Genomic DNA, 144,179 nt, shown 5'->3' on the forward strand with positions numbered 1-144,179 from the left:
ATGCACAGTACAAATCCACTGCTTAAGGTAGGGGAATGATGGTGTCTCCCTTGCCTATCATGCTCTGTTACTGCTTTATTTACTGCTAGGACCTCAGAAGCCTCAATCATCACCACAAGGTGTCATGATTGTGTCACCTTTGGCTTGGTTCGTCCACCAAGCTGCTGTCTGATCAGGTGTGGCACAGGTTTGTTTAGTTCAGAGGCAAGCACTTCCAGTCCTTGCACTGTGCGGTAGCTCTGATCATGTCTGCTTTCTGTCATCTACTTTTTACAGGCATCATAATAAAAGCTAGACAATTTCTTTTGGAGAAAAGAGACTTATTTAATGTAATTTAAAGACTTTTCCAATAGAAAATGAAATATTATTGAAAATATCTATTTTTTAGCTTTCAGCAATTGATGGTGCTTTGTTGTGGTGTGTGCTGGAAGTTACTGCCATTATAGGGATTTTCATTAACCTCACTGGGAAAGAACCTTGCTTGTTAGCTTCTTTAGATCTCTATAAACAGTTTGTTAGTGATGGTAAATTCTGTAGGAGGGTCTATTCTGAGCCATTAACTTCCTGTAAGGGGAAAATGGGCTGGTTACCAGAAATACCATTGAAGCAGGGTGGGCTTTGGGTGGAGGGTTGGGTGTTTGTCTTGAGAATTAAAAACTACGAAACACTTTTGTATACAACTGAATTTTTAAAAAAAAAATAAACACATTTTTAAAGATGTTGAATTTTCCCCCTTATTGGGAATTCTTAAAAATACATGCATGCACGTCCTGCCCCCCATCCCCCACATATGGTTTATGTTCTCAACCAGAAGTTAACCAGAACCAGAAAGATGCTTTCACAGTTTTATAGTAATGGTGCATGTGCTAATAGATTTGCGAATTGTTTCAGGTCATTGAATTGCAAAGGATGTTTCTGGTCAGACTTGCTTATTTATAATTGGGGTATTGTCTGGCTGAGCTCTGACCCAGGGTTTCAAGTTTTCCACTTCAGTTGGTAGTTAAGGCAGCGCTGTTCAGTTTTCAAATAAGCACACAAGTCCTGGAAAGGCTGCATGGTATCATGAAGACTTAAGATCGTTGCGGTATGTACTGAGCCTGGTGGCGGATGCCTTTGATCCCAGCACCCAGGAGGCAGGCAGCTAGGGAGATGTGTCTGAGGCCAGCCCGGTTCCAGGCTCACGAGAAGTACATACACAGTTAGACCCTATCATAAAAAGCCAAGCTTTTCTGATGCTGTTCTTTACGTATGTTTAGTGTTTTGCCTCATTTGTAAAAATCTGATGAAATGGTAGCGTTATCCAGTATGGTGGCACACTACTCCAATCCCAGCACTTGGGAATCGAGGTGCTACATGACACCATGCCTCAAGAAAACTAAAAGGGGTAGGGGAAGTAGAACACTTCTAATCAGGATTGTGTTCCATGTGAGTGCATGTGGGTACACTGCAGATCGGAGGATACTGAGGATCTTGAGATGGGGTCTCCCTGGACTTGATGTTACCTGGTTTTGTCCCAGTGCTGGGATTGCAGATATCTGTCTATGCCTGGATTGGATTTTTTTTTTTTTTTTAATATAGTGCTGGGACTCAAGCTCAGTTCCTCCTATGGACTGAACAATCACCCTTAACCCTCCTAACTGTTCCCAGTGCCTCATAGCTTTGCCGAAAGCCTGCTCAGTGAAGTTTTTGGATTTTAGTGGAGAAAAGGCCAGGCATGGAAGATCAATGGGAGACGCAAGGAGCATGAGAGAGTACTAACATGCATGAAGCCCAAGGTTCAACACCCAGAACTGCCAAAAATGTGTTTAAATGTGTACATGTGCTTTTAAGATTTATTGAGAAATAATCCACCTACTACTATACAGCCCACTCATAGTATGTAATTCAGTACATACATTAAAAGTACATTTACACCTCAATAAAAGTAGAGAAAAATTTTAAGTGCATAATTCAATGATCTAATACATAATTTTGTACATCTACCACAATCAATTTTAGAAAGATTTCATTACTTTGAGCAGAAAACTTATGGCTCTCAGGAATTATTGTCATGACAGGGTCTCCTTACGCTCAGGTTAGCTTAGAAGTGGCTAGGCTAGTTATGCACAATATAGGGTGTGGTGGTGCTGGCCTATAACCCCAGCATTAGGGTTGGAGGGGTAAAGGATCCTTGTTAAAAAAGTTCTTGACTATACAGATAGGCTCAGTATCAGCCTAAAATACATAAGATATTGCTTAGAAGTGGCTAGGCTTCCAGTGCAGTGACGCACAATATAGGGTGTGGTGGTGCTGGCCTATAACCCCAGCATTAGGGTTGGAGGGGTAGAAGGATCCTTGTTAAAAAAGTTCTTGACTATACAGATAGGCTCAGTATCAGCCTAAAATACATAAGATACTGCATTAAATAAAATCGAACCAATTCCTGCTACTCACACTGCTGTCCATTTCCCTGTAGTCTCAGGGGGATATCTACTCTAGCTCCTGCTTATCGTCCATACAGCAGTCATGTTATTTAAGACAACAGATATATGCACAAAATGGTTTTTAACCATTTAAAATGGTATTGAGAATAAACATAACCTTATCATGATAGTGTATATGACTTTACTATCACATCAGTTCCCAACCACCTTCAGCTTTTTTTTATAGGGACTTGACTGTGCAGCCATGGCTGGCCTCCTAGCACCACTGTGCCATCCAATGCCACAGATTCTGACCTTATACTGGGGCTACCCCTTCTAGTTACAAACTCCAGTTCTCTTTCATGCTCCTTCAGAAACAATGAATGCAGTGCTGTTTACAAAGAGAAGGGTTTTCTTTTGGCATATGGTCTTTGGTAGATAATGATAGGAGCAACTAAGTGCCAAGTGAAGAAAGGCAGCTGTTTGGCAACAAGTATTGATAAAGGAACATGATCTGGAAATATCCCTACCACAAGTCCTGATCATCACCTTGGCCCAAAAAGCTTAGACACTGTATGGTCTGTGCTACAATTTGAGGCAAGACAATCAACCAGGTTATTCTTACCACACGTTTGTGTTTGCGAAAACTTAAAACTCTGGTGTCCAGGTAAAAGTGTAAGCCTTGGGTGGATGTAGCAATTCCAGCTCTAGAGGTAGAGGCAGGAATATTAGATGTTGCAAGATCATTAGCTACAGTGAGCTCAAGACCTTTTTGTTTTTTGGAGACAGGGTTTCTCTGTGGCTTTGGAGGCTGTCCTGGAACTAGCTCTTGTGGACCAAGATGGCCTTTAACTCAGAGATCCACCAGCGTCTGCCTCCCGAGTGCTGAGCTCAATATCATCTTATTTACGATCCTGCATAAACAAACAAACAAAAAAACCTAACTGTGTGGGTGGGGGTGCTCATTAAGAGCTTGCAGAGGACCTGGGTTTGATTCCAAATCCAGTTCCAGGGGACCCAACACTCCTTTTAAAGCTCCATGGACACCAGGCATGCACATGGTGCACAGACATGCATGCATGCAAAAAAAAAAAAAAAAAAAAAAAAAACCACTCATAAATGAAAACCAAACAGAGAGGGGAAAAAAGGAAAGGAACAAAGGAATGGAATTCAAAAAGTTCTGCACCCTGATGGCCATATTAGATGAGCAGGCAGTAAGTGTTGTCAAGAGCTGGTAGGCTTCTTGAAATGGAAACAAAGAACTCTAGTCAATACACCTGTCCCTCACTAGAGAGATTGGTTGAAGCCTCTCAGAAGTACCCCATCCCCGTAAATATTTAAGGCCCATATGAAAGGTGTAGTGGTCACATGAGTGACATCTTTTCTCCCTTTTACTTCATTCTGAGATTGCTAGCCATATACTACCATACATTTTTGTTAAAGTGCTAAATGATATACATTGCATTGTTTAGAGAATAATGATCAGAAGTACAAGTGCACCCCCTAGGAAATATTCATCTTGAGAATCCATGAGTATCAAGAGGCTAACTATGGGGAGCATCAGATGTAGTATGACAGACCCATTAAAGGTAAAATATAAAGCTAGCCTGATAAGTCTGTCTTACCTCTTATTCCATCCATCTCTTACTTTGTCCATTACTTGATCAGGTCACTCTCCATTATTAAACTAGTATATCATGCCCATCATTTGTGACCATTTGCCAGAGAACAGTAGGAAACAAGGGTCTTTGTTAAGTTATGTTAAAGAACAGACTGACATTTCCAGAGATCCTTTAGAATTGATTGTCTAGTATCTTCCTCTTCAGTCACTGTAAGCTACACTGGAGACTTGAATGCAAGTATGCAACCATACTTCATCAACCTTTGACATGGGGGGCATGAACATTCAGGTTTCCACACTTCTATATAATGCTGCATTTCTTGGTTTTATTTGAAACAGTGCATATTTTTAAGCATTTTATGGAAGGATTTTACACTCATCATTTACACAAATTACAAGGTTATGCTTAAAGTCTTTAAAAAAATTCTAAAAATCCAGCCCATGTGCAGCACAGGGATATGCAAAACTACTTTACATTATACACACTTTTTATCAAAGGAGATACAAAATTCTGGCTTGTAGTTTTAGACAAATACAAGAAGCTTCAAACTAGACACAAAGGGTTAACAGTAATTCTCAAATATAAGTCTGCACTTTTGTGTTTTATTTCTCTGAGATGTAAATACCAAATTCCTAAGAGATTTTACATTTTTCCAAAGAAAACCTGACACATTTCCAGTAAACAAGTCCCTCTCAATTTGCTTAATCCTTGACCAGTTTACTCTCCCCTCCCTTAATGCCAGAGATCTAGTCCTCTTATGCTTACACACCCATGAGGAAGAGACCCTGACATTACCTGTTTGCTGCAAAAGTCCAAAGAGCCATAATGGATGTGGATAGTTCTGCTGTCCTGTTTAGTATACTAAACACTTAGAAGTTCCTTCTTACACTTTGTGACTAACTGCTCAACATACAGTTCACTGGATTCCAGCAATGCAGTTTTGTTGGTGACAAACTGGTGGCCCTAAGAATCAAGCTGTCTGAACTTCAAACTTCTTCTAAATAGAATATAGCACTGATTGAGGGACCTTACTGATCCGTATGCATAGATACTCTGTCAGCATATTGGAGGCAATATTTTGTACTTTCTAGAGTGTTATGAAGAGGCAACAGGAAGAGTAGGGCTTTTATGCCCTTTCAAGAAATATTGTTTCTGTCATTGGTATCCACTGTTCTCTACCCATCATCTGACACTTAAACATGTACATGTAAAATAGATACACTTGAAAGAAGCCCATCTTTCACCCAGTCCATTTATAGCCAACTCTCAATTATCTATGAGAATCTGTGAATTTCATTCTGGAAAAATTTTGACACTTCAATGATTTTATGTCTCATCCAGACCAAGTCATAATGTGAATCCAGCAGCATATTCTGCTGGGACTTTAGGGACAAGCCAAGTGGGAACAGTAGAGACAGGCAAAAACTCTGAGGATGAGAAAATTAATTTCAAGTTTCTCCTCAATCGCTCTTGCAGGTGTCTTCATCATTCCCTTATTTATGGTCACTACAAAATTGACCACCAGTTACATAGATAACTAAGAGTTGACTGCAGTCATTTTCTTTGCTTCTCTGTGACTTTAGCCCTTTCACATAAAAATTCCTAAGAAAGGAAAGCATGATAAAAAGATTAAAGACTTCCATAGGACATCGAGAAGCATTTATTTTATGCAAAAATTAAATATGATTATGTGCACACAAATGGTGTACACATTATGTATGTTGAACAATGAATGCCAAGGAACGTAATATTGATGTAACAGTTGTCTGTAAAATAAAGTTAAAAATTGAGCCCCAATTACCAGACAAAAATAAAATGCTTATTTCCTAACAGTGTGATGCTGAAAGTTGACAGCAACCCTACACATCTCAGTTTTCTCACAAAGCTGCCAGTGTCCATCTACTTCTAAAGAAAACAAAACAAACAAAACCCAACTTTTTTTTTACATTAATAATAATAATCTGGTGACAAAAATTATAAAACCAAATCCCGGACAACCTTTACTCCTTTAAAACCCCAAATATTCCAACATAATCATAGGAGTAAAAACCATTTTAAAATGATATTACTTATGAAACAATATGTACATTTATTGCAAATTATATTAAACTAAAATGGGAGAAATCACAATATGAATTGTTTACGACTTGCAAATCAATAATAATTTTAATTCTTTTCTCATTCTGATAAAAATCAGAAAGCAACATGTATAAAATTGCCACATTACTTTTCATAGCAGGGAACAGAAATCTGTACATCTCATTTTTTGCAGAAAAGTAGACAGGCAGAAAGAATAATACATAAGTTTCCAAAAGGAAAACAAATATTTCATCTGCTCTCGTAAAAACTCAGTTCAGTAGACAGCTGCTTTCTTGTGTGGCTCTACGATGGTTGAGTTCTCAGTGTCAGTGTAAGGACATCTGTTACTCTCTTTAAATGAAAACTGCAGCATGGAAAGAATGGTTATTATGCCTTTAAGCTCCAGATATGCAGGAACTGGAACCAAGTGTTAAGCAATTTGCTTAATTATTGACTTTTCACAGGAAAAGTCTGGGGAGGGATAACAGAGACGCTTTCAGCCTCTCTCTAGTCTCTGCTGTACATGCCCACCAGAGCACTGTGGCTGTGGAAAAAGGAAGGAAGGCTAGCTTCTTTCAGTTTTCAAGGCAGAAAGTGTGTATTTGAAGTGAGCTTCGTTTTCTGTTTGGGGACATTTGAATCCAAGGTTTTACAGAACCTGGACTCTGCTTCTGTTTGGCCTTCATTTTCTCCCTTTACAAGTCTCTTTTTACCTTGGGAACAGAAAAACACAAAGTTAGAACACACAGAAGGACCAGCCTAACAGAACCATGTTTCTGTTTCACACTTCCAATCTAAAGTCATGAACTAAAAGTCACTTTTCAGACCTTGAACTTCACTAGCTTTAGGGAACTACACCCTGAGCTACATAAAAATAAAATGCCAACACGGAAGTCTGCTCTGCTGCCAAGTGCTGTGGTCACTCACTGCTAATTTGTATACAATGGTAAAGCCATTCACCTTGAATAATTGCATGATTTTAAACAATTCTTTCAAAAATGAAATTATAGGAGAAAAATTACCACTAGACATTAGACAATCAATTTATAAATAGCAAAGCAAGTCTTGATTTCTAGACTGTGTTAACAAACAAAATTTAGAACACTAAAAACAAACTCTACAAAAACAAAACCAACCAACCAAAACAAAACATAACAGGAGGAAAATGTCGTTTGGGTTAAGTTAACAGGATGGCAGAGTTATACTTCTCTGACAGGTAGAGCATCTATGGGGTTTGGGGTTGACCACACCCTGATGGGATCTGTTCTTTACTGAGGAGTAGGAGCTTTCTTATGAGCTGTGGCTGTTCATTTGTAGTTGACATACATGGGCAGGGCATTTGATGGACTTGGGCTTTGCACATGCTTGACCCATGCTCCTTCGTTTTTGTTTTTTCCTTTTTTATATTCTTAACAGATTAATCAGTGGTAAGAAAAATAAGCCTCCTTTACAGGTCACCTTGGTAATAAGATAGAGTCCTAAACCTGTTAACAGAAATGGAATGCTAAATGGGAAAGTCACCACAAGGATTCCCAGAGGTTTAAAGATTAATGCTATACTGTCCAAGAGCCCTGTGCAAGCTGCAGAGCTCCTGGCAAGAACTGGCTCGACTCGATCCAGTCTGTGTCCCAAAAGGAAAATGTTAATACTATTTTGATTAAAAAAAAATTTACTTATTATTGAAAGTATATTTATATCAGACTTCGAGATAAGCCTGACATGCTGCCACAGGCCTGAACAATGCATATTCAGGAGGCTGAGGCTTTACAGTAAGTTCAAAGCCAACCTGGGGTAGTATTTGGGCATCCCTATCTCCAATAAAAAGTTGCCTAGCACGAGGTTATGTTATCTTCTCACTGCAAAGCAACCAGTAATCCTTCTGCAAAAAAAAAAAAAAAAAAAAAAAAAAAAGACAGGAATTGGGCTGGAGAGATGGCTCAGAGGTTAAGAGCACCAACTGCTCTTCCAGAGGTCCTGAGTTCAATTCCCAGTAACCACATGGTGGCTCACAACCATCCGTTATGAGATCTGGTGCCTTCTTCTGGTGTGCAGCTATACATGGAAGTAGAATGTTGTATAAATAATAAATAAATAAAATCTTAAAAAAAAAAAAGACAGGAATTTCAAGACCCTTGAACTCCCAAAATTGCACAGAGTATTTTGGGTAGCCATGGACCTGAAGAAAACTATCATCCATTATCCTATATTTTTAAAGTTCAAATTCCCTAAGTTTGAAGACTGTTTGTTTGCATACTGTTTTGCTTATTTGTTAATAAGCAAAATACACTCATACCCAAGGATAACTTTCAACTTCTGATCCTCTGCCTCCATCTGGGAGGACAATAGGTATGTGTGACCACGACTACCTAGCTAATATATTGTTGGGGATCAACTCCAGATATTGGTGAATGGCAGCCAAGAACTTCATCAACACAGGTGTATCCTAGCCACCTCCACTGGTGTTGAATACTTTCTTCCTCATGAAAGAATCTGGCCTTCAGAATAAGCAAAACATTAAGAATCAGTAATATTTACAAGTATTTTTTGTTGGTGCTTGTCTTTTATTTTTATACCTTTAAATTTATATTTAAAGGTGCTGGAGAGATGGCTCAGTGGATAAGAGCACTGGCTGCTCTTCCAGAGGACCCAGATTCAATTCTCAGCACCTAAATGGCATCTCAATTGTTTTTAACTCCAGTCCCAGAGGATCCAATGCCCTCATAAGCATACATGCAGGAAAAACAAGCATACAGATAAAAAATGTATTACATTTGCTATGGGGTGGATCAGGGCCAGGCTCTAATGCTCCAGTCTGTTCTCTCCACTCCGTGGGACCTGGAGTCAGAGCTTGGTTATCAGCATGAGCATCAAGTGCCTTTACAGGCTGAGCCATCTTCACCAGTTCTTGTTTTTGTTTTTTTAATAAAAACAGTTTTGAGCACCAGCTGACCTTGAACTCATAGAGTTCCACTGCCTCTACATTTCAGGTATGGGACTAAAGGTGCGCAGCACCACCACTGGCCTTTGCTTTTGGGTTTTTGAGACAGGGTTTTATCCTATAGCTCAGGCTGATCTGGAACTCACAACACTACCTTCAACACAGAACTTAATAAGCAGTTTGCCTTTAGTTAACAGATACAGTACACAATGGAAAACTCATAGATCTAGAGAAGCACCATTATTCAATTAACAAAACCTAAAGCCAAGACAAACTTCCAGTTGTTGAGACCTGTTTCAATAAATAAAGTGGGTGGGGAACAACAAAGGGATTAAATAATAGGATACTGAATGCTCACAAGATAAAAAATATTTCAAAACAACTCATTTCAAAAAAATATATTTACAGCCATCAGTGTTAATAGGCTACTGCGGTGGACATGATGATTTATTTGAAGCAGTGGCTACACTTCTTTACTCCCAAGGTAGGGCTGGCCACATATACTTGCAGCAAGTTTTCCTGGTACTAATACACGCACACATGCATGTATCAGGCATATGTCATGTACCTGTTATATCAATGGTTATCAACCTTCCTAATGCTACAACTCTCAAATACAGTTCCTCGTGTTGTGGTGACCCCCCCACCATAAAGTTATTTTGTTGCTACTTCCTAACTGTCATTTTGCTACTGTTATGAATCACAATGTAAATATTTTTTGGAGACAGAGGTCTGGGAAAGGGATCACGACCCACAAGTTGACAAGCACTGCTTTACAGGTAAATCTAACCAACTTTCATCATGGTTTGTTTCTTCTTTGGGTGTTTCAACTACTCTACGTTTGCCACTTTCCCTGAAGTGGGGACTTTTCTCTGCATGTGCTCTGTCTGAAATGTGTTTACAGTTGGTCTAGTTTAAAATGTGATTATGGGGGCTGGAGAGATGGCTCAGAGGTTAAGAGCACTGACTGCTCTTCCAGAGGACCTGAGTTCAATTCCCAGCAACCACGTGGTGGCTCACAACCATCTGTAATGAGATCTGGTGCCCTCTTCTGGCCTGCAGGCATACATGCAGGCAGAACACTGTATACATAATAAATAAAAATAAAATCTTAAAAAAAAATAAGTAAAATTCTAAAATGTGATTACGTTAAATTCTTGATGTTTATCTAACAGTAAAAATGATGGAAACATATTCAACATTAGAAGAAGGGTCACATGAACTACAATAGCCAACATGCAAATAAATATCCTCAGCATTAGAATAACAAGCATAAACAGCAGGAAAATTTGGATAATTGAATCCTGAAAGCACAATATTGTAGGATTACAAAACTGGAGCCATACTGTATTTGTTTAATCCTACCTTCACTGTTCATATAAGCAAAGGAAGCTTGCTCCATTGGTCCCTTAGCCTGCGACAAGGCACTCTTAGCTCAGCTTAGTACACTTAGTGCACTCACACCACCCTTAGCTCACTTAGTGCACTCACACCACCCTTAGCTTAGCCACAAGCACTGCTCACAGAAGAATTGTATCAGCAACAGCTACTCTAACAGGTTACACATTCCTAATCTGAAAACCAAAAATATGAAATGCTTCAAAATGCTGATGAGGCAATAAGTGGAAAATTACACATTTGATCAAGTCATAGAATGTGGTCAAGAATATAGACACACTAAAAATACAACATGAAATTACCTTTTTTCTTTATTGATTTTTTTATTTTTGAGTCTTATTTATGTGGCCTCAAATGAGGCAAGGTTGACCTTGAACTTCTATGCCATCACACCTGAGTTTAGACGGTTTTGGAACAAAGCCTAGGACACATCATCCATAACAGACAAACACTTTATCACCTGAGATATATTCTCGGGCTTATATTTTCAGGATTCGTGTATAAACATAAGAAGCAAGGCATGGTGGCTCATGTCTATAGTTCCAGCACTAGAGCGATCAAAGCAGGAAGACTGCCAAGAGTTAAGCAATGGTCTACAAGCTCATCAGCAGGCCAGCCTATTCTACAGTGAAACTATGTCTCAAAACAAAGCACCCAGTGGTAGAGGTGGTTGCTACAGTGTTGGCACAGGCCTTTAATCCTAGCACTTGGGAGGCAGAGGCAGGGAGATCTCTCTGAGTTTGAGACAAGCCTGGTCTACAGAGTGAGTTCCAGGACAGCCAAGGCTACACAGTGATATTGTCTTCAAAAACAACACACACACACACACACACACACACACACACACACACACACACACACACACACACACACACACACACACACAAAGAGAGAGAGAGAGAAAACTGTGAATTTTGTGTTAGAAATGATTTCCATCCCTTAGATGGCATTGTATATATGCAAACGCTATAAAATTTCAAAATCTAAAATGAATTCACTCCCCAGAATTTTAGAGAATAAGCAATCAACTTAGATTTTTATGTAGTAAACTTTCTGTATACAGTTAGTGGAGATTTGTATATTCACACCATAGTAAAATACCCATCACCATCCATTTCTAGGACATTTTTCAGTACCTTCACCTGAAACTTCATAAACATTTCTAAGGTCTGTCTTCTCAGTCTTCAAGAGCCACTACTGCAATGACCTCACAGAGACAGCTAATCACCAGATGCAGAACAATGGTTCACATTGCAACCCCAACACTCAAGAGGCTAAGGCAGGAGGACTAAGTTCAAGGCTTATCAGGGTTCAAACAAGCAAAACAAAACTACAAAAGCCCTGAATCACACCCTTCAGAGACTAGTTTATTTAATTTAGCATAATGCCCTCAAGGTTCCTCCATTTTGTAGTATGTTCAGAATGTTATTCTTTTCGAAGAAGTAATTTAAATACCAAGTTTAATTCTTGTTCTCTCTCCCTCTTTTGAGACAAGGTCTTGCCTTCATAGTCCAGGTTGGGGTTGAACTCATTAGCTCCTTCTGCCTCCAAGGACTGGGATTATAGGTGGGCACCACCCGTCTCGTCCATTTTTATACATTTACTGTACCACTACACATAATGAAAATGTTTTCTATTCCCTATAGAGTGCCAACATGGGGAAGCATGTTCTTTCAGAGCAAGAATCCATCCCACTATGGATATTTTGCTATTGTCAACACTTCCATGGTCCTTGACAAAGTGAGAATGACTGTGTACATTACCTTTGTAAGTCAATTTGTCTCTCTGCTGGTGCTGCCTTTTTGGCTCCGTCTTGTTGCTTGGGCGCTTTGGCATTACTTGCTTCCAGACCCCCAGGGCTCTCCTGGCTGCCTGCAGCTCTCTTCCTTCCTTTGCTAGTGGGTTTATTTAGATCATCATTTTTGGTTACATTGCCCTGAGATTCAGATTTGGGGCGTCGTCCTCTCCTAGGTTTGGAAGGGGCAGGAGGTCCCGACTCATCAACTTTCTCATCTGCTTTCTGTTGGATATTCTCAGTACCAGCTGCTGTTGCAATCCTTTTCTTTCCTCGGTCAGTGCTGATGTTGCCTTGGGTGGGCTGATCAGAATTAATTTCCTACAAGAGCACAAACACAAGTCGAAACCTAAATTCCTTAAACACTTGAACATATTAGAAAAGATTAGGAATTTTAAAAAATAAACTGATTCTTCTTAGCTCCTGGAAACTACTTTAAATTTGTTACTACATTTCATTATGTATTTTGTCTGTGCACACTTGCATTCCATGGTACATGTGTAGAGGTCAGAGAATCACTTGAAGGAGTCAGTTCTCTCCCCTTCCATCATCTGGGACCTGGAGATGGAACTCAGAGTATCAGGCTAAGCACCAATCCCCTTCATGAGTGGAGCCATGTCAACAGTCCCTTTGAAAATAATTTAAAGGAGTTGGGATGCCAGGGTTTCTGATTGACTGCTTTATTACATTAGGAAAGTAGGCTCCCAAGGATAAGGACGGTGCCTAGGATATACAATATGCTCAGTGAGTGCTTGTTAATAGCAAGAGCTCATCTCTAAATAGGGCATATTTTTTAGTCCACTCTTGCCTCCATTACCATGATTCAGGGCTCATCACAGAAGAGGGGGCAGAAAGAATGTGTGGACCAAAGGATGGGGAGAAGTGCTCAACTCCTGAACTCACTGCAACTATGAGTTACTGCCCAAATAAAGCCAACAAGATAAGGGACCATCCAATGATCAGTACTAACTTGACCAAGAAGGGTACAAACAAACAAAAACCTCTAGCTCCATGAAACCCCACACCTGCTTCTATCTTCTTTGGGCAGCTGCACACATGACACACATGCACAGAAAACCAAAATGCCTTAAAGAAAATCGACTTGGTTTCCCATCATTCTCGTTGGCTCCTGGTTTTCCTAAGGACATTCTCTAAAATATATCACTCTTTCAAGATATGGTTTCTCTGTGTAATATCCATGTTGGGTGTCATATACCTATAATGCTAGCACTTGTAATTGGAGGCAGGAAGATGACCAGGAACTCAAGAGTTTAAATAGCAAGTACCAGGGCAATAGGGACTACCGATGAAGGCTATCTCAAAACACCCCTTCACCAAAACAAACAACACACACATATGTACGCACAATTTTCAAGAGGACCAATACATTGGTTTATGTATCAATTTTCGTAAGAAACTGGTTGGCAAGAAATATTCCCTTATGTCTTTACAGTGCCTGTATTAGAGAAAGATAGCAAGAGCCTGGAGGCTTGAAGGTCAAACCTGAGGAAAAAATTATGGTGTCATCTTAAAAGAGAACTCATTGAATCTTTCATACTTTTTTGAAAGTACAACTGTGTCACATCAAGTTGCCCTTAAGAACATTCTTAAGTGGAAGGAATGATTCAGTCTGCTATTTCAAATCACTCACAAGAAAATTTTGACCTTCCAGAAATAAGAGTTTACATGTCCCACTTGCCCAGGGTTGTAGCCAGGCTATAAAACCATGCTTCGAGGCTGGAGAGATGGCTCAGAGTTAAAAGCACCAACTGCTCTTCCAGAGGTCCTGAGTTCAATTCCCAGCCACCACATGGTGGCTCACAACCATCCGTTATGAAATCTGGTGCCCTCTTCTGGTGTACAGATATACATGGAAGCAGAATGTTGTATACATAATAAATAAATAAAATCTTAAAGAAACAAAAACAAAACAAACAATGTTTCACAGGCACCAAAGCCTGCTTTTGCTCTCTAGCATAAAACATACAGACATAGATACACACATGGAGGGAGGGAAAGAGAGAAAGAGGGAGGAAAAAAAGTGAGCCCAATGTATAAAAAGTTCACTTCATTTTAGCTGGAGGCTAGTGAGGTCACAAGATCCCATGAATGTATATGTGACTTATTGTCTATAGCAGCAATGTAACTTGTAAAGCTTCTTTATGCCCAGCCTAATTAATTCTGTACACAGTCCCATAATAAGCAGATTTACTGGTTCCTGCATTCTAAGAATTTTGGCAATGAGGTTTTCCTGAGTTGTCTATTAACATGCTGTTTCAAGCCATTCCTACTGAGATGAACAACTGATTTCATTTTATAAGTGAATGGAAGGTTCCAGAAGTAAAGCTATCTAAATCAACACTCAAGCCAGTGAGTGGCAGAGCCAGGATTAAAATCAGATTTAACTTATGCTCCTATATTGAGCTTCACTGCTTTCCTTCCTGTTAAAAACACTGTTTCCTTCCTGTTAAGAGAATGGGAGAGGGCATACAAATTTGGCTCACTGCTTAGGAGCACTTGTTGCTCTTGAAGACGACTTCCAGAGCCCACATGGTAGCTTATAACCATATGAAACTCTAGTTCCAGTGGATCCAACACCTTCCTCTGACATCCGTGTGTACTTGGCACACTGACATATATGCAGCAAAGCAGTCATACACATAAAATGAGGTAAGTATTTAAAATCATAAAGAAAACTGGGAGATGAGGATTAGTATTCTTGCAGAGGACTTAAGTTCACTCCTGGCACCCATAACACAGCTCACAACCAACTGTAACTCCAGCTCTGGGGTATCCATTTCCTTCTGGCTTCTACTGGTACTGCAAACCATGCATATACAAGTCAGTATTACATACTTAAAAAAGAAAAAAGAAAGGGAATTGGGAGCTGCAGCTTAAATGTCATGTTAGAACATGTCTCACAATTTAGAAGCCTTCCTGGTCCATACAGCAAGACTAGGAAAATAACTCAGCACATAAAAGTGGGTCCAATCCCCAACACATATGCAGGAGAAGGCAAATGTAATGGCAAGCATTTGTAACCCTGAAAGGAAGTGGAAAAGATGAACAAGCTAGAGCTCAAGGGCCAGTCAACCTGGAGTACACTGAGCAGCACAGACAAACAGACATTGTCCTCTGACCTCAAACCCATGATATAGCAGGCGTGTACACACACATACCCCTAAAAACAAACAAACAAACAAACAAACAAACAAACAAAAAAAGGAGAAACCCTCAAGCAAAAAAAAAAAGCAAAAGTGGAGTGCTGACCTTTGGACATCAGATGTCCCTCCCCCACGCCCCCACCCCAAATCTCAATTTTATTTATCCTTTGGTGTAGCCCTGGCACTTGCTCTGTATACCAGGCTGGCCTCAAACTCACAGAGATCCACCTTCCTGTGCCTCTCAATTGCTGGGATTAAAGACATATGCCACCACTGCCCAGCAAACTTTGAAAAATAAAGCAGAAACAAAGTGGAATGAGACATGAGTGAACTTCTTTGGAAGTTCAGACTTCCCCCAAATTCTCAAATTTGTTCCTTTAAACTGTTTGGAGTGGCAGTGTGGAAAAAGGTTGTTACTATGAATAATTAATACAAGAAGGATTACAAACAAGCACAGTTGAGTATAAGATTGGAATAAACATATATATATATATACATATATATATATTATATATACTAACCTGCTGTCTTACTACAACCTTGAAACTATAGTAGCAATCTCTATAAGAAAAGTCTACTTGTTAATTTTTGTTTGTTTACATACTCTAAATTTTGTTTTATGCATGACTGTTTTGCTCACATGTACATCTGTGCATCACATGTATGCCTGGTGCCTATGGAGGCCAGAAGGCATCAGAACCTCTGGAACTGGAGTGACAGATAGTTGCCAGATAGGAAATGAAACTTGGGTCCACTGAAAGATCAGATAGTACTTCATTGTAAGCCATAACCTGTCCCCAGCACTGCAACCAAATGAATGAAGATTTACCTTATTCTTTACAGTATCAATATTCTTTACAGGTGTGACAGAAATTATTCTCACAGGATTCTCCTCATTTTCACTAACTCCAGTTTCTGATGCCTCTGAACTCTGTTCCCTAGTAGAAAAACAGCCAAACCAAAACAAAACAAAGGTCTTTCATTTACTTTAATACACCATTCCTATTTAACATTAACAGCGTAAGACATAGTCACTGCCTAGAACCAACCAACTAAAGATTCTCAGGAAATTGTTCTAAGCATTATCTCAAAGCAGAATTAAAATAATCAATTTTATTTCTTAATTGATCACACTACTTGCCTGGGAGGTATAAATTCGCCACTGATTTAAACAATAGCTGTTCTAGAATTTATATCTTTAAATGTACTATGAGGAGGTTTAAAAACTATGTTTTTAAATTTATTCTTTTTTGTTTTTTTTGAGACAGGGTTTCTCTGTGTAGACCAGGCTGTCCTTGAACTCACAGAGATCTGCCTGCCTCAGCCTCCCGAGTGCTGGGCTTAAAGGCGTGTGCTACCACTACCCAACTTAAATTTATTCTTAAATTTCACAGACAAGAGTATTTAGTATTTAAATTTGTAATTCTAGTACCAAGAGGCCATGACAAGAGGCTTGCTACAAGTTTGTAGCATGCAGCCTGGACTGTGTAATAAAGCACTGTCTCAAAAAACACTCTTTGTTAGCCAGGTGTCAAATAACTTTAATTCTAGCACTGGGAAGTCTATGCAGAAGCAGATGAGTCTGAGTCCAGCCTAGTCTACATATCAAGTTCTAGGCTAGACAGAGTTACATGGTATGGTAAGACCCTGTCTTAGAAAAGATAAAGTACATTGTTGAGTCTCAACATTAAAGCTGGGCGTTGGTGGCTGTTGAAAATATCACTTCAATCAAGATGTAAACCGTTTTCATCACTGAAAAAAGTTCCTTTGGCCCAGCGTTGGTGGCACAAGCCTTTAATCCCAGCACTCAGGAGGCAGAGGCAGGTGGATCTCCATGAGTTCGAGGCCAGCCTGGTCTCCAGAGCGAGTGCCAGGATAGGCTCCAAAGCTACACAGAGAAACCCTGCCTCAACCAAAATAAATAAATAAATGAATGAATAAATAAATAAATAAATCCTGAATACACGAATACTATTTTAAACCTCTTCTACAGAAGCCTGTCCTATGATCCAACACTTCAGAACTGAGTTAAAATGTAAGCCAAACAGTAGGTAAAAGAACAAAATGGATTTAGAGAAAATAAATTGCCTTGAACGACTTCCGGCTGAAGGACTCAACTCTGAATTGGTGTTAACATTACTTCCGGTCTCTGCGCCAGCGCTTCTAACATAAGGCTTCCTTCCTGTTGCCGATAAAGGCTTGTTAACTGTACCTAGCACTCCAGTAGGCTTTGGCTGAAAACAAAAGCAAAAACAACACACCTTAGGGAAAGGAATACATAAAAACTTTTAAACAGCTAAGATGTATGCTTTAATGTTAAGCCATTCTCTTGGAATGATGTTATAAATAATTCTGGAAAATATGTTTGGCTCTCTTAAAATAAGCAAAATATATGAATTATCTTCACTTAATAATGAGGCAATATTTGCTATATTTTATTTCTTAAAACAAAATCCATGCCTCTGAAACACATGGAAATAAATGATGCCTTGGAAGGAGACTACTGAATGTAGTAATCTTACATCACCAAATCATATTACTTATAAAATTATGCACTATGAATTTTAAATAAATTTGTGCTTTAGACCACTGCCAAGATATGTGGCAACGATTCTGAGAATATCGATGCTGTATAAACCAACAATGCATCCCTAATGATCTAGGGGCATACAGCAGACACAATATACACATTAAGCAAACTCCCCCAATATAGTGTGGTACCTTTCCTGTTAAGAGAAGCACTCTTGTCTCTTCTGAAATGTAGCTTTTGTCATTACAGAAGTCCTATTTTGAAAAAAGAACAAAAAACAACCAAATAGAACACTTTCATCATCTAAACAATATCTTCAGGCTCTTCCCTACAAGCAGCAATTGTACTTGTGCAGGAGGTCCATTTTTCCCTTCCTTGGTATGTGCTAATTGAATGACCCCAACAAACGGTGTATAACTTGGCAAGAACTTTTCTGTAGAGTAATATCCTTACCCCTTTAGCATTTCACATTTTTGCTTGTTCATTTTAAGTAGCCCTGGATGTTCTAGATCTCACTATGTAGATCAGGTTGGCCTTGAACTCAAGAGATCCTCCTGCCTCTGATTTCACAGTGCTGGGAATAAAGACTTGTAGCACCACAACTGGAAATACCTAGTGTGTGTTTTGCCTGCATTTTGTAAGTTCACCATTTGTATGTAGTGCCTGTAAAAAACTCACTCTAACATTTTAAAGAAACTATATTCCTAGTCTTTCTTACTGTTTACAGTATTATCACCACAATCTACTTTCCAGTTGATAAAGCAGACAGTATGTATTTGTTGGTACTTTAATTTTATTTTTGAAACAGTCTTATGTACACCAGCTGTTGGGTTCCTGATCTCCTAATACCATGTCAGGCTTATCCTAGGCACTTATATAAGGAACTCCATACTCTATTTCAATTATCATTATTAAAAATACAAGAACCCGTCTTAACATTTTGAGCTGGGTACAGTGATGTATGCTTATATACCCATTACTGGGAGATTGTGGCAAAAGTATAACTCAAGTTTAAGGCCAGCCTGAGCTATAATGACCCTGTGTCAAAAAACAGGTATGGGCTGGAGATATGGCTCAGCAGTTATGAGCACTGGCTGCTCTTCCGAGGTTCTTTGTTCAATTCCCAGAATTGGCTCACAAACATCTGTAATGGAATAAGATTCCAACTTCTGGTGTGCACGAAGGTACATAAAATATATAAATATTAAAAGAAATAAAAAATTTGTTTAATTTGTAGAACTATAAGACCTATGTTCAAATCATAAAAACAAACTCACCACAATACAACTAAGTCGACATAACATTCCCTAACAGTATTGATACTAGTCAATAAATAAATCAATTGTGAACACTGATATTTTGCTGAATTATATCGATGTATATATAAAACATATTTTGGGGGGTGAGGGATTGGGAAGGAACCCTTATGGACATGGAAACTCACTATGTAGACTAGGCTAGCCTTGGACTCAGAGGTCCAACTTGCCTCAAAATGGTGGGATTAAAGGGGTGTACCATTATGACCAACTAAAAGTTTCATTTCTCCTTATTAAATATTCTGGATGTTAAAAATAAAGTACAGAAGCCAGGCGGTGGTGGCACATGCTTTTAATCCTAGTACTTGGGCGTCAGAGGCAGGAGGTTGTCTGTGAGTTGGAGACCAGCCTGGTCTATAAGAGCTAGTTCCATGGATGTCAATAAGGAGGCCTCTGCACTCCAGGGAGCCTCTGGTGGTGGATTAGTATTTTTCCCTGGTGCAAGAAGGGACTTTGAGAGCCCATCCCATATGAAGGGTTACACTCTGGCCCTGGACACATGGGGAAGGGCCCAGGACCAGCATAGGAAGACTTGGTGGACTTTGCAGAGCCCCGGTTGAGGGCCCTACCCTGCCTGGGGAGTGGTGGGTGGATGGGGTGGGGGAGGAAGTTTGGGGTTAGGGGAGGGAGAGGGAGAAGGGACTTGAAATAAGCTTGTTCCCTAACTAGAACTAATAATAATAATAATAATAAAAAAAGAGCTAGTTCCAGGACAGACCCCCAAAACTATAAAGTACAACAGGTGTTAACTGAAGCAACAAGTATCTGTAGCATCTAGAATTCAAGAGAAGTTTGTGTAACACAGCAATACCTAATTGGGGGGAGTGGGCATGCAAAGGTGGCCACATTCAAAGTACAGGACATATATGCATAAAAATGGCCTTATGTAGCACTGTTTAAAACTATGTTTTTTTTTTTAGGAAATGTATCTACATGTAGTTATGATAGATCTGAACAGGGGGCTTAACTGTACCTAAGAGGATTCTATGTTTTGCTTTGCTTCCCTCCTATCCCCAACATACCCTGGGTCTTGTTACGTGATTCAGCTTCAGCTCCTTAGTGCTAAGCTTGGACTAGAAGTGTTTGCCACCATGTCCAATTCAGCTATGCAATTTCGTTGACAAAAAAAGCTTTTATGTAGCTAAAATAATGGTTCAAAATTCTAGACACCAAAATTTACTTTCTTTGCTTAAGAAGAAATATCACCACCTCAACAGACTTGCATATGCCTGATGTTCTAGTGTTTGACAGTACCAGATTCAAAGCAGTATGCTAGTAAAAAATTGAAGGGCTAGGCACGGTGATGCATACCTTTAGTCCCATCATTTAAGAGGCAGAGGCTAGTTGGATCTGAATTCTAGGACAGCCATAGCTACACAAAGAAGCACTGATTTGGGGGGTGGGAGGTGTTACACGGAATGGGACAAGGCTGACTGGGCCAGCAAGATGTCTCAGTGGGTGGGATTGCTTGTTAGAGGCCTCCAGTATAAGTCTGACACCTGTAACCCACATGGAAGGAGAATGCCTACTCAAGTTGTTCATGAACTCACACTGTATTTCACACACAGATGTATTTGTAATTATGTAACTACAAACATCCTAACATCTTGTTTTGCTTGTCCTTTATTTCAAAAAAAAAAAAAAAAAGAAAAGAAAAAAAAAGAACAGGGTTTCTCTGTCCTGGAACTTGCTTTGCTGAGATTAAATGATTGTGATACCACGCCTTTAATGTGTTAGGCAAATATTCTAACATCTTAGCCCATCCATCCATGAATCCATCCTTTGACCTTCTATACGTCTTTATGTCTTTGTCTATCCATCCATACTTCCTCTGGCCTTGAAATCATGATGTTCCAGCTTCAGCTTTCCCAGTGTACACCTTGCCTGACAACATTGTCCATTCTGTACAAATGTTCTCTTTAGCTCAGAATAGAGCTCACTGTGGAGCTTCTTGCCTAGCATGTACAAGGTCCTAAGTATAAATCTCAAAACACAAGTACACACAATAAAAGAAACATTCAAGCAGTTGTTTTAATAAAAAAAGGCTAACATCATTTTAAAATGTCACTAGCGTTGAATGAAATTGAAATCACCTTTAGTGCAATAGAAAATTGGAGTGAGGAAAATTACCTTTTCAGGTTGTGTGAAGAACTTTGTTGGGAGGACCGGGTCCTTAGGGGAGTCTGCATTGCACATAGCACTTTTACTATTTATAACACACAGAGCCACATCACAGACTGTATACAGTTTCTAGAGAATAAAAGAAGGACAATTGCATAGCTTCCATGATTACATGATAATCACAAGTACCAAATCCATCAGATAACATAAATTCAAGTTGAAAAAGACATGTCACCACTTGCTCCTGGAACAGTTCAGCATTCTTCAGAATCCCCGTAAAGAAGGCAAACCAAAAGGGTATCCATATTCTCTAGCTCACTAGAAAGAAGTTTCTAACATGAGACTGCTCTATGTTCTATCAGTTTGTATCTTCCTGCCTAAGTGTTAGTGCCTTTTTGAATATTAAACGCTTCCAGGAAAACAAATTTTGTGAGTATAGGCGTTAAAAAGAAACTCAAAATTGGGGCTGGAGAGAAGGCTCAGGAGTTAACAGCACTTGTTGTTCCTGTAGACATGGATCTGGTTACCAACAACTACATGGTAACTCACAAACATCCATGACTCCAGTTCCGGAGGACTCAGCTCCTCTTTCTGACCTCCATGGGCAGCAGGCAAACACTTGGTACATTTATACATGCAAAATACTCATATACATTTAAAAATATCTGAAAATTTTAAGTGACTATAAATATATTTTAATAGACACTGTTATTTAAACTATTTGGCAACTGCAAGTTGGCTGATGTATTTTCCTTTGACATCCATTGCCTAACACTTGTTTTACCTCATTCGTCTTAGATTCATCTGGAGACTGGGCATCTCTGGTCAGTTTGATGTTCTCTGCCATTTTCTTCATAAAGGCATGGCTGTTGTTTTCATTCTTTGTCATTAAGACTTCAAGCATAAACCACAGGCACCTAAATAAAAAACACAAAGAGAATAAATGAAGATTTTTTTTGCCTAATGGATTAGTAAGTCTGAGAAGCTTGGTGTCTCCATAAAGTAAAAACAAAATAGTGACCTATCATTTTATTAATTCAAGTTAATTTTTTTTTTTTTTTTGAGACAGGGTATCTTACAACCCAAGCTGGTGTCCAACTCACTATGTAGCTTAGTTATGTCTCATCTTCCTGCCCCTATGTCCTCAGTGTTAAAATTATAGGTATGAGCCATATGTGGCTCACAAAACATTTAAAATAAAACACAGCTAAATTTGAGAACTTCTGGCAGTTCTATGAGGTACATAACACTTAGAGTGTGGTGTGTTTTTACACACCACAGTGGAGATGAACAAATCAATACACCACCACACATCCTCAGCACTATTTGCTACTTGGCATGTAACTGAGAGGACAGCATCTTACTGGTATGTAACTGTGATGTGTGAATAACATGTATGAGACTACAGTGTGTGATAAACAGCCATGCATCTAAGTGGTACCTTGTAAAATACATAAACTGTAAGAATGGGACAAACAAGTGAGTTTTCAAAGGAAGAATGAACCCCAAATTGACAAATATGGTGAAAGAGTTTGTTTTCTGCCAAGTTCCCAAAATGATTTATAGATCAGAATACGTGCTTTACTCCATTGAAAAGGTAGAATTAATTTGATAACAATTTATGTGAGGGTCTGGGCATGTAGCCATGGAGTTTCATCTCTGGCGATGCACAAACCAGGCGTGGTAACACACATCTGAGAGGTGGAGGCTAACACACATCTGAGAGGTGGAGGCTCAAGGAGTCCTTACTACATAGCTGGTTTGAGCCTACACTGGGCTACAAGAGACCTTGCTTCTTCTTCTTCTTCTTTTTTTTTTTAAACATAAGGACTTCTTTGCCTGTATTAAATGTTGTAGGAGGCTAGATTAACAGTTTACATGAAAAGTGAAAATATCCACATTTGTTAACTCTGGCAGAGTCATGTCTAGATTACTACTGGACTCTGAACATTCAAAGCAGTAAAACAGAAAAATGCAACAAATACAAAAATCACCCCTATTTTATACTCAAAGAACGTCCTAGAAACTTTTTTTCTTTTTATTAGAGTCAAATCCTTATGTTACTAACATAAAAAGATGGATCAGTCTTTAAAACCTGATCTGATTTTATACTTTTAATAAAGACATGTAATATAAGCATGAGCAAACTTCACCTGAGTGACTGTGTGTGCATGCAGAACTATCTGAACAACCAGCTGTACTGTGTGAAGGTGATCACACTGGATTTATGCATTGTTTAAGGGTGAGGCACTCAGCTTGCTGAAGTGGACACCTCATTACTTCTCTGGATTCTCAGAATCCTAACATTCTATTAATTTGCAAGATTCTTATTTTTATTTTATGTGCATTGGTGTATTGCCTGCATGTATATCAGTGTGAGGGTGTTGGGTTCCCTGAAACTGGAGTTACAGACAGTTGTGAGCTGCCATGTGGGCGCTGGGAATTGAACCCAGGACCTCTGGAAGAGCAGCCAGTGCTCTAAACTGCTGAGCCCTCTCTCCAGCCCCAACTTGCAAAATCCTTGATCCTTTTACAAAGAACAGCAAATTAGAATTACTGTTGGGAGATAACAGCTCTTGAGAAGAAGCTATTTTCAACCTTTACTCTGTTCATATCACCACTCTAGCACTCTTAGGGAAGAATTTGTTCCTATATAATGAAAAACAGAAGTTACAAGACCACTGATTTCAATTTTAGTCCCAATGACTTCTTGCACAGTACTGGTTCCATATCAAAACTACATTAAAAAACAGATGTGGCCCCTCCTCTTCTCCTTCCTCTCCCCTTCTTGCTCTTACCTTCTCTCTGTCTCTGTCTCCCGCCACCCTATAATAAACTGGTTAATGTACTCTCAAAAAAACAAGCATATGTGTGTATGCTCTTATCTCTGATAAGAGATCTGCAACGCTGAGAATTTCCTGCCACAGAGTGCATGTCAGAGCTGCAGATGAACACTACTGCACCAGCATCACTAATATATGTAACCCTCCCACAACTGCCTGGCTAGCTAAGTACTCCTAAAAAAATTTGTACTGTGGACAAGTGAAAGCCAAATAAATACACAGAACAATGGGGGAAAGTTTGTATTGCTTCAAAGTTTCTTAGATGTGTCCCTACCCCCAGGGTTTCTCTGTGTGACAGACAGTCCTGGCTGTCCTGGAAATCACTCTGTAGACCAGGACTGGCCTTGAACTCACAAAGATCCACCTTTTCCAAGCGCTGGTATTAAAGGTGTGCACCACCCAGCATTTAGAGGTCTTTATGCACAATTCTCACTTAATTCACTCATCCTACACCGTTTCTAAAACTGTATTATAAATACTTCATTCAAGTGTTTCGCAATTATTTGCAGACTTGCCCCAGAACATTTCACACATGGATACATACTTCTTGAGATTTCTTTTTTTAAAATTTGAGCTTTTATTTATATCTACTTAGAGATAAGAAAATATTTAAATAAGTAACATTTTTTAGATTATCATATGATTACATCATTTCTCTCTTCCTTTTCCTTCCTTCAACTCCTCTCATGTATATAACATTGCTTGCTGTCTTTCAAATTTATGGCCTCCTTTAGGAAATTTTTTTCAGGGGTGATAAAGTTTTTTTTTTTTTAACCCCTTTAGATTTCTGAGATAGAGTCTTAACTATCCCAGGCTGACTTAAACCTGCTATGTAACTGAGGATTACCTTGACTTCTGATCGAATAGTGGGATTATAGGTATATGCTGCCATGCTTGTTTTATGTGGGGCTGCGGCTCCAACCCAGAGCTTCATACACATAGATACACATGTTTCCTCTCTCCTCTGCACCCCCCCCACCCCTCTTGACTAGCTATCTGTAACTCCAGTTCCAGGGGTTCCACCATCACCTACACAGACATATATACAAGCAAAATGCCAATGTCCACAAAATTAAATTATATAAAAAGAAAAATTCCAAACAATAATAAAACTTCCAATGAGAATAATGATAAAGATGAAGAATGAACATAATTCGCTAAATTCCTAAAACACACAACTTACTCTTTTATATCACGAAGTTGATCAACATCTTGTGACCTTGTGAAATCAGGATCATGGGCTAGCAGGTGAATCATGTATGGGACCACATACTCAGGCAGCAGTGACAATAATTTCTCTAAAATAAAAAATCAGAACAGCTTTTATAAATTCCTTCATTTTTCCAGTTCTATTTGCTTCTGTTTTTCTCTCAGGTATTTACAAACAGAAGGAAAAGTGTGTTCAGATGACAGTGTAATATTTTTACTTTGATCCTAAAAGAAATCAAAGTCAAGATAAATTACATAGTAGATGACTGGAACAGTTAGGGGAATAAAAGCATATACTTTTGAGCAATGTGTGCAAATTAAACCACACTGCTGGTTGCATAAGAAAATATAGTTACCAGAACAATTTATTTATTTATTTTTTCCAGGACAGGGCTTCTCTGTGAAACAGCCTTGGTTATCCTGGAACTTGCTTTGTAGTCCCAGCTGGCCTCCAACTCACAGACATCCACCTGCCTCCCTCCGCCTCCCAAGTGCTGGGAATCACCACTAAGCTACCTAAAACAATTTAAAGCTAAATATCATTCCAATACAAGAATTCAGTTTATACACATACTACAACTATAACAACAACATTCTATAAAGATAACTATTTTAGTATAAACAACAGTGGAAATGTTGAGTGCCCCTCCTGAACTACTGAGGCAGTCTGAATGTAATTGGCACCGTAAACTTATAGGGAGTGACAGTATTAGGAGGTGTGGCCTTGTTGGAGAAGTGTGTCGTTGTGAGGATGGGCTTTGAAGTCTCATATATGATCAAGCCACACCTAGTGTCCCAATTCACTTTCTGTTGTCTGTAGGATCAAGATGTAGCTCCTTCTCCATTTTCAGATTCTATTCCAGCACCATGCCTGCCTGCATGCCCCACAATAATGGACTAAGCAGGATGAAACTGTAAGCCACCCAATCAAAAGATTTCCTTTATAAGAGTTGCCGTTGTCATGGTGTCTGTTCCTGGCAATAGAAACCCTAACTAGAACAACAATTATATACATACCAGTAGCCATAGGGTTCTGTTTAATGTACTCCCTGCGTATGCTGATGTTCTTCAGCAAACACTGGCGTGCGTGTGCTCTTCTTTCCTTCACAGGATCTTTGGCACACAAGGCAAAGATTGCCATATACTCCAATGGGAGCAGTAACTTCACAAGTGCCTTATGAAGCTTCTGGGCAAATATTTGCCTTACTTGGTAGCACTCATCCTATATCAGCACAAAACAAAAATGCACAAGATGGGTAAACATTTGTTTATATACATGCACGCATCTTAAAATCATTTTATTTGTTAAAAAAAATATAATGGCCAAGTGTCACTGGTGGACACCTTTAATCCCAGCACTCAGGAGGCAGAAGCAGTGAGTTCCAGGATAGCCAGGGATTCACAGATAAACCCTATCTCAATAAACAAAACAAAAATTTAAAATGATTATATTTGAGCATTTGAAATAAACTCTTCTGTCTATATATCCACATATTAAATGGGTCTGTACTCAATGAGAAGTAAATGCATTCAACTTTGAGGACAAGGATTTGAAAGAAGTTTTCCACTTACATTAATAACAAGTGCACAGAGCTGAAACTGTTCTGGGGTAATAATTTCGTGGTAGCAAGGTTCCTGAGCAAGCTTCATTATGGCACTACCAGCAGCTAATCGCAAGCGAGACATATCAGATTTACTATAAACAAACAGAAAGAAATAAACATTTCTTATAAACATTATTACACATAAAATTCTCTGACTGCTTTTTGAGTATGAGATTGATAGTAGGTAACTTAATGTGCAAATAAAGTCAGTAATGTTGTGTATATGAACTAAACCCAGAGAAAATGCTCAAGTCAACTGTGGCTTCTACCCTTTAACCTTTCACCCAACAGAGCAATTCTTACTTTACCAATCAAACTACTTACAATGCTAAGCAAAGCTAGTTTCATCACAATCTGTATCCCTTATGTCAAGAACACTATTCATTGTGAAAACTTGATTTAAACAAACCAAAGGAGAAGCCAATCATCACATCATTTTATATCTATTTACTATGTCACATACATTATACACATAATTAGACTCAACATTAATCCCACACATTTTATGAATAGCAGTCAATTATAAAGAACCAGATGTTTCAAAGGAAAAGGTAGATATAGAGAATAGAATATGGCTATATGTATATTTTACATGACACTCACTCTGGAGACCAGGCTGGCCTCGAACTCACAGAGATCCGCCTGCCTCTGTCTCCCGAGTGCTGGGATTAAAGCCGTGTGCCACCAACACCCGGCTATGTTTCATGAATATTTGAAAGGAAAGATATAAAAGTTTCATAGTTCCATGAGAATAATAAGGACAGAATCCATTTTCTTAATTCCCACTATATCAAGAAATCCCTAAATTTTTTTCAGCATGATAGGGAAAGAGGTATTACTTAAGTTTAGACCACATTACTTAGTTTAAATGCACAAATAGTTAAAACATTTTTTTTTTCCAGGTCAACTGGTAGTATTTAGCCTTCAGCTCCACTGTGGATTGTGCCCATGACTTCTTTACAAAGTACTTCAAAACACTGTAAAGGCATGCCAAATACTGCCAACCTAGCTCTAATCACTGTTTTTGCATATCACATTTTTAAATCAAAGCATGAAGCATAATGAGCTAATTGTCTATATTTCCTCTACAAGCAAATTATATATTTTTAGAGGAAACAATGTTATTAAAAAAATACACAGCAGTACCTAGTATCCAACAGTACTTAACAAATACTGAATGCATGAAAAAAAAATGGACTTTGTCCTCTCGCACAAACTGATGTAAAAATCATGAGTTATCTGTTGCTGCTCTTGATATCAAGTATTTGCAAGAAATAAAGGACTTGACATTTTCTTCAAATAAGGAACAAAAAGGAGACAGTAATTTCACTACATTACAGGGTGATCTATTTTTGCTACACTTTCATAGTGATACAAAAAGTAGAAATTCAACAAATAACAGTTTGATTATTCACCAAATGTTTACTAACACTGAGAGGATTATAATGAAAAGTTTATTAGCAGACATTCATTCTTCAATGTATTCAAGAGAGAGGTAACTCCTAAGCTTGCAGTGCAATGACATGCAGTATTAGTTAGGGAAAGAACTCTATCTTCTTTTACCCAACCTGAGGGACAAGGAAACTAGGAAGAAGAATGCTCACCTGATCCTCTTCTGCTCTGTCAGGTCACCCTCACTAACCAACATCGCTGATAATAACCGAAGAGTTGAGTTGGCAGATTTAGACTGGTTGTTTTTCATACCCAACAGCCACCTTACCAGAAGTTTAATTGCCTGTACCTATAAGATATTAACATGCTAAAAAAAGAGAGCAACTTAAAATTCCAATTAAAGGGAATATTGTTTTTAACTAATTTGAGTAATGACTCTACTTATCCCTATCAGCAGATATTTTATTTCTAAAGGTAATGGGATAGGAAGAGTAAGAATTAACATCATTCTCTGTTCAATCTGTAGATGAACTTCTTCCATAGCTATACATGTTCTTATTCCCACACAGAAGGCAAACGATACACATTACTACAGAGGTTACTAGAGATCAGGCAGATGGGAGGAGAGAAGAATGGGTGCTAACTGGCACAGCAATGTACTTGTATAAAAGTAGTAATTTTGGGGGCACGCCTTTAATCCCACCACTCAGGAGTTAGAGGTCAGCCTGGTCCAGAGACTGAGTTCCAGGACAGTTAGGGCTACACAGAGAAACCCGGTCTTAAACAAACAAACAAAGGGGGAGTTTATTTGTTTAAGTGTCTCTACAAGGCCCTAGATGCCCTATAACTCACTATGTAGACCAGGCTATCTTACAATCCATAGATGCACGCGCCTCCTGAGGGCTTCGCTTAAAGGCCTGTGTCCTCAGTCTAAGTAGGAACTTTAATTTTAATCATAATTTGATGGGGAATGTCCTTCTGTATATGTTTCTCTTATTGGTTGATGAATAAAACTTGATTGGCCAGTAGCCAGGCAGGATTCATAGGCAGGGTAAGCAGACCAGGAGAAGGCTGGGGAAAGGAAGGCAGACCGAGGACAGAAAGAGACGCCATGCTGCTGAAGGAATAACATGCCAGATTACGGGCAAGCCATGGTCTCATGGCAATACATAGATTAATAGAATGGGTTAATAATTAAGACAGAGCTAGCCAATAAGAAGCCTGAGCCATCAGCCAGACATTTTATACTTAATGTAACTCTTTGTGTGTTTATTTGGGACAAAGTGGCTGTAGGACCAGGAGGGACAGAAACCTCCATCTTCAATAATTGGATAATTGTGATTAATTAGACATTTCAAAGTAGTATAGAGGACGATGGATATTCTCAATACAAAGAAATGGTATGTGCTAAGTATCCTGATCTAATCACTATATATTAAAATGCAACTCCATAAAAAAAAATAAAAAATCCCCCCAAAACATATAAGTAGCCACTAAACCTATGCTGATTAAAAACATTGAAAGGCTTTTGTATTACTGTAGTATTAGAAAACTGTTGAATAAATCTAGTCTGGTTCACCTTAACACATCTTGACTAAAAGGGAATTTACATAATTATTTGTGGTCTCAATTACTGAATGACTGTTATCAACACACATGAAGAACTAGTTAACAATGTGTTTTACTGGCCAGCTGATAAAAATACACGATTACAAAATATTATAGGCTCACATATAATGAGCAGATAGGTCTGTACACAGTCAGTGTCAGACCTCTGACCCAGCATAGGATAGAGGTATACTGAGTATTCCAACACTCAGTATGTATGGTTAAATTCCCAGCACCAACTCACACCCCTTAAAAAAATCCACAAACATTGGCAACTACAGTTCCTTAGAGAAATACTAATTTACAATGAATTTTCCAATAAGGCACCCAAGGCATAGAGACGGGGCTCAGCAGTTCTGAGAACTACTTGGTTTTATAGAGGATCTAAGTTTGTTCCCAGCACCAACAGGGTGACTTGCAACTCTAGCTTCAGGGGGACCTGCAATCATGTGCACATGCATGCATTTGTGAGCATGTGAGCACACCCCCACCCCATAAAAAAACCACACAAACAAGTAAAAAAAGTAAAAAGAAAGCCCAGGACACCCACGAGCATTCCTTTTTCCAACATAAAGGTCATTAATACCTATCCAAATTTACCTTTGCTAGTACTTCAGGAGAAACTTCCTCATCGGGAGACCATAATTTTCCATTCTTCTCACCTGTTGACTATCGACAATTGAAGAAATTAATTTTTTCATCTTGTGTAATATACATGTGAAAATACATAGGTAAAAGAACTTAAAAATGGAGAACAAAATTAGAAGAGTCACACATTCCAATTTCAAAACATTACAAACTTACAGTAATCAAGATCACAGAGCAAAGGAACAGAAGAGGCAAAAAACCCTTTTATTGGGGGGTAGGCTGAGGTTGGGGGAGGAGGGTTGGGGGTGAGGGGAAGGAGAGGGAGAAGGGACTTGAAATAAGCTTGTTCCCTAACTAGAACTAATAAAATAAAAAACTAAAAAATTAAAAAAAAAAAAACCTTTTATTGGGCCGGGCGTTGGTGGCACATGCCTTTAATCTCAGCACTCGGGAGGCAGAGGCAGACAGATCTCTGTGAGTTCAAGACCAGCCTGGTTTACAAGAGCTAGTTCTAGGAGAGCCTCCAAAGCAACAGAGAAACCCTGTATGGGGGGGGGGGCATGGGGATGGGGGGACGGACGGGACGGACGGACGGACGGGGACGGGGGACGGGGGACGGGGACGGGGACGGGGGACGGGGGACGGGGACGGGGACGGGGACGGGGGACGGGACGGGGGACGGGGGACGGGGGGGACGGGGACGGAGGACGGGACCCTTTTATTATAAAGGTCAATTCACTTTTGACAAAAGCACAAATACCAAGTTTTGGGTAAAGAACAATTTTCTCAACAAATGGTGCTAAGAAAACTTGGAAGGAAGTAACAAACATTACCTAAAAGGAAAAGGATACTAGGTTAAAACTATAAACTCAGTAACTAACAACACCAGAAGAAATCTTTGTTACCTTGCACTCAGCAAATATTAAAGAAGGTTTTAATACACAGAATGTATAAATAAACCTTGCTGGTACAATGGTGAATGCCTGCAATCCGAGAATTAGGGAGGAAGGCAGAGCTAAAAGCCAGCTACACACAGAGTTCAAACTCAACTCAGACTACATGAGACCCTATCTCCAAATCACCAAAACTTAACACTTTCACAAAGTGAAACAACTAAAAGTACTAAAGGACCTGAGCAGATGGCTCTCCAAAAGACACACAGATGCCAAGTAAACGTACAGAAACAATAGTAAATAACATAAACAAACAAAACAAACATTTAATATTCCCTCAAAAAGCAAAACATCAAAGGTCAAAAAGGATGTAGAGAAACTAGAACCTTCAGACTAGATGGTGAAAAGATTAAAAAGGGACAGACACTATGGTAACCAGTCTTGTAATATCTAGTGTCCAACATAGAATAATCATGTGACTCAGAAATTTTACTTTTAGTTACTTATCCAAAAGATAAGAAAATGTTCTGGTTGTACATATTACATTAATTAGAACTGCCCAAAGGTAAAAACAATCCAAAACTATTAAGAGACAAACAAAATGTGAAATATACAAAGGAATATTTTTCAGCAGGAAAGAAAATACATGAAATTTTAATCAACACCACAACACAATGAATCTTGGAAATATGCCAAGTAAAAGAAGCTAGATTATAAAAGGGCAAGAACAGACAGTAAGACAGCTATAATAAATCCATAGTCAGCCTGTAGAGGTTCTGAGGAAGCTATGATGGGGGAATTGCTTAATAACAGAAGAGTGTTTCAATTTGGTAAGATAATAATATACCTCATGAATGCCAGGGAGACAGCTCAGGGAGAAAAGGCATCTGCCACTGAGCTAGACAACCTGAGTTTAATCTCCAAAACCTACATGGTGGAAGGAGAGAGCTGACTTCATTAGATGCCCTCTGACCTTCACAACACACAAATGCCCTGTGATGCACCTCTCAACTAAATAAAAACGTAATAAAACTTTGAAAGAAGGGATATTGTGCTACATGCCTTTAATTTAGCAGGCAGATCTCTGTAAGCTTGAGGCTAGACTGATCCACACAGTGTGTTCCAGACCAGACAAGCCTATATAGTAAAATAGTGTCTCCTTAAAAAAGAAAAATAACTAAGAATCAGGTTGAATATGATGTTTAATTCCAACACTTGGAAGGCAGAGGCAGGTGGATCAGCACTATGAGTTAAAGCCAACCTGGTCTACATACCCAGTTTCAGGTCAGTCAGGGCTATACAGGGAGACCATGTCTCGAAAACAAATAGAAAACTAGCCCGGGAGATGGATGGAGGATAGTGGAAGTGACTAAACAACGAGGGTGGAAACATGAGTTAAGTGAAGTCGCACACACACACACACACACACACACACACACACACACACACACACACACACACACACACACACAAACGATTATATATCAAGCGAGTTGTGGTAGCTTAGATCCCATTCTGGACAAGAACACAAACCATTCTTAACATGATGGATCACTATGAATGATTTTAGTGTTAACTTAATCCCCATCTTCTCTAACTTCAAGAAAAGGTAATCTAGACTGCTCAATGTTGCACTAAAAAGAAAGACATTTGTAAGTGTGCCTTGTGCTTGAATCCTCCCTAATTCTGTGCTGTTAGATCCCTTTTAAAACACACGGTAGGGGCTGGAGAGATGGTTCAGTGGTTAAGAACACTTGCTGCTCTTGCAAACAGCCTATATTCAGCACTCACATGGTGGCTGTCTTTATCGCCAGTTCTAGAGGACCTAGAGGATTTTCCTGGCCTCCATAGGCATTGCATATAGTGTATAGACATACATGCAGGCAGAACACCCAAACACATAAACTAAAAATAAATGGCCAGGTGGTGGTGGGGCAACACATTTAAACCTAGCATTCAGGAGGCAGAAACAGGAAAGATCTCTGGGAGTTCAAGGCCAGCCTGGTCTGCAGAGTGACTTCCAGAACAGCCAAGGCTACACAAAGAAACCCTGTCTTCAAAACAAAAAACAAAACAAAACAAAACAAAAAACAAACAAACAAAAAATCACAGACCTTTGAAAAGGTCTGTGATGATGACATAAGTCATCTCAGATCTAACATATAAAGCATGTGCCTAGGCTGAACACTGCCCCCCCCCCCGCCCCCGCCGCCATACTGAAAAAATGTTTTTGTGATAAAGACACAGACAGCCTTAAACTCATGAAGCTAAATTTAATAATTATATTAGAAACTTACCCTGTCATTCATCAGAAGATCTTTAACAATAAAGTTTGCCACCACAGATTTCATTGGAGAAGCAAACTGATCTGGTGCTAACATGGAAATGTGGCCAAGTGAAACTAACGGAGTTATAAGTTGCTCTGGTACATCAGCATTCAGACTCCTACTGAGTGGCTATGAAAACAAAACAAAACAAAAACAAATCACCAATTGGCTTTATAAGCATTTAGATGTTCTACAGTCCTCATAAATTTAACATGTCCAAGTCAATCTGTTTTACTGATATGATCATAATTAATTTTAAACATTTTAGATATTTGGTTATTTCACCTACTGAAATATAACTGTGGTGGTTCAAATGAGAATGGCTACCATAGGCTTGCATGTTTGAATGTTTGGTCCCCAGTTAATGAACTGTCTTGGGAAGGATTAGGAGATGTGGCCTTGCTGGAAGAGGTGAGTCAGTGGGGGGTGGGCCTCAATGTTTCAAAAGCATATAACTCTATCTGCTTGCAACTCCCAGACAACATGTGAGCTCTCAGATACTTCTCTAAATCGATTCTTGTCTGCCAGCTGCCATGCTCCCATCATGATGGTCATGGACTAATCCTCTGAAACTGTAAGTAAGGCCCCAATTAAATAATTTCTTTTGTAAGTTGCCTTGGTCATGGTGTCTCATCACAGTAATAAAAGAGTAACAACTAAGACAATAATTAAAGTGAAAAAAATACATAAAAAAGATAAAGGGGAAAAAAAAACCTAAATAAAAGAAGCAGAAATCAGGATATCTTTTACCAAATCTGCATTATTTTCATCTCTCTGCATTTAATTTGGTATGTTGGTGGATTTTTTTTTATGCTGATATTTTAAACAACCTTGAAAAATAAAAAGTAAAAGTTTATGGAGTCATATCATCTCCAATTTAATAAGAACATTTCAAGTTGCTTAATAACAACTCTGCCTTTGAAGAAGCAGAGTCTGTCTAAGGATCATACTCAGAGACTGACAAGAGATTAGTGTTCAGGGATGGTTGTAGGTACCTGGCAAGGAGTTCAACCATCTATCAACAGTCTGACACAACTAAAGGAGAACAGTCTCAAATATAAAACATTCTGCAATATGAAATATGTGTACCTAGATTAACAGTTGAAAATACAGTGCTGAGTAGACAAGTGCTCTGAGAACTTACATTGTAATGTAAGAATACATAGAAACAGGCTTAAAAACCTAGACTCTAGCTTTACCAAATTACAGAGACTGACACAAACCAATGGAAACATATTCTATGTACTATGTATACCTCAAAAATCTGTGCAAGCTGGACTTCCTTATTTGAGAAAATGGCATGGATACAGTGCACAGCCTGTTTTGCTTGGTGTGGAGTACCCCTCTTTGCTTTCTGATGTAAAATGGGAATTAAGGTTCTGCAAAAAAATATATAAGTAAATAAATAAATAATACAGTTGTATTTTTCTGAAGCATACAAATTCCTAACATTTCTTCCTATTCATCATTTCCCCTACTTAATCAGGTCTGTGCTGGTAGAAAAGGCTTTCTTAGAAATTATTCGATTGATAGACATTCAATTTCTCAGGGGCTATTTTAAGCGAAAAATTTTGATTTTAAAGCCAGTTCATAAAAATAGAAAAATAAACTAGTTACATGTAATTAATAATGTGAAACTTGCCCCAGGGCATATTCACATTTACCTTCTAAGTAGACATTCCTAACTTCCCGGTTCCCTTATAATTCCCTTCAGTTATTTAAAACTGAAATAACTGAAAAACCATGAAAAAAACAGTAGTAAAAGGCCAAGCTTTATTAAACAGCTGAAATGATACCAGTGAGAGTGAGTACACACAGATAGTTATGTTCAGTTTGGTAAAATGAAATTAAAAGTTTGCTTTTTCTTTTTTTTTTCTTCTGGTTTTTCAAGACAGGGTTTCTCTGAGTAGCTTTGGAGCCTATCCTAGCACTATGGTTGTAGACCAGGCTGGCCTCACAGAGATCTGCCTGGCTCTTGCTCCCGAATGCTGGGATTAAAGGCTTGCACCACCACCCCCACCACCCCCCCCCCCCCCCCCGCTCATTCGAGGTGTTTTTAACATGGATTACTTCAACTAATGAATATTAACACCCAAAAAGAGCTATTATTTATACCCATAGCAAGGATAAGAAAGAACATAACAATGTGTCAAAACTAGCAAAGGTTATATGGATAGAAAAAGGTGAAGCTGGATTAAAAGGTGAAACTGGATTTTGAAAGTAAAAATTTACTTAAAAACTGGATGGTAATGGCATACACCTTAATACCAGCACTCAAGAGGCAGAGGCAGGTGGATCTCAGTTAGAGGCCAGCTTGACTTACAAAGGGAGTTCTAGGACAAACAGGGCTGTTATACAGAGAAACCCTGTCTTGGAAAAATAAAAAGAAAAAGAAAAAAAAATCATTTAATCATTGTAGTAACATAAGACATCAAACTAAAAGTCTTTCAACAGGACAATATGGAAACAAATATAATAAAAAAAAATACAATAAATCCTGACTATATGGCAAAACATGTATATGAAGGAAATACATTAATATGAACCTACAAAGTAGGCACATACATATGTGAAGTAGAGGTATATCCTTAAAACATTAATAACAACTTTCTTTTATTTTCCTACCCTCACACATAAACACCTCATCTCCAAATGCAGGGGACACCCCGCAGCCTTATGCATGCTATATAAACACTACCATGGAGGCACACATCTAGCTTTAGTTTCAACTTTCTTTTTTTCTTTTTTTTTGGTTTTTCGAGACAGGGTTTCTTTGTGTAGTTTTAGAACCTATCCTGGCACTCGCTCTGGAGACCAGGCTGACCTCGAACTCACAGAAATCCACCTGCCTCTGCCTCCCGAGTGTTGGGATTAAAGGCGTGCACCACCAACGCCCGGGTCTAATTGTTGTTATACAGACTTCATTATAAAAGTATGTGTACATTAATCATGAAAGTTGAAACTAGAGCCGGGAGTTGGTGGCGCACGCCTTTAATCCCAGCACTCGGGAGGCACAGGAAGAGGATTTCTGTGAGTTCGAGACCAGCCTAGTCTACAAGAGCAAGTTCCAGGATAGGCTCCAAGGCCACAGAGAAACCCTGTCTTGAAAAACCAAAAAAAAAAAAAAAAAAAACCACCAAAAAAACAACAACAACAAAAATTAGAAAAGGTTCTATTTTATAGACCAAAAGGTTGATGTCACCAAATGCAAATGCCTGCTTATAACAAGAGTTCCACTTCAATAGCAACAATCAAGACCACAAGCAATACACCTCAACCAAAAACCAAACAGCCTGGAACACCGCTAGCATAATTCTGACAATGTTTATGATTGTCTCAAGCCTGTCTCCATGGAAATCTGAACTATGAGATAGGGATTTCTATGTCTAGCCCAAGCACCATTTGGTCTTTTGGTCATAAGCTCACTACTATTAAAACTGGTGAACAACTAAAGAAAATTTGCTACTATTATCAATTACAAAGCAACTAATAAGTATTTTATGAACACTATTTAAATGCCCTATTATTCTATTGGGACAGAAAGGTTGTAGCTACTGAATTTATACCCAACTTGAAACAAAAAATTGTACAATAAACGATATACCAATAATAAATATGTTACAATATGTAATTATGTTTATGTGTCTGTGTGTGGGCATGTATACTTGAGTGCAGGTGCCTGTGAAGGCCAGGGATTCAGATCTGCTGGACTTGCAATTGGCAGGCATTGTGAGTGTTGGGAACCAAACTAGGATCTTCTGCAAGAGCAGCACCGTGTGCACTTGTGGCACTTGTGGCTGAGCCACCTCTGCAGGACCACATGATACAGTTTTGACCAAGTATTAGGTATATGAAATGTTTTTCCTAAAGGCAAGCCAAAATAATACAAAAATAAAACTAATCTTTTTTTGTTTTGTTTTTTTCTAAAGTGCTATAATCCAAAGGCGCTATCAAGGTTGTTACTGCAGTCTTTATAGTGTGTTTTTGCTTTTCTGTGATTATTCCTTTCATTCCCCCACTACTCTTAAGAACAAAAGGTTTTCTTTGATTCTAAAGTTAACTATTCCATCTGTATCTATTTTTCCAATGCTTCTTTTGATACAGCATTCTTTAAAAATAGATCTCTTGCCAGGCGTTGGTGGCACAGCCTGGTCTCTAGAGCAAGTGCCAGGACAGCCTCCAAAGCTACACAGAGAAACCCTGTCTAGAAAAACCAAAAATAAAAGATCTCTTGCCTTAAAATGAGCAACTATTCTAAGTCTGGTGGAAATGCCTTAAATTTTATATCCTACTGTGTTAATGATCTTTTTCTTCTTCTGTAAATAGGGTTTTGAACCAGGAAGGATATCATGCATGCCAAGTAAGTACTCTCCCACTAGGCTGTGTCCTTAACTTTCGAACACCCTTTAAAATTTTTTTGAGACAAAGTCTTCTTGTCTAGGTTTGCAGACCTGTTCCAAGCCTACTACTAATGATCTTTTTGACTGTATGTATAGCTATATAAATGAGATCATTTTAGACCATAAGCTCTTTGAAGACAGGACTTGACTAAATCATAGAAACTAAATTTAATAAAACCTTAAGGAGTCCATAGGTCCTATAATTATTATAAGACAAATTTTGTTTGTATTTGGATTTACTATGAACTATTTCCACGTACAACGAACATCTGATGCAACAGACAATATCGACATATTCTTCGATGTCCCCCACCCTTTACCATAAGTGTAATCCTAAAATGCTAAATGAAAATATGTAAATGTACTTAATTCTTATGATTATTATCACTACTATCAAATATCAAGCAATTAATAAATATTTTATGATGTGCACTGATTAATTGCCAGATTAGACTTTTTTTGTATTGGGAAAGGAAAATCATAGCTATTGAATTTATAGCCAGTTTGAAAGAAAATACAAATACAAAGACTAGACAGATACATTAATCACAAATATAATATTTAATTCTGTGATAACTTTTTTTTGTTGTTTTTTCAAGACAGGGTTTCTCTGTGGCTTTGGAGCCTATCCTGGAACTAGCTCTTGTAGACCAGGCTGGTCTCGAACTCACAGAGATCCTCCTGTCTCTCCCTCCCAGTGCTGGGATTAAAGGCGTGCACCACCAACGCCCGGCCCTGTGATAACATTTGATTACTAAAATTTTCAAGACATCTCCTTCCAAACAAACAGTTGTACTTTGTTCTTTTACATTTATAATAATTGTGATAGGAAGGGACAGAGAAGGGGTAGAGAGACTAAGGGAGACAGAAAATTAGCACGAAAGTGGAAGTTTTTCTTTCTGTTCCCATTTTCCTCCATGAAAGGGAAATCAAGAACTATTGCTCCCGAACCCATTAACTTCTGTGTCTACCAGGTTAAAAAATATGTATACTCACGATCTTATCTGGGGAAGGTCTGTTTCTATTTTGTGGCCTGTATTTCTAAAAATTTGTATTGCAGCTTCTGCTACCTTGTCATCCTCCATTCTTAGGCACTGTAACAAGGACTCATATGTCTCTGCAGAGTGGAACGAGGTAGGATGTGTGAAAGACAGAACCTGGAGAAATAGATACACTTTTAAGAGTACAGACAAAATTTCTAACCTATTAAAAAAGGAGATTTCTTTCAACAAATAAAATGGTGTACATATACTAGCTCTACCACATGGAATACAGATTACATTATTTTAGTCACCACGGCAGTTACTTTTACTCATGAGACACTAATGAAAACAGTGCACGGAAGCTTAAAGTTACTTCCCCAAGATAGCTAATATTCCACCTTTGAATTAATCACTCATCTCTTGGTTCATACTGGTACTTAACAATAAAGAATTTCTGCTGTGTGCTCATGAGTGTGTAGGTAAATGTCTATGGATGCCCAAACACATTGTTGGGCATCCCATTCAGGAACACAGTTCAGTTTGAGACAGGGCTTCTTATTGCCTTGGAGCTCACTAAACTACATTGGCTGGCCAGTGAGCCACTGGGGCCCTCCTGTTTCTCCTTCTCCAGTGCTAGGATTACAGGCATGCTACCAGGCCAGGCATTTTTAGTTGGGTAGTAGGATCAAATTGAGGTGCTTGTGTTTTCAAAGCAATTTCTTGACCAACTGGAAAGGCGACTTTCTTTTAAAATAGTTTTATTTTATTTTATGTGCATTGATGTTTTGTCCTGCATGTGTGCCTGTTGGGTACCCTGGAATTGGAGCTACAGATAGTTGTGACCTGCCATATGGGTGCTGGGTATTGAACCTGGGTCCCATGGAAGAACAGCCTGTGATGAGGCATCTCTCCAGTCCAAAGGCTCATCATTTCTTATGGAGAATGATCTTCCAATACTAATAAGTACTCTCAGTTTATAAATATATTTAGGTATGGTCATTTTAATTTGAAATAAAAACTCCTAGTTTATTGGTCTTAACAAAAAAATTACAGCTCTGCTGTCAAAATGATAATCTGTACAGAAATATGTTAAGTGAAATCCTCACAGAAAGCTCATATACTGCAACTAGGAACAATGAAGACATTATTTTGGATTTTTAATTACAAACATAATTATTAGCTTATTTATTTGGATATGAGCCCTACCCAGTTTCTACCATTAAGGAACTAATACCAGTTTATATAAGACATGGCTACAATCTCTATAATGTGGGAATGATTAGGCTAGCCACTACCACATTCAAAAGCCACATAAAGAGGTAGAAAATTGAACAGTACAGCTTGGTGTTCTTGAAAAGTAAATATTACACACACCCTAAAGTACACAAATGGGCCCAGGGAGGTTTTTTATTTACAGAAAAGGTGGAGAATTCAGTTTTCAAAATAGACAAAGAGCAGTAGATTAAAACTCTGGGCCTCCTCTGGCTCATGTCTTTAATCCCAGGCAGAGGCAGGTGGTTCTCTGAGTTCGAGGCCATCCTGATCTACAAAGCAAATTCCAAGACAGCTACGGCTGTTACACAAAGAAACCCTGTCTCGAGGAAGGAAAAAAAAAAATTAAAACAACAAAAAAAACATCTGGGCCTCTGGGCTGGTGTCTCCTGCACTCATTAGTCTTTTCTTCACTTTGTCTTGCTGTGATTTCAATGTATTTTTGCCTCACCTTCTTTGTACTCGATTCAGTGAGAGCCCTAGTGTTGTGATTGGACAAAAGACACCATACAAGCCCTTGACAACACAGTCCTGCTCTCATATCACTCTGTAGTTTGGAACCAATCATCGCTTTCAATAGTCCTGAAAACAATTCTTACTTGCAGTCAAAGAGAAAACACTTGTAATTTCTTCCAGAAAATTTTAGTCTTTTAAATAACCTAAAATAAGCCTGCTCTTGTACACCTAAAGGAAATGTCATTATGAAACTTTGGAAATAAATGGTGTTTTAAAAATACCTTAAGAAGTTCAAGTCCTGAGCGAATGGCTGAATCTGGACTTACACCCTCCTCTTCATCGTCTGCTGTCCCTTCTATTGATTTATTCATCAATTTTACTAGTGCACTATTAAAAAAAGGAAATGTAAGTTAGTAAGACTGCTTAGACTACTAACTGAATCCCAAATGAAATATGATAAACAGAGAATCTAAAAAGACAATGGCCAAAGACGTTTCTGTAGCATGAGCATAAGTGCTGACTGCTCAATAGGTGAGATTATTGTTATATTACCCTCTCCAAAACTTAATGTGTAATAGTACCAACAATTTGACTAAAAACTAGGAGAGTAAAATAATATACTGAAATATTAATATTAGCTATCTCACTATTCATTTTTACATATAAAGACACCAATTTAAATAAAAACAATAAAAAAAGTTCTATAACTGAGTGGATGAAATTGGGAGCAAGGTGGGAGAAAGGGAGGGAGAGGGAACTAGGGTTAGTATTTAATATGAAAAAATATTTTTATTAAAAAAAAGGTTGATAATTGGGCAAATGGCCACTCCAAACAAAATTCAGATGGTAGAGCAGGCAAGGTGGCTCACTAGGTAAAGGTGCTTGCAGTCAAGCTTGATGACCTGAGTTTGACCCCTGGAACCCACATGATGGAAGGCAAGGATTCCTCAAAGTTGTTCACTGACCTCCAAATGTGTGCTACATGCAATAAATAAACATAATTTAAAGATCCAGCAGTGAACATATACAGGGAAAGTAGTATTAACTGTACTAGCAAATTAATCTATGGAATCGGGAATTCCATTCTAAGAAATTATTAACAAAGTCAATCAGAAACATACTGTATTTATAAACAGATGCAATTAGATACCATGTACCTGTAAGAAACTAATTAACCTTTCAATATATTTACCATCATAAAATAGAGTATTACTTGATCAATAAAATCACAATCTCTAATTGAATAGACCTTTTTGTTTTGTTTTGTTTTGGTTTGCTTGTTTTGCTTTTTCAAGACAGAGTTTCTTTGTGAAACAGCCCTGGCTGTCCTACCAGCCAGATGATAGTGTATAGACTTTCCCCTTTGACTTCCAGGCTGGCCTTAAACTCAGAGATCTACCTGTCTCTACCTCCTGAGTACTGGGATTAAAGGCTTGTGCCTCTAACCAGCTGACCTATTTGTTTTTGAGACAAGATTTCACATGTTATCTCAGGCTGACTTCTCTTGGAACTTCTTGAGTCAAGTTTCCTGAGTGGCAGTACTGCACAAGACTAGGATTACAAGTATCTAGTTACTTTTCCTGAGTAAACTGGTAGCATTTAAAATAAAAACAAATATGAGACCAGGAATGTAATTCGTAGGTAGAAAGATTTGCCCAACTTGTCAAGCTATGTGCCACACTGAACTGGTGGTGCTTGTCTGAAATTGCAGCACACAGGAAACTAAAGTCGGAGACCTGCTATGAGCTCAAGGCCAACATGGGCTACACAGTGAACACCTTATCAGCTAAGGTTACACTGCAAGCTGCCATCTCAAAAGAAAGGTAGGGATGGGGCTGAGGGACACATCGAGAACAATTCTTTTCCTTTAATGCCATAATTGCTTCAATCAAATTACTATGATTTGTTTTAGTAGATAGGGTCTTTGCATACTGCCCAGACTTGCCTTTAACTCAGTGTTAGTAATCTTCCTGCCTCAGTCTGAGTAGATAGGACTAATCAAAAAATTTCTGATGTTGCTGAGACAAGGGTGGCCTTAAATTCAATACATAGCAGAGGATTCTCTAGTCTCTACACAAGCTGGAATTATAGGCATGTCACCATTTCTGGCTATAGTAATAAAGGATTTTTTTTTTTTTTTTAAAGTACAAAGTATGAACCTGAATTGTGTGGTATACAACTGCAGTATTAGAACTTGGGAAGAAAACTGCAAGGCCAGAGAGCCAGCATGGACTTCATAGAAAGTAAAAACATGAGGATGTAGAGAGATGGACTGGTGATTGAGATCACACACCTCTACGCTTATACAAGATCAAGGTTCCTTCCAGAACCTATCTCAGGTGGCTCAAGACCACCCACAACTAACTTTAGCTCAAGAGATCAGACACCCTTTTCTGGCCACCAAGGGCACTACTCACCTGCACTAACCCAACAAAAACAAACTTAAAGCTAAAAATGGTATCTTTAAATGTTCAAAAGTCTTCTATTAAAAACATTCAAATTTTCTTCTCCAAACACACTCACTCACCACAAACTTATTTCATTCTTTACTTGAAGGTTCCTGTGCTTGTGGGAAATATTTACCCCTTAGATTTTCTCAACCATCAGTACAGATGAGGGTTACTGCACTTCTGCAGTCTCCTGTGCTCAAGAATACTACTTGGTTTATGTAGCTCACAATGCAGTTGTGGCTGCGGAGCAAGTCCTGAGTCTTTGGTAACCCATAGAAACTGCACTGGCCATAGTTTTTTCTCATAGTTATCGGACGTTTTTTAACTTCTGTGAGTCCTCTGCCATTTAGTCACTTCTTTACCTTTAAAGATTGGTGTGTGTGTGTGTGTGTGTGTGTGTGTGTGTGTGTGTGTGTGTGTGTGTGTGTGTGTGTGTGTGTGTGTGCCATTTAGTCACTTCTTTACCTTTAAATTGGTGTGTGTGGTGTGTGTGTGTGTGTGTGTGTGTGTGTGCCATTTAGTCACTTCTTTACCTTTAAAGATTGGTGTGTGTGTGTGTGTGTGTGTGTGTGTGTGTGTGTGTGTGTGTGTGTGTGTGTGCCTGCAGAAGCCAGAAGATGGCACTAGATGTTCTAGAGGCAGTTACAGGTGGTTATCAGCTGCCTGTTATGGGGTCTAGGAACTGAGCAAATTCCCTGCAAGAACAAAGCCCGGACAGGTAGTGCTCATTGTCAATCCTAGCACCTAGGAGGTAGATTGCATGTTAATCTCTGTGAGTTTGAGGCCAGCCAATGCCATGTAGAGAGACCCTACCAAAAGAAAGGGACGGAGGGAAAGACCAGTAAATGCTCTCAACTGCATCTTTCCAGCATCCTTGCATTTTACATGTATTTATTTATCATGTATCTGTGTGCACACACGCCACCGCCCATGTGAGGAACACTCAATTCTCCTCTACCATGTGGATTCTGGAGATCAAATTCCAATCATTAAATTTGGTGGCAAGCACCTTCATGTATTCAGATAAGACATTCATCTAACCTATATGGCTTAACATAAAAATCATTTTTAATACTCTTATTTTGTAATCCTCCTACAAAAATACTTTTCACAATTTGATGACATCATTATTTCTTCATGACTGAGTTCTTTCTTCTTACCTCTTGCCACTTCAATTTTATTTTTATTTCTGGGTATCAACCATCATTACGATGACTATTGTAGTTCTAACATTTTTAAGTAATTTCAGCATGGACAATCTTCTTCTTTTCTTTTTCTTCCTTTCTTTTTGTTTGTATTCTGAGATAGGCTTTATGTAACCCTGGTTAGCCTGGAACTCATTATGTAGGCCAGGCTAGCTCCCAAATCACAGAGATCTGCCCGCCTCTGATACCTTAGTGCTGGGATTAAAGGAGTATAAAACCATACCTGATGAATGTTTTCTTTTACAACCCTATTTTATAAGCTATTTGTGGTGGGTGGCCTGAGACTATGATTGCAATAATCAGAAGGCAGAGACAGGAAACTACCAATTTCAAGACCAACGTGGTCTGTATAGCAAGTTCCAAGTTCAAGGTCAGTCTTGAGGCAGTAAGACCCTGCCTCAAGAAACCTAAATAGCTAGGCAGTAGTGTCATATGCCTATAATCCTAGGACTTAGGCAGATGTCTAAGTTTGAGGCCAGCCTGCTGTACAGAATGAGTAACAGTGCCAGCCTATCTAAATATTTCTTAATTCCTTTCCCCCTTTTTGTCTGCTATTTTTCCTCTAAAACAAATGCCAGTATAAGTCCACACATAGTACAGGAGATATGTTAAGTGTGAGACATGGCTGAGTGTGTTAAATTATTATGTATTATTTAATATGAATGATATTTATATGCATGTAAACCTTTCTATAACTTAAATAAGCAGTAATTTATCATAGCTGTAACTTTATAGATCTGGAAAAAATCAAGCTCAGGGCACCGAAATAACCCACAGACTCAAGGCCAGTGACCTGGATTATATTCCTGGGAGTCCTTACTTGGCTAATCCCAATAATTTCTACTTCTTTTTACCACTCATCAGATGTACAGCTTATTTCTGTAGCTTTCTATAATACAACCAGTCACACAGTTTGGATTATAAGTTATATTTTACTAGGTACACAATGTACTTTATGTACAGTTTTTTTTTTAACCCTCTAAGTCAAAACAGTAAGCCTTTTATTTATAATATAGTATTGTGTGAAGATTTGGCTAAATATAAGGAATAACTTTTTTTTTACATTTTTTTTGGAGATAGTTCTCACTATATATCCCTGGCTGGCCCAGATCTCACTATGTTGATGAGGTTGGCCTCAAATTAAGAAGGATACATTTGCTTCTGCTTTTTAAGTGCTGAGATTAAAGGCTACCACCCCCAGCTATCTAGTGCTATTTTCCTCATAAAAATTAATACACAATGGCACTCTTATGAAATTACTCTGCTAGAAATCTTAACCAAGATCTGAGATCAAACAACTCCTGATGCTACTAAAATTTTTTGAGTTTGCAGAAGACTTTGAATACTGGGACTCAAACAATAGTAACCTGCTGACATAATGAACCCTTGTGTAATTTCCTGATGCCACTGCACATCCTTTCAGAATTAACATTCCTACTACATTGTATCTTTAATCTACCAGTTAAAATGTGATGTTACAAAACTAGGCCTCACTTGATTGACAAGACCATGCACTTGGCATGGGAAAAATCCTGAATTCATCCCCCAGTGCACACCCACCAGGCAGGGTTGGTGTCCGGTCGTCCCCTCCCCCACCCATGGGGCAGGGTAGGTGGGAAGTAAATGGTATAGATCATAGAATACTGACAAGAAAGAATATATATACATTTTTGAAACTAACTATGGACAAAAACATTTGTTCCTTTTTGTTTGTTTTCTTCAGTTGCTATAGAGCCATTCCTGGTACTCACTCTGCAGACTCACAGAGATCTGCCTGCCTCTGTCTCCCGAGTGCAGGGATTAAACACGTGCACCATCACAGCCCTGCTTGTTCACATATTTATTTATTTATTTACAAATAAGGAAATTAGATCAGGAAGTCCTAATTTGATAATAGTAAAAATCATGTTCAGGGCTGAACTACTTCTCTATAACTCATAGGTTTTAGCCATCAGTAACTCAGAATATGAGTATATTGGAGACAGGGCATTAAAGAATAATTACGTACAGTGAAATCATATGGATGAAGCTAAACTTGGATGACCACTATCTTTAAAAATAGAGTAGGACACTAATTTATCTTGGGTACACAGAAGAAAGACCATTTGAAAACACGGCAAGAAGCTGCTCTCCTGTCTCAAAGAGAAGGAGAATGATTTTAGAAAAAGTATGTTGATGATACATTGAACATACATTGATCTTGAGACTTTTAGTTTCCAGAACCAAAGACAAAATAAATTCTGTTATACCCCCTGCCAGCCAATGATATTCTGTTACGGTAACCCTAGAAAACTAGCATAACTTGCCTTCTAATACAACCAGACAAGTGATTGACACAGTGAAATAACTAGTGGCTTCTTGAGATCTGGATGGATCTTCATTAAGAATCAATGATTACTACAGAGTATGCCAACATGGAAAACAATTACCACTACAAGACAGAATCACTCACAGAAATTTACAAAGGAAATCATTAGAAATAAAATGTGAGGATTGTTTTAAAAACACAAGTCCTCACTTTTAATATGCCATTCTGTTCTCATACACCAAGTGCACAGTAATATAACAGACATAACAGAACATAACATGACTACTAAAATGCTTAAGAAAAATCAGTTGTTATTAATCACACAGAACTTAAACTTGTGTATGTGTAATCTAGGATTTTTAAAATTAGTACATACAAAATAAATGTAAATGCAAGAACTCATAAAAAATAAAAGGCATTAAATAAAGCTATAACAGCCATCCTTCTACCTGAATGGTGGGTACACTTCTATCGTGTTATGTGGGTCCAGCACTTCAGCTCACAACCATGCACTATGGACAAGCATCTATTACTCTGCATACATTTTCTGGCTTACCTTATGGCTTCGGAATCAATATGCACAGGAGCAATTCTTTCCAACAGAAATTTGACCATCTCTAGAAAAGGGTTGGTTGGTTGCTTAGGATTTGCAAGTTTCCGAGCTATTTCTCTCTATAGAAGAAAAAAGTCTTACTGTAAGTTTCATCAGTTTATAGTTTTTCACAATAAGAATATCTATGGGTAGAAAAGCACTGAAAAATTTAAAACCATAAAGCAACGAAAAAAATTTGTTTTAGGCCCTAGAATATACATAGTAATCACTGAAAAATCTGGACAGTGGAAAACAAGAAAGGATGCAGTTTTTTTGTTTGTTTGTTTGTTTTTTTGAGACAGGGTTTTTCTGTGTAGCTTTGGAGCCTGTCCTGGATCTCGCTCTGTAGACCAGATTGGCTTCAAACTCACTTGCTTCTGACTCCTGGGATTAATTGCTATCCTGGAAAAAAATTTCTAGTTAGACATAAATTATTTTTATTATTTCATAATTTAATAGAATACTGGACTTTCTTTCAGTTAATTTCCTTTAATATTACATTATTAACATTATGTGCATATGTATGTATGCCAGTGCGGGTTTGTGCACATGAGTAGAGGGTCCACAGAGGTCAGAGGACAGTATCAGTATCAGAAAAAAATCTTACTTTTTTCTCCATAAAGTAAGATTACAGGAACTAGTTACAGGAAGCTGCGGGCTGCTCTACATGAGTTCTGGAAATTGAACTTTACTCCTCTGCAAGAACAGTATAAGCTCATACCTATCAATCCACCCCTAATTTCTTTTTTTTTTTTTTCTTCTTTAAATGGTAACAAGGTGACTCAGAGGAAATAGGGGCTTGCTGCCAAGCATGATCACCTGAGTTTGAATACCAGGTGGAAGGAGAACTGACTCCTTTGACCTACCCATCCCCTTGCCCCCCCAAAAAAACCATTTGTAAAAATTTTGACAAGAAGGAATTACATAGCATACATACAATGGCATACACATCAATGTGGGCAAGCCCAAGAACTTCACAGAAGCTTAGGCCAGGAATACCGGGTCTAAAAATGCAAACCACAAAATGGGGAGAGGGGCTACACTCAAAATTATATGAATGGCATTACTCTTCAATAGTGGAAAAACACAAAGAAGAGATAAACAGAAACATGTAGTCTTCCAGAATTTTGATAATGTGAACAAAGAATTATTTACAGAATTCTGAATTCATGAACAAAAAAAGTGACTGTCTCTCAGTGGAAAGATAGCAGTATTCTATCAACTATTTCTTGACCAAGAGATAGTTGATCTCTTATTTTTTTTCTAGGTCTTCCAGGTGATTTACCTGTGTTAATATGTATCAACCAGGTGCAGATTCATACCATTTGAAGACATGTCATCTCCCATTTTTTAATTTAAATTTTATTTATTATTACCAATGTGTATGTTTTATGTGGGTACATGCATTCTGTAACTTGCATGTAGAGGACAACCTTCAGCAGTCAGTTCTTCACTTTCATTGTATTTTAGAATTGAATTCCAGTGGGAGCTTGCCACCAAGCAACAGCACTGGACCTGGTCATCTTCTATTTTTAAACAGAAATGTTCAAGTGTTCATTCCTCAAAACTGGAAATGCAATACCATCCCTGACACAATGATCTAGTTCCTTTATGACCCAACTTAGAAATCATTTACTCTGTCATTCTCTGACATGTTTCTACCCCTGCCTGGGGTGAGTGGTGCCTTTCTGTATATAATTCTACTATAACACTTACTTATCATGTTGTGTTCATTATCAAAATAGTGACCTATTTCTGTCACCTAGTCTACAAGTTGGGTAAGAAGAGATCAATATATAATACAAATCAGCAAAATTAGTAATAAATTAAAATAGCATAAACTTGATTAAGGGAAAAATAAATTCACACTTCTGAAGATACAATGTATATTTGAATAACCCACAAAGAAATTTTTTGTTGTTTTTGTTTTTTATAATTGTTTAAGGGTTTCAAGAGACTGGCCCACAATTCTCAATCCTTCCTCACCTCCCAAGTACTAGTGTCATAAACATGAGCTGTCACTCATGCTTACTTTTTGTTCTGAAAGACACAGCTAATGCTGACCTCTGGTAACTATTCCCTCTTGTCTCTATGGTGTTACATAGTACAATGGCCACACAGCTCAGCCCTGCAGCTCACAGGGTCTTGTGTTTCTACTATCTATATAATTACAGGAGTGATTTAAATACTATATACAAATTAAAAAAGTACTTGCTAATAGAAAGGTAAGAAAAGCAGAAGCCATTTTCAGGCTCTTAAAATTACATTTATCTATTTATTTTGTATGCCATGGAAAAGTTCTGGAAGTCGGCCCATAAATATCTATTTTCGAAAAGTATTAAATATTTGAACTCAGATCTTCATGCTCTATACATTAGTAACAAAGCCACCTCATGATCATGAGCCCTTGCACTGGTTCTTGCAAAGAATGACACTATCATGCTTATGAGACACAGGCTCTACTTGGAACTCAGCCACTATACCCTGCTATGAAATGAAGCATGAAAAATGTCCTTTTATGTTCCATTGTCTTTACAGGCAAAAACGTTAAACTACATGCACTCATGGGTATTTAAGTCATTTTACTTCATCAATCCAATTATGTAAACAGACTCTCTGCAACATACAGTACTATTAATTCTGAGAACCAAAACAGTTCATGTAATCTTTAAAGCAACAAATTGTTCAGGTAAGTGTAAAGGTGGAAATATCAGGACGCTTAGCTCATGAATGCACCTGGACAAAGAAGAGTTCTGCTTCTCCAAGTCAACCTTGCAGCACATCGTCTTACATACCCATCTCTTTAGATTCCCCACAGTAAATACAATCTGTTCTATACTCCTAGACCACTTTGTAAGAACATCTACTATAATCTTTAATCCCTCATTACATATTTAAATAATTATCAACTCTAATCCCTTTAAAAACAAAAGTTAAAATAAGTAACCAAAATGCTCATCTTTTATCCATGTTTTAGCCTATTCTTAGCATAATGTATATCATCTGCATAATAGCATTAAATGCTATTATGATACTGATAAGGAGTCCAAGACAGAAGCCTACATAGGAATTTATTTCTTCTAAAAATGAACCTTGTATGACTACAGGACTACAACTAAATTATTGACAGGCTTTGTTTCTCTGCTCAGACACAAAAGAAGGAAGTGCATGGATATACTTGAACCATTTTGAAACATTCTTTTCCATTTCTTAAGTGAACACACATTAAATAAAAAGTATTCTATTTTGGTCATTTCCTAGGACCCTATCTGCTCAGTTCTAATCCAGTCCCATCCCCACCCCACCCCTGCAACATGGCTGGAGAGTGTTAAAAAAGGAGAATTTAGGTGTATTTGGATATATTCCTAAGTAATTTAGCATCCACCATATACTTAAAAGTCACACAGAAATATATGTAATGAAATATAGATTTATCTAAGTTATTAAAAAAAATTATAAAAGCATAATTCACTAACCACACAAATATCAGCTTGTTTGCATGAACAGGTTGGACTGATCAATAATTCTAACTGAGACCGCAGTTTCTCATCATCACCAAGAACCTGGTTAAATTTCTTTACAAAATCTTGTGCTTTCCCAGGGTCAGGCAAATTCTCTATAAAATGAAGAGAATAAGTATTAGAAAAGAAAGATAACTACACTAAAAGCATCTTTAAAACATTGGTGAGAGACGGGAGAGATGATTTAGCAGTCAGGGGTGTTTGGGGGTGGAGGGGCGCCTGGAGAGATGGCTCGAGAGCAGTTAAGAACACTGGTTGCTCTTCCAGAGGACTTGGGTTCAATTCCCAGCACATACACACTGCATCTCACAATTGCCTGTAACTTCAGTTGCAGGGGATGATACCCTCACACAGACATACATGCAAACAAGACACTAATACATATAAAATAAACATAAATAAGGACCCTGCAAAGGACCGGTGGATCTGACATCTCTGGACTCGCCTAGTACATGTCATCACACACAGAGGTACATATTTACACATAAAAATAAACACAAAATATTACAAAATAAATATTGGTGAACTATTAAAAGAAAGCCCGACAAATGGCTCTTATAAGCAAAATTAATGATTATCTTTTTACCATTTAGTCATAGTATTATTGCTTAAATTAATAACCTGTTTTAAGATGGCTCAGTCGGTAAGAGCATTTTTGTTGCTCTTGAAAAGAATCCAGGTTCGATTCTCAGCACCTCATGTTGGCTCACAAGCATCTATAAGTAACTCCAGTTCCAGGGAACTAAACAGGCACACATATGATGCACAAAAACAGTCATAAACATAAAATAAATATGAATAAGACCTGTTTAGTATTCATTACATGCTCACTGGGTAAATAAATATACTTACTTGCTATGGTCATCAGTTTCCCAAACATGGCAGAACAGTTAGCCTCTGACTAAAATTTAGGACAAAAACAAAAGAACAACTAGTCATTTACATTAACAATTTTCTATAAGAGAAATTAATATAATGTACAACGTTCCTTAGCTTTAAATAAATTCATCATAGTTTATGATGAATTTATGGCTAACCTCCCTCTTCCCTGTGTGTGTGTGGGGGGGGGGGGCTGTTATTAGCAAAGGTCAGTAGAAAAAGAACAAATATTCAGAGAGACAAGAAGGAAAAGAGATATGAACAGGAAAACATTAAAAGCCTGAATAACCAGGTGTGGTGGCATGAGCTTGCCATCTCATCTACTAAAGTAGGCTGGACTATTGCTTGAGCCCAAGAATTCAGTTGGCCTTGGCAACATGTCCAGCCCACTAACACTGTTGCTGCCACATACTCCTGGTTAGGTGGACTGTGTCCTGAAACTGTGAGCCAAAAGAAGCCCTTCCTTCATTCCTTAAGTTCCTTTTTATTCTGTCACCACAGTAAGAAAAGTGACTAAAATCCCAGCAAGCAAATGCTAAGAAAGGAAGGCTATCAGGAACTTGGGGCTAAACTGGGCAACATAGTGATATCCAGATCAGTTTGAGAAAAAAAAAAAAAAAAAAAAAAAAACTGGGGGGGACAAATAAACAAACAAACAAAAAAACAAAACAAACAAACAAACAAACAAAAAAACAAACGGCTGGAGAGATGGCTCAGAGGTTAAGAGTCCTGACTACTCTTCCAGAGGTCCTGAGTTCACTTCCCAGCAACCACATGGTGGCTCACAACCATCTGTTATGAGATCTGGTGCCTTCTTCTGATGTGCAGATATACATGGAAGCAGAATGTTGTATACATAAGAAATAAATAAAATCTTTAAAAACAACAACAACAACAAAAAAAACATAAGAAACAAACTAAAAAGGCAGCTTAACTCTTGAGAACTGCTTAACTGGCAGTATATTAATTTGAAAATTAATATACCTTGAGATATTTTATTACACTGTACTACAGAAAAAATAAACACTGATTTGCAATCTGTGAATTAAAACAAAAATCATAAAACCTACTGTAGGCTGCTTGTGTAAATCCAATAGTTCACGCACATGACTCCGAAGCATGTTCTGACACTTCCACATTTCATTGAGAGCTCTGTACATAGTTATAAATATGAAAAGATATATTTAACAACACTGCAAACTGTTCAACTTTATGACTTAAGTGTGATACTTCTATATTCCTACATGAATTTTTTGTTTGTTTGTTTTTCGAGACATGGTTTCTCTGTGTAGCTTTGGAGCCTATCCTGGCACACTCTCTCTGGAGACCAGGCTGACCTCGAACTCACAGAGATCCCCCTGCCTCTGCTGGGATTAAAGGCGTGGGCCACTGACACCAGCTCAAATTTTAAACAACGATTAATTAGAATTTAAGGAGGTTTAATACTAGGCAGGCATTTTCCGATGAGAGGGAATGTCTGGGTTCAACGAATCAATGTGACCCCACCAGGAAGGTCATACATTCAAAGAAGCTTTGATTCTAAGCAGAGGGAGCTAGAGAGTTCTGGTCCAATCAAAGAAACAGAAATGTGAAAGGTATTAAAGCCTGGTGTACAGAGCATAACTGGGGGGCATGAGGAAATTGAATACATTACCAACGAATTTCTATGAGTGATGAGGACTGCTTAAAAGAATCAGCTGAGGCTTCCTCCCTAAGGATAGCTTTCACAGTACCACAAAGTGCTACACAAACTTCAAAGGGAAGGAAGCAAACCCTAACTACTATGCACAATAGTCCCAAGGATGTCATAGTTGCACTCATATCTTTTTAGTAAAACAGCTCTCTCTCTATCATTATCCTTCAACAAAAGAGGCAATCATGCCTGGTACTAGAAACCCAGCCAGATTTGAGGTCATGAATGTTATAAATGAACACACTACCACTTGACTATATTGGTGTAATTCCTAAATGTATTCTAAGTATTTCTCCCATAGATAAATGTAACTCTCATCCCTTATCAAAGAAGCTTCACTTTGCAACTGATGGAGACCATTGCAGAAAATAACAGCCAATCAAAATACAAAGAACAAGTGACTCTGTTGTGACCAGCACTAATTTACACATCTAGAACACAACCATGTAATTAGGACATAGGGAATATCACAAGGGAGCCAGAGGACCAGGAACGAACCTTAGAAAGGATAGGGGCGCTTTACCAACAGTTATTTCAGTAGGCCCACCTAACTAACCAAGACCTGAACAAGAATACCATGAATAGACAAATCTCACAGGGTCTAGCCTTGACAAAGAACTGTAAGCAGCTAAGTTTCAAAATGCTGAGAGGGGAGAACACTCTTCCCTAGGGATGAGCCCCATAATTAGTTATCTAATACCAAGTGGTCAGCCCTCAAATCATATATATAATGCTAAACACTCATCAGGCTGTATTTATATATGTAGGCACATGTGTGCACGTGAGCATAACAACCCCCAATAGAGAGTAAAAAAGAGAGGCCATGAATTCAAGAGAACATAAGGAGGGTAGGATACATAAGTGGTTTAAGGGAGGAAAGAGAAGGAGGAAATCATGTAATCATAACTTAAAAAAAAATTAAATGCTAGGCAAGGGTAATGCTCAGTGGGAAATATTAACTATATACAAATGGAGATCTGCCTTCATATTCCAGTATGCAATGAAAGCATTAATCCATGCTAATAATACCAATTTTCCTATGATGATACAGGAGGCAGAGACAGAAGAATCCATGGAAGATTGAGGGCTAGCTAGACTGGCATTTACAAAGTGAACAAAAGATCCTGTATTCAACAACGTCAAAGGCAGGGACTGACACCTGACACTGTGTGTTACATACATGCTGGTACACATGCACACTTGAACACGCACGCACACACGCACGCAGACTGAAAAATGAAGAATTTAAGTGTCACCAGGCATGGAGGAGCATGCCTGTAACCCTAGCACTTGGTAGTCAAAACAGGAAGATCAATGTTAGTCTGTGAGAGCCTGTCAAGACAGACAGGAAAAGAAAGAGATTACCTACCTCACACAAATCCCCTGTGTATTCCAGTCGTCAAGAACACATCTAAGGATTATTGTGTGACTCAGTACTCATGACTAGATATTTAGAAGTAAAATTAATGGAGGACTGATAGGCAGTGGAGCACTTGTTTAGCACACACAAAGTTCTGGGCCCCAGCCCCAGCACTATATAAACCCTGTGTTCAAAGAGTATGTTATAATGCCAGCATTGCCATTAGAAACTAAAGGGTATCCTCAGCTACCCATCAAGTTAAAGCCTAGCCTGGGCTACAAAAGAACCCAATGAAAGGGAGGGAAATGAAATATAAATGGTATCAATGAATAGCAAGCAGATTTAGCCACCTAAAAGGAGCCTTAGCTTCCATCAATAGGCTTTCAAATGAAGATGAATAACACCTGCTGAAATGTTTCAAGGTCACAGCATTAGCTTGTGGAATCTCTACTGAAAATGAATAATTTCAATCCGACAAGAAAACAGTGAAAGAACCCAAATGGAGGCCAAATTGTACAAAATTATTAGATTTTTATGCAACTGTTCTTAAAAAAAAAAAACCTATGTAATACATAATTGGATATAGTAGAAAATGTATCCCTGAGAAATATATGAAAAACAGGAAATTTAAATACAGTAGATTATTGTATAATAATAAATTAATTTTTTCACATATTAATTTTATTGATGTGCCTATTATCTGTGTAAACATATGCCATGTGTGCATGGGTGCCCTCAAAGGCCAGGAGTTACAGACAGTTATGACTGCCAGATGTGGGTGCTGAGAACCAAACTCAAGACGGCTGGAAGAGAAACAACTGTTCTTAACCACTGAGAAATCTCTCCAGCCCCAAATTTTAAAATTCTAGCTATTTAAAGGTTATGAAAGAGAATATCCTTGTTCAAAAATAAACAACTCTGAAATATTTAGAGGTAAAGAGCACAACATATCTGTAAATGTCTCTCCAATCATTAAAAATAAAATGTTTAGACAGAATGTACAAATGGCAGATGTGCTCTGCCATTCCTGCAACTTTCTTATAAGTTGAAAGTTGCAGTGTGTTATGCATTATGTACCATGTCTAATAATTTAACCAAGGCCTTGTGCATGCCAGCATGCCAGGCAAGTCTCTACCAATGAGTTAATATATCCCTAGTCTACTTGTAGGTTTTTTGTTTTGCTTTAGTTTTTTGAGAAAGGGTCTCTCTATACAACTGTGGCTGTTCTGGAACCTTATCTATAGACCAGGCTGCTCTTGAACTCACAGAGATCCACCTGCCTTTGCCTCCTGAGTGCTGGGACTAAACGAGTGCCAAGCACCCTAGTCTACTTGTTTGTGTGTCTCTTTTCAGTCAAGATCTCAAATATCTTGGTTAGCATTAAACTTACTATGTAGCCAAGGCTGGTAGTTTAAATACCCACACACATCAATCTGGACACGGATTGATTAAATAGTTGAAGCCATATCACTGACATTGTTATCAAAAGTGTGAACGAAAACTAGAACACACACACACACACACACACACACAGATACTCAACAAAAAAACAAACAAAAAACCCACCTAGGAAATAAATGAGACATTGAAAAGTAACTTACTTTACAGCATTTGGATCCAGGCTAGCATATAAATAATATAAGCATTTCATTCTCTCTTCGGTTTCCAGGTTATGGGGAACAAGATACTGAGCAAAGATTTTCTCTACCAATAGTCTATGGAAAACATACAAAAACAAGTCAATTTAACTATTTTGTTTAAAGTTACCACACCAATGGTGAAAGCTATGTACACAAATAACAAAAAGCTTCAATACACAGTCACTCCTTCCCTTGGGAGAGACTCAGTGGTTACTTTACATTTAGTTTGTACTTGGGTCTTATTTCATAATCTGTCATAAAACAAGCATTAGCATAATTTAAAAATAGAATAATAAGTAGCATTCAAAAACAGAGAAAAATTTCTCTACTGGTTGTAGCAGTATTAGCAAAAAGAAAACAATTGAGAGTATCTGGGTGCTATACACTAAGTATCTAAACCCACATGACATGTCCATAAGGAAGGCATTATTACTCCTATTTTATAAAGCTGAAGTAGATATCAATGAAAACTACAAGACACAGAAGGAAGATTTCAGTCTCTGTCCCGCTTTACTCCCAAGTCCATACTTATTTTACTGCTATTATGCTACTTCCAATCTTAGGAAGAATCATACTAAAGTACCATATGTACTAATGTACATAAAATTATTCTTATATTTAGAAGTAAATTAGGTAAAAATTAAATACAAATATTTATAAATGAAAAGCAGTTTTGTCAAACTATCAGACTCACTTGTCATCAATGCTATTCTGGTAATAGATGTGCAGAAGTTTGTCCTTTATCCAGCTGACTTTCTCTGCAGCTTCCTTTCCTGCTTCACCATGAAGACAGTATTTCTTATAAAGCTGAGCCAGACCCATCATAGCTTCTTTTCTCACTCGCCACTAGAAAAATAGCACTTATGAGATGAGCAAGACCCAAAACTACATTCAAATCTACAAATGCTGCACTAGGCTATGCAGTAGTTACTGTGTGCATCCAAGCAGCACAGTGATCTTCTCACAGGCAGCTCTGCCAAACTGTTTACTAACCCATTTTACAACTTCTCCTGGTAACATACCAGGTACTTCATAAATTGTCCAGGGCAATACTGCTACATGACCTACCAAATTTTTAGTTCCCCTCAAACCAAGCAAAGAATAGATTTCATTCAATTAAATTCTTTAATTATATATTAGTGGGAATAAAAGGTAAAAACAAAAATCGTATTATACAATTTATTCTGTACACAAAAGGCTACAGTGTGTTAGTTCTTAATTGTATAACCTTGTATACCCTGTGAATGAGAACAAAATTCAGTATCAAGAATTCTGGAAAAACAAACTTGGTGAGAACGTTATTGTTTATCTTTGGTCAACTTCCTCACTTTGCAGACTTAAGCAAACAATGGAGCTAGTGAGGTGGTACAGTAAGTAGGGGCACTTGCTGCCAAGCCAAGATTTCAATCTTGGGACCTACATGAAATCCTAAGACTCATATACATGCATGCGCCCGCGTGCACAAACACACACACACAACGTAATAATAATAAACAAAATTCTTAAAAAAAAAGTTTGGAGCCTGGTAATGTAGCTCAGTTAGAAGAGTGCCTGCCTCAAATGCACAGAACCCCAGATTTGATTCTCATCATTGCACATAAGGAATCCCAACATCAAACAGGTTAAGATAAGAGAACGAGAAATCTTTATTTGTGAAAGCTAGCCTGGGCTACAGCAATTAACATATGTGAGTGTTTTGTCTGCATGTATGCATGCACACCAGAAAAGGCCATCAGATCCCACAGGACTACAGTTGCCATGTGGGTGCAGGGAACTTATTCTCTGGAAGATAAACCAATGCTTTTAACACTGAGCCATCTCTCCAGCCCCAACACCCTGTTTGTAAAAGAAAAGGGTAAAAGGAAAAAAGGACAGGCATGGTAGTGAACCTTTAATTCCAACTTAATTCCAACTTTAATTGGAACTCTTTAATTCCAACTCGTACTGGGCAGAGGCAGTCTGTAGATCTAATGCCAGTCTAGTCTACTGGTCTACAGAGAGTTCTAGGCCAGTCAGGGCTACAAAAAGAACAATGTGTTTAAAGAAAAAAATGCTTATTTTAAAAAGAGGGAGAAAAAATATTCTAGCTAATTTTAAGTCAGTATTTTCTCTTAGATTTCTGAATAATTTTTTTGCCCTACTAAATGTGTGGAACCAAACTCAGAAATGTGAGCTGTGAAGTCTAAGATTAATTCCTGTTCCCCCATTTTCCAAAAGAAAACATGTTAAAATGGATGCAAAAGAAATTTAATAAACCAAAATCCTGAACTAAAACTATCTAAGTAAATGATATGATCAGACCATGCAGCCAGGAAGAGCAATTTATTTACCTCTTTCTGAAAATGAGATAAACATTAACAAGAGCAGCATTTTTATTGAAGAAAGAAATATCACACTAACCATCCATGGTCTTGATAGGTAATGGCAAGTTAAGGGGGAAGAGGAGATTCAGTAATGTGAACTTACTACATGAGAATTTAAATTAAGATAAAAATAAACAAAACCCAACCCTCAGAAGTTTTCATTATTGACATCACTAAACAAGGTAGTATCCTTTTCTTTTCAATACCTGCCACATGATTATTGAAAATAAGAAGATAAAGACCTCCTCTGGTAATATGTCAAAATACACTGGTATTCCCCTAAAATCAGACCTCAATTATTCATTTCTAGAAAATATTTTTTCAACAATGTCAAATGAACCTGTACACTATAAAGGAATTGCTGCTAAAAACAAGGATAGCTCTTTTTGCTTTCTTTTTCTTCTTCTTCTTCTTCTTTTTTTTTTTTAGACAGGGTCTCTCTGTGTAGCCCTGGCTGTCATAGAACTCACTCTATAGACCAGGCTGGCCTTGAATTCACGGAGATCACACTACCTCTGCCTCAGAATTAAAGGCATGCAGCACATGCCCAGCTAAGTCTGGCTCTTTATTAAGGCTGACTCAACTTTTCTTTAATAACTACTATATCTGCTTAAAATATTACCTTTCCTTATCAGCCCATGTTTCTAACGGCATCCAATGACAGAAACAGCAAAATAAAGTTAACTAACCAGAGAATCACTTCTGTTCTAAGCAAGCGAAGTTACGCAAAATATAAATAAGAAATACATATAATATAACCAATGACTTGCCTTTTGCAGATGTGCAGAAAAATCAAATTATTTCATTTACCTATTTCATTTTTTATATAGGAATGCTATAAGAAAAATCTATTCCCTTGGGGCTGGAGAAATGGCTCAGCAGTTAAAAGCACTGACTGCTCTTCCAGAAGACCCAGGTACAATTCCCAGAACCTACATGGTAGCTCACAAATGTCTGTAACACCAGTACCAGAAGACTCAACACCCTCACATAGACATACATGCACAAAACACATTGTACATAAAATAAAAAAATTATTAAATAAAAAGAAAAATCCATTCACATAATATGAAAAAAGATTCAGAATCCAACATACTCATTCATAAAGATAAGCAAAGGCTATACATATGGAGGCAGACAGATCTCTTCAAGTCTGCAGCCAGCATATTCTACATAGTATGTTCAAGGAAAGCCACAGTGAGACCCTGTCTCCAAAAGTGTGTGTACATGAAACATAAAACCTAGCAGTTCACCAGGCAGTGGTGGAGCACGCCTTTAGTCCCAGAACTTGAGAGGCAGGAGGATCAATCTCGTGAGTTTGAGGATAGTCTGGTCTACAAAGCTACACAGAAAAACCCTGCCTCAAAAAATAAATGAATGAATAAATAAAGCTTTTAGTGCTATTCTGATATCCAAAGAAAAGCTGAAACTGGTATTATAATACCAGACATGCATAGCAAACAATTTGAACACAGTAAATCAGGGAAGAACAATACTCCCAGGTCTTACCCGTTTATCCAGTGTCCTCTCCCTGACGAAGCCAAGTAACTGATCATTTACTAAGGTAAGATCTCTTTTAGCAGCTGTTATTATAGTAACAATGACATCATGACGAATGGCTTCTTCTGGATCATGTGATCTAACTTTCAAATATTCTATGATTAAAAGGGAACAGTTGAGATAAATGTTAGCTATATAAATTGTTATGATTCAGAATGATAAAAAGATAAAAGCTTTAAGCATTGCTGTATTAATGACTACAAAATACAAGATGAATTAATGCTACCTGTAAGACATCACTAAGTAGCCTTAACTATTCCTAACACTATGTTTATTATTTCAGAGCACATCTTAAATAATATTTTTGGTGGAAGGTCAAATGATAGCACAGCACCAATTTTACAGTCTGAAACCTCATTTATAAATTAAAATACAAAAAGCAGTACAAATGGTTAAGACAAATGATATATACACAGTTACATTATATGAAACAGAATGACCTTTAAATTTCTAAATAAATTATAATACAAGTGAAATCAAAACAAAAGTTATTTCTTCTGCTTTCAATAAATAGTAGCATGTTAATAAAAGCTATTTATTTGCTACTGACAAATAGGTAGGTTTACTACTTTAAACTGAATAATGAAAATTTAACAATCTAAATTAGAAAATAGCCCCCCTTTTCTGCACACATTAGGTATATTACTATACTTAATAATGTACGTGTTTTGTATCTAATGCCAATGTCATAGGCTTACATTATCTCAACTTATGATTTCTAAAATATTTACAAATGACAAATACATGTTTTTGTTTTATAAGATACTATCTTATAAACCAGAATTAATTTCCTAGTCTAAAAAGCAGACATGAAGACAGCCTAGAATCAAATCCCTTTTGGAAACTAGAGTTAGGTACAGGCCACATCTGAAACATTTTGTAATTAATTAACGTGTAATAAACCAGGGAGCTTACCCGTGAGATCCTTTGCTAAATCTGGGTGGTTCATCAAACAATGACTAGCAAATTTCACACTTTCTAATCTCACAGGAACATGAATGTCATTAAAGCTAAGTAGAAAAAGATTGCCAAGCATCAATAAGGCAAATTAATTATTAATAAACATATAACATAAAAGTGTTTATAAACAGCAATGGTTACTAAGTAGAAACTGTTAATTATACTGACAGCTAATGTATTCTATGAAAAATATAAAGAACTAGTCATAATGGCCCACACCTTTAATCCCGAAGGCAGAGGCAGGTAGATCTATGAATTCAAAGACAGTGACTGGTCTCCAGAGGGACCCTAAGACAACCAAAGCTACATAATGGAGACAGAGACAGAGACAGAGAGAAAGATGCTTAATTCTATAGAAACAATTCTGCAAACAGTATATGCTTAACACATTGAAACAACTACTGTAAATATACGCTTCAACTCAGACAACAGATTTTGCAGATCTAATATTACTAAAGCTTGAAATGTTGCTACAAAATAAAAACTACTCAGAATGCACCCACATATTATACTACACACACTCATACATAAATACTTTGCTCCACAATTTATTCTAAAAGGCAAATTACTACACAAATGTCAACAAATATCAATTAATGTTTGGTATATGTAGTCGTAATTATGTGACTCTAAGAGCACACAAAATTCAAAAGTCATGCTTTCTTACCGCCCAAGGAAACACTGCCAAAGAGGCCGATTTTGTGTTGCTAAGTCTGAATCTTTAGAGCCAAACAATTTTGCTAGAAGTCGAACCACAGCTAATCGTTCTTCGCCATCGTTGCTCTACAAAGAGAAGAAACAATGAAGAGAACCTGCACTATACTTCCCAAGTAGAAACAATCTTATATTTCAACTATTATGATGAACAATCTGATTCCATGTTAGATTGCATGATTCTCTGATGACCTTCTTACATCTTCCCTATTGCTAATTTATGCCTACTTTACAATTTATCTGCAAGTTACACATTGATTATAGAGACTTTGTACAAATATAAGCATTTTATTAAATCTTCACATTGTCTAAGACTTTAGAAAAATTCCACAAAGGACAAAGTGACAAATAATTCCTGCCCTAGTAAACTTCCTTCATAAAGACTCGATGCTATGGATACAGAACACTTAAAAGTTTTGGTTTACAGTTTTAATAATAATTCTCCACTGACTAGAAAACATGATAAAGAACAATACTACTAAGGAAACTGAGAATTCAAAATTCAAGTTAATCACTCGCAGAAAGCTTTTGGGCAGCAGGAATAAAATACATACATTTGTATAAAACAAATGTAAAATGACAATTATGTTAAGGCTTTAACATAGTAGTAAAAAAATGCATTTTTAAAAAGCTTTTTCTCAAGCAAAATAAAACAATGCTGAGAGATACCAGTGTTTAGTATATCCAAAATTTACCAGTTAATCCAATTAATGTTCTAAGGAAATATTAATGCCTTAAATGTCAAACAATAGAGTATAAGGAAATTTTTTATTACTCGTGAGTGACTACAGTTGCAGATCCATAGTTATTTCAATTAATGTGAGGTTTTACATCTGTAACCTACTAAAACCAAACTGCTAAGTTGACCTAAAGCCCTCATTGTAAGATTTCACATGTTCCTCAAGTGTATTTCAAATGGCCTTCAGGAGCAGAATGGCTTGTTATTGCTGATATACAGGAGTGTTGATCTAAGTCACAGTGAAATATTAAATTATGAAGATGTATGTTGAACTGACAATACCCATTTTAATGAATGTATGGAACAATAATTTAAAATTTCTACATTAATAGTTTATCAATTACTTTTATAATATAATATTACATTTATTTAGTGTGTATATGTACATCCTAATATACTGATGTGGCATAAAAATGATTAAACCCATTATTTACACAATAAAATTAATTTAGTATCTAAATATAAGTATTATTTAAAGTAAAAATACTGAATATTATAAATTTCAAAGACAACAGCACTTTTCTATCTCTGTGTCACTATGTCTATCAGATAACAACTAGACATGTTATGATGTCATGAAGCTAAGATAAACTAAACTCCTATTTCATTCCTTTAGAAATAGTGAAAAATCTTCAAAATACACTTTTTTTTCCCCCTGTAAAGCCTAAAGGGTACCTTCAGTTTGAATTCAAGCTGTGGCATGACAGATAACAATAAATGAGGATCTATAGCGAAAAGTTCCTGAATCAGATCAAATACATGTTCAGACAGATCACTGACTGACGATCTTCCCAGCACCAGGACTTGATTGAAAAACTAGAGGAGACATTACAATAAAAGATGTGTTACTTTACTTTAAAAAAAAATTAAAAAAACAATTTTCTATAAATATCCATGCAAAAACAATGAATGAGCATTACACATACAATTGAAAGGAATGACAGATTACCTACTAAATTACTAACATAGTCATCTAAACAAGAAACAAACTTCCAAATATTTTCAAATCATGAATTAAAACACTGATTAAAATTAAAGCACTGATTATTGGCTGTGTTTCTAATAAAGACGACAGTTCTGAAAACTTTAATTTTCATTAAAATAAAACAATTTAGATACCATGTATAATTCATTAGAAGAACACTTATAAATCAATCACTCAGCATTGCAAAATAATTTATAAAGTCTCAATCTGATATTTTTCCTATGAGTTTAGTGATGTCTAGTGAAAGTCAAATACATTTTGACTAAGGTTGAAGACATGAAAGTTAGTTGATAATTTAAAAAGGGTTTAGCAATTAAGAGAATGGACTGCTCTTGCAGAAGACTCAATTAACTTTCCAAAAATCCATTAAGTGTGGCTCATAACTGCCTGTAACTCTAGTTCCAAGTGATGTGATGTTATTTTCTGGTCTCCAAAGGAAACTAAGTGGAAATATCCCCACCCCCCAGAGGTACTTGGATACATAAAAGAATACTGTAGGAAAAACAATCACAAGTCACTTACACAAACACACCCCTCCTATATACATATAGAATGTTTTTAACTTTTTATAGATTTCATTTGTGTGTATATATTCTGAGTGTACAACCATGGAGGCCAAAAAAGGGCACTGAATCCACTGGATTTGGAGTTATAGGTAGTTGTGAGTGAGCTACTAGACATGGGTGTCAGGAAGGGAATTTTGGGTCCTCTGTAAGAACAGCAAGCACTTTCTACCACTAACCCATCTCTCTAGCCAGGAACTAGATTTCAAAATTTTAAAAACACAGTTCTATGAAAATCAGCATTTGTTTTGAACATCATAAAGTTATATGTATTTCTTTAGAAAAGCTATGAGTCGGAGTTGGAGAGATGGCTCAGGGGTTAAGAGCACTGGCTGCTCTTCCAGGATTCAGGTTCATTCCCAGCACCCACATGGCAGCTCTCAACCATCTGTAACTCAAGTCCCAGGAGATCTGATGCCCTCTTCTGACCCCTATGGATACCAGGTACACATATGGTACACAGACATACATAGTCAAAACACCTATACATATAAAAGAACATACATATACACACAAATAAGCATGGGGTGATACTTCTGAAAATGGATCAGAACTTGTTATAATTTTTAAAAAGCAGCACAAGAGAGAAAGATGACATGCAACAGAGTTCAAGCTGAGGGGTTTTTTATTAGGAAAAGGAATCGTAAAAAAAGGGAAGGGGGGAGGGTGTTGGTGGCACACGCCTTTAATCCCAGCACTCAGGAGGGAGGGGCAGGCTGATCTCTGTGAGTTCCAGACCAGAGCTAGTTCCAGGACAGCCTCCAAAGCCATTGAGAAACCCTGCCCTGAAAATAAATAAATAAATAAATAAATAAATAAATAAATAAATAAGGGAAAGGGAAGACTAGCCTCCAGGGACAGGAGCAGCAGGAGAGAGGAAGGAGGGGAGGACAGAGACAGGGAGAGAAATATAGGAGGATGGGAACATAATGAATATGCACAGGAGGTGCTGTTAGTGGCTGCAGCTGAGGGCATATCCTGTTAGAACCCCCAAGGACAGGCCAGTACAGATGCCTGAATACTAACACCTACTGACTGTTGTTTCTGAGAATGGAGAACAGGACTTTCATGGTAGCCTACCTTGTTATTAATTTAATAACAGACATAGCAATTTTATACAATTTAAATTAATAATCCCTCTTTTTTATATATAAGGAGGTAATTCCACAATAGTGTTGCATTCTCAAAGATGGCTTGTAAAGAAAAACACTGATAAAACCTTTAATATAAGGCAATAAGGGAAATAACTATGTGTCAATTTAAATCCATTTGTATTTTTTTATTTTTATTTCATTTTACCAAAATTCTCCTTCACCCCTCCTTCTGCTTCCCTTGCCTCCCTCATTTGTATTAATGGAGCTAAAAGTAAAAGACAATAGATATGCATGAGTAAATTTGTAAAAGAATTACTGTTTTAAAGTAATAAATTTTAATTTTAAAATTATTTATTTTTATCAAATTCTATCTTTTGACAGAACAGATTTATGTTTAATTAAAAATTTTCTATTACAGGAATTAATATATGCACATGCTTGTATATGTGCTTTTGTGTGGGGGTGTGTGTGTCAAAGTTTGCCCCCGTCCCCCTATAGAGTTTCTCTGTATAGCACTGGCTGTTCCAGAACTTGATTTGTAGACCAGGCCGGCCTTGAACTCACAGACACTCACCTGCCTCTGCCTCCCAAATACTGGCATTAAAGGCATGTGCCACCACTGTCTAGCTATCAACGAATGTTTTAAAAACAGTTATTTATAAGACTGGAGAGCTAGCTCAGCAGGTAGTCACCTGCGCCCAAACCTGATGAGCTTAGTTTGATTCCCCGATCGTGATGGAAGAACAGAACTGATCCTACAGGTTATCCTCTGACCCCAGCTCCCCACAACAAACATCTACTAAAGAAACAGAGTTTTAGATAAATGATCCAGAAAACACAAAGAGGAAAATATATACAGATGAAGACAGAGATCCAAAGGGTAGAGAGGCAGGCAGATTTCTGAGGCCAGTCTGATCTACCTAGAAAGTTCTTGGCCAGCCATGGCTATATAATGAGACCCTTTTGCAAAAGGCAGGGAAAAGATACAAAGACAAAGTAAAAGTTTCAAGTACTTGGGAGGGATATGACAAGCAAGAATACAGATGCAGAAGGGTAAGAAATGTAGTTAGTTTTTAAAGTAATATCTATCACTCGTGCCAGTTTAAAGACATTTTATGGTTATGCTACATTTTTCCAATTGTGGTCATATTTGCATGTAAGTTTTCATATTTCATCTGAATAAAACTGTTTATATGAGAAATATATCTGTATATAAATGATTCTAATAAATTCACATAATACCCCACGAATCATAGAGTTCTGAAATAAAAGTATACAGAAATACATACATTGGCAATGCATGCTTCAATAGTCTGGACTGTCCTTTTCAACAGGACTTTTGCAAGATCGAAGGACTGTTTATTTAAGTTCTGAAAAACAAATCATGCAAAGCTACAAATGAATAGATGAATTGATGAGACAGCATCATTTGAACAGTTAAGTATTCAAACCTACCAAAATAGGAAAAAAGTTAAGTGAATTCCATTCAAGGTTTTTACACAGAAGGTACTAGCCAAATGAACTCAACAAATCAAACATTAAAATACATTAGACAGGTAGCCAAAAGTCCAACCTGTATAAAGCTTTACTAAACTAAAAATGATGTTAAGGCCTTTGAGTTTGTATGACAGCCAACATGAACTTAACTACACACAAGCTGCCCTCCCCAAACCCAAATGCTAAATATTTCATTGTTTAATCAATGTGTTCTTGAAAAGTTCTGGGGAAGTGATTCAGTAGTATAGTAGACTAATCATCTAATTTTTATGAGGCCCTAGATTCAAGTTCCTAAACCACAAAAAAAGAAAGGGTAGGGAAGGCCCTTGATCAACCATATTTTTACTTGCATGACCCCCTCCTTTTGAGACAGTGTTTCACTATGTTGCACTGGCTGGCCTGGAACTTACTGTATTGATTAAGCTGGACTCAGAGATCTGTCTGCCTGTTTCCCAAGCAAGTGTATTAAAGGTGTGAGCCATCACACCCAGATCTCCTGTTTCTGAAGTGATGAATACTATTCTTAAATCCCAATGTACTATAACAAATTAAAGGATCTAAGAAAGATGGTGGGCATGGCATATATAATTTTAAAAATTTATTATTTTTAAAAATTATTGTTTTAAAGAACACCTGTTAACATCTCTCAACTACAAAATAGATTCAATCTTATTCATCTTGTACCTCTCAAAAAGAAGCTAGAAACGTATTTCTGAGGCCCATGGTTGAGAGCATTGGCCTCTGTTACAAGCATAGGAGTTTGATTCCCAGCACCCACAAAGTGCCTCACAACTCTGTAACTCCAGGCCCTCTTCAGGCCTCTGTGGGCACTGCACACATATAGTGCACAAATATACATGCAGGTAAAATACTCATACATATTTTAACAAAGCAAATAAAAAACTTTTAAGTATTTAAAACAATGTATCTTTTAAAGATAATAGATTTAAGACTAATATGACTCATTCAAGGGTCAGAATAGGAATTATACAAAATTGTAAATGGGCAAAAGCCAGTAACTGGTTTCTTTAAGTAAACTGATCTCTAATATCTTGATACTATACAGACCTTGTGTGCGGGGATGAGGTTGATAAGAATAGAATCCAGTAATTCTTGAGTAACTCCATCACCTTCCATGATGATAGAACTCATCAAGTCTAACATGTGCATTTGTACCTTCTTATTGTGGCTATTGCTAAAAAGAAGGGAAAATAATTAAGGCATATAGAAAGACAAAGTTCCCTGGGGTCTGTTTTCTTTCATATACTTTTTTGTTTGCTATTGATAAGGTCTTGCTATGTAACCCAGGTTGACCTCATGCTCGGGTTGCACCTCTTTGCCCTCCTAAATGTCATCATGCCAGTTAAAATTTCCAGTTTAAAGCAATAATCTAAGCACCTTGTGGCAAAGACCTATAATCCTAGTTACTCAGGAGACTAAGAAGGGAGAATCAGCATAAAGCTGGCTGAACAAATGCGCAAGATTCTCTCTAGCAGAGAATAAGGATGGGAAATACAGCTCAGTGGTAGAGCACTTTTAAGCATACATGAAGCTCTAGATTCAACCACATAACATAAACATAAACATAAACAATAACAAAACAATAACAATCTCAGGTATTAAAGAATTTCTACTCTAGGGAACAATGCTGACAATGGTAAAGGAATTTCAACTGTCATACTCCCCTCACCCCACCCCCAGCCTACTGTGATAACTGAACCATATTATTAAATAGTACTCTAAACAAACATCACCCTAATTTCTCATGTAGTATTCTCTACAAGTCACTTACCCATATGCTCACAATAAAGTAATCCTTTTAAAATGTATAGTCTATAGAATGATGTAACTATACTCTACAGTATAAATACAGATGTTTAAAACAATTGAAAGCATGAATTATCTAAAGTGTTTTAAAATTTTTCTTGAAACAACAACAAAAAAGTAATCAACCCATCTAGTATTTAATGATGAATGAAAACATATAAGCTTTTAAAGGTGGGGGGAAGGATTGTCACAGTGTTACAGTTTTCTACAATGTTTAGAAAGATAGTCCTTTCACCAGCCTGGTCTACCGATCCAGTTCCAAGACAGGCTCCAAAGCAACACAGAGAAACCCTGCTCCAAACAAAAAAAACAACCCTCCCCAAAAAGAAAGACAGTCCTTTCATGTGTACCCTCCAAAATATCTTACACACTTTATAAAATGCCAACTATGAAGGACAACTGAGGCATAGTTCTCAATATGTCTGTGTATTGTGTGAGGCAGGGGGATGAGTTGGAGAAAAATATATTCATCTTGATGCAAAAAAATAAACACACACACACACACACACACACACACACACCTGAGTGCTTAGTTCTCAGATGCATATATCCTGAAGAGAAGGAAAGAAAGAGTACAAGGAAGACAAATGAAAGAGTCTCTAAAAAATTATTCCTGGCCAAGCTTTAATCCCACCACCTGGGAGGCAGAAGCAGGCCAATAGCTGTGAATTCAAGGCCAGCCTGATCTACATAATGGATTCTAGGCCAGCCAGGGATACACAGTGAGATTCTGTCTCAAAAACAAATTATTCCAGGGAAGACAGCCCTAGTAGACCCGAAGGGTTCTCCCCGGAGAGCACACAGAATAAAGTTTGTAGAGCTGAGGCTCAGAGAGCAAAGAATTACTCAGAAATCAAACTCCAAAGTAGTACCTAATATGATCATCAGGTAAGAAAGTTCCTTCCATCTGAATAATCTTTGGTCTTCCTATGAGAGTTTGGAAGAGTAATCAAAAGAAGTTAAGCCCAGAGCCCCAAGTACAAATCCCAAACCAAACCAAACCAAAGCCAGAAGAAAAGTTCTATAATATATCACAACCAATTTCCTGAAATGAGTTAACAAAGAAAAAGGCTTCAAAGTAGCTGCAGCAGTTTTGTATAGATAAGGTTATAGGAGATAGTAATTATAAATTTCCAAAGGAAAGCCTATGAAATGGTGATACAATAAAAACAATGGTTACAAACTGTTCCTTTTAAATTATTCAGTTTTTTGATGTGTGTCTATGTACACATTTATAGTGTATAAATAATCCATTTGAGCATGTGTTAAAGACAGGACGGAACTCAGGTGTCAATCCTCATAAGCCACCAACTTTTGGGGGGAAGTAGAAGAGAATCTCACTGTGACTCACCAAATAGGCTGGCAGGCTACAGAGCCCAGATTTCTGCCCATCTCTACTTATCCAGCACTGAGATTACAAGAGTCCTGTGGTTCAAACATAGGTCCTCATGCTTGTGCAACAAGCACTTTATCAACCGAGTAATCCCCCCACACACTGTTCCTGTACATCACATTACGAAGGTGTTCCGTCCATGGAGTCTGTCTGACCAATCCTTTAATCTGGGTTTGCCTATATATCTTGCTTAGCCAATATGACAGAAGCTATTAAAGGACTGCCAAGTTCTAGTATTGTAGAACTTGGCTTTTGTTAAAATTTTGAAGTCTATTCAGTGTATGAAGATGCAGGGGCCAGCAAGCGGGGTGATGAAAGACATGTGATTTTATTTTTCCATTACTTCAACCAATTGGCAGGTGTCCTGTTAAATAACTACAGACACAGCACAGAATCCAGGCTAGACAAACTGCCAAGCAGAATCATGGGCAGGAAATGGTGGCTTCTGATACCATCAGGTTCCTCGTATGTTTTGTTTACACAAAAAGTTAATTAACACAAAAGTTTGTCACTTATTCCAGTGGTTTACTGGCAGTAAAATACCACAGGAAGCTTTTTATAATCCAAATGCTGCCACTTCTAACTTTAGAACAACCAAATCTGTTTACTTTAGGTTAGTATCAAATCTTCATTACACCAAAGGAGAAAGAAAAAAGTTCTAGAAATGCACTCTCTAATATGCACCCCTACAGAGGTGTATACTGAAAGATTAATTCTTTTGGATACAATTAATTAATAAAATGAATTTCAACTGCTTCTTCCTATATACCTTAATGTGGTAGAGAATTTAAAATCCACAATACATATTTGCATATAATATAATACTTTAAAGCACATCTCAAAGATTGGGATATGAACAAATAATAAAACTACTAGACTGAAATCAGTTTAGACTCTCCTGATTTTTTCTATTAGTTTTTCCATTCTATGAAAAGCTGATTTAAGCAATGCATATGATAGTTCAGTGGTAGAGCATTTGCCTAGGATCTAGGCAAATGTGCCTTAGATTCCGTCCCAGCACAAAATACATGTTACATATATACATACATGCTCACATATATACTTCCATCCAAAAAATAGACATTATCAAAGTTAGTGAATGGACTAATCTGTTCTAGTCCACATAAATGACACACAGAATACTCACATTCAAGTACTTCACTGTTTCATGTCTCATGCCATTTACACTTCAATGATGCCATTGCAACTTACTAGTAAGTTTCTTCAAAATAAGGTGTTTTCACCCTCCTTTTGAGTTACTGTTCATCGAGGCCCAAGAATGTCCCCACACTCCATAACAAAGACTATTTCCACTGCTCCTGATTGCCCATTTAACTACCACTGGAGACACATATACTTTGGTTGCAAGACATTTAGAGAAATCAAGTAGGAATTGATATGAAAACTCTCCCCTAATAGCTAGTTTCATAGTGACAGAAGGTACTATGAAAGCAGCTGGGAGAGAATAGTCACCAATGTTATTATACAGTAGTGAACCCTGAATGAGGCAAAACTGACAAGACCCACAGGTACAATAGTGAAGTGAAAATTATGAGGGTAGTCAACCACTTTCTGACTGGATCTGAGGTCTATTCCAAGGAGAGAATACATGCTCAGTATAATTAATCTGGTCAAAAGCCCATGGCTCTGAAATTCATAATCCCTGGGGATAATTGGTGCGACTCCTGTTGTTTTGCTAAATGGACATTCGGGCAAACTGTGCCCTAAATGTTTATTTATAGCTATAGGTCAGTGCTGCTCTGAACCTTGGCCAGAAAACAATTAGCGCAGATTCCTAACTGGGCAAAGTGCTGAGATTACTCTTGTTGTTTGAGTGTCAGCTCTAAATGAAACACCTGTTACCATTGACTGCCCTCTCCCAACCAAGACTGGAAGAACAACCTGGAGGAGGGGATAGAAAGGATCTAAGAGCAGGAAGAGGAGGAATGCTGTGGATGCCACTGTACTGATGAACTTCACTGTTCTATGGTTACCTGCACAAGGTCAAGCCAACAAAATACTTAAATATTCCAGCAGGACTCAGTGGGTTACCAAGGAGGAAAAATAAGAGGACAGGAAGGTGGGTTTCCTAAGGATGAATATGTGAATATGATCAATGTACACACACACACACACACACTCACTCACACACACACACACACACACACACACACAAAATTTTCAAATATTTTTTAAAACAAATTCCAAGGACTGTTTTATGATCCTCTAATATCACCAGGCCTCAAATGCACAAAAAGACACATAAAATCAACCAATTAATTTATACCATAAATTTAAAGAGGTAGTGTAACTGAGTAGGCTAAGGCAGAAGACTACAAGTTTGAGGCCAACCTGGTTACATAAGTTCCAGGTCTCTCAGAGCTATAAAGTAGTTCCTATCTCAAGGAAATACTGGTAAGGACAGCTTTCAAACAACAGGATTTGTTTATTTTCCCCTTTGTAATATTCTTAGAAAGTAAATTTCCTAAAAATCTAGAGAGTTTAGTTTATATTAGAGTATATGACACTTCAATGCATACAATAAAAAAGACTTAAAAAAAAACTTACTTGATTACTGAGAAGAGAGTCCTAAAAAGCTGAATAAAAATTTCATTGCAATCTTCCAACTCAAAGCAGATGTTATATGATTTAACCCAAGCTAAATTCTTAAATCAATAAATAAAAACAATTGGTTAATCACATATACATAGAACTGTTACACAAAAGCAACTAATACAATTTAATTTTTACAAGTAGAACTATTTATAGTAAAGACTACAAAGATTCAATGTACAAAATTACAAATCATTCCAGTCTTTAAAGACGTAACTGGAGTCATAAACTTTCTCAAGTTGGAAAGTACTGAATAGTTAGGAGTTATTACAAATATACATATACGATATAAAATCTCAGAAGCTGTGAAAATTCATTTTTAGATTAAGAATGAAAGTAAAATATCAAATGTTGTTTTCACAAGACATACTTTATCTTTTTAAGACAGGAGGAAACATTTTAAGAGTTTATTAACTAAGTTATGTATAAAAGTTTCACTTTACATTATAATTTTAAGAATTTGCAACTACATGGAATTATATTTATTAAATAAAGTATTTATTGTTACCTCTAATAAATAAAAGTATCTATTAAACTGTGGACTCTTTGTATCCTCCAAACCTTTTAACTGTCTGGTAATAAAAAGAAATATGTCCTGTTAAAGAAATAAAAAAAAATGAAAAAGATATTAGCTTAGATACTATTACTTGTCATTTTTGCAATACACTAAGTACATATCTATAACTACATATAGAGGTATGGCTATTTAAAGTTAATTACAAACTACAATAAAGAAAGATCCCCTTTATTTGAATGCTGTGGGACAGCCTATTCCATTATTTTAAATGACTGGGAAAGATTAGAACAAACAAAACAACTTTTGGAAGTAAAACTTTACATTTTCTCATTTGAGAAGATACATTCTTTATCTTACTATAGTCTTCTATGGCAGAGCTTCTTTCTGGTCACTCACCATCTACATTTCAGCATAGAAAACTACTATCTTCATTTTTAAGAAGCTTAATGAATCTTTCCACTACTACTTCCAACATGTAAGCAAGTTGCTTTTAGCCCATGGTTTCAATTTTGATGTGTGACAAAAGGCTATTTGGAACAAATGCCAAGCATTGACCTAAGGACTGATGATGGTGCTTTATTCCTCAGTAAGTTTTCTTTAGACATTTTCATTCATTCAAAACAGCATTTATATGGCACAAAGTGACTTGTTTTGCTGTAATCCTCATAGTGGATGCATGTAATCTACATGTATTTTGGTTTTTTATATTCATGATAGTTTATAAACGAGGCACAGTAAGACATGAACAAAAATAATCATAAAATAAAACAATGTTATAAAAGTTACAAAATAAAGTTATAAAAGTATACTAAAGTATAGATGACACTACTCCAGTTCTCAGGTAACAAAGACAGCCACTAAGTGACTTACAAGCAGATGACACAAGTCTCAAGAGGAATAAAGCATGACAACAAGCTTATTCATCATGGTCCTATCAAACTGAAACTTTGTGGACTGTTATTTGCGGAATCTCCCATTTAATATTTTGGCTGAAAGTATGCAAAGAGAAACCAAAGGGATGAGAAGGCGATACTCATTGTACTAAAAGGAGGCAATGGTTACACAGATAAAAGCACTTGCTGTTCCTGCAGAGAGCCTGGGTTTGGTTCCCAGCACCTACATCTGCCAGTGTCTACATGCATGCAATGTACATAAACTCATGCAGGCACATACACACAAATAGTAAAAAGGCAGTCCAAAGATTACAATTTCCCCCCAAATTATTCAAAAATAATATAAAATCAGTTCAATAGGTCACTTTAACAATATTTTTAATTGTTTAGAACCACCAAAATGAGCAGTTCTGAATATCCAGTAGTTAATAACCTGTAAGGGGAAAAGTAATTTCAATGTGTAAATTCTAGATATTGCTGTTTCACAAACTATCATTAAGCCACTATGTATGCTTTCCATCTATCCGAGTGGGCTTTCTGGGAGACTAACAGGTAGGTTAAATACAAACAGACTAGGACAAGCTCTGATCTGTACCTTTCAAAGCCACATTCTGTGCCAGCCATGTCTATATATGATAAACAAAAATCATGCCCATGTGACAAAATAAAAAGTAATGTTATTTTTGTGAACACTGTATTTACCTTAAGTTTATCATGGGAAGTATATGGAGCTTCTGGGGCATAGATTCGAAATATATCAGCCAAACAGCATGCTACAAGAAGGCGCACATCTTTATTAGGGTTCCTGAGAAAGAATTCAGATGCGAGATGCAAGGCTAGTGGGAGATACTGTTGCTTTTCATCTTCTGAATCCTGATCCATATCCATAAAAGTTTTCACTACCATCTGTAAAAGAAAAAAAAAAAATCAACCTGTAATACTTAGTAACCAGTAAGAGATTCCCCTCCTCCCTTTCTTTCATGAGTCTTGGAAAAGGGAGCTGGTGATGTGTAGGTCAGTAGTAGAGCACAAGGTCTTGGGTTCATTCCCAACCACCACACTAGCGTGCACACCCACACCTACATGCTGAAAAAGAAGAATCAATTTGTAGATTACTCAGATGCTTTATCTGTTTTACAACACATTTTCTTTCTTTTTTGGTTTTTGTTTATGTTTTTGTTTTTTGAGGCAGGGTTTCTCTGTGGCTTTGGAGCCTGACTAGAACAGGCTCTGTAGACCAGGCTGACTTCAAACTCACAGAAATCCGCCTGACTCAACCTCCCAAGTGCTGGGATTAAAGGCGGGCACCACCAACACCTGGCTACATTTTCTTGTAAGAACTTAAAAACCTCCATTAGTGATCATATTGAACTATTTATTTAGATATCTTGCTAAGTTGTCAAAGCAGAACCAAACTCCTGGTCCCAACATCTTCCTTGGATTCTCAAGCAGTTGGAACTACAGGTATATTTCAACATGCTTGATCTCATTACTCAAATGTAACTTAACTAAAAAGGTTTCTATCCCATATACACAACTGATATACTTAGCATCTTTGTATCATTTACATTTTATAGGCTCCTTAAATCTTCACTTGAAATTTTATTGTCCATATTTAAATGTTTCATATATTTGTACTTCTAATGGAAAGTTTTAGTTATAAATAGCTAATACTGAGTTTGAGGCCAACTTGAGCTACAGAGCTAGTTGGAAGACAGTTTGAGTTACATAACAAGACTCAATCTTGTTTCTACTTTTAAAAGTACATATAAATGCTGCATATGTTTCATCTACTGCTACCAAACAAAATACCCTCCCTCCCAATGAAGCACCTAGAAACAATAAATATGTATTTACCATGAAGTTAATATTAGAAACATGGCTTAAAGCCAAATGGTTTGCAGCTTGGAATTTCTCAAGACAAGGATGTCATCTGAAGCCTTGAATAAGTCTGCAGGATGTTTCAGTAATAGATCATATCCTCGTGGCTCTAACTTGTACTACTGCACGAAAGAAGTGAGGTTCTCTCCATGGCCTCTCTAGGTAGCTACAAATAAGCAAGTGCTGTTACTTCTGTAATATCCTCATAGTTACTGAGATCATACCTACTCTATGATAGAAAACACTACACAAGGAATGTAACAAAACAGATACCATTTGGGGCAACATTAAAGACTAACTACCATACTGAACCAGCTAGATTTTATCAACTTGACAAAAACAAGGTTCATCTGGAAAGAATATTTTTTTTTCAATTTTTACCTCATTTTTGAGTATATGAATGAATGTTTTACCTATACATATTATCTGTACATGTGCCTATTAGGGCACTTTCCTGATTGATGTGGAAGCAGTCAGCTCACTGAGGCAGGTGCCATCCCCAGGCAGATGGTCCTGGATAGTATAACAAAGCAGGCCAAGCAAGCCAGGAAGCAGCACTATTCCATGATCTCCACGTCAGTTTCTGCCGTGAGTTGCTGCCCTTCTGTCTTTTTGAAAATGAACTATGGACATGGAGTTCTGCATCCAGGCTTCAAGGCTGTTGTCTGAAATGGTCCAGCCTCACAAACGACTCCAGCCAAAATTTCAGATAAGCCTTGCATTATCCCATCACACCAAGATTGTAAGCTTCCCCCAGGACATAACAATTATCTTAATTTTTTTTCAGGGACCCCTAAAGATGCTAGCTCCCCCAGACAAAAGGAAATGGTATAGAGATCACAATGCCCACATTCCCAGGAGGTGGTGGATGGTTTTTGGTCATTTGGTGGGTTACAGATGTTTGTCATCATTTAGGGGAGTTGGTTACAAGTTGTTTTTGGTCATGGTAAGGAAAAAAGTTGAAGGAGATTAGATTCAGGAATCTAGTTCTGAAAAGGAAAGAGAGGCTAAAAAACCAACTACCAGCCAGGCAGTGGTGGTACACACCTTTAATGCCAGCACTTAGGAAGCAGAGGCAAGTGAAGCTCTGTGAGTTCAAGGCCAGTCTGGTTTACAGGGTGAGTTCCAGGACAGGCTCCAAAGCTACAGAGAGAAACCCTACCTTGAAACAACAAAAACAAAACAAAAAAAAACCTACTAGTTTTAAATATTTTACATGGTATGGATTTTTGTATATTTGATATAAAAATTTTTTGTTATACTTGTTTCTATTCTATTTAAGGTATTATACCTATGCAGCTCATTTAAAAATATAAAGTTTTAGTCCTTGAACGCTATTTAGGATAATAAAGAAATACAGGTAGTAGTTAGTCATCTATAACTATCAAACTTATAGTCATGTTAGGTATGTTTTCAAGGTCATACAGAGATATAGTAATAAATAGGTGGACTTCAAACACTTTAGAGACCTACAGAATGTGGCATTTAACATGTTTTCTTAACCTAAACCCAAGACTTTTCATGGCAGTGGGACACATCTGCTTCTAGCAGCACCAATTTACTTCAAAAAAGGATGGTGGGCATCAAAAAACCCCTCCAATACGGAGTTTGTTTTCTTTGTGGCAAAAGCTAGCCACTGGGAAAACAAATTGCCCTTGCCTCAACTGCTGACAGTATATTGTCCAAACTGGACAAGCAGGACACAAAGGAAAGGATTTTCCAAACTTTGCCAAAACAGTATAGGATGGTCCTTCAAAATTCCTGTTTCTGTCTGTAAGCCAAAAATGAATGCCCTAACACTGCAGAGGAACCTTGGGTGACTGTCCAGGCAACCAGCTGACTGTGTCATTTCATTTGCACACATGTGATACTGTGTCGATATTTTGTTTATGATGTAACAAATAAAGCTTGGATGAGTATCAGGAGTGCAGAGCTAGCCACACTAGTCAGACACAAAGGCCAGGCAGTCGTGGCACACACCTTTAATCCCAGCACTCAGGAGACAGAGGCAGATGGATCTGTTAGTTCAAGGCCAGCCTGGCTACAGGAAATTGATCTAGTCTACACAAAATTGATCCAATCTACATGAAATTGATCCAATCTAAAGGAGAAACAGAGCCAAGCTGTGGTGGCTCACACCTTTCATCCCAGTATACTTGGGAGTCACATACCTTTAATCTCAGCACTAAAACGTTGGAGACACGAAGGGGTATGGTTGGATGGAGAGAGGAATATAAGGCAAGACAGGATTGCCCCTTTGGTTTTAGCATTGGTAGAGTTAAAACTCTAGTGGCTAGCCACTACTTCTCTGATCTGTCAGCTGTCACCCCGATAGTTGACCCTGAGTTTTTATTATTAAGACCAAAGAGAATTCATGCTACATGGTACAAAGACATACATGCAGGCAAAAGACTCTACACATAATTTAAAAAAGTATTTTTTATCTCAAAATTTGAAATATCTGTTCATCAAAAAGTAAATGACACTGGGCAGTGGTGGCACATGCCTTTAATCCCTGCACTCAGGAGGCAGAGGCAGGTGGATCTCTGTGAGTTCAAGGCCAGCCTGGTCTACAAGAGCTAGTTCCAGGACAGGTTCCAAAGCTACTGAGAAACTCAGTCTCAAAAGAAAAAACAAAACAAAACAAAACAGTATGACAGTAAGGCATGGTAATACATGCCTTTAATTCCAATGCTTCAGAGGCAGAGGTTATTTCTGTGAGTTCAAGGCCACCCATTCTACATGGAGTGCTCTAGGCCAGGTTACATAGAAAGACCTTAATAAAAAACAAAGAAAAATGGTATACTCTCATATGGTATACCCAGACAAAAGAAAGCTAATTGGCAATTAAAAGACTATGATAGAGACAATTACATGTATTAATCTTTAAAATATAAGATGAAGCCTGACATAGAGAACAGAAAAGACTAAAGGAGAAAGGGGTAAAGTTCCTGGGGATGACAGGTATTTACCATCATGGTAGTAGTGATGCCAAGAAAACACACACACACACACACACACACACACACACACACACACACACACACACACACACACACACACACGTTTAAATATATGTATACATCAAAGCTTATATGTCACCACAGCAATTCTCTAAAATCAAGTGAGTGAATGTCTTCTATATCTCAATTGACAATAACTTTTTAGAGTTAGTGTAGATCTCCCAAGTTAAAAGGTGGCTCAGCAGTTAAGAGCACTTGACCGTTCTTCCACAGATCCTGAGTTCAATTCCCACCAAGTGGTAGCTAACAACCATCTGTAATGGGATCTGATTCCCTTTTCTGGTGTGCAGGAAAACAGAGCACTCATACACATGAATAAATGTACTTTTCTCCCCTCTGTCACTGAAGATGCCAGCCACAAGTCTTATTTATGGAAACACAATATTTCTCCTATAACTCCTTCAGGTTCAGTAATTTGCTAGAAGAATAAATAGGTTTTATCTTAAAGGACATTAAGGCAAGATCTTGGTATAAAGTAAGATTTAAAGAGGCAAAGCTTCCATGTTCTCAAGGAATCTAGGCACTCTTTTCTAGTATAGCATTGTGCTCACCAACCAGGAAGCTCCTCATAACCTTGATGTCCAGCTTTATCAGGGTCCCTCTGAATGGGTGAGATTCTTTCTTAATCTCTAGCCTCCCTGGTTTTCCTGGTAGCTCAAGGGTTGAAAGCTCCAGCCCTTGTATCATGCACTTGCCCTTTCCCCTATGCTGTCAAAAGCTGACTCACTGGCAAAGATTTCCTCACTTAGGAAATACTATAGTTTGTTTTAATCTCTCAGAAACAAGCACAAAGACCAAAAAGCATCAAAATACTCTATTTATTGTATATTAATTATACCTTAATAGACATAGTCTGAGAAGCCAGGAATGATAGTACACATTGGTGATCTGAATATTTGGGAAGCTAAGGCATAAGAGCATCATAAGTTCAAAACCACCATGAACTAAGGCAAAATGTAAACTACAAGAACTCTGTCAATCCGCTCAGGGAGATTTTGTTAAGTCCATAGAAAATCCAGACTTTGCTGCTGACTGGAATATAACTTGGAGAACGTACTTTGGTGTTTTCAATTAAATATATCTGCAAGTCCAATGATCCAACAAATTCCACCTATGTCTGAACCCTAAAGCAGTTTAAATACTTCTAATAGAATAATCACACAAGGATGGTCACAGAAACAAACACTGGAAAAGAAAAGATAAAGACAAGGCTGGGCATTGGTGGCACACGCCTTTAATCCCAGCACTCGGGAGGCAAAGGCAGGTGATCTCTGTGAGTTCGATGCCAGCCTGGTCTACAGAGCGAGTGCCAGGATAGGCTCCAAAGCTACAAGAGAGAGAAAGACAGAGAGAGAGAGAGAGAGAGAGACAGAGAGACAGAGAGACAGAGACAGAGAGAGAGACAGAGAGACAGAGAGAAACTATATTCTAAGACATAGACTGGGACCAACAAGAAGTGATAAAACAGTTCAAAAGTTTGGGGAAACAAAAAGACAATATAAGAAAAGTAGAAGCAGTCTGTAAATTACTACTCCAACTCTACCAACCTAGGGTGGCAGGGGGAAAAAAGAGCTAAGATTTATAGCTCTGGGGTCAAAAAATAGACAGTCCTAACTACCATAGAGACCCACAGTTCTCAGAAGCCTTAAATCCAGTACAGGATCCGCTCAGAGCTGTTTGCTTCTACCACTCTGATGTACTTTGAAGACACCCCTCAACTTGGACATCTACTACTCCCTTCTTCTTCCCTGAACAAGCTAGTAGACCTCAGGAGCCAGTAAGAAACTGACCAGCCCACAGCAGTAGCAAAGAAATTTCTAAAGATAATGTAGCCTGTAAAGATCCTAACTAAGCCAGGCATTGGTGGCACATGCCTTTAAGCCCCGAAGTCCGGAGGCAGAGGCAGGTGGATCTCTGTGAGTTCAAAGCCGGCCTGGTCTCCAGAGCGAGTTCCAGGGCAGGCTTCAAAGCTACACAGAGAAACCCTGTCTCTAAAAACCAAAAAAAAAAAAAAAAAAGACTGTAACTAGAAAGTACAGGGTTGTTGCACTACTGTTTTGTTAACTTGACACTACCTGGGAAGAGGGACTCTCAATTGAAGAATTTCCTCCACTGGATTAGCCCATTTTGAGCCATAGAGTAACAGCATCTAAGCAAGCCAGAGCTAGCAAACCAGTAAGCAGCAATCCTTGGTGACTTCAGCCTCCCACTGCTTGAGGTCATGCCCTGACTTCTCTCAGTGACAGAATGTTCAGTGTGTAAGAGAATGTGCTGCCAAGCTGGGGACCTGATCTAATCCCTGGGATCTATCTATGTGGAGGAAGGGGAGAATAGACTCCTACAAGTTGTCCTCTCCGCTCCATGAGCACACACTTAAAAAACAATGGAAAAAAATTACATTTGTAATCGTACAAATAAACCTAATAAAGAAGGTGAAAGACTTCTACAATAAAAACTATGAAACCCTGAAGAAACATTTCAGAAGATGCCCTAAAACAGAAAGGCTTTCCAGGCTTAGGGATCAGAGAACTAATGCTGTGAAACAAATGGTCATGTTACCCAAAGTGATTTACATATTCAATGCAATCCCAAATTCCATTGAATTGTTTTACAGAAATAGAAAAACCAATCCTAAAATTAATGGGAAAATATAAAAGACCCTGCAGCCAAAGCAAGTCTAAGCAAAAAGAGTAACTGTATTACAACTGTATTACATACAACCATTGATTTCAAATTATACCTAAAAATCACATACAAATTAAACAACAAAAAACCAAACAGGTCAGTGACACAAAAACAGATGTGATGACCAATGGAACAGAACAGAAGAGCCAAACATAAACAGGGCAGCAACAGTCATCTAATTCCTGACAGTGGTGCCAGAAGAGTACATTGAAGAAAAAAATAATAATCTTTTTGCTGGGCAGAGGCGGGTGGTTCTCTGTTGGGTCAGAGGTCAGCCTAATCTACAGATCCTTCTAGACTAGCAGAGATACAGAATGAGACCTTGTCTCAAAAAACTAAAGAGACCACAATGCTCTCCCAATCTACAGATTCAACTCAGTAATCATCAGAACCTGAGCTGGCTATCTGCCTTGCAGAAACTGACACACTGACCATAAACTGCAAGGAACTCAGAAGAGCCAAAAGAATTCTCGGAAAAAGGCAAAGTATAAGGATTCAAACAGATTTTAAAATATATTACAAAGCAACAGTAGTCAAGTCAGTGTGGTATGATGCAAACAAAGTCATATATATAGTTCAGTGGAACTGAATGGAAAATCTGTTCAATAGAAACTAATTTTCAACAACTGTCAAAACAATTGAGAAAGAAAATGCTTTTCAATAAATGGTATAAGGAAAAATATAAAATCTTTAAAATGGTATAAGAACTGACTGTCTAATGCAAAAGAATTAAATTAGACTCTTAAGATGAAATACATAGAAATATCTAAAATGGAATAAGGATTTGAGAATTTAAACTGAGGCTGGAAAGATGGCTCAGCAGTCACAAACACTTGTTTTTGGAGAAGACTCAGGTTTTATTCTCAACACCCATATGGTAGTTCACAACATCTGTACCTCCAGTTGTAGGGACATCCTCTTCTGACCCCCTTGAGCACCAGACACACATAGTGCACATACATACATGCAAGCAAACACTCACATACATAAAGTAAAAGAAAATGTTAAATTCAACAAATTCTTATCACAAAATATCCAGGAAATCTGGGACACCATGAAAAGATCGAACCTAAGAATATTAGGAGATTAAAGACGTCATCCAGTTCAAAGGCACAGAAAATATATTCAACAAAATCATAGAAGAAAACTTTCCCAACCTAAAGAAAGACATACCTATGAAAGTACAAGAAGCTTACAGAACACCAAATAGACTATACCCGCCCCCCCAAAAAAAGGAAGAAAGAAAAAGAAAAGTGTCCCCTCCTTGTGGGATAACTAAACCTCAATGGGCCTGACAGCTAGCCCAGAGCACGAGCAGTACATATTTCCTGCAGGCAGCCTGGGTCTGCCAGAGGACCTTGACAACAGAATCATAGTCTGACGAGAGATGACATGGACTTATAAACAGCAACCACATCACCTCAGCAGATGCCAGCTCAGTGAATCTCCTCCCCTGGGGCAGGGATGGGGGTTACAACTACCTACTTTCCCCTACCCCAAAGGGACACCTGTCAAGAACTTGTAACACACTAAACATACAGAATAAGGAAAAAATATTAAGAGCTGCAAAGCAAAAGGGCCAGGTAACATATAAATACAGGCCTATCAGAATTACACCTGACTTCTTCATGGAAACAATGAAAGCCAGAAGGTCCTGGTCAGGCACAATACAGACACTAACAGACTACGGATGCAAGTCCAGACTACTATATCCAGAAAAGCCTTCAATCACCATAGATGGATAAAACAAGATATTCCACGACAAAACCAGATTTAAACGATATCTATTAACAAATCTAGCCCTACAGAAAGTACTAGAAGGAAAGCTCCAATCCAAGGAAGTTAGTTAGCTACATCCAAAAACACGGGCAATAGATAATCCCACACCAGCAAAACCCTAAGAGAAACGCACACACAATACCATCACCAACAACAAAAACAAAAATAACAGGAACTAGCAGTCACTAGTCATTATTATCCTTTAATATCAATGGACAAAATTCACCTACACAGGCTAACAGACTGGATATGAAAACAGAATCCATCCTTCTCTTGCATACAAGAAACACACCTCAACTACAAAGATAGGCATTAATCACCTCAGAGTTAAGGGCTGAGAAAAGATTTTCCAATCAAATTGACCTAAGAAACAAGCTGGTATAGCTACACTAATATCTAACAAAATAGACTTCAAACTAAAATTAGTCAAAAGAGATGAAGAATTTCATATTCATCACAGGAAAAAATCCATCAAGATAAAGTTTCAATTCTGAACATCTATGCCCCAAACACAAGGGCACTCACATTTGTAAATGATACATACTAAAGCTTCAATCATACATCAAGTCACACACACTAATAGCGGAAGACTTCAACACTCCACTCTCACCACTGGACAGGTCTGCCAGACAGAAACTTAACAGAGAAATAAAGGAACTAACAGATGTTATGACTCAAATGGGCGTAACAGACATCCATAGAACATTTTACCCAAACACAAAAGAATATTCCTTCTTTTCAGCACCCCATGGAACCTTCTCTAAAATTGACCACATACTTGGTAACAAAGCAAACTTCAACAGAAAGAAAAAAAAAAAAGAAAGAAATAATCCCCTGTATCTTATTGGATCACCATGGCTTAAAGTTAGAATTAAAGTCTACAAACTCATGGAAACTGAATAATACTCAACTGAATCACCACTGGGTCAAGGAAGAAATAAAGAAAGACTTCCTAAAATTCAATGAAAATGACAGCACAACATACCCAAACCTATGGGACACAATGAAAGCAGTGATACAAGGAAAGTTCATAACACTAAGTGCCTACATAAAGAAAATGGAAAACAGCCACACTACCGAATAACAGAACTGAAAGCTCTAGAACAAAATGAAGCAAACTCACCCAGAAGTAGGTGGCTGGAAATAATCAAATTGAAGGTTAAAATCAATGAAATAGAACCAAAGAAAACAATACAAAGAATCAACGAGATAGACAAACCTTTATCCAAACTAACCAAATGACAGAGAGAATAGCCAAATTAACAAGATCATAAATGAAAAGGAGGACATAACAACAGACAGTGAGGAAATACAGAAAGTCATCAGGTCATACTTCAAACACCTGTTTAAAGGAAATGGACAATTTTCTGGATAAGTACCACATACCAAAATTACATCAAGACCAGATAACAAATAGACCTATAATCCCTATGGAAACAGAAACAGTCATCAAAAGTCTCCCAACCAAAAAAGCCCAGGGCCAGATGGTTTCAGCGAAGAATTCTACTAGAAATTCAAAGAGCTAATACCAATTCTCCTCAAATTGTTCCATGCAATATAAACAGAAGGAACATTGCCAAACTCTTTTTTATGAGACTACAATTACCTTGATACCCAAACCACACAAAGACACAACTAAGATAGAGCATTACAGACCAATTTCCCTCATGAACATTGATGTAAAAATACTCAATAAAATAGCGGCAAACTGAATGCAAGAACACATCAGAAAAATCATCTACCATGTCAAAGTAGGCTTCATCCCAGAGATATAAGGACAGTTCAGCATATGAAAATCTGTCTACCACATAAACAAACTGAAGGAAAAAAACAAAACACATGATCATCTCATTAGATGATGAAAAAAGCCTTTGACAAAATCCAACACCCCTTCATGATAAAGGTCTTGGAAAGAATAGGGATACAAGGAACATATCTAAACATAATAAAGGCAATAAAATAAAAGCAAGCCAACAGCCAACATCAAACTACATGAAGAGAAACTCAAAGCAATCCAACTGAAATCAAGAACAAGACAAGGCTGTCCACTCTCACTGTATCTATTCAATATAGTACTAAGTTCTAGCTCTAGCAATTAGACAAATTGGAAAAGAAGTAGTCAAAACTTTCACTATTTGCTATTTACATATACATATAGTATATGTATATACTATACATGATAGTATACATAAATGACCCCAAAAATTCTACCAGGGAACCCCTACAACTGATAAACACCCTCAGTAATGTGGCTGGATATAAGATTAACTAAAAAAAAAAAAATCAGTAGCCCTCCTATATACAGATGATAAACAGGCTGAGAAAGAAATCAGAGAAACAACACCTTTTACAATAGTCACAAATAACAAAATATCTTGGGGTAACTCTAATCAAACAAGCTAAAGACCTGTATGACAAAAACTTTAAGTCTTTGAAGAAAGAAACTGAAGACATCTAAAAAATGGAAAGATCTCCCATGATCTTGGATAGGTAGGATCAACATCAAAATCCCAGCACAATTCTTCACAAAGCTCAAAAAGACAATACTCAACCTTACAGGGAAAAACAAAAACCCAGGATACCCAAAATAATCATGTATAATAAAGGAATATCTGGAGGTATCACCATCCCCAACTTCACTTCCTAAATACAACATCAGTGGCACAGACACTGAAAGCAACAATCAATAAATGGGAGTCCTGAAACAAAGTTTCTGTAAAGCAAGGGACACAATCAACAAGACAAAAGAGCAGCCTACAGAATGGAAAAGTATCTTCACCAACCCCACATCTGACAGAGGGCTGATCTCCAAAATGTACAAAGAACTGAAGAAACTAGGTATCAAAGACCAAATAATCCAATTTTTAAAAAATGGGGTACAGATCTAAACAGACAATTCTCAGGAGAACAATCTCAAATGGCCAAAAAGCACTTAAGGAAATGCTCAACTTCTTAGTCATCAGATCAATGCAAATCAAAACAACTATGAAATACTATTTTACACCTGTCAGAATGGCCAAGATCAAAAACTCTGATGACAGATTATGCTGGAAAGGATGTGGAGAAAGGAAAACACTCCATTATTGCTGGTGGGAGTGCAAACTTGCACAGCTACTTTGGAAATCAGTATGGCAGTTTCTCAGAAAATTGGGAATCAATCTACCTCAAGACTCAGCAATACCACTTTTGGGCATATACACAAAGGATGGATGCACACTTACACCACAAGGACATTTGCTCAACTATGTTCATAGTAGCATTATTCCTGATAGCCAGACCTGGTATCAACCTAGATGCCCCTCAACCATTTACACAATGGAGTACTACTCAGCAGTAAAAAACAATGACATCCTAAAATTTGCAGGGAAATGGACGGAACTAGAAAATATCATCCTGAGTGATATAACCCAAACCCACAAAGACAAATATAATATGTACTCACTCATAAGTGGATATTAGACATAAAGCAAAGGACAATCAGCTTGCAGGCCACAACACCAGAGAACCTAGGTAACAAGGAGGACCCTAAGACAGACATACACAGACCTGCCTAGGAAAGGGGAAAAAGGTCTCCTGAGTAAATTGGAAGCGTGGGGGGGGGGTGGCGGGGGAGAGGGTTTAAGGGGAGAGGGAGGTGGAAAAATAAAATGAAAGGAATTAAAACTGGAAAAATATTAGAAGTGAGAGCATACATAAATTTTTGTTAAAGTAAAGGCTTCTTAGATATAATACCAATAAAGTAAAGAACAAAAGAAAACAGAGAGCCGGGCGGTAGCACGCCTTTAATCCCAGGACTCAGGAGGAAGAGGCAGGTGGATCTCCGTGAGTTCGAGGCCAGCCTGGTCTCCAGAGCGAGTGCCAGGATAGGCTCCAAAGCTACACAGAGAAACCCTGTCTGGAAAAACCAAAAAAAAAAAAAAAAAGAAACAGCATGTTTTCATTAAGGTGTGTGTGGTGTGTGTGTGTTGTGTGCTGTGAGAGAGAGAGAGAGAGAGAGAGAGAGAGAGAGAGAGAGAGAGAGAGAGAGAGAGAATATGTATGTAACTTGTAACTAATAAAAGATTTAAAAATGCACTTAAAATGGGCAAGTAGGGCTTACAAGATGGTGTAGAGTATTAAGGGCATTTGCCAATACGCCTGGTGACCTGAGTGAAATCCCCAGAATTCATTTGCTCCACATAGAGAAAATCAAGTTGTCCTCTGACCTTTGCATGTGTGCTGCAACATATGAAACACCACCACCACCCCACCCCCCGCACCACACAAATAAGCAAATGTAATTTTTTAAGAATTGTGTGAACAGAACCGGGAGTTGGTGGCGCATTCAGGAGGCAGAAGCAGGCGGATCTCTGTGAGTTCAAGGCCAGCCTGGTCTCCAGAGCAAGTGCCAGGATAGGCTCCAAAGCTACACAGAGAAACCCTGTCTCGAAAAACCAAAAAAAAAAAGTGTGAATAGGCAAAGGATTTAAGTCTCCCCCCCCCCAGAAAAATGAACAAACTGCTAATCAACATATGAAAAGATTCTTAGCAGGGAAAAGCAAATAAAAAAAGACAAGGAAGCTGGGTATGGTAACCTATTGAACCTAATTCCAGATTGAAGAAGCCTTCAATCTCCATGAAACCAAGGTCAGTTTTATCTACAAAGTTCCCAGTCAGCCCAAGCTATTCAGTGACACCCAATTTCAAGGGGGAAAAAAAAAATGTCAGGTGTGGTGGTGACTCACACCTTTAATTGGGAGGTAGATCTCTAAGTTGGAGACCACCGTGGTCTACAAAGAAAGTTCCAGGAAAGCGAGGGCTACTAAGTGATTCCCTGCATCAAAAATAAAAATAAGTAGTTTCCCAAAATAAGGTATAATTGTCCTAGAACATATAAGCAAAATAATGTACACTATAAGCTTTAGAGCTTGGTTTTTGTTTTTAAAATTTTAATTGTTGAGTGTTCTGCCTGCATGTATAAATGTGCATGCCTGTGTGTGCCTGGTGGCCACAGGAGTTAAGACTTCCTGGAACTGGAGTTATGAATGGTTGTGAACTACCATGTGAATGAATACTGGGAACTGAACCCCAGTCTAGTCAAGGACAAGAAGTGTTCCTTTTTTCCAATAATTTATAATTTATTTTTAATTTATGTGCATGCATGAATGTTTGTGTGAGAGTGTCAGATCTTAGAGTTATAGACAGTTGTGAGTTGTCATGTGGGTGCTGGAAATTGAACCCAGGTCCTCTAGAAGAGCAGTCAGTGCTCTTAACTGAAGAGCTATCTCTTCAGTCCCTAGAGCCTGACTTTTTTGGCATGTATCAATCAATCAACAAACAAGTTTGTTTTTTCCCTTCAGCATCTAAGGATTCAACTAAGGCCTCAATACAATGATTCTCCCACTGAATGACATGCCCAGCACCCCCTAAAGAGTTATAGACTAAACAGATAAGCAAAGAGTCACTTAAGGAAGGGGGGGGGGCTCTAAAACTCAAAGACAGGATAATCCTCTAGTAAATGAGTATACTTTTCTGAGACAGGATCGCATGTAGCCCAGGCAGGCCTTGAACTCCTGATCCTCTTACAACTGCCTCTCAAGAGCTGGGATTAGAGGAATGTGCCCCCACACCTTGGGTGTCTGAGGCCAAAGGTACCAGATGCCCAGGAGCTGGAGTTACAGGTGGCTGTAGCCACCCAACATGAGTGCTGGAATCTGATCAGTAAGCACTTTTAACCACTGAGTCACCTCTCCAAGTATCAATATTATACCACAAAACTCAGGTACAAATAATAAACAGTAGCTTGTAGTGTAAACACTATAACCCTTGTACATAAATTTTTGTTAAAGTAAAGGCTTCTTAGATATAATACCAATAAAGTAAAGAACAAAGTAAAGTACTTTACTTCACAATAAAGTAAGGAAAAAGGAGAAACTGAATAGAATTCTTCTCTACAAGAGAAAAAGTAAACTTCAGGATCTACCTACATTTCCTATTATTGGTAAATTTTGAATTCAGGAACAAATACAAATCCTCAGAAAATTTCTAAATCCAGAGCTCCTAAACTAAGAATTCAGATTTCCAATTAACTGGAGATCAAGAACCCAGCTAATACTCTGGCTTTCATAACTCTTCACAGACAGACCAAATTCATACTTGTCTCCACTTAATTATTGAAAGCAGCTCTCATTAATTTTTCTCATCAGCGTTTACCTTCATATGAAAAAATTCATACCTTAGTAGAATCTGGAACTCACATTTCAAAATTGTTTATCTGCAGCATCCTTAACTGCAGTTTCCTTTCAAGAACAAGTCTACCTATAAACTCTTCTACTTGCTCTTAGTAAACCCTTTTTTTTTTTTTTTTTTTTTTTTTACTTTCAGTATGAATTCTGAATCTCAAATCAAGTTGTGTAGTCATTCTTGCCTTACTTACTGCCTAATGATGTGGAACTAAACACAGCTATTTCAATAATGACTTAACATTATCCTATGTCACCACCCTGGACTTCATTAATCTGCAGCCCTGAATAGTTCCTACCATGCCAACCAGGGCACTGTGCAATACACAGATAGTCTCTTACAGCACAAAAGGAAACAAGTTGTATTTTGGGTTTAGTCAGATACCAGGTCTGCCTTTTAATAAACAGGTGACCTAAATCAGATATGTTACTTATTCTTTCTGTGACTGTAAAACAAAGACAGAAACATAACCATAAAAAGTGCCAGTTCTACTATTAGCAGACAAAAATTGCCATACTCCATCAATTCTAAGGCTCCTATTTTAATACCTCTTAAGCCAGGATGTGGCAGCAGAGGCAAGGACAAAAAACTTGTAGTTTATCTTTATACATATTTTACTATGAAAATCCTGTTGCTAAGCATAGCATTTATCTGTAATCCAAAAATTGAGGGAGAAGGATCATCAGCTCAAGGTCATCCTCTACTGTCTGGCAAGACTCTTCCTAAAAAACCAAACCAAAAGAGTTTCTAAATATTAGAATTTACCAGGCAAGAATTTAATGGGTGAGGAGCTAGAAGTCTTAGAACCCTGTGATCTTTGCCTCTGGTTCCACAGTAACCACTGGTGAGAGAAGGTCAGTAGAATGGTTCACAGTTACAGTGTCAGATCTGTGACCTCACCCATGAAACAGTAAGGTTGTATTTTTAAACTGTAATATATGCTCTGTACTAGTGACAAGCTGCTACTTCTCTCATTGAAGGGTAGAAATCAGAGTGTCCCTTTCACTATTATACCTAAGACTGTAGTCAACTGTTTGCTTCCACTTTAACACTTGGTCAGCTAATTTATAGTTTTGGTTTTCATTAGAAGAATGCATCTACCATAGGATATGGCACTAGTTCCACACACTGAAATTGAGTTGTCACCAACCACTTTGAGCTGTTCAAGCTGATAATCAGCTGAGGAAGATTTCACAGTTAGTTGAATGATCCCTAGTACTATAAGAAAACCAAGTGGCTCTGAAAGAGAATCAAGAGATTATAGCTTTGGAAATCAAATGGTCTAGACACATTTCAAAAATCCTAAATGGTCAAAAGTGAGGTATTTTGTTTTTAATTATAATACATTTGTAAAAATAAAAACAGTGCACTTGGTCAGATACTACTGCACTAAAACATGGCCTGTAAACATTTCTGTCTATTTTCAATTTCTGTGATTATCCTGTTGTAAGCTGATACTCTAAACAGCTAATGTATAATACACAACACTAAAAGTCCATAGGAAGTTGGAGAAATGACTCAGTGGTGAAGAGCACTTGCTGTTCTTCCAGGGGACCTGAGTTTGACTCCCTGCCAAAACACGGGGGTTCACAACCATCTATAACTGCAGTTCAGGGGAACCCAATGCACTTTCAGGCACCAGGCACATAGGATGTACAGGCATGCATGCAGATAAAACACCTATTCACATTAAGTCAAAAAACAAAAAAAAAACAAAAAACAAAAAACAAAAAAACAGCTCATAGGTGATGCCCGGTGTGATGGTGTGTGCCTTTTGTCCCAGCACTCGGGATGCAGAAACAATGATGTCAGAGTAAGAGGACAAAAGGGGGGGGGGCGGGGAGATGGCCTAGTTGGTAAAATGATTACTGTACAAGAAAGACAACTAAGTTCAGATTACCAGTGCCCACATAAAAGTTGGGGTGCAGTGGCTCATTCCTATAATCCCAGGAAGGAAAAGTGGGGGAACTGGTAGAAACAAGAATATCTCAAGGGTTGCCATACATCCAATCAAGCCAAAAAGGTGAGCCCCAAGTTCAGTGTAAGACCCTATCTCATGCAATAAAATGGAGATGGGACGAGGAAGATACAGTGACCTCTGGCCTCCACTCCTTTGTGCATACAGGCATTCACCACCCTGCTGCCTTGTCACATAAATGCATACACACACAAAAATAAAGTAGAAAACAAAACCAACAAGCATTAACAAGGGCAACTTGAAAAGAGAAATGGAATTGGCATATAACATTAAGCAAATGGGGGAGGGGAGAATAAGTAATAAATATTTTAAGAGACAGCAATTGAATGTTTCTCACAGCAGTCAGACACAGAGGCAGGAGGATCTTTGAATTCAGAGCCAGCCTGGTCTACACAGCAAGTTCCAGGAGAGCCAGGACTACACAGAGAAATCCTACTCAAAACACACATACACACATGCACACACTCACATACACAAATAATAATGAAAGATAAACTATACAATAACTGAATACCCCAAACAAACTAAATACAAAGAAAAACAAATCTTGAAAACAATCACAGAAAAAAAAGGTCTCTTTCTTCTCCCAGTCTATCTTTCTTTTTGCGGCATGTAGTCGAGGCTAGCCTCAAAGCCAAGTTTCTCCAGTTTCTGCTTCCTGATTGCTAGAATTACAGACATGCCCTACCACACTAGGCTGTAACTGCTCTCACTTGAGTAATTTGCTACCCCAAATATTCTGTTAAATAACATAAAAAAAAATAAGAAAGCCATATAAAGATTTCATTTTTGATGACTCAGAAGTCCAAATGGGATAACATCTCATATGTAAGTAATGTGACTTCTGGAACAACACACACTAGTGAAAAACAGGCCAGTCTTTATTGATCTCCGTTTTGGAAAACGTGAAACGAAGAACAACACAATCCCAACACTAATCATGTATTAGTAGGCTAAGGCAGGAGGACTGCTCAAAGTTTAAAGTCAGTTTGCACTAGAATATCAAACCCTGTGTCAAATAAAAATCAAACTTTCTTTAGTGAAATGTGTAGGAACTGCCACTTCAACTTAACTTTTTCCCCCCAAGACTGGGTTTTTCTGTGGCTTTGGAGCCTGTCCTGGAACTCACTCTGTAGACCAAGCTGGCCTCAAACTCACAGAGATCCTCCTGCCTCTACTTCCCGAGGGCTGGGATTAAAGGCATGAGCCACCAAAGCCGGGTCAACTTAACTTCTAAATGCTGATATGCTGTACTTATAGCTATTAGTTCAAGAGAGAAGGAACAGGGTAGCATGGAAAACATTTGGAAATGTAGAACATCTGCCTTCACAAGTAAATAACCTGAAGACTTCTTTTATTAAATAACATTTTTTAAAATCACTAGTAAAATTGTACTTAATAATTTTGAGTTCTGAGCCATCCTGTGCTATGTAACCATTAATATAATAATACCGCCCTTAAATAGCATGCTTGACAAAAGTAAAAGACACTTAACAAAATGATATACAATTATATCTAAAAAGTATGTCTCCAGAGTTCTCAATTATTTTCTTTGTTTCAAGATCACCAGGCCGGGCAGTAGTGGTGCAGGCGTTTAATCCCAGCAGTCAGGGAGGCAGAGGGAGGCAGATCTCAGTGAGTTTGAGACCAGTCTGGTCTACAGAGTGAGTTCCAGGACAGCCAAGGCTACACAGAGAAAGCCTTTCTCAAAAAAAAAAAAAAAAGACAGGAGAGAGAATGGAAATGGCTGAAAGATGGCTCAATGGGTAAAGTATGTGCTGTGTGAGCATGAAGCCTGGAGGTTCAGATTCTCAGCACCCACTTTTAAAACAAAAACTGGGGGGTCCAGAGAGATGACTCAGAAGTTAAGAGCACTTGCTGATCTTCTGGAATGAAAGTTTGGTTTCCAGCACCTTTACCAAGCTGCTCCTAACAACCTATAACTCCACTTCCAGAGAATCCAAATCTCTCTTCTAGCCTCTATGGACATTCACACATGTGTGTGCGCGCACACACACACATACACCCAAAAACAACTACAGAGATTGGAAGATTGGGGTGCCCTGGAGGGGTGTCACTAACCAGGCAATCTTGATATTTGGTGAACTCCATGTTCAGTGAGAAATGTCTCAAAGGAGGAAGGGGAGGGATGGAAGAAGGGTGAGGTGATAGAAGAAGACATCCAACACTGACCCCTGGCCTCCATATTTGGTATACATATAAATGTACACACATATACAGATACACAGGTACACATGTACCACCATACAACACTCACAGCCACAGGTTTCTATGGCTTTGGTAAACACCATGACCAAAATCATCTTGGGGATGAAAGGGTTTATTTCATCTTACAGTTTACCATCAAGGAAAGTCAGGGCAAGAACAAGGTGGGAGCCTGGAGGCAGAAACTGAAGCAGAGACCACAAAGGAGCCTGGCTTGTTCTCCAAAGCTTGCTCAGCCTGCTTTCCTATACTAAACAGGACTACCTACCTGTCCAGAGGTGGAAATCAGCCCTAGGCCCTCCCACATCAATCATTAATCAAGAAAATACCTACAGACTTGCCTACAGGCAATCTGATGGAGGCATTTCCTCAAGTAGGGTTCCTCTTTCCAGATAACTATAGTCTGTTAAGCAGATAAAAACAAGCCAACAGCATCAAAAACAGCCCATACAAACATACACACAAAAATAGTAGTGAACAGCAACAGTGCATGCCTGTGATCCTAGCGCTTGGGAGGTGGGAACCAAGAGAATCAGATTAGCAGTTCAATTTCATCCCCAGATAATTAGTTGGAGACCAGCCTGGGCAGCACGTTCAAGACTATCTCAAAATTTAAAACACAGAGAGAAATACACAGGAAGGTGGGTATGAAGGGTTTTAACTGTAATCCCAGCATTAAGGCAGGAACATAAGAAAGCTCAAAACTAGTCTAGGGCTACATAAGCAGACTGTCTGCATTCAATTTAAAAATCAAATAAAATGCTAGTGAATGTTGGCTCGGTAGGGAAAGTGCCTTTGCAACCAAGCCTGACCACCTGAGTTCAATCTCTAAACCAACTCAATATAGAAAAACAAACTCCCATAAAATGTCTTCTGACCTCCACATATATGCTGTGGCATGCACACACATGCATACACACACACACACCAAACAAAAACTAAATAAATTTAAAAAGCAATTTTAAAAAGAGTAAACACGTGAATGTGGTGATATTTTGTTTATGATCTAACAAAGCTTGCCTAAAGATCAGAGTACAAAGCTAGCCACACTAGTCAGCCCCAGAGGACAGGCACACACCTTTAATCTCAGCACTTGGAAGACAGAGGCAGACCGAACTCTTATTAGTTCACAAGTTCACCCTGGGCTACACAAAATTATTCCAGTCTAAAAGAGCACACACAAAGGTAATCCCAGCATTTGGAATGACACACCTTTAATACCAGCACTAAGGAGGCAGAGACAGGAGAGAGGAATATAAGGTGGGAGGAGACAGGAGCTCAGGGTAGTCTGAGCAGCAGTTAGTCTGAAGCAGTCAGTCTGAGGATGCAATCAGGTGGACAGCATGGCCCCTTTGGTCTGAGGTAGAGTTAAGAGCTAGTGGCTGGCTGCTTTGCTTTTCTGACTTTTCAGCCTTTTCCCCCTAATATCTGACTCCAGGTTTTTATTATTAAGACCAAATAAAATTTGTGCTACACATGAGTAAATATAAATGAGGCCAAGAAAAATAAATAAGGAAAAAATAAGAATATGAACTTGATCGATAACAATGTACTAATTTGGACACAAAGGTATCACAGTAAGGGTAGACTGTGATGAGTGCTTATCTAGGAACTCTGTCTCTGCCAGTTATTTTTGCTGTGAACCTAAAACTATGCTAAAAATAATAGTCTATTAAAAAGTAAACCATCGGGCTGGAGAGATGGCTCAGAGGTTAAGAGCACTGATTCCTCTTCCAGAGGTTCTTGAGTTCAATTCCCAGCAACCACATGGTGGTTCACAACCATCTGTTATGAGATCTGGTGCCCTCTTCTGGTGTGCACATATACATGGAAGCAGAATGTTGTATACATAATAAATAAATAAAATTTAAAAAAAGTAAACCATAAGAAAAATGTATAGAACTGAGATAGTAACAATGGGACATGGAACAAACAATAAGAAATTGCAATTAGAGAAGCAATGAAAACTGAATAAACAAAATGGTAAAAAAATTATTCTACAAGGATCTAAAAGCAATCTCATTTTATTACTGCCTAAGTTTTACCATTTTCTTTAAAGATATTTATGAATGCTCATCAATACTACATGTATTCTAAATAACTTTGGACACACACATCAGAAAGCAGCTAAAGTTTCAATTTCAAGTAACTAGCAAACATGGTACTTTACATATCTTTTAATGGGGCAAACAAAACTTCAGAGCCAGCAAGATGCCTCACTGAAAACCTACAACCTGTGTTCGATCCCAGGAAATCACATAAAGGTCGAAGAGAACCAACTCCACAAAGTCTTCTGACACATGCCATGGCACTTGTCAGCCCATGCACATACACCATAGATATATACACAGCAATAATACAGCAAAACAAACTTCAGGGCAATCTTGTAGGTAGGTGTCTGGCTCATAGAATGAATCTGAGACCCTGGGCACAATCCCTAGCACTTCAACTTTTAACAAAAGAAAGAAACCTTATAAACAATATTGATAAAATATGTGAAGTTACTTCTGCTCTTACAGTAGGACAGTATGAATAAATTTATTTATTAATGTTATAGAAACCAGGCCTACTTTATAAAAAGAAAAAATCCTAAATATGACATGGAGGAAGCTTAGAAAGAATTATGTGGTGAGTTTCAACTTAAAATATCAAAATAGTCATTTGACTTACTGATTAAATAAACAAGTTTATTTCCTAGCTCTACATATTGAAAAAACTTGAAGGAATTATATTCAATGGGCAAATACAAAGCCTAGATTTTGATTTATAAAGGCCACTTCTACTAAAACTGGAAATAGGGACAGTGGAATAAAATCTTGAGTACCCAAATCTGGGCCAGGAAGTACATGATAAATAACACCTTAGACAAGAAAGTAAAGGGCTCACTTCCCTTAGTAAAAACTGACACCTACATCAAAAGGATATACTGGGCTATATAATGTGAACAATCAAAGCAGAAATGAACCCAGTATATTCAAAGGGAACAAAAGGAAACCAAGTATAACTGAATCTAACAACAACAAATTATAGTAGTTCTCAGAAACAGGAATTTAAATTTTACTATGGACAGGCATTATGGTGCACTATTTTAATTCCAACACTTCAGAGGCAGAGGCAGGCAAATCTCTGAGTTTAAGGCCAGGATGGTCTACACAGTGAGCTCCAGAACAGCCAGGGCTATGTAGAGAGACCTTGTCTCAAAACAAAACTAAACATTCTACTATGTAAACCTGAGGACGCCCTGAGTAGACCCAACAGAGAGATAGATGTGCTTGCTTCATAATCCTTGAAGGTAGAAGCAGGAGAATGAGAAATTCAAGGTCACTCTCAGCTACGAAGCAAGTTTGTGACCAGCTAAGTCAGCCTACTTGCCCACCCTCTCCCTCTCTCAATCACAATTCTTGGGCTGGTGAGATGGCTCAGAGAGTAAAGGCAATAGCCAAACCTGACAACCTAAGTTTGATGATTCCCAGAACACATAAAGGTGGAAGGAGAGAACCAACTATACAAAACTGTCCTCCTACCTCTTCACACATGTGCTGTGGGCATGCGCCCCACATTTAAATTTAAATATTTAATTTAAAATATTAAATGTAAGATTCTTAATCAAATCTGTTGTTATATATAAAATATTCAATGTAATTTTTAAGAATCACAAATCTTTAGTCATATCTAGTAAAGATGCCTAAGATACAAACTAATTAGAACCAAAACAAATACAATGCCAGTGCCCTGGATCTGTCACTAATCAGCTTTATAACTGATCCTGATGAGTGCTACTGGGTCATTTAGGGTACTAGGGACATAATTTTTATCATCAATTAGGAGGGATGTGTTTTTAGAACCCTTCTAACTTTAAAATTATGGAGCCAGTAGTAAGTAAAAGTGCTTAGCAACAAAATGCAACCAAATCTGACAATCTTGAGTTCAATCCCTGGGACCCAAGGGGTACAAAGAGAGAACTACTTCAAGTTGTTCTCTGACCTCCGTGTGCACACCACAGAGACTCACTTTTTTCTTAAATTATGGAGCCAACTTCATGTGCTGGTACATATTTGTAACCCCTAGGATATAAGAGGATCAGAATTTTGGGGTTAGCCTGGGCATATATAATGAGATCCTCTTTCAAAAATAGACAATATGAAGGGGAAAAACAGACACAGAGGCAGAGGATATGGGTCAGTCGGTAAGGTATCAGTTTAGCATGCAAGAAGCACTTGACTCACTCCTCAGGCACGGTAGTATATACCTGTAATCACAGCATTTCAGATGTGGAGTTAGGAAGATCTTAAGTTCAAGGCCAGCCTGGGCTACGTGACTTTGTCTTTATTTAAAAAAAAAAAAAAAAAAGACACACACCTTCAGTTCTCAGCATTTGGGAGACAGAGGCAGGCAGATCTCTGTGAGTTCAGGGCCAGCTGGTCTACAGAGCAAGTTCCAGGATAGCCAGGGCTACACAGAAAAACCCTGTATAGAAAAACAAAATGAAGTGTGCGTGTGTCCGTGCATGCACACACACACACACCAAAAAAAATTAAAATTATAAAAATGTGTATCAACTTTAACTTGCAAAAGAATCCATAACAAATGCATAGCTAACCCAGTGTTGCCCCTGACCTTTCAGTCAAGAATACTTCTATGTTTTCAAATTTTTCATTGCACTTTATTGTGTGTGTGTCTGTGTCTGTGTGTGCGTGCGCGCGCCCACGCACATGTATGTGTGTAGGAGAGAAGAGAATATTCATGACTTGCATGTGCAGGTCTGAGGACTTGTAGGAACCCATTCTCCTTCCACCTTATAGAGTCCTAGGGATCCCACTCAAGTTTTCAGATTTAGCACCTTCACCTAATGAATCATCTAGGTGGCCCCAAAATTTCTTTTTTTTTTTTTTAAGACTGTTCACACATATTCTTTTATCTAATTGTATTTATATTTTGGAGACAGGGTCTCACTAGATACTCCTAGCTGGCCTAGAACTCACTACGTAGACCAGACTGTCCTGGAATTTACAGAGATCCTTGAGTGCTGGGATTAAATGTGAACACCACCGTTCCTGGCTATTTCAATTCTTGTTTTTTGAGACTGGGTTTTTCTGTGTAATCCTGACTGCCCTGGAACTTGTTCTGTAAACCAGGCTGTCCTCGAACGCTGAGATTTATCTGCCTCTGCTTCCTGAATTGCTGGGATTTAAGGCATGTATCACCACCAGGGCACTTACTTCAATATTCTTAATTTAAACACTTAATCAAAACTAGATGACTGTTAGGTTTAGCGGCACTCACCTGTCATCCCAGCACACTCAAATCAGAGGCCAAAAGAGAGGATTTGTACACAGGACAAAACACACATAAACAGATGCAATGCTAATTTTATTGAACAGCTCTGTTCTTAGTTCTTCGGAGTCTTAACTCAAAATATGCAATATAATCTTATGAAACATTAACAAAGCATCAGTACACACATATTCTTTAGTAACAAGATTCACTTTGGAGAACTGGGGAGATACTTCCAAGTATAAGGATCTGAGTTTGAGCTCCAGTCCCCAGCAAAGCATAAAAAGCTCAATGTGGTCACAACAATTGTTATCTCAGCAGGAGGACTCCTCACGCTCACTGGACAGCCAGCCTAACTTAATTCGTGAACTCGAGGCCAACCAGAAACCTTGTCTCAAAGCAGATGGACATCAGGTGTTCTCTCAAAGGCCAGAGGAGAGAGGATAATATCCAAAACCGTCCTCTGGCCTCCACAAACATACACAAAAGTGCCTATGGATCTACACATGTACACACGTACACACGTACACAACACACACAGCCACATATACACTCCCACATAAAGATTTTAGTTGAGCGTGATGACACTTCAAAGGCAAAGAGAACTGAGAGAACAGAGGGATGTATGAGACTAGCCTTATCCACATAGCAAGTTTTAGGCCAGACCCTGTCTCAAAAACAACAAAAAGATTTATCTGCTTTAGGCTGGGATGTATAGTTCAGAGGTAGAGCAGGGTCCCGGTTTAATAAGCACCTCCTACACATGCACCCTTCCCACCCCAGTAAAAAGGAATGGAAAGAAAACAGAAAGGTCTGTTTTAAAGAAACAGATTCTTTCAAAAAGGCAACAAATGGAAACTAAACCACAAGAATACTTTAAACACTTACTAGACACTATACTTAATTCTAAGATCAGAGCCTAAAAATACATTTTATAAAGTTGCACAAAGGGGCTAGACAGATGGCTCAGCACTGGCTGCTCTTCCAAAGAACCCCAGTTCAATTCCCAGCACCCACATAGCAGCTCAGAACTGTAACTTCATGTCCAGGGGATCCGAAACCCTCACTGACATAAATGCAGGCAAAACACCAATGCACATTAAAAAAGTTGCACAAGGCAGAAAAGTTGTCAACAATATTTCTTGCCTAGCCTTCCACCATGTCTGACTTAACTCTGAAGCATCTTGAGTACAATGGTTCTTGACCTTGGTAATTCTGGGGCACTTTAATACAGTTCCTCGTGTTATGGTGATCCCAACCATAAAATTATTTTTGTTGCTACTTCATAACTGTAATTTCGCTAGTGTTATGAATCACAATGTAAATATCTGATATGAGACCGCTGTGAAAGGGTGGTTTGAGAGATTAAAAGACCACTACCACAGTTTAAAGCCATATTTGAAGCAAGTTTTAATTAAATACTGACCAGGTGGATGGACTCTAGTCAGGTCCATACCCAGGTTCCTGGGAAATGGCCCAGAATCAAGTATGGCAAGGGCTTAAGAAGGAAAACCCATAATTCATTGCATTTCCCACCAAGTCCAATCTGGGGCAAGCATACATCCTAAAGTACCTCCAGCCTGAGAGCCTCCCACCCAAATGTGATCAAGTGCATCCTGTGCATATGGGTCAATGGAACTTGTTCAGGGGAAAAGAAAAACAAGGGGCTTGTTATCTCCCATAAACAACAGCCTACAGCATTTCAGGAACTATCTGTCCTTGGGCAAGGGGCTTGTAGATCAGAGGCTTTTTTGTTTCATAGATCTCTTTGGCATAGTAATTAAAACTTAAAATGTAACTTGGCCTCTCACACTGACTCCCAAAGAGGTCACAACCCTTAGTTTGAGAATCACTGTTTTTAACAGGATGTGGTGTAACTCTAGCATTTGGAAAGTAGATGGTAAGTTCAAGACCAGCAGGGCTACATGATGAGATCCTCTAACAGCTCATCTGACCCATTCCTGTCTCTCCATTTCAGCAGCCAATGCCCTACTTCAAAAGTTTAAGATCTTTCACCTAAACTACTGCCAGTGTCCTAGCAGGACTCATCCCCCACCCCTCAAGCTCCCTATTCCAAACAAGTCCCAGGTGTGACAACCAAAATGCCTAAAACATCCCCTGGTGATTCAGAGTTGCCTAAAAGTGACAATCACTGCTTGAAGCAAGTTCATCTAATAAAAACGGCCCTCGTTTGGTAAGGCTCTAGCCACAATCTGTGACCACAGAGAAGAAAGCCCAAAACTGACCAATGCAAGATTGAAACATACAACACTGATATTAAGGACTCCCACATTTACACAACAAGGAAGGTAAACCTCACAGAAATTGAAATAATATAGTCCTCAAATTTCTTGGGCATGTGTATTTAAATCATTTTACTTTAAGCTCAAGTTTCGAAAAATTCTGTACACTCTATAGTTTAGCCACACTGTATACACAGTTAAGCTTCCATATATTCAAAAATTGTGAGAAACTAGGGGGGGGGGCAGGTTGCTTGTGGGCTAGAGAGATGGCACTGGCTGCTTTTCCAGAGGACTCAGGTTCAATTCCCAGCACCTACATGGCAGCTCGTAACTGTCTGTAACTCCAGTTCCTGGGATACAACACCCATACACGGACATATATGTAGGTAAAACATCAATGCACATAAATTTTTTAAAATCAATAATAAAAAAAGGTTGTTTGTGCTCTCATCAGTCTTATTTATTTGATGGAAACAGGAACCTTCAGGGGCAAATCACTGCCTACACTTAAAGGTACAAGCCACTTGTACAATATTCATTAAATAAAATGATCACAGGGAGAGGGGAAGCCACTGAATGTGAGTTCTTATACTTAATAAACAGGACTGAAAATAATCACACTTCTTCTAAATTTCCCATGATACTTATGCACTTTCAGAACTAAACATGTCTCCTCGGAGTTAGAACTACACTTCTAAGAGAAAAGACGATTAAACTATCTTTAAAAACTTAGTACTAAAAACTCCAAAGGCCAAGTCGAGTAGTCCAGTGAAACCTACAGTCAAAAAGCCATCCGGAGCGCAGATCACCGACCCGGACGCTTACCTTGAGACGTTTGATCATCTCGTCGGTGGTGATCTTGTCGGTAATTTCCTTTACTCCCGGAGGGTAAGCGATCTTCCCGTCCGCACTCACGACGCCACAGAGGGCAGCGGCAGGCTTCGGCTGCGTGAAGTCCATCCTGGGGGATAACTTTTCTTTCACGGTCCTCTACCGGCCTCTATCGGTCAGAAAATCAAAGTTCAGCGGGAAAGGGACGACTTTGTAACCTCTTTTTCATTTCAAAAATCTCTAATCTGGGGAAAGCCCTTTCTTCCCCCAAGCCGAGGGACCCCCACCACTCGCCCCTTCTCTGGGACTCGGATCCCGCTAGGCGTCCGCCGCCCCCACCCGCTCCAGCCCCTGAACCACTGTGCTCCCGGCTGCAGCCGCGGCGGCCGCGGGAGGTGCCGAGCAGCGCCCGGAGTTTCCTAGCCCTCTTTTCACAATGAAATACACCCCCGAGCACCTAGGTCGGAAGTTTGGTGGCCTCAGGGGACCAGCGAGGAACCCAAAGGCCCCAGCTCGGCCCAGGAGAAGCGGCCGGATCCCCGTCTGGCCAGTCCCCTCCAGGAAAGGAGACGCGAGGCCTAGAGGGTTCAGCTTAGGCCGCAAAACTAGGTCCCCAAGAGGACCCACGCGCGGCGCCGGCGCCGGCGCCCGGGAGCAGAACGCCGTGGCCACGCCGAGCCCCGGGCCCCGGCGTCCCGCCGCGCGGCGCCCCTCCCAGCGAGCCCGCCACCCGCCAGCCGCCCGCGGCCCGAGCCCCGCGCCAGGAAGCGGAGGACGCGGCTCCGCACTTCACATTTTGTTCCGTAACTTCAGCAACCGAGCCCGGCGGCGTCTCCCACCCGTCGGCCGCCCGGCGCCACCCCGGCACCGCCGAGGCCTGAGCGGCCGCTCCGGACAACCCCGCCGGGCCTCGGCGCGCGCCCTCCCCTGCGGTCTCCCTTCCGTCCCTCCCTCGCCGCCGCCGCTGCCGCGAGGGCGCGAGCCGGCCGCCGCTTTACCTCCTCCTCATGCGGGCGGACGGTGCAGTGAGAGCCGGGCCTCTGTCAGGTGGTTGTGTCGCCGCCGCCGCCGCCCCTCGTCGGCCTGCACACAAAGCGGCTCCGCGGGTCCCGCCGCCGCCGCCCGCCCGCCCCGGAGCGGCGCTGGGGCTGGCGGTGCCGAGGAGCAGCCGCCGCGGGGGGAGACGCGGGCCGAGCGTGCGCCGGCCGGGGCGACACTGCCGCTCTCCGTCGGGCTGAGGAAGCGCAGCCTCAGCCGCGACTCCTCCGAGAGCCCGCGCGCGGTGCACGCCCGCGCGCCCCCCGCTCACCCGCCCGCCCGCTCGATCTCCCGCCCGCACCTCGCGCCCACCCGCACCCGGCGCCCTCTCGCCGCGGCGCGCTCCCGGCTGCCTGTGCCCCGCAGAGCCGGAGCCTCTCGCACACCCAGGGCCCGTCACGCGAGCGGCGCGAGAGCACGCGAGAGCAACGCGCGCCTCGCTCCCGCCCCTTCTTCCGCCGACCGAACCCCCGCCTCCCTCGGGCCCGACGCGGCCGCGCGCCGGGGCGGACAGCGCCGCCACTCGTTTGGCGCCAAGACCTGCCCGCGCGGGCGCCTCCGTCCGGGAGGCCGGCAGCCGAGCGGGCGCGCGGAGGAGGAGAAGGAGGAGCCCCGGTGGCGGGAAGCGGAGCCCGGGAGGCGCTGGCCTGGGACGCTCGCCGCCCGCCCGGAGTTCGTGCTCTTGAAGGCGTGTCTGGTGGGGGACGTGGGAAGCGGACTGGCTGAAAAATGGTTAATCCCCCGGAGAAATTGTTGATTTCCCCTCCAGACGAAGCTCTAGAAGCCGAGGCAAAGTTTTACAGAGGAGCACAACGTGAGCTGCTCATGCCTGTGTCTTCGCCCAAGGTGGCACCCTACGACCTTAGACTCCTAACACTAAGATTTTTTTCAAAGCTACAAAATCGGAAGTTAGCATTGGGAGTGCTGGGATTCAAGGCATGCGCCACCACTGCCCGGCTGGCAATTCTTAAAAAAAAAAAAAAAACCCACACATTTAATTAGGGGCTTGCTTACAGTTCAGAGACAGTCCATTATCATCATGTCGAGAAGCATGGAGGCGGGTATGGCAGGCAGAAGAGAGACACTGGGCCTGGCATGGACTTTTGAAACCTCAAAGCCCATCCCCAGAGATACACTCCTTCCAACAAGGCCACACCTCCTAATCCTTCTAACCCTTTCAAATGGTGCCATTCCTTCAAATATGTCAGCCTATAGGGGCTATTCTCCCCACCCCCAAGACAGGGTTTCTCTGTGTATCCCTGGCTGTCCTGGAATTCACTCTTTTGACCAGGCTGAACTCAGAGGTCTGCCTGCCTCTGTTTCCAAGTGCTGGGCTTAAAGGTATGTGCCACATGGCTGAGCATAAGGGGCCATTCTTATTCACACCTCGTACTACTGTATAATTTTGTAAGTATTCAAAAGATCATAAACTCTGGGATTTATAAAAACAAACTGCAAACACTCTTTTTTTTTTTTTTTCTCGAGACTGGGTTTCTCTGTGTAGCTTTGGAGCCTATCCTGGCACTCTCTCTGGAGATCAGGCTGGCCTCGAACTCAAAACCGCTTGCCTCTGCCTCCCGAGTGCTGGGATTAAAGGCGAGCGCCACCAACGCCCAGCTGCAATACTCTTTAGAATGTCTGTCTTTTGGCACAGAATAGGGGCAGGCCTGTTACCCTAGCTGCTCAGGGGCCCAAAACAGGTGGAACATGAGTTCGAAGTTCCTGTCTAAAACAGCAAAAAGAAAAAAAAAAAAAGCAACTGAAAGTTGTTTATTTGTTTTGTTTTTTGAGACAGGGTATCTCTGTAGCTTTGTAGCCTGTCCTGGAACTCACTCTGTAGACCAGGCTGGCCTCAAACTCAAGAGCTCTGCCTCTGCCTCCTGAGTGCTGGGATTAAAGGTGTGAGTCACGGCTGCTGGGCCTTGTTTATTGTTTTGTTGCTGCTGCTTGTTTTTGAGACATTGTCTCATTTATGTAGCCCAGGCCAGCCTCCAGCTCTTCATCCTCTTGCTCAGCCTCCCAACTTCTGGAATAACATACATACCCCAGGACACCTGCCTGAAGTTTTTTGTCTTGTTTGTTTGTTTGGTTTGGTTTGGTTTAGTTTGGTTTTTCCTCACAAGGTTTCTGTGTATATATCTTTGGCTGTCCTGAAACTCATTCTGTAGACAAGATAAATCTGGAACTCACAGAGATCTGCCTGCCTCTGCCTCTGGGACTAAAGGCATGTGCCACCATACCCAGCGGGTTTTTGTGTCTTTTTACATATTTTTTAACATACATTTATTTATTTTGGGTAGTGGATTTGAGCATACCACAGCAATCAATCCTATGGATGTCAGAGGACAACTTGTAGGATGTCAGAGGACAACTCTGTTTCAACCCATGTGGGCTCTAGGGGATTAAACTCGGGTTGTCAGTCCTGACACCAAGTGCCATTTACCAGCTGAGCTGTCTTGCCAGCCTCTGACAAACTTTGCTTGACTGGTTTGTGTTTGTTTTCTAGAGATAGGGTCTCACTAGGTAGCCCTGGATGACTGAAATTTTTAGGACAACATTGTCCTTTAACTCACAGATCCTCACCTCTCTTTGCCTCCTAAATGCTGGGATTAAAGGTTTGTGCCACCATGCCTGGCTTGGTTTTGATTTTTTGAGACACCATCTCACTGGAGTTCAGACTGGCCTGAAATCCACGATGTATTCTGAGTTATCCTCAAACTCCCTGCAGCCTTGCCTCAGCATCTTAAGTGCTTGGATCAAAGGCGTGAATCACTGTGTTAGGCTCCTCTTCCTTCCCCCTGGAGATTATCTATGGTGCATAGGCTGGTCTGGAACCACTAGGCTCAAATCATCCTGTTTCAGGGACAGGTATTCACAAAGCCCCACCCTTCCCTAAGATCTGTACAGTAGTTAATATTCTCTATGGGAAAGAGATGTTTGCCACAGTAGTAGAGCCACAAATAAGTTGGCCTTGCTCTTGTAAACAATCCACGGGGCGGTGGTGGCACATGCCTTTAACCCCACCACTTGGGAGGCAGAGGCAGAGGCAGGTGGATCTCTGTGAGTTCAAAGCCAGCCTGGTCTGCAGAGCTAGATCCAGGACAACCAGGGCTGTTACACAGAGAAACCCTGTCTCAAAAGAAAAAAAAAAAAATCCCTCATCTATGCTTCTGTAGGCAGCCCTAATTAAACTCATTGGGTACATATAGGTGTACAACTATATACATACACACACAGAAGACTGATGGTAGATAGAAGAAAAACTAGCTATTTTTTTTAGTCTTTCCTTCCCTTTTCTATCTTTTGTTTTACTCTGAGTCAGTCTCATGGATATGTATGAATTAGATATGTAGGTAGGATGACTCTGAGCTCCTGACCTCCTGCCTCTATCTATATAGAGTGATGGGATTATACACCCAGGCCACCACTTTTGGTTTTATGTGGTGCTGGGCATGTTAGACAAGCACTCTATCAACTGTCATTCCCAGCACTTTATAATAAATATATTTTAAAATAACCAGTAAAGCATTTTATAGTTCAGGCTGCTAAAGGAGGTTGAGACAGAGGGATTGTTTGAGTCTAGGAGTTCAAGGCCCTGTTTCAGCAAGACAGTAAGATCTTATCTCTCAAAAATTTTTTTTGAGACAGGGTTTCTTTGTGTGACATTAGCTGTCCTGGAACTAGCTCTGTAGACCAAGCTGGCCTCAAACTCACAGAGATCCACCTCTTTTGCCTCCCAAGCACTGGGATTATAGGTGTATACCCAGTATCACCAGGAATAATTTTTTTTAAATTAAACTAAAGGTAATTTTTTTTCACCTGACAATGGTGGTACACGATTTTAATTCCCGCACTCATGAGGTAGAGGTAGATAGATGTTGTGGAATATTGCTTTACACTGTGTGAAGATGTGTCACTGTGGTTGGTTTAATAAAAAGCTAAATAGCTAATATCTAGGCAGGAGGAATAGGTGGGATTTATGGACAGAGAGAGCTCTGGGAAGAAGAAAGGTGGAGTCTCCAGCCAGACATGGAAGAAGCAGGATGGGCAAAATGGAGATGAGGTAGCAAGCATTCAGAAGAAAGTAGATTTTAAAATATGGGTTAATTTAAGTTGTAAGAGCTAGTCAGAAACAAGCCTAAGCTAAAACCGAGCTTTTATAATTTATGTCTCTCTTTTTTGTGTGTGGACTGGCAGCCCAAAGAAAAATCCATCTGCACATTGCACCCAAAGTCCAGCCACATATATACACAGGCCTAAGAAAACTAAAAAGAAAAAAAAAAAGTTCAAAACACAAAGTCAAAAACAGCTTTCTGGTGACCAAGGCCTCTTGGGTAGGCTTCGTGTAGAGAGACTGCCTATGGTCTAGGACTAGCCACGTAAAAGTTGTCCCACTCCATAAGAGAATACTTCTGATGCTCAGTAAATACAGATCCAGATGGGGAAAAAAAACCTAAACAGGTTACAGTGTGTTTTAGAAAATGTGAGTAGGCATAAAAAGAAAAGAAAATGGGTACAGACCATCATAGAAAAATAGTTTATGAATAATAGAGTCTTTAAGGGGAAAATAAAGCCAGGCAGTGGTGGTGCACGCCTTTAATTCCAGCACTCGGGAGGCAGAGGCAGGCAGATCTCTGTGAGTTCGAGACCAGCCTGGTCTACAAGAGCTAGTGCCAAGACAGCCTCCAAAGCCACAGAGAAACCCTGTCTCGAAAAAACAAAAAAAAAAAAAAAAAGGGGGGGGGAAATAAAATAATATAAAAAAGATAAGCCATGTAAACAGGGAAAATACACAGTCTGGATCCTGTATGGTATTGTAATAATTTTAATTTTTTTGAATGCTAATAAAATAACAGCTGCTGAGAGACATTGGATTGTGGAAGGGACTGTGAAATTAAACCAGCCTATACATTTTAGACATGTCTTAGTTTCAGAAATACAGGTTAGTAGTTAGTCATCTATAACTATCAAACTTATAGTCATGTTAGGTATGTTTTCAGGGTCACACAGAGATATATATTAGATAGTTGATCTTCAAATACTTCAAAGACCCAAAGAATATGGAATTAAGGATGTTTTCATAATCTAAGACTTTTCATGACAGTGAGACATATCTGCTCCTGGTAACACCAATTTATTTCAAAAAAGGATGATGAGCATCGAAGAACCTCCAAATGGAGTTTTCTTTCTTTGTGGCAAAAGCTATCCATTTGGGCAAGAAACTGCCCTTGCCTCAACTGTTGACAGTATGCTGTCAAAATTGGACAAACAGGACACAAAAAAAAGTAAATGACTGCCAAACTTTGCCAAGACAAAATGGGACAGTCCTGCATGATTACTGTTTCACAGAAAAGTCTGTCAGATATTCTAGGCCCATAGACTGAAGATGGATGCCCCAGTGTTACAGAGTAACCTTGGGTGACTGTCCAGGCAGCCAGCTGTCTCTGTCATTTCTATAGTTTTGGAAGTGCTTGCTCTGCACTTCCTGTTTACTCAGGTCTCTGATGGGAACTGAAGACTAGATGTAATTTTACAGTTTTCCTTGTTATCAAATTCAAAAGAAACTTACATAAGATATGTAAAGTTTATAAGGTTGAGCAACATAAAAGCTAAGTTGTTTATCTAAAAGAGATGTTTTAGGGTCTAAAAAGATTTAGGTATAAAACTTTGGACAAAGATAGGATAGATAATTATTTTCTCTAAATTTGTTAAATACAAATGGACTGGACATTGTAAATATAATTGTTACCTGATAATTTTTTTGTTATATATAGTTTTATTGTGTTGGAGTTAAAACCTTTCTTTTTATTTAGACAAAAAGGGGGGGAAATGTGGAATATTCCTTCACACTGTGTGAAGATGTTTCACTGTGACTGGTTTAATAAAAAACTAAATGGCCAATAGCTAGGCAGGAGGTATAGGTGGGACTTCTGGACAGAGAGAGCTCTGAGAAGAAGAAAGGGGGAGTCTCCAGCCAGACATGGAGGAAGCAGGATGGGCAAAATGGAGATGAGGTAATGAATGCATGGAAGAAAGTAGATTTAAAAATATGGGTTAATTTAGCCGGGCGTTGGTGGCGCATGCCTTTAATCCCAGCACTGGAGAGGCAGAGGCAGGTGGATCTCTGTGAGTTCGAGACCAGCCTGGTCTACAAGAGCTAGTTCCAGGACAGCCTCCAAAGCCACAGAGAAACCCTGTCTTGAAAAACCAAATATATATATGAAAAACCATATATATATATATATATATATATTATATATGGGTTAATTTAAATTGTAAGAGCTAGTCAGAAACAAGTCTAAGTTTAGGTGGAGTTTTCATGATTAATATAAGTCTCCATGTCATTTTTGTGAGCTAGTAGCCCAAAGGAAAATCTGTCTACAGGCAGATCCCTGAGTTTGAGGCCAGTCTGCAGAGTGAATTCCAGGATAGCCAGGGTTACACAGAGAAACCCTGTCTCAAAAAACCAAAAAAAAAAAAAAGAAAGAAAAAAAAAGTCATAATTTCTATAGGATAATGGTTAGTGACTACTATATTGAGCAATACAAAATCAGAACTTCCTATTGTTGCAAGTTTGTATTGGACAGTACTGCTGGAATCTCTCATGCTCCTATAGATAACCCATCATCCAAATTCTTGTAAATAACCCCATAAATAAATTAAAATTTCAATATAGGAAATTTTGTGGTTAGTAATATGTAGAATGCAGGGGTTTGTCCTGAGGGTGCACTAGATACCATTTTTATGTAGATTATATGCTTATATGTATATGAGAGGGGGCTGATACAGGTGAGTTCCTGAAGCTTATTGACCAGCCAGCCTCCCTGAATCTGCAAGCTCCAGAGACCTTATCTCAGGAACACAATTGAAGATATGGGAAGTTGACCTTTGGCTTACACATACATGTACTCCTATGCATATGTACACATGTACATATACCATACACAAGCACAGAGAGAGGAGCAGAAGGAAAGGAAGATAAAAGGAAAGAAGAATAAGAATTCAAGAACAGCCTAGGCTGCCGGGCCTTGGTGGTGCACACCTTTAATCCCAGCACTCAGGAGGCAGAGGCAGGTGGATGTCTGTGAGTTTGAGACCAGCCTGGTCTACAAGAGGTAGTTCCAGGATAGGCTCCAAAGCTACAGAGAAACTGTCTCAGGGGGTAAAAAAAGAACAGCCTAGGCTACAGAATAAGTTCAAAACCAGCCTGGGCAACTTTGTGAGACCCTGTCTCAAAAAGTAAAAGATAGATTTGTCATAGTACTTGAGAGGCTAAAGCAGGAGTGTTGCTGCAAATTGGATGGCCAGTTTGAGCTACACACTGAGTTCAAGACCAACTGGAGCTTCATGAGACCCAGCCACGAATAGAACAAAGCAGGAACAAGAAGAGATGTCTCAGCAGTTAGTAGTGCTTGTTGCTCTTACAGAAAGCCTGAGTTTGGTTCCCCGCATCCACATTGTGGCTTACAACTGCTCACTTAAGTCCCAGCTAGCACTAGGTATGCATATGGTGCACATACATACATGCAGGCACTCACATATACATAAAACAAGAATAAATCTTTAAGATAAATCAACACCCCCCAGGGAAAACAAGAAGAGGAAGAGAGGAGAGGAGAATGGGGGAAGGGATAACCAGAGCAATAGTCACTACTGTGATAAGGACAACTCTGCTTAGAGCACAGTCGACACCCAAGGAGGTTTGGCTTGGTTTGGTTTTTAGTTTTTGAAGACAGGGTCTCTCTGTGTAGCCCTGGCTGTCCTGGAACTTGCTCTATGGATCAAGTTGGCCTCGAACTCACAGAGATCCTCCTGCCTCTGCCTCCCAAGTGTTGGCATTAACAGCATGTGCCAACACTGCCTGGCTACATCCAAAGTATTTAGAAGTTAATTTAACAGTTATGAGCTCCTGGAATGGGCAGGGCATCTATTGGGCACCAGGGGAATTTATTTGTGTATTTGTTTTAAGACAGGGTCTCTATGTAGCTCTGACTATCCTGAGACCATGTTGGCCTAAACTAGGGAGATCTGCCTGCTTCTGCCTCCTGAGGTTGGAATTAAAAGGCACAACACCATGTCCAATGCTTCTTCTTTAGCCTCTCCAGCACTATGCCCAATCTACCTTTTACTTTTTATTTCAAGATAAGATCTCACAAAGTTGCCCAGGCTGGCTTTGAACTCATTCTGTAGCCCAGTCTGTTCTTGAATTTTTCTTCTTTTCTTTTCTCCCTCTCCCTCTTTTATCTCCCCCTTCTCATGTTTGTGTGTATTCAATATATACATAAATATAATATATATGTATATATTATATGTGCACATGTTCATTTGGGTGTATGTTGGTACACATGGGAGTTTGTGCACATGTGCACATATGCACATATGTGTAAGTCAGAGGTCAACCTCTAAACTCTTACATTTCTGAGATAAGATCTCTCACTGAATCTAGAGATTTTTCTTTGTTTTAGTTTTGGTTTTTCATGACAGGGTCTCTCTGTATAGCTCTGGCTGTCCTGGAACTCTCTTTATAGACCAGGCTGATTTCAAACTCACAGAGATTCACCTACCTCTGCCTCCTGAGTGCTGGGATTAAAGGCATGCACCATCACCACCTGGAGTTTCGGGAGACTGACTGGCCACTCTGCAGACTTAAGGGATTCACCTGTATCTGCCTCCCGGTGTTGGGTTACAGATGTACACTGTTATGTCTGCTTTTACATGGGTTCTTGTACTGCAGGTATCTTACCAACTGAGCCATCACTCCAACCACTCTCTTCCTCTCCCCAACCCCCAGCACTTGGGATAAATCTGGGGCTTTACACATGCTATGAAAGCACTCTGCATTGAACTACATTCCCAGGTGCCCCCTCTTTCCCCATTTTGAAAACATGCCCTAAGAAAACATCACAGTCTGGGGGTTAGATGCTGAGGGTTCCTTTGTGCTGTGAGGGTCTTGGGTTGGCTGGCAAGACACAGGCAAGAATAGAAGGGATAACAGCAATAGGAATGGGTCTTATTGGCAGAATCAGATGTCTAAAACAGGATGGGTGGTAAAGGAACTGGCAGTAAATGGTAATGTTGTAGGAGATGGAAACTCTGGCTTTTAGGAAATTCTCTCCATTTGTTGTTGGCTAAAGCTCTGAAAAGTAATTCTTTACACACACACACACACACACACACACACACACACACACACACACACACACTTTCTCCCTGTCTTCCCCCAATTTCTCTGTCTCCATCTCTTGTCCTTTTGTTCTTCTTGTCTTTTTATCTGCTTAGTTCAGGAGAAATTATCCAAGTTAGTCAAGAATATCTCAGATCCAAAGCTGTTATTTGACTGGTGCACAGTTTGAGTGTTTAAGAGCTGTTAGACCTGCCATCAAAAAACAGGACTGTTGTTTCCCAGTACAATGCCCTGCCCATTGCTCTACCAGGAGTCCCACAACTGTTAGGTTAACCTTTGAATATCTCAGATATCCTACTGTGCTCTAAGCACAGTCCTCCTTACCTAAGTGGTAACTTTACTGTTTTTGTTTTGCTTTGTTTTTTTGTTTTTTGTTTTTTGTTTTTGAGACAGAGTTTCTCTGTAGCTTTTTAGGCTGTTCTAGAACTCGCTCTGTAGACCATGCTGGTCTTGAACTCACAGAGATTCTCCCTGCCTCTGCCTCCTGAGTGCTGGGATTAAAGGCATGCACCACCACCACCCAGCAACTTTCTTGTTTTTTCTTCCCCTTCCCTCCTCTGCTCTCTTCTCTCTTTTCCTCTCCTCTCTTCTTTGTTTTTGAAGAGTTTGTTTTATTTTAAAGGTTTATTTTCCTTTTACATGTGAGCACCTGTATGTATGAATGTATACCACTTATATGCCTGAGGCCTTCCAGCAGCCAAAAGCAAGGCTACCACTGAAGCTGGCTAGCCAGCATAAAAAGGCACTGCATAGCTGCTCATGGCTGATGCAACAGCAGAGTTGATTTACAGCAGGACAGTGGGTAACTACTCAAACATGAAAAACAAGCTCTTGCCAAAACCAGCTGGCACCAACATGGCAGTCAACTAATTGCTTCATTATAACAGTGTTTCTATATTTTGTTAGCATAACAATTTTGAATGTGCCCATCATGTATCTGACTCCATGAAACATCTGAAAACCCCCATAATAAAGACAAACAAAGGAATAGTCCATATCGTGGAAATACACCACCTTTTTGCCACCTTAACTGATGAATCCTCCCCACCATTAAGTTGACCTATGAAAAATGCTGCCCCAACCCAGGTGTGGTGGCACATGCCTGTAATTCCAGCACTTGGGAGGCCGAGGCAGAGAGAACAACATAAGTTTGAATCTAGCCTGATCTACTTAACAATTTCTTGGTCTGCCAGAGGTACAAAATGAGACACCATTAAAAAAAAAAAAAAGGCATGGGTGGTAGCACATTTCTTTAATCTGAGCACTTGTGAGACAGAGGTGGATGGACCTCTCTGGTCTATATATGAGTTCCAGGCCAGCCAGAGCTATACAGTAAGACCAAAGGCAAAAACAAACAAATTTGCCTCAAACTCTGTTGAGTGTGACACACACAAAATTCATACACTCGCCTCTTGAAGATGCATCTTTGCTTTGTAATAAAATTTCCCAATTCCTTATTTTGAATTGTATTTGAATTCTTTCTCTGACAAATTACAAGGACCTAGAAGTACTGATTGGAGGTTTCCCCACCATTCCCCACTATCACCATGAGAGAATAAGTTGAACACAAAATGGGATAGTGCTGTCCAGCCTCAAGAAAATGTCTGAAAAACAAAGCAAAAACGCTAGGTATTGGTGGTGCATGTCTTTAATCCCAGCCCTCCTGAGGCAGAGGCTGAAGGATCTCTGTGCATTTGAGGCCGGTCCATAGAGCGTGTCCTAAGATAGCCAAGGCTAAACAGAGAAAACCTGTCTCCAAAAACCAACACCAAAACAAGTGTGTTTAAAGGACAGATGGTTCCAGGACAGCTCCAAAGATACAGAAAAAACCCTGGAGAGAGAGGAGAGATGAGAGGGAGTGAAGGAGGGAGGGAGGGAGGGAGGGAAGGAGGGAGGGAGGAAGGAAGGGAGAGAGAGAGAGAGAGAGAGAGAGAGAGAGAGAGAGAGAGAGAGAGAGAGAGGTGGCTCAATGGTTAAGAGCAGTCAGTGCTCTTACAGAAGACCTGGGTTCAATACCTACACAGTGGCTCACAATTGTAACTCCCATTCCATGAGCTATGATGCCCTCTTCTGGCCTCTTTAGGCACCACTCAGAGCACAGACAGGTGCAGGCAAAACACCCGGATACATAATATAAGGAAGTGTATGTGAGGGCCAGCGATGCATGCAGCTCAGTTGGTAGGGTGAGTGCTCACCTAGCATGCAGGAAACCCTGAGTTTGATCCCAGCACCATGTAAACCCAACATAGTGACACAGGCTTGTAATCCTAGCACTCTGGAGATAGAGGAGGAGGATCAGAAGTTCAAGATTAAGAGTGCTTGCTGTTCTTCTAGAGGACTTAATTTTAGTTCCTAGCACACACTTTGGGCAATTAACAACTACCTCTAACTCCACCTCCAGATGATCCAACTCCCTCTTCTGGCCCTGGAAGGCACCCTCACACATAACACACACACACACACACACACACACACACACACACACACACACACACACACACTCATGCATACATGTGCTTTTGGCCCTCTGGTCATGAAGATTTTTCAGAGATTTTCATGCTGAGTCCAAGCACTGAAAGTTCTTTGTTCACCTCATTCTTTAATAGACTCCATCCACCATGAATTTAGTAGTAATCCTTTTAAGAAACAGAAGCTGCCTTGCAATGGTGGCACACACTTTAATCCCAGCACTTGGGAGGCAAAGGCAGGCAGATCTCTGTGAGTTTGAGGACAGCCTGGTTTACAGAGTGAGTTCTAGGATAGCCAGGACCACACAGGACCACCTTTGTTCTGTCCTTTTTCTTTTCTTTTCTTTTTGTTTTTTGTTTTTGTTTTTGTTTGTTTGAGACAGGGTTTCTCTGTGGCTTTGGAGGCTGTCCTGGAACTAGCTCTTGTAGACCGGGCTGGTCTCGAACTCACAAAGATCCACCTGCACTGGCCTCTGCCTCCCAAGTGCTGGGATTAATTTTGTCCTGTCTTTGAAAAAAAAAAAAAAGAGCTGGGTTTTTGTTTTTGTTTTTGTTTTTTTTTTTTTTTGAGACATGGTTTCTCTGTAGCTTTTTTGGAGTCTGTCCTAGAACTCACTCTGTAGACCAGGCTGGCCTCGAACTCACAGAGATCCTCCTATCTTTGCCTCCCAAGTGCTGGAATTAAAGGCATGCGCCACCACTGCCTTTAATAAATGTTGAGATTAGCTGGGTATGACGGCACATACCTATAATCCTAGCACTTGGGAGGTAGAGGCAAGAGACTAAGGAGTTCGGAGCCATCCTTGGCTACACAAGGACTTTATTTATTTACTTATTTATGTTTGATTTTTCAAGACAGGGTTTCTCTGAATGCTGGGATCAAAGGCACCACCAGGACTGGCTACACAGTGGTTTATAAGACCCTGTTTCAAAAGAAAGCAAGTAAATAAATGAGCAAATAAGTATATAATTAAAAGATATATATACCAAGGAAAATTAATTTTTAAAAATTTAGTGAAATATTATGAGTAAATGTTTGATTCGAATACTTATTTTATAGTTAGATATTTGGGTTATTTAAAAATTTCAGCACTCAGGAGGCAGATCTCTGGGAGTTCATGGCTATCTGGTCTACCTAGCAGGGGACAATCAGGGCTACATAAAGAGACCCCATCTCAAAATTAATTAATTTCTTGGGTGAAAAGAGATCATGAATGGAAAAAGTTTAAGAAGCCAGCCCTACCTCACACCCTCAAATCACTGTGTAGGCTGGACTAGTCTCAAACTGTGACCTTCCTGTCTTAGTTTGCTAAATGCCAAGGCTACCCATATGTGCCACTGCTCCTGGCTGCATACCTGGGCTGCATCCCAAGATCTGTCTCAAAAATGGGGGCATTAGTTCAGGTGTTGTTGATATAAACAAGTATCACAGAATGACTGATTTATAAAGAAAAAAGTGCTGGGTATGATGGTCCATGCTTGTAATCCAACATCTGGAGACTGAGGCAAGAGGATCACTGAGTTCAAGGCTAGCCTAGATTACAGAGACTCCCAGTCTCAAAAAAAAAAAAAAATGAAACAAAGGAGATGGAGGAGAAAAATCTTATTTGGTCCAAGGCTTGGGCCGGGCAGTGGTGGCTCATACTTTTAATCCCAGCACTTAGGAAGCAGAGGCAGGCAGATCTCTGTGAATTTGAAGCCAGCCTAGTCTACAGAGTGAGTTCCAGGATAGCTAGGGCTACACAGAGAAACCCTGTCTGGAAAAACTAAACCAGAGAGAGAGAGAGAGAGAGAGAGAGAGAGAGGGTGGGTGGGGGGACTTGGAAGCTACATTTGGTCATTGCTTCTTTTCTATTTTTATTGGGGGGGGTTGAGGCAGGGTTTCTCTGTGGCTTTGGAGGCTATCCTGGAACTTGCTCTTGTAGACCAGGCTGGTCTTGAACTCACCTGCCTCTGCCTCCCAAGTACTGGGATTAAAGTCGTGTGTCATCAACACCTGGCTCTTTTTTATTTTTATTAATTTATTTTTTTACATTCCAATCACAGTTCCCCTCCCTTCTCTCCTCCTGTTCCCCCTATTTTTCCCCCACCCCACCTCCCTCAGAGAGGGTAAGGCCTCCCCTAGGATGTCTACTAAGTGTCCCATCATCATGTTGAGGTAGGACAAAGCCCTCCCCACCCTATGCCTAGGCTGAGCAAAGTATCTCTCCATATAGAATGGGCTCCACAAAGTCAGCTTGTGCATTAAAAGTTAGATCTTGGATCCACTGCCAGTGACCTCATATAGTGTCCCAGTCACACCATTGTCACCTAAATTAAGGATGTCTAGTTTGTTTTTATGCAGGTTCCCACTTGTCAGACCTGAGTCAGTGATCTCTTGCTAGCTCAGGTCAGCTGATTCTGTGGGTTTTCCCATCATGGTCTTGACTCCTTTGTTCATATTTTTGCTCCTCTCTCACTTCGATTGTACTCCAGGAGCTTGGCCCAATGGTTAGTTATGGATTTCTGCATCTGATTCCATCTGTTTCTGGAAGAGGTTCTAGCTTCTCTGGGGTGTGGATTGTAGGCTGGGTGTCTTTTGATTTATGTCTGGTATCCACTTATGAGTGAGTACATACTATGTTTGTCTTTCTGGGTCTGGGTTACCTCACTCAGGATTTTTTTATATATATAGTTTTGTCCATTTTTGCAAATTTTAGAATGTCATTGTTTCTTACCACTGAGTAGAACTCCATTGTGTAAATATACCACATTTTCATTATCCATTCTAAGTTGAGGGGCATCTAGGTTGCTTCCAAGATCTGGCTATTACGAATAATGTTGCTATGAACATAGTTGAGCAAATGTCCTTGTGGTGTGAATGTGCCTCCTTTGGGTATATGCCCAATAGTGGTATTGCAGAGTCTTGAGGTAGGTTGATCCCTAATTTTCTGAGAAATTGCCATACTGATTTCCACAGTGGCTGTACAAGTTTGCACTCCCACCAGAAATGGAGGAGTGTTCATTCCCCTTTCTCTATATCCTCTCCAGCATAAGCTGTCATCAGTGTTTTTGACATTAGCCATTCTGATTGGTGTAAGATGGTATCTCAGAACTGTTTTCATTGCATTTCCCTGATGGCTACGGATGTTGAGCAATTCCTTAAGTGTCTTTCTGCTATTTGAGATTGTTCTGTTGAGAATTCTCTGTTTAGATCTGTACCCCAGTTTTTAATTGGATTATTTGGTAGTTTTATGTCTAGTTTCTTGAGTTCTTTGTATATTTTAGAAATCAGCCCTCTGTCAGATGTGGGGTTGGTGAAGATCTTTTCCCATTCTGTAGGGAGACATTTTATCTTGTTGACCATGTTCTTTGCTTTACAGAAACTTCTCAGTTTCAGGAGGCCCCATTTATTCATTGTTGCTCTCAGTGTCTGTGGCTAATGATGTTCTATTTAGAAAGTAGTCTTCTGTGCCCATGTGTTCAAGGGTATTTCCCACTTTCTCTTTTATGAGGTTCAGTGTGGATGGATTTATATTGAGGTCTTAGATCCATCTGGACTTTTGTGCATGGCAATAGATATGGATCTGTTTGCATACTTCTAAATGTTGACAGCCAGTTATACCAGCACCATTTGTTGAATATGCTTTCTTTTTTTCCCATTTTATGTTTTAGTTTCTTTGTCAAAAATTAGATGTTCATAGGTGTTTGGGTTGATATCAGGGTCTTCAATTCAATTTCATTGGTCCATCTGTCTGTTTTTGTGCCAATGCCAAGCTGTTTTCATTACTATAGCTCTATAGTAAAGATTGAAGTTAGGAATGGTGATGTCTCCTGAAGTTCCTTTATTGTATAGTGTTGTTTTGGCTATCCTGGGTTTTTTTGTTTTTCCATATGAAGTTGAGTATTATTGTTTCCAGGTCTATGAAGAATTGTACTGGGATTTTGATAGAGATTGCATTGAATCTGTAGATTACTTTTGGTAGGATTGCCATTTTTACTATGTTGATCCTACCTATCCAAGAGCATGGGAGATCTTTCCATTTTCTGGTATCTTCTTTAATTTCTTTCTTTAGAGACTTAAAATTCTTGTCATACAGGTCTTTCACTTACTTGGTTAGAGTTACCCCAAGATATTTTATGTTATTTGTGGCTATTTTAAAGGGTGATGTTGAATTGGACTTCTCCTTCTTCTATTCCTATTATTCTTAGGTTTGGTCTTTTCATGGTGTCCCAGATTTCCTGCATGTTTTGTATTAAGGATTTATTGGGCTTAACATTTTCTTTGGCCAATGAATCTATTTCCTTTATCATATCTTCAATGCCTGAAACTCTTATCTTCCATCTCTCGTATTCTGTTTTTTATGCTTGCATTTGTGGTTCCTGATCATTTACCCAAATTTTCCATTTCCAGAATTCCCTCAATTTGTCTTTTCTTTGTTGCCTCTATTTCAGATTTCAAGTCTTGAATCATTTCCTTCACTTGTTTGATTGCTTTTCCTTGGTTTTCTTTAAAGATTTCTTAAAATTTTTTGTTTGTCTTTTCTTCTAATTCTTTTTTAAAAATATTTATTTATTTATTTATTTATTATGTATACAGTTTGTGCCAGAAGAGGGCACCAGATCACATTACAGATGGTTGTGAGCTACCATATGGTTGCTGGGAATTGAACTCAGAACCTCTGAAAGAACAGAACAGCCCCTTCTTCTATTTCTTTAAGGGAATTTTTCATTTCCTCTTTAAGTTATCCTCGAAAAGTTATTTTTAAGGTTTTCTTCTGTTTCATCTGTGTTGGGATGTTCAGGTCTTACTGTTGTAGCACCACTAGAAACTAGTGCTTTTTACATTGAGTGTGTTCTTACCTTGTTGTCTATCCATCTCTTCCTCCAGTTGGTATAGGTGGAGCTTGTGCTTCAGAGTGTCTCTCTTTCTCCAATTGGTATAGTTGGGGGCTGTGGCTCTGTTGAGTGCTCCTTCAGGTGTAAGCTGAGCAGAACTCTGGTGGTCACTCCTCCCGGTGGAAGTGGACCCAAGGCTCAGGTGGTCACTCTTTGAGGTATAGGTGGAGATACAACTCTGGTGGACTCTCCTCCCATTGGAAGCCGGGCCACGGCCCTCGTGGTTGCTCCTCTAGGTGTAGGTAGGGCTGAGGTTCCAGTGGTCACTGTAGCAGCAGGGTGTCTTGAATCAAGAAATGGCTGGCTGGGACACAGGTGCTCTTTCCCAGAGGAACTTTTGTGTGGTAGCTTCTAGAAGACACTGCTGGAACCTGCTGCCATCACTCCTGGCAGTTGCTCCCCATTCCTGGACTGGTGTCTTGGGCCTCTCTCTGACGCTGCTCCCAGAATAGTGGCTTGGACCTCCCCCTTTGCTTCTTTCTGGTGGAGCTTTCTTTCTTCTCAAAGCCCAGGGGCAATACAGGGTGTCATGTGGTAAGACAGCACCCTATATCAGGTCTCTCTTATAAAGGCCTCATTTAACTTTTAATACCTCCCAGAGGTCTTCCAAGTAAAGTGAGATTAGGACTCCACCCTTTTTTTTTTTTCCTTCTGCATGGTTCTATGTGTGTGTGTGCATGGTGAGCATGTTTGTATGCCTATTCTTGTAGGCATAGGTGTGTGGGAGTGCACATACACATTTGTGTGGTTAATACCAGGTCACCCTTCAACTCTCTCTTCTTTATTTACTGAGGCAGGGTCTCTCAATAAACCTGGGAAAGTCTCCAATTCAGCTAGTGTAGCTTGCAATTTGCCTCAGTGCCTCCCAAGCACTGGGATTATAGATGGATCTACATGTCCTCCTGATTTTATTTGTTAGAGATCTGAACCCTGGTCCCTGTGCTTGCACAGTAAGTGTCTCACCCACTGAACTATCTCCTTAGCCCTGTATTTCACCCTCCTAACACCTCACGATGGAGACTACATTTCAAGATGACCTTTAGTGTGAACATTCAAACCATAGCAAACACACTTTGGTTTACACACTTTTAGTCTGTTTGGTTCCTAGAGACCTTGGTTAGGATGACTTCAAATTCTTGGTATTTGATAGGTGTAGTAGAACTACACCCGTAGTTCTGGCTACTCTGGAGTCTGAGACAGGAGCTCGCCCCTTTTTGGCTGAGAAGTTGGCAAGGTAAGGTGTGGCTGTGGCTTGCTCCTTTGTCGCTGATCTTTCAGCATTTACCCCAATATCCGACTCCAGATTTTTATTATTAAGACCAATTAGAATTCGTGTTACAGCCTGGTATCTGTGGGTTTCATCCCTGATACCACTGAGCAAATCTAAATAGGCAACCTATGAGATTGATCTTTGCAGCTGTAACATCTTTGCATGCCAGACCTTTATATAAAATAGTATAATGTTTGCATACATTCTAGGCACATTACATAGAACTGTAACATTTGCACACTATTACTTTAATTTAGTGTGTGTGTGTGAGAGAGAGAGAGAGAGAGAGACAGAGAGAGACAGAGAGAGACAGAGAGAGACAGAGAGAGAGAGAGAGAGTACAGACATGCCTGTACTACAGCATGAGTACTGAGGTAAGAGAACAGCTTTGCTGGAGTTGGTTCTCTCTTTCCACCTTGTTTTGAGGCAATCTATACCTCCAGCCCCAAAGATCCTGATGCTCTCTTCTAGTCTCCTTGGGTACTGCATGCACAAGGTGTATAGCCATACATGCAAGCAGTACATCCACACACATAAAATAAAAATAAATAAACCTAAAAAATTAGATATGGTGTTATTCATCTATAATCCCATGAGTCCTACATGAGATTGGAGATGGAGACCAAATTGTGGTGAAATTCTTGGACTAGATAGCCTGGTATATATAGTTACAGACTCTTGTGAGCCACTCGGCAGGTGCTAGGAATTGAACTCGGGCCCTCTGGAAGAGCACACAGTGCTCTTAACAACTCTCCAGGCTCCCAGGTTTTTCATGCTGGTTCCAGGGATTGAACTCAGATCAAAAGGCTTGTGTAGCTACAGCTTTTACCTGCTGATTCATTCTTTGGCCTGTTACCATAAATCTTTCCGCCAAAAGCCACCTGAGCCCCACAGCCACGTGTGAGCTTTACGCCAGTCACCCGCCCGAGTTAGGCCCAAATGAATACACAGAAACTTGTATTAGGTTTAAAGCTGCTTGGCCAATGACTAGGATTCTCATCTGTTAGCTCAGTCTTAATTATCATAAATCTATATATTTTATAAGACTTACCTTATCGGACGCCTTATTGGCATCCCTCCTTGCCGGTGGACCACATTGTGCCGCTGGAGCAGAGGGAAAAAGGGGGATGCTTACCTGTTTCTCCTTCTTTAAATATGAGTCTCCTTGCTATGTCACTTCCTGCCTGGATCACCACTTCTCTACTACATTTCCCAGAATCCTCTTTGACTCCTAGTCCTGTCTAACTTGCTGTCTCATTGGCCACAGTATTTTATTCAACAATCAATAAGATAAGCATACAAAGAAGTACATTCCCCATCATTGGCCCTGTTGTTTTCAAACAGGGTTTCACTGTGTAGCCCCAGCTGTCCTGGAACTCACTATGTGAACCAGTCTGCCTCTACCTCTCAAGATGTGGATCACCATGAACGCCTGTATCAGAGGCTGAATCAGAGGCTGATTCTCCAGCCTCTGTCTCCCAAGTGCTGAAATTACAGGTGTTTATCAACATGTCTGTACTTCAAGTCATATTTAGATTGCTTATAATATCTATTATGGTGTGTAAGAGAAGTAGACTACACACTGAGTGCAAACACCATATTGCTGCTGCTGCTGCTGCTACTGCTGTTTTTCTCTTGGTTTGTAAAGACAGAGTCTCTCTATGCTTCACCCTCCCCAGTGGAGGGATTGCAGACCTGTATCACCATTGAAAGGTTCAGGCATTATGTTGGCCTGCCCCTGTTACCTGGTGGAACAGGCAGTACCCTGGTCAGCCCAAGCTTCCATGGGAACTAAGTCTGCACGAAGGTGCAGAGGACCCCTTTAAAAGACAGGTCCCTGCCCATTTACGCTCTCTCTGTTTCCTCTCTGTTTCCCCGCTCTGCTTTGTCTCTGCTTTCTCTCTACTCTGTCTCCCACCTATGCTCTCCCTCTGCCTGTCTATGGCGGTCAGCCATTACCCTGTTCCTCTTCTCTTAGTCTCCCTACTCTGCCGGGCCTTATAATAAACTTATAGTCAATATGTCTCATGCCTCAGCATTTCTCCTTTCTTCTTTTTAAACAAAAAAATAACAACCATACCATCCTTTTTCTTCTCTTCCTTTTCTTCTTCTACAGCATAGCCTTATGTAGCTCGGGTGGGCCTCAAACTCAATATATACCTGCAGTTGGCCTTGAACTCTTGATCTTCTTGCCTATTCCCTCACAAGTGTGATAATTGTAGTTCATATATTTTTCTGAACATTTCAATCTACATTGTTGAATATGAATATAAACAGCTTTTGGTATAGAGAGCTGACTGTATATCAAAATATGCCATTGTAGTGTACTTATGTTTCACTGGCGACTGATAAAGACAAAGATAAGGAGTCTGAGTCATTTGGGCTTCCTATGATTATAGGTCTTTTTGTTTTTGTTTAATATTGTTTAACTTATTTATGTATGCATGATGAGAGGGGTACACATGCTACAGAACTCCTGTGGAGGTCATAATTTTGTTGCACAATAAATAAAGACCCAGAGACTGATCTTGGGTTTCAAACTTCAAGCTGAAGATCAGAAAAGCATAGCAGCTGATCAGTGGCTCTTACTCTACTTCAGAACAAAAGATGATCCTGACTCCACCAAACCTCAGACTGTAACTTCTGGAGAATCCTGAGACTTTAATGTCTTGCTATCCTCAATGTGGCTGGAGAATGAATCCCTGATACTGACTACTGAAGACCTTGCTCCTATCTTTTATACCCCTCTAGTGCTGGGATTAAAGGCATGTGATCTCAGGTGATGAGATCATCTTTGTGTGAGCTGTTTCTCTTTAGGACTAGATCAATTTTGTGGATCTATGTGGCCTTGGACTCACAGAAATCAGTCCATCTCTTAATCCTGAGTTCTAGGATTTTTTTTAAAGGTGTATACCATCACCTCCTAGCTTCTGGCTGCTGGGATTAAAGGTGTGTATCACCACTGCCTGATCTCTATAGCTTGAGGCTGAATTTGCTTTCTGAATCCTCAGGCAAGATTTAATAAATCATAAATAATATATCACCACAGAGGCTAACTTTTGGGAGTCAGCAGGTCACCAGGCTTGCACGGCAAGTACCTTTGTCCTCTGAGCCATCTTGCTAACTCTCTTTGTTTGGTGTTTTAGACATGTAGCATAAAACAACCTTGAACTTCTTGTTTTGTTTGTTTTTTTTTAACACAGGTTTTTTTCTTTCTGTGTAGCTCTGGCTTTCCTGAAACTCACTCTGTAGACCAGGCTGGCCTTGAAATCACTGAGATCCACCTACTTTTGCCTCCCAAGTGCTGGGATTAAGGGTGTATGCCACCACAGCTCAGCCAACCTTGAACTTCTGATCCTCCTGATGTTATATCTTAAATTCAATGATTAATGGTAATTAGTGGTATGGGCCACAATGCCACATATATATACTTCTGGGGATCAATGTTTTTTTTGAGACAATGTCTCACTATGTAGTTAGTGTTGGCTGGCCTAGAACTGGCTATGTAGACCAAGCCTCCCCAAACATGACTCTTCCTACCTCTGCCTCAGGAGAGCTGGGATTACAAGCATGTGTCTCTGTGCCTAGCATGACCAAGATTTTCATAATTAAATTGTTTGTCATAGTAATTTAAAGTCTACATAAATTATACCCAATAGTGTTTTATTTGTCTACATCTCCCTTAAAATGGAAAGTAGAGTAAGACATGGTGCTTTACTCCTGTAACACCAGAATTAAGGGGGCTTACAGGGTTGTGAATTTGAGGGGGCCTGTCTCAAAAACACTTTTGAAGCCTGACTGGGGCAGTGTGGATGTGTAAAGACTTAGTTCTTGATATGGTGATGAGACCTTCAAGAAGTGGCATCCAGTGATGCCACTTTAGGTTGTTGCATCATTGCTCAGGCAATTGAGTAGTTACTGTGGTATGCATGGATGAATCTTAGTGACAATAATAGCTTTCAGTAAAATTCAGAAAAAAAATTATAAAGTGGTAGGTGATTCCTTAGGCCACTTGAGATGTACTTGAGAGGTAGGTGGTGGAGGATCAGAAGTTCAAGACCCCGTTGGGTAATGGTAGCTCGAGCTTTTAATCCCAGCACTCGGGAGGCAGAGGCAGGCAGACCTCTGTGAGTTTGAGACCAGCCTGGTCTAAAAGAGCTAGTTTCAGGACAGCCTCCAAAACCACAGAAAAACCCTGTCTCCAAAAAAACAAAAAAACAAAACAAAAAAAAAACCAAAAACAAAAACAAGAATTTCAAGACCTTCTTCAGGTACAGATTGAGTTCAAGGCCAGCCTGGACTGTCATGAGACCTTGTTTCAAAACTAAAGCAGGGGCTGGTGAGGTGAATCAGTAAGAAAGAATGTTTTCGGTGGAAGTGTGAAGACCTTAGTTCCAATTCCCAACACAGTGTAAAAATAGGGCAGGCCTTGAGTGTCTGTAACTCCAGTGTTGGGATGAGGGTTGGAGGGGAGCACATAATACACTCACAAAAGAGCTGCAAAACCTTTAGTATAATTTAATAGTTTCAAAAATTATATCCACGCAAAAATTTAGGACACTTTTATTTAAAGAATTAAAAATTCTCTCTCCCTCAAGTCAAAAATATTTTGTCATAATGACATTTCTTTTTCTCAGTAATGCTAGTACCATAAGGAGATATTTGGAGCTGTATTTTGGTTTCTTTTCTTTGTTTTCCTTAATATTGGAAACAATTTTACTAGGATTTGAGAAAAGGCAATAGGGAAGACAAGCTGTGAATCTTGACAGTGGGGGTCAGCAGCAGAGGCATGGTGGAAGGAGAGTTTTAGAGGAAGCCCAGAGTGCCAGTGAATGCCCGCCTGATGTTGGCCTGCATTGGAAATAAAAAGAGAAAGAGAAAATGTAGTTAATAAGCATAGCTGAGTAACAGCATACTAGTGAGATGAGCTTTGAGTTAAGACTCCTCCACAATGGAACTTTTAACCAGGCTTGTTGGTGCCAACCTGTACTTTGCAGCTACTGAGAAACTAGGCAGAGGGCTTGAAAATTCAAGCCCTGCCTGAGCTACAAAGTGAGTTCTAAGCCAGCTTGGGCAACTTAGTAAAACTATCTCAAAATAAACAGTGAAAAGAGTCAACCAGACCTTGTGTTGTTATGCCTGCATCATGAGCACCCCAGAGACCACCAGGAATTCAAGTTGGTATGCAAAAGCAAAGAGCCTTTATTGCAAGCTTGAGCTTGGTCCCTCTGTCCACTCCAGCACAGCAGTTCCATCAGGGAGAGCATTGAGCTCAACTATGGCAGGGTTTTTAAGAAGTAAAGGATTGGGCAATGGGGGAATTCTGGATTCAGATGGGGGTTGAACTCCTGATTGAGCAAGAGTGAGGTAACAGAAGTCTTGTCAAACGGATGGTATTGGCGTTGCTGCAAGGAAATTGGCAACCTATATACAAGCTAGGTAAGCTATTCTTAATGCTCTGGAGCATCTAGTTCTTGTTTGTCTCAATTCTGATTGGTTCCCTGAAGGATACAGTCTGTGGTTTTTCCTGGTTATTGTAAGGGTGAGGCCTAGTCCCAGTATTCTTAGTCATGGCTGCACTAATGTTGTTAAGCCTCTTCAGTGTGGCACATGCCTACAATCCTGGAACCTGGGAGGTAAAGGTAGGAGGATCAGTGTTCAAGTTCAGCTTCAGCTCCATAGGAAGTTGGAGGCCAGACTGGTCTAAATGAGACACTGTTTCAAAAACTTGGTCACACTAACAAGGAGAGTAACTTACGAATATGCCTACTTGTGGGGTGCCTTTCTGTGGAGGTTTTCATCAGTATTAGCATGCATCTAGAGTCCAACAACAACATTTAAAATAGGAGTCGAAATAAATTTTACATGACTAAAAACAACAGAAAAACAAAGTAAAAAGGATGCAGGTGATGTAGCTCAGTAGTAGAGATGTTTGCTTGCCTGGAAGGCACAAGGCACTAGCTTCAACCAATATGATAACCAATATGATAACAAGCAAACAAAGGCACAAGAGCTGTCAGCTGAATCACAGCAGGCTCTCCAGCTCGCTTTGTACTTCCTGAGCTCCTTAATTTGTGTTTGTTCAGTTAGATCCAGTCCTTAGATTCAGTTGGAGTTGTTTCCTCTTATTTGCTTATTTAATTATTTAGATAAGGTTGCACTGTGTTGTCTCCCCCACCCCCGACCTCCCCCCACTCCATCCACCCTCCACTCTCCAGGCAGGGTAGGGCCCTCAATGGGGGGGGGTTGCTCCACAAAGTCCTCCACATCATCCTGGGCCGGGCCTAGGCCCTTCCCCATGTGTCCAGGCCAAGAGTGCATTCCCTTCACGTGGGATGGGCTCTAAAAGTCCCTTCTTATGGCAGGGAAAAATACTAATCCACTACCAGGAGTCCCCTAGAGGCCTCCTCATTGACATCCACATTCAGGGGTCTGGATCAGTCCTGTACTGGCCTCCCAGACAGCAGTCTGGGGTCGATGTGCTCCCCCTTATTCAGGCCATTTGTTTCTGTGGCTTTCACCAACCTGGTACTGACCCCTTCGATCTTCATTCCTCCCTCGCTGCAACTAAGTTCCAGAGTTCACTTCAGTGTATATCCGTGGATGTCTGCCTCTGCTTCCATCAGCCACTGGATGAGGGCTCTAAGATGGCATAAAAAGTAGTAATCAATCTCATTTTAGGGGAAGGGCGTTTAGGTTATCCTCTTCACCACTTCCTGGATTGTCAGTTCGTGTCATCCTTGTAGGTCTCTGGAAATCTCCCTAGTGCCAGGTCTCTCCTCGGACCTATAATGGCTCTCTCTGTCATGATATCTCTCATCCTGCTCTGCTCTATTCTTCCCCCAACTCAATATTTATACTCCTCCATTTCCTCCTCTCCTCTCCTCTTCTCCTTCTCTCATTCTGGCAGCTCCCTCTCCCCTGACCTCAAACTCTTAATCTTGCGGGGTTTTTTTTCCCCTTTCAGCTCGTGAGGAGTTAGCTCCCAACTTGAGCTAACTTATATAGATTCTAATGTTTTTCTTTTCTCTTTCTTTTTGATCATTCATGCATCCATCGTTTCTCTTTCCTTCCTTCTTTTTTGAAGATTAATTTATTTACTTAAGATTTGTTTATTTTTATGTGTATAAATGTTTTGTCTGCATATGTGTATGTGCACCGCTTTTGAATCTGGTACCCACGGAGGTCAGAAGAATGCTCTCTGGAACTGAAGTCTTAGTCAGTTGAAAGTCACACTGGCAGGAGAACAGAACTCACATTCCTCTGCAAGAGCAGGAAGTGTTCCTAACCACCAAGCCATCTCTCTAGCCTCCTGTTCTTTTGTTGTTGTTTTTACAGGAAGAGTTTATTTTGACTTGTGAAGTTTCTCAACTGCACTTTTAAAAAAATCTATTCATTATTTTATGTATTTTACATAAAACATTTTATACACAAATTGTTATGTGTGGAAAGCCTACTTGCCACAGTACAAGGGCCAGAGGACAACTTTGTGGAGCTGCTTCTCTCTACATTTATGTGGGTTGTGGGGATCAAACTCAGGTCTCTCAGCTTTCCCAGCAAGCTCCTTTACCCTCTGAGCCATCTCTCTGGCCTTTATGTTCTGATTTCTGAGAGAGGGTCTCATGGAGCTCAGATTGGACTCAAGGTCACAAGCTAGCTCAGTGGTGTTTTGTCTTCACTAGGAAGTCCTACCTCAGTGCTGGCATCACAGGTACACACCAACATGACGTCTCTGCCTTTGAAAGAGGGTTATAGAACACTTACATCACTATGTCAAGGCCAGCCTGGACTACAAAGCAAGTTTTAGGATAGCCAGAGCTGTTACCCAGAGAAACCCTGTCTCCAAAACAAAAAACCAAATCAACCAACTAAACAAACAAAATCACTGTCTAAGGAAGCAAAGCAAAACAAAACAAAAAATTCAAAAAAGTGTACTTATAAATAAACAATAGTATACCATTAAAGAGTGTACAATTATCACAAAGACGCTGCAGAAACAGAACTGTTGGTTGATGGACAGCCTTCACCAACGCTTGGTTCAAAGGACTTGTTAACTGATGGACAAAAGTCCAAAGTAGGATTTTAAATCAGTTTAGGTCATCCTGGGCTTTTAAAGAATCCATCTCCATTTAAGAGCATCACCACTTGGCTGGGCAGTGGTGGTGCACGCCTTTAATCCAAGCACTCAGGAGGCAGAGGCAGGCAGAATCTCTGTGAGTTTAAGGCCAGCCTGGTCTACTGAGTGAATTCCAGGATAATCAGGGATACACAGAGAAACCCTGTCTCGAAAAAAAAAAATAAAAAAAAGAACACCACTACCAGTAACATAAAAGCAGTTGAAATATAGTATACTAACAGAGGTTAGACAAAATTGAGGAACATTATAAAGTAATAATTCACAAACATTTATTTATTCATTTGTTTGAGACAGTGCCAGCCTGGAATTTTCTGTGAAGCCTGGGAAACCTCCAATTCCAGTATTTTCTTGTCTTAGGTTCCTAAATGTTAATGATGGGCATGTGCAACCATGCCCAGGTATATAAAGCATATAAATGTTACAAGAAATTGTATATTAAATAATCATTTTATATTCTTTTTGTTAACTAAGAATTTTTAAATTTTATTTATTATTAGTATTATTAGAATGGGCATATTTCACAGTACATATTTGGAGGTCAAAGGACAACTTTATGGAGCTGGTTCTTTCCTCCCTCCTTTATATGGCTCCAAGTCATTGGGCTTCTGGGGCAAGCACTCTTACTTGTTGAGTCATCTTGCCAACTCAGAATTGTCATGAGTAATATTTTCTATTAGTTAAAGTCTGCCAAATATCATTAAAATAATTAGCGGCAGATGTTAAGTACCCGAACTTTACATTCCCAGTTTACCTGGAGACATAGCCTTTTCTTTTTCTTTCTTTCCTCCTTTCTTCCTTTTTTTTTTTCCTGTCCTGAAACTCACTCTGTAGACCAGGCTGGCCTCAAACTCGGAGATCCACCTGCCTCTGCCTCCTGAGTGTTGGCATTAAAGAGGTACACAACCACCACCCAGCCTGACCTAGCCATTTTAGAACTGGTAGTCAACACCATATGACTTATCAAAGGAATATTCCAAAGATTTGTACGTTTTTTGCTTTCTGAATATTTCCAGGTAATTACAGAAACGACATAGTTCTTGAAGTATGGGCTGTGTAGACAAACATTGTTTTGAGAAAACTTCAGAGTTCATTTATTGGAGATTTGTCTAGAGGCTAAAGAAATTAACTAGAGCAGGAACCATAACAAGGATTATTGGGTCTTCTAGGGGTAGTTGGGGTTTATACTTCTTTGCTTTCCCCTTTTTATTTTGATGTGTTGGGTGCACTGCTCTATAAATATTAATTAGAGCATGTTAGCTAATGATATGGTTGGATTTTTTCTTAAAGACAGGACTCCTTTCCTTTCCTTTCCTTTCCTTTCCTTTCCTTTCCTTTCCTTTTCTTTCCTTTTCTTTCCTTTTGGCTTTTCAAGATAGGGTTTTTCTATGTAGCCCTGGCTGTTCTGGAACTCGATCTATGGACCAGACTGGTCTCAAACTCAGAGATATGCTTGCCTTTGCCTCTGCCGCTGCCTTTCTGTCCTCTGCTCCTGCCCCTTCCTCTGCAAGTGCTGGGATTAAAGTGCTGGGTTCACCACCACCTATCAGTATCATTTGCTTCTTCAACATTGTTTCTTATTTTTTTTTAAATTACATTTAGTGATTGGTTGATTGATCGGTCAGGGTGGGACTCATACCACAGCACAAATGTAAAGGTCCGACAACTTTTGGGAGCCAGTTCTCTCTTTCCACAACATGAGTCCCACAGATCAAACTCAGGGTCAACCTTCCAGTCTGTCTTAGTCTGTCTTGCTAGCTGTGCAATGAATTCTCTCTCTCTCTCTCTCTCTCTCTCTCTCTCTCTCTCTCTCTCTCTCTCTCTCTCTGTGTGTGTGTGTGTGTGTGTGTGTGTGTGTGTGTGTGTCTGTCTCTCTCTGACAAATCTCCTATATCATTATTGCTGGCCTTGAATTCATTATGTAGTGGAGGAAGGTCTTGAACTTCTGGTCCTCCTATCTCTACCTCTCATGTGCTAAGTTTTATGCTACATTGGCGATCAGACCCAGGACTTATGCTTACCAGGCAAGCACTAGCACTCTGCCAGCTGAGCTACATCCCAGCTCTTACTTTTGCTTTTGGTAAAAGAATTTTCTATGCAGCTATTGCTAGTCTGAAACTCACTATGTTGATCAGGCTGGCGTCCATCTTAGGACAGTCCTGCAAAGGGATTACAGGTGTGTGCATGCTACCAGGGCCAAGAGTGGCAGACAAACTAGGTGCACGTCTTTGATCCCAGAACTCAGGAGGCAGAGCCAGGCAGATCTCTGTGAATTTGAGGCCAGCTTGGTCTGGAGTTCTAGGACATCCAGTGGTGTAGAGAGAGACCTTATCTCTAAAAAGAAAAAAGAAAGTCAAGAAAAAGTTGACAGACAAGCGGCCTGTGGTTGATAAGGCCAGTGGTCCCGGTTGATAAGGTGCAGGGAAGGGGGACTGCTGCAAGCTCATGGCGACCCTGGTCTTCACAGAGTGTTTTCAGACCTGCCTGAAAAGTGAGAGTCTGTCTTGATATAAATAAATAAACAAAAATCAAGTAAAATAAGGGGCTGAAGAAATGACTCAGCAGTTAAGAGAACTAACAGGCTCCTCTTCCAGAGATTCAATTCCCAGCACCCTCACAGCAGCTCACAACTGTCTATAACTCCAGTTCCAGGGGATGGAACTCACACAGACACACATGCAGGCAAAACACCAATCAATGCATAAAACATTTTAAAAATAAATAAATTATAAAAAATAAACACACATATACACACACAAAACAGCTAAAAAGTAAAATAATATAATAGCTAGGTGTCACAGATCATGTCTATGAAGGTAGGAGGATGATAAATTTGAGGCCATCCTGGACTACATAGTGAAATTAAGGCTAGCCTGAACTACATAACAAACCCCTCTTTAAAAAAAAAAGTAGCCGGGCTGGGTGGTGGAGGTGCATGCCTTTAGTTCCAGCACTCCAGAGGCAGAGGCAAAGGGATCTCTGTGAGTTCGATGCCAGCTTGATCTACAGATCGGGTGCCAGGACAGGCTCCAAAGCTACACAGAGAAACCCTGTCTCGGGGTGGGGTGGGGTACAAAGTGACAGACAGTGGGCTGAGGACGTTGCTTTGTGTCAAATCACTTAGCATATTTGAGGCCCTGAGTTAAATTCCAAGCACCCAAAAACAAACCAAAGAAAACTGTTAGACAAAATCTACATCTAGCGAGATAAGTATCTAAAGTACTGAAACACAATGCCTGTAGCCACTATGTGTTCAGTATATGTTAACCTACTGTAAGTAGTACCACCATCATTGCTGTTAGTACACTTTGTAAGGAACAAAGGAAAAGTACCTCAAGCAGCTGAGATAAACAGGTAGACAGCAAAAGAGGGAGATAGTGATAGACCCCTGGTGCCTCAGAGACACCCCCCCATCCCATCCCCTGAGTGTGTGTGTGTAAAATTACAGGTCAGCAGGGAACTCAGAAAGACCTGAAAGACTATCAGGGAAGGCAGTCCAGCTCTCTTGATTTTTTTCAGAGACCTCCAGAAAGTCTGTTCTTCCCTGAAGAAAATAGGGACAGGACTAGTCAGGAAGCCCCTAGCACAGATCAGGACTTCGGTTTTCTTGATTCAGCTGAATCTTCTTTAGCAGTGAGAGATCTCCCCAACCCCAGTGGAATTGCCCCCACCCCACCACCATACACAGCCAGCACCACACACAGCCACCCTCCTGGTTTGGGCTTTGAGTTAACCTTGAGTTGCCTGAGGAAATGGTATCTCTACCAGAAGCAATAGCCAGACAAGATCTCAAAACCCACCTCTACCACCACTCTTTGCTTCTAGAGCTGCAGCCAGATTCAAGTCCCAGCAGGCCCCTAAAAGTGAGGTACCAAGTGAAACCCATGAGGAGGTATACTGGGCTTGGAAAGTGGAGATCCAGGGAACATATGAGAGATGGCTATTAAACGTGTTGGATAATGGTGAAAAGAATACAAAACTGAATCCTAGTACTTTACTGATGCAAACCCACTAAGAGATTCTACATTTAATGCTGTCACAGTGGGTGTTATTCTTTTGCTTTAATACCAGCACTTGGGAGGCAGAGGCAGGTGGATCTCTGTGAGTTCGAGGCCAGCCTGGTCTCCAGAGAGAGTGCCAGGATAGGCTCGAAAGCAACACAGAGAAACCCTGTCTCAAAAAACCAAAAGGGGGAAAAAAAAAGAGCCATTATTTTTAGCCATCAGGGAAATGCAAATCAAAACAACTCTGAGATACCATCTTACTCCTGTCAGAATGGCTAAAATCAAAAACACCGATAACAGTTTATGCTGGAGAGGATGTGGAGAAAGGGGAACACTTTTCCACTGCTGGTGGGAGTGCCAATTTGTACAGCCACTTTGGAAATCAGTATGGCGACTCCTCAAGAAAATGGGAATGAGTCTACCACAAGATCCAGCAATTCCACTCCTAGGCATATATCCAAAAGAAGCACATTCATATAACCAGGACATATGTTCAAGCATGTTCATAGCAGCACTATTTGTAATAGCCAGAAACTGGAAGCAGCCTAGATGCCCCTCAACCGAAGAATGGATAGAGAAAATGTGGTACATTTACACAATGGAGTACTACTCAGCAGAAAAAAACAGTGGAATCTTGAAATTTGCAGGAAAATGGATGGAACTAGAAGAAACCATTCTGAGCGAGGTAACCCAATCACTAAAAGACAAACATGATATGTACTCACTCATATGTGGATTTTAGACATAGAGGAAGGGATTACCAGCCTACAATCCACACTTCCAGAGAAACTAGTAAACAAGGAGAACCCCAAAAGAGACAAACTTTGTCCCCTGGAGAAGGGGAAAGGGTCATGATCCCCTGAGCAAATTGAGAGCATGGAAAGAGGCGGGAGGGAGCTACGAGAATGGGAAGGGAAGAAGAGGAAGAATGCAGAGGTCATGAGGGAGCAGAAAGGTTGAGTCAGGTGTAGATTAGAAGAAAGGGTATGTGATAGGTAGGGTTACAGTTTGGGGGGGTGTTTGGGGAGGAAGGGAGGGAGAAGGGAACTGGGATTGTCATGTAATTCAATCTTGTTTGTAATTCAAATAAAAAATGAAAAAAAAAAGAAATGAAGAAGAGGGGCGCAAGATGATACACAAGATGAGACCTATTAACCAGTTTATTAATAGGCCTGGAAGAGTAGAGAGACAGAGAGAGGAGGGACGGGGTTAATGGCTGACCGCCATGGCCAGTCGCCATAGAGAGGCAGAGAGAAGAGAAGAGGGGCAGAGAGAGTGTAGGTGGGAGAAAAGAAGAGAGAGTAAGTTGGCAGGGGTCTTTTAAAGTCTTTTAAAGGGGTCCTTTGCACCTGCATGCAGACTTAGTTCCCATGGAACCCTGGGCTGACCAGGGTACTGCCTGAGTAGATTCTGCCAGGTAACAGAGGCAGGCCAGCATAATGCCTGAACCTTTCAATCCCACCTTTACTTATTATTTTTTGAAAAAGGTGGGGTGTTAGACATGGCAGATTAAGGAATAAGGGCATGGAATTCTCAAGACTGCTTCCTGCTGACATGGGGGGGGGGGGCATTGACCATCTTTGGGGGACCTGAGAAGGTTGGGGTGCTGCCACCTCCTGGTGTAGCTGGTTGTTTCATTGCAGTCCAGGCTGTACGGAACTCCCTGGCGCCTCTTAGACCTGGCAAGATGTTGGCAGAGCAGAGTTAAGTTTAGAAAAAAGTTTTTTCTTAGGTCCTGGCACTTGCGGGGAAGATTGTAAGATGAGGGAAGGTTTCCCGAGGGGTCCCAAAATAAGGGAAGGGAGTCCTGGGACCAGGGACAGATTGGATAATATTTATTTGGAGTGAATCTGACCTGTTTGTTTGGATCCAATTCAGCTCCCTGGAACTTACAAGAATCCTTAGAGTTTGTGGAAACATAAGTATTAGACACATTAGCAGTATATTCATATTAGAAGCAACTTGGCTGAAAGCATTAACAATGGGAGTTCTCAAAACCCTTTTACATATGGGCATAGAAGTGCATGTCTCTAATTCCAGTCCTCAGGAGAATTCTCCCTGGCAGGGGAATCTGAGAATCTGAGGCCAGACTGGGTACTGTGAATTTGCTATGTCAGAAACATAGGTGGACATGTTTGTGTGTTTTCACGGTGTCAGAATTTATCAACAGTATGTTTACAAGATACAGTGGTTTTGATGGCTGAAAACTGCCAGTTGTCCCAATTTCCCTTGATTGTTGACAAACACAAGTTCTTTTATCCTAAACTATATTTTAAGTTTTGTGTGTGGTATTATATATGTTTGGGGTATGCACACATATGCATGTGTGTGGAGGTTTGAAATTGGTTGTTTTTCTGCATCACTCTCCACCTTTAAAAAAAAAAATCATTGCTAGATAGAAGGCTTAGTGATTAAGAGCACTTTGTTGCTCTTGCAGAGGACCTGTGTTCAATTCCCAGTACCCATGTGGTGACTCACAACTATCTGTAACTCCAATTTCAGGGGATCCAATGAGACCCCTGGGCAACTGACACACAGCACACATACATGAATGCAGGTAAAACACATTTTATTATTTTTAATTGGGTATATGTGTGTGTGTATCTATGTGTAGGTGTGTTCATATGAATGACTGAAAATGGCCCGCTGAGGTCGGAGGTATCAGATCCCATAAAATGGAATTATAGGTGGTTGTGAGCTATCTGATGCAGGTGCTGGGAACTGAATTCTGCTCCTCTGAATTGGGGTTAAGAGCAATATGCATGCCAGGAGGTGGTGGTGGATGCCTTTAATACCAGCCCTCAAGAAACAGGGGCAGGCAGATCCTTGTGAGTTCAAGGTCAGCCTGGGCTACAGAGCTAGTTCCAGGACAGCCAAGGCTAACAAAGAAACCCTGTCTCAAAAACTTCTCTCTTCTCAAGTGACCCTAGCTTGTGTCAAGATAAAACTAGCCAGCAAGTGGTCTCTCACTGAACCTGGAGCTTACTCATTCAGCTAAGAGGGCTAGATCATGAGGTTCTGGGATTTGCTTGTCTCTGCACTAGAGGGTTAAGATTCATGGTCACACCTGGCTTTTTGTGTGCATTCTGGATGTTCTGGAGGTCCAAACTCAGATCCTTGTGCTTACGTGTACAGTTAAGTAGGGCCAGTCACCATCACAGTGTTGGGTGTTTTCCCTTGTGTGTTATGCTTGTGTTCAGGCGTGTGTGTGTGTGTGGTGTGTGTGTGTGTGTGTGTGTGTGTGTGTGTGTGTGTGTGTGTACATGTAGAGGTCAGAAGTTAATGTCAGGTATTCCCCTCAGTTGTTCTCATTATCACTGTTGTTGTTATTATCATCTTGAAGCAGGGTCTCTCACTGAACCTGGAGCTGTCCAGTTGGGCTAGGTGGCCACAGAACTTCTGAATTTGCTTCTCTGGCACTGGGATTACAGGTGTGACCTACCATGCCTGGATTTTTTACATTGGTGTTAGGAATTGAATTCATGTTTGCATCTCCTCAGCTCTCTGGTACAGCCTTTTTGTGGAGTTTAGATGTCATTTTTGTATCTTTCTTCAGTTTGGTGGGTCTGATAAGTTCTCTGACATGGTTGACCTGATATTTTTATACGCCTATATGATCTTACAGGCTCAATGTATTTTGATGACTTTAAGGTATTGGTACTCTTTTAGATGGGAGAGGTGGTACAGGCATTTAATCTCAGTACTCAGGAGGCAAACGTAGACAGATCGCTGTAAATTTTTTTTTTTTTGAGACACAGAGTCACTATGTATCTCTGGCTGTCTTGGATCTTACTATGTAGACTAGGCTGGCTACTGTACCAGCTACTATTCTCTCTCTTTCTCTCTCTCTCTCTCTCTCTCTCTCTCTCTCTCTCTCTCTCTTTCTCTCTCTCTCGTTTTTTCAAGATAAGGTTTCTCTGTAAACCTTTGGCTGTCCTGGAACTCTGTAGACCAGACTGGTCTCAAACTCACAGAGATCCATTCGCCTCTGCCTCTCCTGAGTGCTGGGATTAAAGGCATTTCCCACCTCCGCCTGGTCAAGGATATTCTTTTTTAGACTTATTTAATCTTATTTGGATGAGTGTTTTCTCTGCATGTATGTATGTGCACCACATGTGTACCTGAGTGTCATATCCCCAGGAACTGAAGTTACAAACAATTGTGGGTACCAGGAACCATATCTGGACCCTCTTCAAGAGCAGAAAATCCTCTCAAACACTGAGCCATGTCTCTAGCCCAAGGAATGAAGATATTCTAAAGAGACACTTGTGCCTTTCCCTTTGGCTATTAAACTGTTAAAAGAATATTCTCCCCAAATAATTGGAGTTTCTCCCAGGAATCTCTTGTTGGGAGAAGGAAATGTCTTTGAAGCCTGGTGACAGCCATTGGAGAAATGTGTATGGCAGGAAGATTCAGGTCACTTTGCAGCAGAGACTGGAGCCATGACAGTGAGTGAGGCCAGCCAAACCTTGAGCAGAACAGCTAAATCACACTTTTTTTTTCTTTTTTTCTTTTTTTGATTTTTGGAGACAGGGTTACTCTGTGGCTTTGGAGCCTGTCCTGGAACTGGCTCTTGTAGACCAGGCTGGTCTCGAACTCACAGAGATCCTCTGCCTCCTGAGTGCTAGGATTAAAGGTGTGTGCCACCAACATCCGACGGCTAAATCACACTTCTTGTCCTCCATTTAAATCTAAACCTAAGCTAGAGAGAGAACTCAGTGGGTAAGGGCACTTGCCAAGTCTGACAACCTGAGTCCAACACCAACGGTCGATGGGGTAAACCAACCCCCATGACCTCCACATGCATGCTGTGACACATGTGCTCCTTTTCACAAATAAACAAATTAATAATAATAAGCTTGTCACAATTGGACTAGGGATGTAACTCAGTAGGTAGATCATTGGCCTTCGGTTCCATTTCTAGCACTGCATTTATGTGTGAGATGGTACACACCTCTAATCCAACACTGGGAAGGTGGAGGATCAGAAGTTCAAGGTCATCTATGACTATATATCCAGTTGAGGACAGCCTGTACTACATGAGACTCTGCCTCAAAAACAAACAGATGAAAATAAAAGGACTCCAAAAGAGCCGGGCATTGATGGCACACGCCTTTAATCCCAGCACTCAGGAGGCAGAGGCAGGCGGATCTGTGAGAGTTTGAGAACAGCCTGGTCTACAAGAGCTAGTTCCAGGACAGCCTCCAAAGCCACAGAGAAACCCTGTCTTCAAAAACAAAAAACAAAACAAACAAACAAAAAGACCCCAGAAGATGGACTTGTAGTGGTTCGATGAGTAAATCCCCCTTCGCTGCTTTTCACTATGTTTTGTTCATTTAATTGGCCTATTCAGGATGGGTGGTTAGTCTATGATTTCTATTGATGTGATAAAATGGAATGGCCAAAGCCAGGTGTGGTGGTGCACACCTTTAGTCCTAGCACTTGGGAGGCAGAGGCAGATGGATCTCTGTGAGTTCGACGCCAACCTGATCTATACAGAGAGCCCTAGTAAGAGCTACAAAAGAGCCTGTTTTAAAACAAACAAACAAACAAACAGGGCTGTAGAGATGGCTCAGAGGTTAAGAGCACTGACTGCTCTTCCAAAGGTCCTGAGTTCAATTCCCAGCAACTACTTGGTGGCTCACAACCATCTGTAATGAGATCTGGCGCCCTCTTCTGGCATGCATACGGCAGAACACTGTATACATAATAAATAAATAAATCCTAGAAACAAAAACAAAACAAAACAGAATGACCAAAATCAACTTAGGAGGAAAGGGTTTATTTTGTCTTACATCTTGTAATCCATCCTGCAGGAAAGTTAAGCAGAAACTCAAGCCAGGAACTGAAGCCGATCCATGGAAGAAGGCTGTTTACAGGCTTCTCCTCAGGGCTTGCTTTCTCTGCCTTCTTTTACACCCTGGGACAACATGCCCGGGAATGGCACCGCCCACAGTGGGATGGCTGGGTCTTCCTACATCAATCATTTTTTTAAAAAATGCATCACAGGCCAATTTTGTAGACACATTTTTTAACTGAGGTTCCCTCTTCCCAAATGAATCTAGCTATATCAAGTTGACATAAAAGTAGCCAACACAGTGGCTGTGGCTTGCTAGCTCTGACCTTAACTCCAAGAAGCCATACTGAAAGGACCAAACTTCATATGTCTATAAGTTCAAAAACGGCCTTCCCCCCAACCTTTAAACTGCTTTTCTTTGAGTCTTAGTTGAGTGGAAAAGTACTGCGTTCACCCTGAGACATCTGTCTGCTAGCCAGATAAGAGACAAAGGAGGGAAATCCTACCACCCTGCAGGCAGCTTCTTGGAACCAGCCCAGCAACTGCACTGTGGATGACTTCTAGGAAGCAGCTGCTAGCTTTGTCCAACTGTATACAAACTAGCCTCTAGCAATGGAGGGCCTTAGTGCCTTGGCCCCTCTCTGTTTAGGACAGTGAACATGTGTCTTTGCTTATGATATCTTGGTGTAAATCTTTGCTCCATGTGATCTCAGCCTAAATTTCCACCTGATACTTTTTTCGAGAAACTAAATTCTTGGAAAATTACGTTTTTGTGGGAGGAGCCCCAGCATCTCTGAAGAGTTCTGTGGTCACTCTTCTTGCAGGCCAGACCTTATTTCAGGAACTGTAATCACACAATTTAATTAGAAAAACCAAATGTAGTATGAATGATTAGATGCCTGGGTGGCAGGGGCCAAGCAGTGGCACCGGATCACCAAAGGTGAGGTAGGTGAGCCACTGTATATAAACAGCAGAGTGAAATCAGCAATCAAAATAGTCTATTGGCAGCAAGAATGGCTATTATGAAAAAGACAGAAGACACTGACTAGGTGAGGACGTGGATGTGTAAGAAGCACCATTGGTGGGAATGTAAATTAAATTAGTACAGCCATATGGAAAACAGTATGGGAGTTCTTCAAAACATTAAAAATAGAACTGCAATTTAATCCAACAATCCCACTACTGGATGTACATCCAAAGGAAATGAAATAGCTATGCTGAGGCATCTACAGCCCAGTGTTCAATGCAGCACTACCCGGGAGAGCAGAGAGCTGCAAACAACTGAAGTGCCCACCAGCTAGCTGATGGAGAGAGAGAAATGCAGTACACAGAACAAATTACTGTGTAGCAATAGGAAGGCTGCAATCTCATTATTTGCAATGACTTAGGTATACACTGTTCTTCATTTTTTCTTAATGTATAAGGATTTTGACATTTTTCATTTATTTTGTTTCTTGAGTCAGGGTCTCATTGTATAACTCAGTCTGCTCCCAAGTTGTGATCCTCCTGCCTCAGCCTCCCAAGTGCTGGGATTACAGGCATGTGCCACCACTACTAATAACTTCATATTTTTACCAAAAACAAATGACAGCTGGGCCCATTTACTAAGTGACTTAAACAGCTACAAACTTAAAACAGCCTCCCCTTACCCTAAAGATTCTTTGACAGGCCCCTATTTAGCATTGCCCTTGTTATGGGCAACTCTACCAAGCCCTTAGACATTTGGGGATTTAGCTGTGGAAAAGTGGAATTTAGTATGCATTTATTTGGGATTTAATGGAATATATTTCAGTAGTTTACATTCAGTTTTCTGCCTCCTTATGGCACTATAATTTATCCCAGCATAGGAGCGGCTTCCAGGAACTATACCATAGCAATTCACTAATGAACATTAATAGGACAGCATTAGCTTAGCATACAGAGAGCCTCGGGTCTGACCTTTCCAGCATTGCAGATAGAAAACAAAACAATACATAGTATTTAAGCTCTATTACTACTTAAGAGATTTTGAAACATACACATTTCCTATAGTATTATTACTATTATTATTATTTTAACACAGGGTTTCTTGTAGCCCTGCCTGTCCTGGAACTCTCTATGCAGACCAGGCTGGCCTCAAACTCACAGAGATCTATCTGCCTCTGCCTCTGCCTCTCTAGTGCTGGGATTAAAGGTGTGTACCACTAGGCTTGGCTGGCACCTTTCTTTTTTTTCAATTTTAAAAGATATTTTATCTGTGTGTGTGTGTGTGTGTGTGTGTGTGTGTGTGTGTGTGTGTGTGTGTTTTCCCATGTGCCTTCGTCTACAGGTACTCACAGTGGCCTACAGAGGTCAGAACCCAGCATCAGCTCATTTGGAGCTGGAGTTACAGGCATTTATGAGCTGCCCAGTGTGGGTTCTTGGATCCAAACTTTGGTCTTCTGATAAAGCTGTAAGTGCTCTTAACTACTGAGCCATCTCTCTAGTCCCTGTGCAGGGCTTCTTTTCCTCAATATAACATTTTCATGTTTCATTTACTGTTGTCAAGGCAAGTATTGAGAATTTGTATCTTATACATGAAGGACACTTGATGCTGGGGGAGGAGGAGTCCAAACTTTGACAACTATCCTCAAAGTTTATCTGATGCTACTAAAACAAATTGACAACATGTCATAAAATTTGAGAAGCTAGCAATAAGGGGAGAAAAATCACCCAAAACACAAAGACTAGAGACCAACACAGGATGACTGCAGCAAGTATGAGGACAGCTTGGGCCACATAGCGAGACTCTATCTCAAAACACAACACAGAAACAAAAACAGATGATAAAGAAGGTTATGGATAGAGTGATATAGAGCAAAAATAATGTGGAAGGATGAGTTAGTATAGTGATTTATGAAATAAAAGATTGTTAGTATTCAGGCATTTGTGCTGGCCTGCACTTGGAGTTCTGACCAGATGTGCCCTCAGCTGCAGTCACTAAGAGCACCACCTGTGCATATTCACTATGTTCCCTTTTAAAAGGGCCCTGCCCACTTCTCATCTGCCCACCTCATCTCTCTCTCTCTCTCTCTTTCTCTCTCTCTCTCTCTCTCTCCCTCTCCCTCTCCCTCTCTTACCTCTCTCCCGCTGTTCCTATCCCTGGAGGCTGGTGTCCCCCCCTTCTCCTTTTTATGATCCTTTTCCCCTAATAACACCCCTTCTTGAACTCTGTCGAATGTGTCTTTCTCTCTTTCAACACTTTTAAAAACTTATAACAGAGGTCTTCCTATATAGCCGTGGCTAGCCTCTAATTTATAGAGACCCCATCTGCTTCTCCCCACTGTGTGCTGGGATTAAGGGCTTGTGTTACTGTGGTTGACAGTTGAATTATCATATCTTGAAGTGAAGTGCTACCAGTAGAAATAGTGAGTAGACAGATTATAGATTTAGTTAGAAAGCAGGATTTAGGGTAGGTGAGCTGACACAGAAATTAGTTATAGGCACTTGCTACCCAACCCTAATGGCCTAGTTTACTTTCCAGAACCCACATAAAGTTGGGAGGAGCGAACTGACACCACAAAATTGTCTAATAACACACACATACACACTATGCATACACACACACACACACACACACACACACACACACACACACACACAATACTAATAAATTAAAAACATAGAAATGGAGATTTAGGACTGAGGATGTATCTTAGTAGGATATAGCGCACATAAAATTCTGGGTAGAATCCTAGCACCATATCAACCAAGCTTGATGGCATAAACCTATAATACCAGATTCAAGAGGTGGAGGGTAGGAAGATCAGAAGTTTGATGTCATTCTCTGCCATATAGCCACTCTAAGACTCCCATCTCATTTAAAATAAAAAGTGAATAACTAAATAAAACAAAGCAAGACTTAGATGTAAGCATTATGAAGTAGAATCCCAGGTTCTGGCATGAACGGTTGATTTTGTGAGGTTATTGGCCAAGAAATGGGACACAGGAGGCAGCTTAGATTTGCAAGGCTTATCAGAAGTACGTTTGATAATATTAAGTTTTGAGATGTCTAAGTGTGTGGCCTTGGAGTGGGTGTTGAGATTAGAGTTAGTGGTAAAGGCCTGAAGAGTAGAAGATAAATCTTGTGTGAAGAGATAAAATTTGACATCTGAAGCTATGCAAATGAATAAAATTACCTGGGAGGAATACAAAGCTAGGCATGTTGGCATATGGAGGCAGAAACAGCAGCATCAGGAGTTAAAGACCATTATCAGTTCTATAGCAAGTTCAAGGCCAGCCTAGGATGTCACAAAAACCTGAAATAAATAAACCATTGTGGAGTTCACAGCCAGTCACTTTAGGAAAAGTTTGATTGTTTCTTTTCTTAAAATCCATGCACTTAGCCAGGCATGGTACCATACACCTTTAATCCCAGCACTTGGGAAGCAGAAACAGGCAAATCCCTGAGTTCAAAGCCAGCCTAGTCTACAAAGCAAGTTCCATGAACAGCAGGGCTACACAGAGAAACCCTGTCTCAAAAAACAAAACAAAAACCAAAAATCCAAGCACTTAGAAGGTACAGACAGGTGAATTAGTTTAAGTCATCCTTGGTGCCATAGAGAATTTGAAGCTAGTATGGGCTATAAGAGACTCTGTCAGAAAAAAAAACAAACAAACAAAAAAAAAAAACTAAGAAAAAAGAAAGAAAAAGAAAAGAAAAAACAAATGGGAGAAAGAAAATTTATGTTCACATACTAGTGACAAATAAATGTGATGATTTTATTTGAAATAGCTCTAATCAGGAAATCATTAAAAATGTGCCTAATAGGTGACATGGAAGAGCATAGATACTCAATATTAAAAAGAACTCTTTTCTTTTTCTAAGACTGGCTGTGAGCTAACTGTGTAACTTAGGCTGGCCTCAAACTCACAGCAATCTTCCTCCTTCAGTTTCCTGAACATGAGCCACCACTCCTGGATGGGACAATTATTATTAC

The 144,179-nt window shown here is 39.6% G+C and overlaps 1 protein-coding gene across 3 annotated transcripts; it reads right to left on the bottom strand.

The window, feature by feature from the left end:
* Positions 1 to 4,327: 4,327 nt before the first annotated feature.
* Positions 4,328 to 104,520, bottom strand: Pds5a (PDS5 cohesin associated factor A). 3 transcript variants are annotated; one of them, XM_027390762.2, is made up of 33 exons: positions 104,501 to 104,520; positions 102,443 to 102,617; positions 75,009 to 75,212; positions 73,405 to 73,491; positions 72,852 to 72,949; positions 68,132 to 68,258; positions 66,856 to 66,936; positions 63,600 to 63,740; positions 62,139 to 62,254; positions 61,427 to 61,521; positions 60,461 to 60,606; positions 57,283 to 57,434; positions 56,550 to 56,663; positions 52,966 to 53,047; positions 51,869 to 51,917; positions 50,972 to 51,111; positions 47,460 to 47,575; positions 41,222 to 41,327; positions 39,226 to 39,386; positions 35,085 to 35,208; positions 33,800 to 33,958; positions 30,622 to 30,690; positions 28,626 to 28,762; positions 26,990 to 27,113; positions 26,435 to 26,639; positions 25,392 to 25,506; positions 22,150 to 22,282; positions 21,375 to 21,494; positions 18,120 to 18,182; positions 17,487 to 17,632; positions 16,228 to 16,336; positions 12,203 to 12,555; positions 4,328 to 6,816 (listed from the first exon to the last, which is right to left on the bottom strand). In XM_027390762.2, the coding sequence occupies exons 2-33, from the start codon at positions 102,575 to 102,577 to the stop codon at positions 6,813 to 6,815; spliced, it is 4,011 nt and encodes a 1,336-aa protein (XP_027246563.1). In that variant the 5' UTR covers positions 102,578 to 102,617; positions 104,501 to 104,520; the 3' UTR covers positions 4,328 to 6,812. The 3 variants fall into 3 exon arrangements, with proteins under 3 accessions (XP_027246563.1, XP_027246561.1, XP_027246565.1); XM_027390760.2 differs by lacking the exon at positions 104,501 to 104,520 and adding an exon at positions 103,447 to 103,587; XM_027390764.2 differs by lacking the exon at positions 104,501 to 104,520 and adding an exon at positions 76,164 to 76,353 and having other exon boundaries at positions 102,443 to 102,576.
* Positions 104,521 to 144,179: the final 39,659 nt, after the last annotated feature.

This window comes from Cricetulus griseus (genome assembly GCF_003668045.3).
Source record: "Cricetulus griseus strain 17A/GY chromosome 1 unlocalized genomic scaffold, alternate assembly CriGri-PICRH-1.0 chr1_1, whole genome shotgun sequence".
NCBI classification, from domain to species: domain Eukaryota; kingdom Metazoa; phylum Chordata; class Mammalia; order Rodentia; family Cricetidae; genus Cricetulus; species Cricetulus griseus.

Bases quoted from the DNA above. Each gene is read 5' to 3' on its own strand.
- Pds5a (XM_027390762.2), bottom strand. From the start codon at position 102,577: ATGGACTTCACGCAGCCGAAGCCTGCCGCTGCCCTCTGTGGCGTCGTG. The intron at 56,664-57,282 runs GTGAGTCTGATA...TGTTTTCCATAG, and splicing joins CAGAATAGCATTGATGACAA to ACTATTGGTAGAGAAAATCT. The intron at 17,633-18,119 runs GTACCACACTAT...TTTTGTTTTCAG, and splicing joins TGCTTCTCTTAACAGGAAAG to CCAAAGCCTACTGGAGTGCT.